The following is a 137,879-nucleotide window of genomic DNA, read 5'->3' as shown; positions in this document are numbered from 1 at the left end:
ACCGGTGATACGTTGGGCAGTTTTCACCACCCTCTGCAGTGCTTTTCGGTCGTAGGCAGAGCAGTTGCCATACCAAACTGACACAGTTGGTGAGGATGCTCTCGATGGTGCAGCTGTAGAAGTTCCCCAAGATCTGAGGAGACAGGTGGACCTTCTTTAGTCTCCTCAGAAAGAAGAGACGCTGGTGAGCCTTCTTGATCAGGGTAGAGGTGTTGAGGGTCCAAGAGAGGTCCTCTGAGATGTGGACACCCAGAAACTTGAAGCTGGTGACCCGCTCCCCCTCAGTCCCGTTGATGAGAATGGGAGTGTGTATGCTAGCTTTAGACTTCCACAATGAGCTGTTAGGTGCTGGACCTCCTCCCTGTAGCCCATCTCATCGTTATTGCTGATGAGACCAATCACCGTAGTGTCGTCTGCAAACTTGACAATGGTGTTAGTATTAGTTTATGGTCCTGTTTGCAGTTACAGGCCTATAAGTGCTGGTACACTTCCCATAACCCAGACACCATTTACCTGTAAGAACATTTCTTTTTTTCTGTGCTCAACTACTGTGCATGCACACTGCCACATTCCTCTAAAGGACATTTGCAGGTGCTTGATGATTTAATAGCCAGTACTCTGAAAGGTCCTTCAGTTTTTATGACCGATCGTATAGCAGTTAGTCTCCCAGGGACCAGTCATCGCACAGCGTTGTCACCCCGGGACACAAGCGCATGTCTGAAGCAAACTTGTTGAAACTTCAGCAGCTGATGGGGATGAAAGACACCACTCACTGACTACGCCTGCTGAGCTTTGCTTCTAAATCCTGTTCTCAACTTGACAAGAACGCCACGGAACATCTTGCAAGAAGGGATTTTGTGTTCCCTCTTAACACTGCTGACGTTGGATTGGTTTGGACATTTCAGACTCATTTAACTGCCTAATCGTTCCCAGCCATGTTCATGTCTAAATACCTCCCGCGGTTGTCTACAGATGTACACTGTAATGTACTTCTAGCTCCACATGACTGTAAGGCATTGTAAAGTGTATTGTCTCCCCAGGATGGCATGTGTCTGTTTTACCTAAGCCCCCGATAAATCCTTGTTTGTAGTCAAGTCAATGGGCTCTGCCATGGCTATATTGATCCGGGGATGTTTCATAAAGCGTTCTGGATCACACAATACTCTGACTGATGGCGATAAGGAGATGGAGTCCTCACAGTCGAAGACGCAGTTTAATGTTTATGTGGGAGTGTTGATCAATCAGCGTGGGGTGGGGGGGGTGGAATGGCATCAATTGATCAGGTGAAAAACAGACAGACTTGAGGAAATGCCAGCAATACATCCATTGCCCAGGGAGAGAGGAAGCGAGATCTTCACAGCAAACTCATTAGGCTCAAGGATAAAGTTGTGCACACCACCCACTCTTGTTCAAGATGTGTGTGTGTGTGTGTGTGTGCTTTGAGTCAGTGAGTTTATATTATATCAGACCTTTGGCGTATGGTACATAAATCTAGCAGCTGTACCGTATGACTGAAAAAGATGCATTTTATCTCGATCACCTCCAAAAGTGTGCAGTGTACCTTGTTGAACTACTGAAATCCTGTTTGTTTTGTGTGTGTGCTTGTGTTCGTATTACTGTCCTTGTGTCTTTGTGTGCGAGTACACGTGTGTGTGTGTGTTCACGTGTGTGTCCCCTCTTCCTCAGACACTAATGTGCATCCCTCCCGAGGGTGAGGTCGGCACAGAGATCCCAGTGAAGGTGATTAACTGTGACACCATAACCCAAGTGAAGGACAAGCTCCTGGACACCGCCTACAAGGGCATCCCTTACTCTCAGCGACCTCAGGCAGACGACATGGATCTGGGTAAAAAAATTATAACACACACAGCCTCCTTCCCTTCCTCAGCAGACACCCCATTAATGCCTCCACACACACATGCACACACAGAGACACACACCATTCTTATACGCCCACCTCACTGATGATTCACCTCCGCTTCCCGTAGTCTGCCACTCCTTTGATTCATAACAGGGCATAAATTGTTTTGGGTTTTAATGGTCACGGCAGTCGTCTCCCATTCGAAAGTCACTAAAACAGAGTGGCAGGTTTTCATTAGTTCCAGATTAGAGTACCGCTTTGCATAATGCACAAAGAACTATTACCATGAATCGTGTCCCTGGTGCGTGCCTGCTTAGCAAATACTCAAAGTATATCACAGGGGAAAAACAGGGTGTTATTCACTGACGCCACCAGGACATCAGGCTGTGAGATTGGGTTTATTTATCTCTCTAACTGGGCACAACTCATCCTCCAGAGTGGAGACAAGGGCGACTGACCCGGATCATTCTTCAGGACGAGGACGTGACCACCAAGATCGAGAGTGACTGGAAGAGACTGAATACTCTGGCACACTACCAGGTGAGAACCAATGGGCTCCCTTAAAACAGATTCCTGTTTGAATATGCTTTACTAAAGGTACATTCTAAACAAACTTAACTAAAGGTACATAAACAAACTTCACTAAAGGTACATTCTAAACAAACTTAAAGTTCTCAAGGTTCTATCTGGACCCGTTTTATCATAAAGAACCTTGCATCCAAAGCTTTATAACTGTGAAGGTTTTAGAGCTCAAAGTACTTTTAATCAAAGTATCCTTTATTACAGGGTTATATATGGAATCTTCAAGGATTGTCTTAAGGGCAGGAGCCTTGAGGGCTTAAGATTGCACCTCAGATTTAGAGTTTGAGTCAGATTGCTGTAGCGTTAGCTGGATTACAGGGGCACTACTGAGACAGCGGTGAATTGGTCCATCCAATTATTTGTGCAATTTGCAGTGAAATGTAAGTGCACTTTAAAGCCACTTGGATATGTCTACGCCCAAAGTTCCATTTCTACTCCGAGATTTGGGTACAGAACCATCACAGTAGTCAAACAAATTGGACTTTAAGGGTCAAGCATACTAGGGCACGTTATGGATGGCATAGTGTGAGTACACCCGCCCGTACAGGAAGAAATGTTCTTCCCAAACCTGAACATTTGTAGCATGAGAACATTTTGGGTTGTTTTTTGGACCTCTGAAAGGGTCTCGATAGCTGTAATAATCTCACTAATAGAAAAAAGAACTTAATGGATGTTGATTGCTCAGATGGCTTTTTTTGTCCTGGTTTTAATTTACATAGTCTTTAGACTTTGTAGTATAGACTTTGTAGGGTGTAGTTTCAGATAAGGCCTCTGTCATGGACCCTGTGCTGTGGTGCTTGGTTGTGAATAACTGCTAATGTAAGTGTAATGTAAAGTAAACGCCTGGTCGTTCTCCTCCTGCAGGTGACTGACGGGTCGCTGGTAGCTCTGGTTCAGAAGCAGGTGTCTGCGTACAACATCGCCAACTCTTTCACCTTCACCCGCTCCCTCAGCAGATACGGTAAGCTACGAGGCTACGACACTGCCAGTGGGGACAATATTATGGGTTTATATAGAATTATAGGCTGCTTCACCGCAAAATAATTAAATCTCTCTTGAGGCCTGCACAGATCCATATGTCTGTGTGTCCATATGGATTCGTAGAGATCTATAGATACCGTATGTCCATCTGTTGGGCTGTGAGATCATTTCATGGTCACCATTCTGGACAGCTGTGTGCAAGTCATAAAGGCTCACTTAGCATGAGAAAACACATGGGCTTAAATCCCTGTGTAACGTGGTGACCAGTGAGCTGAATTCTTACTGTATTTCTGTAACCCAATCATCATTGTTGATTATCTGCAATGTCTCTCTCCGTCTCACCTCAACCCTTGAGGACGCGCCATACATGTCACTCAATTCAGATCAATGAGGAGTTCAGAGATTTGAAGCTGAAAATCAACCAAAGGCTCTTCGGCAAAGCTTCCCCAGTCAATCACAGTGCTTGTTCAGTGGAGCTTGGGGATTGTAGGATGTACGTTGAGCGGATTTGTTCTATCCTCGCGCCATTTAACGTGTCCTCTTTAACCCTTTCTCTCCTCGTCCGCGCCTCTCTCTCTCCCAGAGAGCCTCCTGCGGACGTCCAGCAGCCCGGACAGCCTTCGCTCGCGGGCGCCCATGATCACCCCCGACCAGGAGACGGGCACCAAGCTGTGGCACCTGGTCAAGAACCACGAGCACGCTGACCAGCGCGAGGGAGACCGCGGCAGCAAGATGGTCTCGGAGATTTACCTCACCAGACTTCTGGCTACCAAGGTTTGCCCATTTTTTTTCCCCTAGTCTGCGTCTCATCATGTTTGAAGGTTTTGGCATTTTCGGGGGGTTCTCTATAGTTGGTACTTCAAATAAATAAAGTATGCTTCGCAGGGGGAGCTGTGTATCACATCCATACCACATTCGGGTCTAAATGACCCGGGGGTTCGACTCCGCAGTTATCTCCCGATCCAACGCCCCATCTCTCTCCCACTTGTTTCCTATCACTCTCAACCGTCCTTTCTACGTAAAGGCAAAAGCCCCCCAAAACTACAAAAAAGCATACATGTCATGTCTGATTGCTGACGTTGCGCAATAGAACATCTAGATAAATGCACTCATTATTAATAGAAGCTGCTCTTTAGTCTATGCAGTCTTAAGCATGTGGGCAGAATGTCTGGGACAAAATAATGGATGATGGACCCTGTGGCTGAGTTTAAAATGTTTAAGGATGGCCGGTCATTAAATTAAAAGGCTTTTTAAGTTGTTGTGTACTTCAAGAAAAGGTTGCCATGGATTGTAATCTGTTTTTCAGTTAATACTGGGCATTTTTGGAGTCTGGTCAGTCTGGCCTTAGTCATTGATTGGCAAACAATAGATTTTGCTTGTGTGTGTGTGTGTTGTTTTGTTGTTGTTGTTGCAAGTACTGAAGTTTGTCACGTTCCATGTCAGGCAACCTAGAGGTTATTAGTTAGAAGAACAAGAATATAGAATTAAGATGTGTTGTGTGTGTGTGTGTGTGTGTGCGCACGCTATCAACGGTCTCTATATGGAACTGTATGTGTGTGGGAGTATATGTGCATCAGCTTGAGCGGCTCTTGTGTCTTCATGTGGCTGCAGGGCACGCTGCAGAAGTTTGTGGACGACCTCTTCGAGACGGTCTTCAGCACGGCACACCGGGGCAGCGCACTGCCGCTGGCCATCAAGTACATGTTCGACTTCCTGGACGAGCAGGCTGACCGCAGGCAGATCAGCGACCCTGATGTGCGCCACACCTGGAAAAGCAACTGGTGAGCATGTGAACCAAACCCCCCACCCCAACACCACCCCTCACTGGTCTAATCCTCCGGACATGGAATGAGAGAAAGACACCAAAAAGTGTGTGTGTGTGTGTGTGTGTGTGTGTGTGTGTGTGTGTGTGTGTGTGTGCGTGCGTGCGTGCGTGCGTGCGTGCGTGCGTGCGTGCGTGCGTGCGTGTGTGTCCACCTCCACTCTCCCCACCAGCCCCTCACAGCCACTCAGGGCTCTAATCCTGCGGACATGGGGGCCAAGAGAGACTGAGAGACAGACAGAGCGCTTGCTTCATTAGTGCAGTGTAATTAACTGTGGCTGTCAAAAGCACTTGAAGCCATTTAAGAGCACACATAATGGCGCTCTGTTAAAGAATATTAAAGGTCATAATTGGTTTTGGAGTTTTTTGCTAAATGCTTGCTGGCATTTGAGGGGCAGCATAAGCAGTGTACAGTTGGGGGATTAGGGAAATGGATCTTCTACTTCCTTTTTAAAAATGGATAATTACTGAAAATGTATGATCATAAATAAAAATGGCCTCTTCTCGTTTCTCACTCTTTGACTCTCTCCCCCTTTTATTTCTCTCTCTCTCTCTCTGTCTCTCTTTCTCTCTCTCTCCTTTGCCAGTCTGCCTCTGCGTTTCTGGGTGAACGTGATCAAGAACCCGCAGTTTGTCTTTGACATCCACAAGAACAGCATCACAGATGCGTGCCTGTCGGTGGTGGCGCAGACCTTCATGGACTCCTGCTCCACCTCGGAGCACCGGCTGGGCAAGGACTCGCCCTCCAACAAGCTGCTCTACGCTAAAGACATCCCCAACTACAAGAGCTGGGTGGAGAGGTGAGGCCTGCGGGCATGAGTGGCGGATGTCTGGGGTGGGAGTCAAGGGTCGGGGGTTGGGGGGGGGGGGGGGGGGGGGGGGGTTGGGGGTCATTCTGGTCACCCGTGCAAGGCTAACCTAACCAGCTGGTACATACAGAAGTCTTCCGTACTCAGCTACAGCAGTGAAGGGGGAGCTTTGTGCCTTTGCTGGGTTCTGTCAGTCATTTTAATGCATTCTTTAAGAATCTTACCCAAAAAGTATTCGCCTAACAATTAAAGCAAACCTTTCAGCAGTACTGTTGGCTGTGAAGGTATAAATTACAACCTTGATAAAGGGAAGGTAGACAGGAACATCTCTGAAAACCATGGCCTTGATGGATGGGCCTTCATGTCGGACCGTTTGGCCGCAGGACCCAGCCCCAGTGTTGTAACCTTATCAGAATTTACTTCTGTCTGCCCCGCTTTTGTAGTATTCGGCCCCTGGATGGAGTCCATCTGGGCTTTAGTAGTGATTAGAGCATTGTGTTTCATCCTGACATTCCAATTTTTGGCGCAGTAAAAACCGACTCGAGGCCCTCGGTCTCAAGAACCTATGGCATTCGCACACTCAATGTGCCATAAAGGCGTTCAGCGAAAGTAATGATGCCACTTAATCTGCCCCAACACGCTGCCCATCTGCCAGTGTGCATAAAGGAAGGGGATAAGCACAGACCTCCACCAGGAGTGTGTTTAAAAATCATTTCTTTTGTGTGCGTGTGTGCGTGTGTGTGCACGTATGGCAGGTATTACAGAGATATCAGCAAGATGCCCAGCATCAGCGATCAGGACATGGACGCTTATCTGGTGGAGCAGTCTCGTCTCCATGGTAGCGAGTTCAACACTCTCAGTGCCCTCAACGAACTCTACTTCTACATCAACAAGTACAAGGAGGAGGTGAGACCAAGAGGGGAGACAGTGAGAAGTGGAATACAGAGTGCCTGCTCTGTGCTGGATTCCACTTCATTAAGCTCTTTCAGAAAAAATAAAAAAATGTTTCTTCTTACTTTCAAAACTATTCTCTGCAGAAAAATGTCAGTCATCTTTTACAAAAACACATGAAATGTGTCTTTCTGAGTGTGCGTACAGAAAACACGTTGACTCAAGATATATTTATGAGCAAGGCCGTAATCTTGAGAATGTCAAATTGAAACCATGAGGATGTCAGATGGAATGTCCATTACCCACATGTATTTCATAGTGCAAGAAGCATTTGTGAATTAGCCTACACACACTTACACAATTCACTGTTACAAAGATGGGACTCCTTTACCAGAAGGGGAAGAATTTATGGTTTTACCATAGCAACAGATACAAAACATACAGTTCTGCATGGATACCAAAAATCCGTTGCTGAACGGAATTGCTTTGCAGATTTGCTCCAGTTAGAATGCAAAAATGTGGGACTCGGCATAACCCAAGTTTTAGTAGCTTATAACGCTCTGACCTGAATTCTGGTCTGTACTGTACAGATAGTTTGGGTTTTCTTACAATAAAACTTACAATCATGTCTCATGTATGGGTTTAGCAGAGTTAGTTTGCAGGATTACAAAAATAATGAAATGTATATTTCAAAAGCACATTTTGCAATGTGTGTAAAGTTTGATACATAGGAACAATTGGGTTATACTGCCAGGGTTTTAAAAGCGCATTTAGCTGTAGAGTTTGATGCATGAGACCTATTGAGGTCCAGTGCCCGGGTGTGCTGTGTGATTGCTTTGGCGGTGACAGTGTGTCATCATACACATTTAAAAGTCTGAGTCCATAAATAACCATTCAGCCTGACTTGTTTGCATTTCTATTCAAATGCGGCTCAATTTGCAAATTGAATGCATGCTATCAACTAATGGAGTTTGTCTCTGACTCTTGCTCTCCATTTGTGTTCATTCTCTCATCCCCATCTCTCTTTCTCTCTCTTTCTTTCTCTATCTCTCTCTCTCTCTCTCTCTCTCTTTGTGCACAGATCTTGACAGCGCTAGACAGGGATGGTTACTGCCGCAAACACAAGCTGCGGCACAAACTGGAACAAGCCATTAACCTGATGTCCGGCAGCAGCTGAGGGCCGCCACAGATGGATCCTGGGAAGGGAGGGGGAGGGCGGGGCGGGGGCCGCAACGCTGAGGTTGGAGTTTGAGTGTCTGTATGAATGTGTGTGTGTGTCGTGTGTGTGTGTGTGTCTGTGTGTGTGCAGCTGAGTAAGAGGAAGGGGGAAGGGGGGCTTTTTGGGTCATTGGGAGATTGAGGCAGGGGGTGGGTTGGGATGGGTGGGGTTGTATTGATTATCAGACCTGTGTTGGAGAGACATCCACAGTTTATTCTAACAAGAGGGTGGATACGAATGACACTGGACAATCAACACTAAGAACCACAGCACAGCACAAAGCCCAATGTATCTGACCCCAACCTCTTGCCCCCCAAATCTCCTCTTATCTCTCCGACACCTCTACCTGCCATCGCCAGTGAGACTTTCAAGAGATTTCCTTTCTCTTTTTTTGAGTTCTCTTCTTCTCCTTCTCCTTCTCCTTCTCAACCTTCTTCTTCTCCTCCTCCTCCTTCTTCTTCTCCTCCTCCTTCTTCTTCTTCTTCTTCTTCTTCTTCTTCACACTGGCCTTTTTTCTTCTCTTCAAAAAAAGACTCTTTAAAAAAGCAACTGCCTAAAACTCAATGGATGTGAACTACTGTGGATATAATGAGATACATTCCATGAAAAAGGCATATGTGACGTTGCCTTGGAAACTGTGCTGAATTGCCAAGCTAGTGCCATGGAAAGGTTAACTTTCATTCACTCTGGGGTGGGTATGTATGTGTGTGGGGGGGGGGGGGATAAGAGATTGTCGGGATATTAATACTTCTTAGTAAATCCAAACTGCGTTGTGGACTTTTTGGCATTTATCAGTGGGGAAAATAATAATGAACAACAAAAAAAAAAGGACAATACAAAAGCAATTGGAAGATCAACGTTCAAAAGTGGGGGACAAAGATGCCATGTGGACCCCAGGTAGAGTAGAGAGAGAGACACGAGTCTGCAGCAGCAGCCATCCTGAGTCACGGCCCGAGGAAACACATCCCCTGGGGTCAAAGGTCAGGGAGTCATTGACGGCCTGCGGGCCTAACGGACGGATGGACGTGCCCTGAAGCAAGTCCAGGGGCCCGCAGTGTGGCCTGGGGACGAGGGACTAATTCATCGCCTGGCACATCTCTCAAATGCCATAGACTTTACAAAGCGCCTTTGTTTCTTCACCCGTCTTTTCTGTTTTTGCTTTTCTTCTGCTCTTGAATTAGTGCGCGCGCGGGAAGGGCGGGGGCCAAAATGGACGCTGGCCTTATCAGTTTTTGGTGAGAGATCAGTGGTCCTTTCTTCAAAGCTTGCCTTTTTTGTCGTCGCCGTCGTCGTTGTTGCTGTTGTTGTTGATGTTGCATTCTGGATGGATACAAACCTCTGTTGCTCTACAGATGGATGTGCTCCACCCCTGAAATGGATTTTATCCACCCAATCAACATCCCCCCCGGCCCCTTAATGTTTTAACTCCTTTGTGAATATGTGAGGGCTGGAGTACATCCACATGTCCTCAGATCTCAAACACTACTGACATGGAAAAGGATGCTCCGCTAACATCAGGTGTCCTATGTGCATCTTATCCACAAAAAGCAATAAGTCTGAGAAACACGAGTAAGCCATTAGGGACACATCGACTCTTTGAACACTGTTCAGTAACCACTAAGATTTGGGATGTTCCTACATGAATGTTCCAAAGATGTTCCTATGTTTGTTTGTAGCAATTTGAGGGGCTTCACAATAGAGTGGTCTCTATTGTTCTAACTTCACACAACCCTGCAAGTCTATGTCTCTATTCATACAGCTTCAGTTTTTTTATTCTGATTTAAAATTCTAGAGAGATGCAAGACAAACATTTTACAGTACACGTCTGCTTTAAGTTCTAGACGTTTATGGATACATATGGACTTCTGGCTGTTTTGTTGAGCTCATTAGTGTACAGTGGATATTTATGCAGTAGATTTTTTTGCCAAATACGTTTAATGCAACTCCAAGCACAATAATGGAGGGCCTCTCTGCCTACACGCATCATTTTAAATTTGTATTTTTAACCTATTGCTTTCTATTTTGGGAACACACTTGACTCCAGAGTCTATACTGAGCCAACATCTTCAGCGCTTACTCCTCCAACACAGTTTTACAAGTCTGTGAAAGCCATTTAGACACATTGCTCCATTGGCCTGCTTTACTGTTCACATGAAGCAGTTTTAGTTGTGCTTCTCAACAGTTAAAGGTGCAGTCAGCAATTGTACGCCATTTTAAGCCCATAACATTTTTTGTCACATTCAACAATCATCTCCTCATGACCGCTAGCTTCCCATTCTGTGAGTACACTGTAAAAAAAAAATGTTTCTGTAGGCAGCCCAGACTCCGAAAACTCGAAACAAACTCGAAAGTGGGGGCAGCCTGTCTCCTAAACAAAAACAAAACCATGCTTGGAATTTTTTCTGGGAATACTGAAGGGAGGGATGAGCTACCTCTCTGGTGGGTTTTGTTTGACCTTGATTAAAAAATATAATGTACATTGTTTTGGACAAAAGTGTCCAAAACAATGTAGTTGTGTATAAACATAAACAAACGTGAATCTTGCGCAATCGCTGACTGCACCTTTAACTCTCAAATGATCAGGCCTTTCTTCATTGCTTTTGTACATAGGGCCTGTGCACACGCACATACAGAGAAGAAACACACACACATGCACGCTCGTGTCCCTGGTGTACATTGTGGTGAGGTACGTCCAGTGGCTGTTGACGCTTTTCCATGGCAGTAGTGTGTAGCTGAGTTACCGACGGAGTCGTTTATGTTCAGCCATTTTTCCCAAACATCTCTGGGGAGGACGTATCGACTGGAGCTGATACTGTAATAACTGACCCCTGAGGTTTTTTTTGTATTGCCATTTTTTTCATTTCTGTGTGGTTCTGAGTTCTGCCCGTTCCAATGAAGTATTTATTGTGTCTAATTTATTGTGCATAATTTATTTGTGTTTCGCAAACGCAAGAATGTACACGATTTCATGTACAGTATTGGAGACTTTACGCATATCCTGGTCCGGCTTCGTCATTGCTTTTTGTATGTAAGAATGATGCCGCAAGAGAATGAATTTGTTTATGAGAATTTTTTCATGATTTTTTCAAATTGCATATCAAGAAATGTGCGTTCTTTTTTTTTTTTTACTCTCGTATTTGAAAGATTTTAATGTTTCATTCTACCACGGACCCCTAATATTCAATCGACCCCACTATATTGCTCTATGGAGATAAATGTATTCTGACCAAAGAGGCTGTAGCGTTAGATTAGATTAAAGGGGGAGGGCTTTTGGAAGAACCAGGTCGGTCTCATTTAGACGCTGTTATACTACCCTAATGTGTTAAAAACAGGTTCTGTGAGGTTTTACTTGGTTTGAATTATTTTACTATTCTCTTAAAATCCTTTCTTTCATATTTCCTTTTTCACCATATACATAGTCAGGTCCATCCCTCTTCATAGGTGTCTTAGCTCCCCAGATACCAAACATGTCTGCTTACCTTAATATTTCATATGTGCAGTACTCTTGCACTACAAATTGACAGTGATGCTAATACAAACATATCTAAACTATGAAAATGAGGCTCACTGCAAACCACGGTACATGTTTTTTTTGGGGGGGGTTCTCATAGAATGTTAAAGCAACCCACTAAGACCTCATTAGGCCAAGGGAGAAATATACTTCCCCAGACTTTCTTGATGCACATTAAGCAGGCAGTGGCCTGAACAAAATGTCTGGGAGACTAGATGAGTAATTAAGGTAGCATACTCGCTCACTCAAGGAGAAGGCTTCATCAAACTACAGCACATTTTCATCAAAAAAAAAAAAAAAAAACTCCAACGCTGACTATAAAGGCATGCAGAGAGCAGTAGGAAGCTGGTCATGATAGACTCTCCAGACAAACAAATCAGTGTCCTCACACTCTCCCGCTCGGATTGCGTGCGCAGGCGAGATGTTGCAGCAGGAGCCGATGTGTGCAGCTCATTAACATTTTAAAAGCTGCAGGAGGATAATTAAAGAGGAAGTATCCCTCTGAACATTCATTTGTTATTTTGGGGGGAAAGGAAAGAAACGAGGTCAGTGGATAGAAATCTGGGTCTTCTTCAGCAGACTGTTTTTTTTTGTGACTGCGGTCTTTAATGGAAATCTGCCTCAGTCGGAAACTGCTGCCTACTCGCCAAAAGGTGCCGGGTCAGCATGGCAGGTGTATTATGGATATCAAAGCACCGGATGAACCACTTTCTCGAATTAAAAGCGATAATAAATCTCACAACATGCATAAAAGCGTTTTTTTTTTTTTACTTTCTGCAGACTCATGGTTAAAACCATATTGTAATGACTAACTGTGATTACAGTACGACCACCGCTCGATTGGAAAGGCAAACATCTGTTTTATTTTTCCTAAGCATTGTGGAACTTTGCGCACACAAAATCCAGAACCACAAAATCACAGTCCCCGAGAGACTGGTTTTCAGGGCCATGTATGTTTGGGTAGCAGAACTCAGAGCCACAACACAGCCAGACACGATGATCTATTATTGTATTGTGGTAAACAGCATAATAATGATGATGATGATGATGATTATGATAATATTCCAAAAGCACCTGCAGCGTATGAGGGCAAGGAGAGTGTGCAGAATCGTGGTGTTTCTCAGTAGTTACTGTAGAGGAATAACGTCAGTTTTTAGATCCATCGCTGCATTTCAAAGTCAGTGTTCTTGTAAAGCATCTTTGTCTCAGATAAATTAATTATAATTTATTTGTTTGTTTTTTTTTCTTTCTTTTTGTCGGATTATCCCAAATGTTTTAATCAATTTAAACGTAACAGACTTGTTTACAGTTTCAAAGATTATATGGAGTTTATTAACTTTTGTGTCCGGGGAGGAAGTAGCTTTGTGACTGAGTGACTGACTGGTTGGTGGGTGACTGCTCTGCCTAGTCCTTAATTCTATATAAATATATAAATATATTTTGTATAATTATTGGTTTTGAAATGTTTCTTTTTAAATTATTGTTTTGTTTTCTTTTTTTTGTTGTTTTTGTTTTTATTATGAGTTTTGTTTTTATATTTTCGTCAGATTGAAGGAGCTGCCAGAGTGAATCCTTCGAAGTTCCTGGCTGTGTGGAAGTGTTTTGTATATATTTGCACTTTTTTTTTACTCGGTCAGAGAGGTTTTGAATGATTGGATTCTAACTTAATGTTCAAATGACAAGCATGGTCTTTTTTCTTTTTTGTTTTGCTAATTAAAGATATGTGGATGATGCTGTATATTCTTGAATGTTTTGTTTGTATATTATCTGCAAGGCCTATTTTCTCTGATCAGCTTGATGTTTTCATTCAAATAAAGGTGAATGTTTTAGTTAAAAGTCTAAATACTCACCCACAACAGCAATTTTAATGCCAAGGAAAGAGTATAAAAAGACCTTGTTCCATTTACTTACAAAATGGCTACAACATCCACCATATGCTGCCATTTTTGTGCGTTTTGTATTCTGCTCCAGATTTTGGTTAAAAAAAACGCAATGCTACCTCATCGCCTAGCAAGTTAATGCCTAACTGAAATGGGTCAACTTGTTTCCAAAGTGCCTTCTAGAATCAAAATCATGGCACTGTAATACAAAACTGCCTACAGCAATTTATCTGAGATCAGAGGAAAAGATGGAGGACAACCATTTGTTCTCTAGGGACAGCTTAGCATGAATTCCTCCATGCATTGGACAAGGATAGGATAGATTGGACACCAGGGGGTTAGGTGTGCATTCCTTTTTTTTTCTCTATATATCAAGCATGCATGGATTTTTTTTTGTTATTATTTTTAAGGAGTAGAGGAGAAAAGTTACATTCTTTTTTTCTTCCTCCTCATTAATTAGGACAGCTAGATCAAAGTGGTGGTACATCAGGCGGTAGGCTAAGCTGAAGTAAAAGGAGACCTGAAAATCAAATAACTACAAGGTGAAAAAAAACCTGCTTCCCCTTCCCCTCCAAACCCATCATTATTCAAATCAACAGAATGAATGAAAATGAATGTTAGCTCAAACGGGGTTATGTAGTTGTAGCTGTTGATTTTTGGCTCAGCTACTGTTGGAATAGTGGCGGCGTTTTGGGTGGAATCATTCTTGGCAGCACAGTGCTGAACAGTAGAAGAGGTCCTTTGAATGGTCATGAAGAAGTCATTCTACTGAGCTACTACTGAGTCAACTACTGTTCTCAGGGAAAAAGGAGACAGACAGAATCCATTGCTTTTGTTGAATCTTTGATCACACACTGACTTTTCTTAGAGTCATGGCTGTTTGCTTCATCAATAATTAACACTGTTTTGGTTCTGCCGCTGTAAAATGTTGTGGTCATGCTGAAGACACATACCTGGCAGAATTAACGGTGCAGTACAGCCCTACAGCACACATGATATGTCACCCATCCCAACAAATTAACCGCTAAACTCAAATGAATAGTGCAACACATTTTGACAGACACCCTTACGCATGTTATGGATTCATTCATTGGAGTCATTCAAATTGTGATATGTTGTGGTTTTCGCCACTATATAGAACATGCAATTCCGTTTCTTTTATGTTGTCAGAGTGCTGGAATGGAATGCCTACACACATCAATCCTATCTCTGTCTCCTTTTTTACTGTCTGGTTTTAAAGGAGGAGAAAGAAGAAGAAGGGGGAACTCGAGGAGCATGAATATTTATGAGAGAGAGAGAGAGAGAGAAAGAAAGAGAAAAAGAGAGAGAGAGAGGTGCTGCATCTGAGGAGAGGAGCGATGAGCAGACCAGGCAGAGGAGCTTCTCCTGCAGACAATAGGGAAGGATTACAGAAAAAGAGGAAAAACAGGCGGCAAAAGGCAGGCAGCCTCTGGGGTGTTTGTGGGGGGGGGGGTTAGAGTTTTGGGGGGGGGGGGGGCTATAAATAAGTAATTCATACTGGGGGCGCTCATTAGAGAAGCTCTCTGAATCCTGTAGGGAGAGGAGGAGAGTGTGGCTGTGCAAAGTACAGAATAACAGCACAGGCACACACGGATGCAAGGAGCATGTGTGTGTTTGTGTCTCACAAACAACACCCCCACACCCACACACACACACTCACTCACTCACTCACTCACACACACACACACACACACTCGCTCACCTCAAGTGTGACTATCGCCCACAAAAACACTTCGACCTGTGTGAGACGACAGCTCACTTTTAGCCAGCCTAATATTGACAGACTTCATGCTGACTTTAGAGTCAGCCTTAACACAGAGAGACAGGGGATGAGTTTGCTGGAGGAGGTGGGGGGTCTTGGGGGGGGGGGGGTGCTTAGGCCTGCTTAATGGAAGCAGAAGGAATGTAACAGTTCAGGAAATCTGACGGAGAGGTTTCCATTATGCACAGATGTTTTTTGGTAAGTCGATTTTTTTAAAAGAGCGAATTCGTCAATAGCTCCAGCAGCAGAACTACAAACTGAAAAACAACTAATAGATCTTCTGTTAGGTAAACACATTTGTCTCCCTGCTATTCCCTAAGGCCATCCAAAAATTGTTTGTCATTATTTTCCAGTCATAATATTGTAACCAATTAAATTGATTAATAACAGTTCTTACATTATTTAGGGAGATTGAACATACTCAAGGACAATTTTGAAAAGGTTAGATTAAAAAGTAATTCTCTTGATTGGCTTATTTTCAGGGAAAGTCACCTCAAAATTCTCCTCAAGTTTCTAGAAGCATAGTCACTACTACACTACCACCCCACAACTCCCCCATCCCCCAATCCTCCATCCCCCCCAAAAAAAGCAAAGATTCCGCTTCATTCCCTCCCCCTCAGGCTCTCTCTTATCTGGCCTGCTGGGACGTGTTTGAATAATGCCCTGTGTTCGCCATGTCTGCCTCACTTACCCGCTGACCAATGTCAGGCCATTTGTAGCTGTCAGGCAAGGTGCAGTATGGAAGTCCATATGCATCTTCCTGTCATTGCAAGTCTAATGTAATCCCAATCCACCGGCATCAGACACGGTTTGGGAACCACTCTGGAAAATTAAAAAACTACCCCACCCACCCACTACTGGCCTAATCAAATACCAGTACAGTTCCCATTCTATGGTGCCTTCCTGGGCCCACCCACCCACAAACCAACTCCCTTCCCACCACCACCCTCACTCCACCTATACCCAGAGCCTGCATCAGCCATTTAAAATATTTTGCATTCCATTGATTTCTCTGTTTTTTCTCCTCTGTCCTGCGCCGTCCTCCAGACCCTCCACTCCATTGATTTTCTGATTAATGAGGGCCAGCCCCATGAACAGCACACACAATCGTGAAAGGAGCCTCTTAAAACTATCAGGCAACTCCAAAAGGCCTCCTTGACAAAAAAAAGAGACATGTGTTAACAGCTCTGCATGTACATTTGACCGTTAGAAATGAGGTTGCATCCAATTAGGTAATTGCATTTTTCTTTTCTGAAGGACGAGAGTAATAGGTATGGGTTTTTTTTGGGGGGGGGGGGGGGGGGTTGTTTTTTCCCATTAGCTCAGTTGAAAAAGGGGGAATTCAATAAGGCATAAACCAGCCCAGGGAAACTCTTGAAGTGGGCTTCATGGACAGTAATTGGAAATTACAGATGGCAATATTAGAGCTCAATGCCAGTATCCGGGGCCCTGTACTTCAGCTGTCTCTTGAAGGCACTAACCTTCAAATCAACAAACCGTTATTGTGTTAGCACAAGGGGATTCGGATCCTCGTTATTTCATTTGGTGAAACACACCATAACGGATGTAGATTAAGGCCTTGTGGGACTCTCACCCATATAGAAAATCACTGAACGGTAATAACGATCAAACGTGGTGACATATTGCGTTTGAAAGGTTTACGCTTTCCCTTGAGGTTAGAAAGCCTGGTGGTACTTTATTGTGAGACTCAAAAGATAAACGTGGCATTGGCAAACAATGTGGAAAATAACAGAAAATGGGGACAAAAAACTCTAGTACACAGGAGTGTCTGATCCTCTATACTGTATTTGCTGAGAAGTTCCAGCATCACCACACAACCTTGACCTCCAAATATTGGCAGGTACTTCGATCTAGAGGGAGAGTTCTGTAATGTTGGACTCAGTTGAGAGAACAGGCATTGTATTTGGGGGGTAGGTGGGGGAGAGGGACTCTGTAGGCATTTGGGGTTCTTATCACTCTCAGAGTTCTGCTGCGCTGAAGTCAATGAACCATATCTGCAAAAAGAATAAATCTCCCTGACGTCTCCCCCACGGCACTTCAGCCTAGTATCAATAGGAACACAGGTGTTGCTCAAGGTCCAGCGCTGCCCCAGCGGATCCAATGGCCCATAGCCAAAGAAACAGACTATTTCTTTCACAGCAGGAAGTATGTGGAGGAATGGGCTTCGGATGCATAGACTTGAATCTAAGAGCATTGTTGTTTAGGGGTTTTTTTTACCTCAAAATGAACCTCAGAGAAGGCATATAGAGCCATTGGTGTCGGGATTGTTTCACAGAAAGTTGGCCGCATTTTAAAGTATCAGTGGCCTGGTGCAGAGGTATAGCAATGGCATTTGTGCAGTGATGATGTTGAAGTGGAGTGTGACTATTTCTATCAGTCAGTCAATCTGTCAAAGGTTAACAGTCACAAAGTTAAAAACATTATCAGCTCCCTTTTAAGAACAGAGTAGACCCTTCTTTCAACCTTCAACTGGTGGTTTCATTTTGCAACTACGGTCTAGGCAATAGTCAATGTCTTTGCCTATTCATGGATGTCTCAAAAAAAGTTCTAACAGTGCTTTTCAGTGATAAAATCTTACAATAAAACTGCCTCCACTTGATTTTAGATTGGAGTATTTGCTTTAGATTTATGACTGGAGCATACACTTTCACACATCAAAGTGACAGAATGGCGTTATCGTGGGTCATTTTCCACTGTATGTTTGGACTGGCGCGTGTACACAGTCTGCCTCGGCGTGCACCAAAATGTGATCCTGTCATCTCTCTCGACATGAGGGACTTCTCAGACAGTGAATGACAGAGCGTGCATACCAACGAGCTCTCCGAGCAGCACATTCACCGAGCTGTTTATGAGGCTTCATTAGCTCACAGAACAGTGGCTTAGCTACAACAGGCCGCGGCCACTCAAGGGCCCTCATTGACAAGGCCTGTTTACGCAGACTGACCAAATGCTGTAATTCCTTCCACCTCATTTCCCATGCGTATTTCTGTCTGCGTGCCCGCTACAACCTTTTAAGACAGCCACGCCACACTCACGGGTCACACGAGTTAACTCTCGATGAGCTCTGCCCTCCGCCGTGTGAGAAAACAAGCGCTTTTCAGAAAGTGTTGAGCAGCCACTGAGGTGGTAATGGAGCGTTCCCAAATGGCCGGGGCCTGGCCTGAGTGTCTGCCCACGCCGCTGTCCCTGACTGATTGAACTGACCGTTACATCATTTAATGGCAAATGTCAGGCCTCAAAAGTGCCCTGTCCTGATTTTCACCCTCCACTGAACTCCAGCCACAAATAACTCGGCACAGGAGGAGCGGTGTGTGTGTGTGTGTGTGTGTGTGTGACCCAATGAAGAGATCCACAGCCTCACCTCATGCCTTAGCCCATAAATGTATTCTGAGAGCAGGAGAGAGTAAGAGAGAGATCGAGAAAGACAACGAAGAGGGAACATTTGGAGGTTATTCTGCACAGCGTTCAGATTTTCATTTTGAATAATTTGGTAGTGTAAGGGGTTCTGTGATGGATCATTTTATCATTTTAGTACTGAATGATAAATACCACTATAGACTATATTTATGCTCCAATAAGCACCGTGCCAAAACGATTAAATTGCTGCGGAGATGGTACTCATTTATCAATTAATGTCTTTTGTAGGGCAGCAGAAAAATCATTAACTCCTCATACTAACTTAATGTAGCTTCCAGTAACAGCCGATTCACTCTAAAGACTCTGCAGAGGTGGGTTTGATCGCGTTAGAAATGTGCAACACCACGCTGGCTGTGGGGACCGTAGAGGGGTGGGGGATGAGTGCCGAGGGTGTACAAGGCGAGGGTGCTCTGGGCACTCTTGTGTGTCCAGATATACTGGACCGGTATTAGTGTGTGCTTCACCTCACTGTGTGCTCACTGTGTGCTGTGTGTGTTTCACTAATTCACGGATTGGGAAAAGAGTATATATATACTTATAACACTCCCAATCACTGGTTATTTATCAATACCAAATGCCACCAAGTAAACAAAACATGTCATAAGAATTATCTGACTTCAATACAGACATATTGTATTATTATTGTGTAGAGGCATAGGTATAATGCTTGAGTGTACAGATTTGCCATTCCTAAATGCATGTACATCTCACTAGAAATACCCCAATCGATTTAAGATGCGCCACACACACTAGCAGTATATCATGTCTCTGTGGGTTCTGTGGCATTCCAATAACCTAGTGAAAACAGAGCGATTCAATTAAAGGCATTAAGATATCGTGGAGTAGAGTCTTAGGAAAAGTGAGGGTCATAGGTTCAAAGCCCAGTGATCACAGGCTCTTATGGACAACAGTGAAAGTCACTCTGGGTAAAAGCTATTTATGAAATATGAATGTCATTATGGCATATACTGCATAGTCTATGGCCTGCATATTCTGAACTGTGTCCTTGCTCTGAATGATTAAAAATATATGATTGGACTGATGTGACTGAACCTAATGTCCTTGATTGAATAACAATCCATGATAAACTACAGCAAGATATGAATAGATGGTACAGGTATGTGCACTGTATGGATGTCAAGAGGATTGCCTTCAGTAATACCATGTTCATTTATCTGTTAAGATATTTACCAAGTTGCACCATTCCCTCACAACTGTTTGGCAATCCCATGACTCCGAGCAGCACTGCTGTAGGCTAGTCAACAGAAGGACTTAGGTTCAGGACCCAGTAAGGATAGCCACTTTTTGGCTGCAGTGAAAGTCACTCTGATTAACAGCTGTCTGCTCCATAAATGTGGTTATATCTGCTGTAATGGGCCATTGTACATGGTCCACGGACTCCAAACTCGGTGCAGTGTCCTTGCTCAGAATGATAAAAGAAGGATAAGATCCAAAGTCATGAGCGAACCACCTTCCCATAAAGAGCTTTATTAGAAGCAAAAAGCAGCTGCAGCAGTCACAGTGTGATCTAGAGGAGGAACGTCCACCTCCCCAGCTCACTGCCGCAGAGCACATGAATGATGAGCTCATCAGTAAACATTGGGATTCTAACGCACGCTCGCTCACAAGCTTACGCAACACCCTCGCTCACCCACGGGGGCCCACAGAAATACAGCACCCCAGAAGACGTCAGCAAGGAGGGGTGGAGGAGGGTGGATTGGGTGGGTCAAGGTGAGTCAGTGCTTAGCCTGCGTTGCACTGCTCGTAGACGTCGAGTGAAGCTGGAGGTAACTCGGTTAATTAACCTGCCATTGCTGGCCCCGACACGTCGGGATCTGGAATTGGAGTGCCAACAAGATGTTTGGTGTCACCTTAAAGATTAGCCCGCTCCCGCGTGGAAGTTAGCGGCGAGCTAATCACCCTGCTCTTTGATGTACCCCCCTCCTTTTCGTTTGCAAACTCTCAGTAATAATTGAAACCATCAAAGGCTTCCCCCTTCCTAATCCCAGGCTATGGCAAATCCCCTGTTCTCTCTTTCTCTCTCTCTCTCTCTCTCTCTTTTTTTTTAAAACCACACTGGAGAAAAAAAATTGAGGGGGTCTTAAATTAATGTGCTTAGCGTTTCCATCAAGACATGACAGATCTTTGCAAATTATCCCTTTGAATAGGTCACGCTTTCACAGTTCATCCCGGCTGCAGTTCTTCTCAGGCTTTTTCTCCCTTTTCATATTTTTCTGGAGCTTCATTTGTCATTTGCACACTGATTTGAGAGTGCAATTCATTCTTGTTCTTTTAAAAGTATTAACATTCACCATTTTCTCTGAGCAAAAGGGCTGCACGGCACGTGGCTAGCGAGGGCCGCATTTTTCATGCTTTATGGGTGGATAGAAGCATGAGAGAGAAATATGAAAATACCATCTCTGCTTGGGCTTTCCACATGTATATGCAGGCATCAATCAATCCTGCCTTTCACCAAGAGGTCCCCAGGAAATAGCACTGTGGGGATTTGAAAGAATTTACAGTTGATGTTGCTCAAGTCATCTCCAGACACTCCAACCTGCTAGAAGCTGTTTTATCATTTGTTCCTGTGCCACGGTTACCCAACTTCCATTCCAAGATGATGGAATATTTTGACATTCATTGCACATGTACACATCTCTTTCTCACCAAAAAGGGGGCAACCTACTTGTACTGTACAGTATGTCCATTAAAGGTTCTGCTTACAGTATTGTGATGAGTCTTTTGAGGAACCATTTTTAGGGTACTTTGGGCCATTTTAAGATACATTGTACCATAAAATGGTTCACGGATGGAAATTCTATTCAAAACATAAACTTTGTCTAGAATGCTTTTCTTGTAAAAGTCTGCACCCCTGGTTGTCAACTGGATGGTGAATGTCGTTAAGCCCCAGGAAGCCAGAGCACTGACAGAATGGCAGCCTTCACTGTTGGTTGAAGTTCTTCTGGATAGAAGAGACTGCATGGGGAACATAAATGCCAGCTGCATGGCACACTGTGCGAGTTGATTTATTGTCTAGTATTACTTGAATAAACAAAAAAGATTTGGGTAAGACACAGAAGACAAAGGAGCACGGCTTGATTTTACATGAGAATGATTTTTACAACATCCACCTGCCTCTCAGAGAGAACACTGATAGGAACATGTCTCTGGTGTCTAACCGGAGTCTCTGCTCCCAACACAAACATCTGTCAGTGGACAAATGACTGTGCCACTCGCAAAATGCCAGACGCTGCAGTTCTCAACATTTCGGGGGAGGCATGTGAGGTTTAATGCTATAAAGAGCTCATTGTTGTTTTGAAGACAGATTCGCCGACATTTCCATATAATTCACGCAGGCTACTGCACTGTGCTTTGCTGAGCCAATGCCAAAATGAAAAGGGTGTGTGTAGGGTTTGTGGCTAACGCTAATAGCTTGCTCGTTAATCTATGCCACACATGTCATCTGTGCTGCTCATCTGTCTCCAAGCCAGGCCCTGTGTCATGCACAGTGGTGTGCGCGGTAAAATTGCTTTCTCTAATCCCCAGCTCTGAAGCCCATTCCCCCAAAACCTTCACCAATTAGGATAATATCTTGACGATTTATCATCCATGGCATGAATATTGAATTCTCCAGCATTAAATAATGATAGAGATTATTTTATGAAATATGAGCATGTTAATTCCAACCTCCATCAGCACATGCGTTAGCAGCGGTCGCTATCAGTGCTTGTTAGGTAGGCTGGCAACCATTTAATGGTATCAAGTGTGGTGTCACCACATCAGACAAGTTTCCCACATTTGATGCTTACATGATGACTGTCAGTGATATTGACATACAGACAGATGTTGGCTTTGGCTGATGGGGGGGAAGTAGACTGTGAAGGTTTTAAGCAAAGTTGTTAAATTGGAGGATAAAACAACACTATCACAGCATCATTAACACCATGAAGAAATTTCATCACAGGAGCAAAGGGCAATGAATTCTGTTCCAATTTCAGAAGGCAATAATGCACACTCTAGTCTAATGTAAACAAACGTTAAGACATTTAGCCCTTTGAATGTTGAATATGACTGATGTGGGGGTTTTTGAGTGTCGGTTTACACTGCCCAGCCACCATTTAAAAATGTCAGTCCCACAGCTGACTGACTCACTTCATTGTGGGAGCAGGGAGACTGACGCCTAGCAACCCCACTGATGGACATGAGCTCTCAACAGTGCTGAAATCAATAGGGGCAGGAGGGGATCTGGTTCCACCTCCCCTTTCTACAGCCCCATCCCACAAGACAAGGACAAGCCTTTCTGTTTGATTGTCTCTGTGTGGAGAGGGTCCACACACACAGGCACACACACACAAACATAAACACACACACACACACACACACACTCAGGCACAAAAGGTTTCCATCACCACAAAATAACCCTATCTGGACCAGACACAATACCCCAGCAACAACCCCCCCCCTCTCCTGTCTCCACTGACAAACCCCCCAGCCTCCCTCCAGATCTCTCTCAGGACTCAATGTCAACTCTCCTCCCCAGCTCCCTAAAAGCTGATTTTAACACCACCCCAGGATTTCCATAATCACTTTATCCATGCGATGTGATCAGTCTCCAGCACAAAGAGCAAGACAGTACCCCCAATTTGAACCGCTACAGATTTGCCAGACACAGGGGGCTGTGCGCCGCTGATAAGAGAGGAAAGGTTTGGCAGAGCGGTGACAGTGGGGTACAGGGGACCGGGAAAATGCCAAGAAACGGCAACCCAGTCTGTGTATTGGCCAGTGATTACAACTCAATGAGATAATGCTGTCTGGGAGAGCAAAAAAAGACATTAGGTGGATATGTCTTTTCGAGGGGGACAGCAACATGGATGGATGACTTGATGACTTGAAACAGTTGTAATATATATTGTAATTTCCATTGTATTTGACTTGGTGGGTGCATTTGTACACCTAGACATTCAGAGCATCCTTCCCCAGAGTTTTGTGTGAGCTGTAAAAGAAGCTCCAGTGAGCCTATCATCCGAAAGTGAACGGGCAGAACTTGCTTTGGCAGATGTTTCCTTTCAAATGAAAGACACTGAGTCAGGCAGCCTGCTGTCAGAGTAGTGTTAGCAAGAGTTGGGAAGCACTTGTGTTGTTTTTTTCCTAAGGAGATGGAAAGCAGGGTGTGGGTGTCACAAATTTTGACAACAGCTGTGATTTGACAGCCTTAAAGCAGCTGGCAAATCAGATCATTGGATTATTAGCATATTTGCGTGAGCAACAGTTAGCCTAGCACAGAGAAAGGGGACAGGGCCCTCACCTTGGGCTAACACTTGACTATTCACTCTTCAGTGTGGGATTTTCTTGACAGGTATGAATAATATGAGGTCCTCGTGTGACATTAGTTTGACATTAGTTTGAATCACAGAAGCGTGATAACATTTATTAGACTATTTTGTCTTAAACTAAGTCTTGTCTTGATAGATATTATTGCATAAAACAACAAAGACAGTCTATTCTGAACAAGAATATGGCATGGGAAATCATTTAAACAGGTAGGATGTCTCCAGAATCAGAATAAATAGCATACTGATCATGGAGGATTTTTAACCGGTCAGATTTGATGTTTCACTTTGCTTGTAATAGAGAGAGAATACACTGACGTCTCAAAGAAAAAGATGGGGCAGCACGATTGAGAGTGATTAGATGAAGACTCCCTGACATGAGAATGAGTGGGTCCGACTCACAAGCAGACCAGACATGAAAAGGTAGATAGTGAAATAATGTGTGTGTGAGTGTCTATGTGTGTGTGTGTGTGTGTGTGTGATGGAAGAGCATGAGGTGGGGGTGGGAGTGTTTTCACACCATTCCCATGCCTTTAATGCATTGTTCTGCTCTCTTGCTGTCATGTCCTGAACATCTGGCCGTGGCGGTGGTGGGCAGCCAAGCGTTCGGAGGAGCCCCTCGTCTGCCTGCCTGTCTCGGCAGGAGACCGCTGGGCCGGGCAGAGCTGAGCCGGGCCGAGTGGCAGGCGGCAGCACACTGCCAACCGGAGAGACAGACAGAGCGGAGAAGAGAGAGAGAGAGAGAGAGAGACGAGAGATGGGTGCCAGCAGGTGTTGGAGAGAACATACCTCAGTGCAACGGACAGCCATGGAGCATTGTCACTGCCTGTGAAGAAAATGCCTCGAAAACCAAAATACCTCAAACTTGTTATCTCCTTCTCTGTCTCACGTTTGGGGGGGGGGGGGGGTGGGGGGGGGGGACCACCGTCTTAATTAAAATGAGTTATGCCAGATGGGAAGCAGATTGCGTTATGGAAATGAGCCAACTTCGTTGTAAACACCATTCTGTTGGTGGGGTGGAACGTACACGTGCAATCACGTGTGGACAGCGTGCCAAACACACTAGGAGGCCTACATTTACAGACAGACATTGGTTCTTCAGCTTGCTAAAGCTTTTTCACTGAACCTTTTCAAAAATTAAAAGGGAATTTGGCAGGAAGATCACAATGGTAATATAAAGTAACTGCTAGATAATCCTTATAAAGGTTCCGGCAAAGATGTATTCATTGCTGGGGTCTACTGTAAGCAGAGATTACTAAAGATTAGTCATCTTTTGCTTTAATTTTATCACTTTTTCTAAAGTGAAAAGGTTTTGCTTTTGACCAGGGTAACAAACAAGATCGGGGTAAATTTTGAATTATACATTTTCCTCCTAACCCCAGACCTTAGGTGCATCACCGGGGCACATAGAGGTAGCGCCCGCCTTGTCCGGAGTTGTCGCATGTTATCCAGGTCAGACGTCATGTTTTACCAAGTCCTGCCATTCCCAATCTCATCATTCCCATGTCTCCTGATTAAAAACCCCACCTCCCCATTAGTTATTTAGTCCCTGCATTAGCTTAGCTGCGGCTCACCGAGATGGGTGCGCACATTCACAGCCATTTTTCATGATGGGCGCGATTCCATTGGTCAGTTGAATGCCCATGCGACCAATCAGGGCCAAGCGCCCCTGCCTTTGCCTGGAGTGTCTTGACAACACTGTTAAGTGCTCAGCACAGAGCCTTTAAGATTGTTTAATACGTAATTGCTTTGGGTGTTCACTAAATAGCTTCCACATGGTTGATTCACACCCAGGGATTCTTGACGCAATGGCAGGCAACCCCAGTTCCATTCATGCCTGCCACTCTCAAGAGCATCATTTCAGCAAGGTGCATTATGACATTTCTGCTCAAATATGAAACTGATATGTTACATACAAATATGAAACAAATATCAAATGTTATATTTACTTTCATATTATACGCTCATATTCATATATCTGGATAGCAAGGTGGGTATTTCTGTATACCTATATTACATATGATATCTGATTTCCCCTAATCTACTGATGTTTTACATCTTCTAGTGTTATTTGTGTTTGGGCCAAGATAGATGACCATTTTTTCAGTTGACAAAGTGTCTGGGAACAGCCGATCCTGTTGACCCAAATGACTTATTTCTGAAGGCATCGGTCAGTGGGACACTTCTTGCTCACAGTCACATACAGTGGAAAGCTTTCAAGGATCTGTCTCATTAGTTTAGGGCGGGGATGAATGGCTCTTCTTGTCAAGGATCATATGCCTCTTGCTCTCCTTCTGAGGTGCATGCACGCCGTTTGCCAAGAGAGCTCTTTGTTTAATTTGTCAAAGATGCCTATTTGAGGGCCTGCTCCTTTGCATAAGTGTCTTCCAATTGTCTTGTATGTTAGCATATGCAAATGTACCATCGTTTAACCTGTAAGAATAAATTATCACAACGCACTCAGAGGACCACCCTCATCACTTCTACGGCTAAGCGTGTATGTGAATGTCGAGGCACCTTCAGACTGAAACCGTTTCTAAATTAAATATTACGACGATAATGTAATCATTAGACACAATGCCCGGTGGAGCATGACAGCTTTTCATGTGTGCTGTTACACTCTGGTTCTGTGTCACAGTAACTGTGACATTAACTGGTGGAGTCGAGAATGACTTCGACTCTTCTCACGGAGGAGTCAGAGAGAGATGAAAGAGCTTAACTGTCAGTGGAGTACTGCTGGTTTATTGCCTCTGTGCCATACGTTTGAATATTACATGCAGCTTTTTTAAGTATGTGTATTTTTTGTATGCAAGTCACACATCATGCTGAAAGATACTAATAGACACAATGTCTTTTAAAAAAGAAGAACTGAGAAACAGCCTTCTTTGGAAATGTACTAAACAAGATGCTTCCTCTACTGCATCTGGAGGTTACATGAGGTAACTTTCTACAACATTTACCTAATTATTTCTGACTGCAGTCAAACATTTAGGCCCGTCTCAGTAAAGAAACATGTAGCCTGTTAATTTCATTACACCTTCCATATATTGTTTATTATATATGGCATACTAACATATCAATTAACATCTTGCAATGTTTATCTACAATGCTTTCACCTCAGGGAACCTATGCAATAATAAACGTGTTTATGTCACAGTTGAAGCAATGGATAACAGAGTGGTGATTGCTGGTTTTCAAATATCACACCGCTGTGTTCAAACAGTGATTTCTCAACCTTTCAATCTTGCTGCCTTTTAAACCATATGATCTCACAGTGCTATCATTTTCAGCCACAGACTGGCAGACACTGAGAGCACTCGGAATGGCTATCTAGCGCACAAGTACAGCCCAGGTGACAGGAGTGAGATGCACCTCGCTTAAATAAGTTGAATGACCATTTGAATCCAAGCAGGCAACAAAACATAAAATTGGCCATGTGATCACAGAATGAGCACAACTTTCTCTTTGGCTTTCAAACAACCCATGGAGAGAGCCCTATGTGGCAGGCATGCTGCTGGTTATTAACAGTTTAACAACATTCACCTACATTCAGTGTTGTTCCACTGATGCCAAAACCATGACTCCTGCATCCAACACAATTTGTATCATATCAAATTTATTTCAGCATCTTATCCTCCAACTCTGTAAGGCTGTGTTGAAATGAGTTTTAGATGCTAAATCCTAAACCAGAATCTCAACATCTTCTAGCTGCTGACAAAGTCAAAAAGGGGATTTATTATTCATTGTTGTCCAAAATGATCAGGGCAGATTATGGACAGGATGAGTTTCAAATGTCACTCCAGTTCTCAGCCCTCAAATCAAATGCCCTGCTTCATCATCGATGGCTTAATGACAAAATAGTTTAAATTAACTGTATTTTATCAGATAATGAACAACCATATTTGTTCTAGGGACATTTGTGGGAACTAATCCATTCATAATTTCCCTGTCTTAATATCAAATAGGTTACACACTATCTGACTGTACAGCAGAATTCCTTTGTTGTGAAACTAGGATCAAATCCTCCCTTCCTCTCCCATGTAATTATTTTGTTTGGTTTAGGACCACAGTAACCTAATTTTTGCTCAGACGAGCCTATTTATCTGCAAGACAGGACTATTCCCCCTATGAAATCCACGTGAGTCATTTTGGTGCACAGCTTCTGCTTGCTATGATGTGAGGCCAAGAGTTCTAGGAAAAGTGTGCTATATCGCCCCCTGTTGACTTAAAGTCATGTCAGTTCAGTTGTTCCAAGTGTATGAAGGTGACAATTACAGTAACATCACAAACAGCAATAATAAAGAGGCAAAGATTAAGACTTGGGTAACACCAAGAGTTTATGGAGGGAATACACTGGTCTCTTACACCTTTAGAGCTACAAGCATGTATCTCTTCATTCCAATTGTATCACATGCAAGTTCTTATTGTCTTTAAAGAAGAGAACAGGTAAATTCAAACCAAGACATTTCAAATTCAAAAAGCTTAAGATACAGATAGCATGAGAACATCTCTAGTTTTCCTTTTCAGCCTCAACAATGTGATGTGCAATGTATCAGTGTTGGCATGGCAGTTCTCAGAATCCGATCAACTGAAAATACTGAAGCAAACCTTTAGTCCAAAACAGATTTAAATGAATGCACAGCTAGCCTTCTGACAATTGCAATGCCTGAGACACATTAACAAGCATAACTCATTAATGAAACAATACTAATTCAATAGGTCAACAATGAAAAAGTCAATAAATGAAACATTGCCCTGATCTTACGACCATACGTACAACCCTATAGTACTAACAATACTACATCTGCCATCCAATATAAATATAGTGCTTGCTTACACTTGGAAAAGATTAATTGCTAACATTCACAATGGCAATTCAGTGATATTAGCCATGCACTTTAGGAAACAAATACCCGCTTGCTAAAATAGGTCACTTAGCTAAATGGATGCTCACTGTACACTTGCTGAGTGTACATTCAAAGATATTACACTGCAATTGGGCAAGTCATCTTTACACCAACACACACAGAAGCCCTACCATACAAACATTTAAGATAAACAAGGACACTATCCATACTGCCGACGCATACGCAGCAGATTGTACAAGGTAAAGGCAATGAAAGAACTCAAGCTCAAAGACGTAGGAACGAAAGCAGCTGGTAGTCAGGAGAGCTGGCCGGAAAAACCCAGACCACTGTAGGAAACGTGCACTGACATACTGTCTGTCCTGGGGACCAGTTGGCTGGGTACCGTGTGCTGCCGGCGGCTCACTCGGGTGGTGCCTGGAGAGCTGTCGGAGAGGGGAGAGAGGTTAGAGCTCCAGACAACTGCCAGGTTTTTGCATACAGAAAAAAATAGCTATCTGCTGGAACCCTGAAAGGTTTTGGTGATCCCACTCTGGGGACATTTTTTTCGAGACATTTTACTGTAGAGACCTTTGGTGCATCATCTTCATTGAATTGTATATGTACAGGTACATTTTTTTAAAAATCATCATCTCAAAAAATATCATGGAAAAGTTTTTCCCGTTTTCCAAAAACTGTAACTTTCATATAATCCAGATCCAATACACATAAAGTAAAATATTTCAAGCCTTTTTTTTGTTCAACTCTTGATTAATCTAATTTTGATTATTACGGTTTACAGCTAATGTAAATCAAAAATTGTGAATCTCAAAATATTAGATTAAAAAATGTATTACAGAACTGTCTGAGATGTGCTCTAATCAGCTAATTAAGTTAAAACACCGGCAATGGTTTCCTGAGCCTTTAATCTCTCTGTCTGGGCAGGGCAATGGACTTTTCCATGATATTCAGATTTTTTGAGATGCACCTGTAGAATCTCAAGCAGTTCACCAAGCTAAGTGTTTAAGTTTCATGGTCCTAGATGCAGGCTCCTTTGATTAATTTCAACGAGTCAAAGAACCTTTTGTAGCATACAGGAAAAACAGCCTAAGAAACACACCTCCCTTTTTTTGCAATTCCAAAGAATAGGCATTTCTACATGGAAAATGTTCACTATTTCCTGGACTTGCCATACTATACATGCATTCCTTTAGGGATCTTTTTTGTACTGACACTAGCCTACTGGCCATTCTGTTGACTTTCAAGTTATGAAGCATGTCCTTTTCAAACCACAGGGCACAGCTTCTTGAACTGATTTCATTCAAGATTCTTTGAGCCTTTAAGCCTTTTCACAACAGTTTTGAACTGAACCGTTGTAATCAAGGATGCTTCATCAACGGAAGGCATTACGCAAATTACAACAGTGCAAGCATCATGGCAAATAGCATTGGAGTGCATGCACAGTCCGGTTTGCATAGGGAAAAGAACATCAATTTTTGGGTTAAAACTGGGAGCCAACTTATCACGTTCTGAACAGATCTGTTCATCTGTTCTGAAATACTCAGAATGGTCCAATATTTGGTGCGCAACCCAGAAAAGAACACATTCTCTGATGGTAGAGAAGATCTATCAGTGTGTTTCTACCTAAACAAACATCCACTTCTCACCTTTTCCAGGGGTGCAGTTTCCCCCATCCTCCACTGAGCCATGGGCCTTCTTACTTAGGTGGCGCACCACCATAGTCGCATTAAACGCTCTCTGTGAATGCAAGATAACAATCTTTTAAACAACAGAAATGTACAGTAGAGATGTGGTTAAAGAGTGCTTTGATGTGTACACCTTCCATCACCTAGTAATAGCCATGACTCGATTTAAAATCTCTTTTGCCTTTTGGTTTGTTCAGACATGCTGTTTGTACTATTGTTCACAGGTCAGCCAGAGGATCACAATCAATCCTTTTTGCATTAAAAAAGCAGTTGACTACAAAATGACTTCATTCTAACCTTAAGAGTTCAGAACAGTTCAGAACAGGCTGAACATTCCAATGGGAATAATCACATACATAACCTTCTGCTTGGTGCTTGTACTGAGATCACGTTCAATTTGAGAGAGCCTGCACACTATTTTCCTCTATCGGTAACTAATAAGCAAGGTGCAAAGTCAAAACTCCAAATAGCAATGCACTGTACAAACGTGTTTCAGAAAGGTGTTACCAAAAGGAATTTAACCATTGACGTCTTTATTTCTGGCACCTTTCGCAGCCACTTTATCTATAGATACACAGCATAAAAGTCAAACACACACCACAAAGTAACCATATAGAGAGATGATTTTAGCTTCATGTTGTGCAATGCAATGGCTGGGCTTAAGCACATGCAGTGACAATCGGGCAGGCAGGGAGTGGGGGGTGTGAGCGCAGCAGCCAGTGCCAGGGGCAGATGTCTGGATCTGTGGCCCATCACACGCTCAGCACATCCTGCATGACGACCAGTGATCTCACCTTCCAATGGCTCTTGGCGAAGTTCTTCTGAATCTGTTCGCTGACAGACCCGTGGATGTTTTTCTCCAGAGCAGCTCCTCCTGATATCCTGCCATGATGCATCACACACACACACATCAACACACACACACACACGCACACACACACACACACACACACACACACACACACATCAACACACACACACACACACACATGTCAGCATGACAAACTATGACACGCCAGTTTCCACAGTTGCTGCTAAGTAACTGCATCATATAGGAAGGCTCCCCATAGCTTCGAGGCTGGTTTATGTGCCTTTCCCTACACAAGCATAATCATCTCTCAAGAAATTAAGCATTAAATGTACAATTACCAAAGCGGAGACGAGCTGTTCTTTTCCTTATTAAGACAATATAAAAATAAATAAAAAAGGAAACATCTGTTGGCATAATGTATTTTTATTAATTTACAGCATGTTGTTAGGGGCAAAGCAGCTTTTCTCATTCTACTCAGAGTTTGTGAAAAACTGAAGAGATATTATGTGGCCATGGCAACTTACTGTTACACAACATTTGAAGTGTTTTGATGGGAAAAGTATTCATACGCTATTCATGTTTTGTCCACTGTCATGCCCTCAGCCTATTTTTAAACTCACCAAGGATGCTGCAAGGCCTCCTCACAATTATACCTCTTCTTCGGGTCCTTCTGCAATAAGTGCACTATGAAGTCTTTCGCTGAATAAACACAAAGACAGCAGGAGTGGGAGCAGAATAGAAATGCACAATGAGAAATGGAACAACATGATAAAAACACATGGATTGACCAGCATTCGAAAAAAGAACACTTACAACTGCATTAACCCAAATGTGTTCTTTCTGAAATGCTTTAGAAATGTGTCCTTGTGCTGTTCTCATTTGTTATATCTGCTCAGGTGTACGGTCCTATATTTGAAAAGCTGGATGTACCTGAATCAGAGATTTCATCCCAGTATGGCGAGTCAAACTCATACTCGGCCTTGATGATCTGCTTGTAGAGCTGTGTGTCATTCTCGTCGTAAAATGGCGGGTATCCGCAGAGTCTGTGAATCACAAACTAAATGAATTCCAAATGAAGACTAAGACAAAGAAGACGAAGAAGAAGAAGAAGAAGAAGAAGGAGGAGGAAGAGGAGAAGAAGAAGGAGGAGGAGGAGGAGAAGAAGAAGAAGAAGAAAAAGGAGGAGGAGGAAGAGGAGAAGAAGAAGGAGAAGAAGAAGAAGAAGGAGGAGGAGGAGGAGGAGAAGAACTAGACAGAAACTTTGATAGTCAGACAAATGGACAGATTGGCAGATCTACAGCAGCCACAGTATTTCTGTAGCAATGTTCCCCTGAAAGAATGAGTGAGTGCATTACTGTCACTTACAGAATAAAAGCGATGACGCCGACGGCCCAGAGGTCTACCTCTTTACCATACGTTTTCTGCTGAAGGAGCTCTGGAGCTGTGACACAGACATTAAATCATTGTGATGAACCATTCATATTTACATATACACATCCTACCACAGGGACATTTTGTCAAAAGGTAGAGGCATTATTACAATGTTTAGTGCAACACAACCGTGCTAAAGGGTCATGACAGACATTTTCTGTATAATAAACATTTTCAAGCATTTTTTGTTTCCCTGGAAACATGTACAAAGTAGCAGGACTAGGAACAGGGGGGCAATGCATCTACTTCCTGTCCCCGGTAATGTTAGAATGAAACATTAGACATCCACACACAAACAACTATACATTTTTAATCCATACAAATCTGAATGAGTTCACCAAGACGCCACCAAGATAATCATAGAGTCTTATAACAAATCCAGAAATGTCTTACCCACGTATGCAGGTGTTCCACAGGCAGTGGACAACATGCCCTGGTCCTCCATCTTGGACAGGCCAAAGTCACTGATGACAATCTTGGAATCTTCCTTTGGAGTCTCGTACAGCAGATTCTCAGGCTAAAGACAGATCCATAGGATATTATTGTCAAGGTCTCTCCTATACTTATTCCTAACAGTAGCAAAATTGAATTTTAATTTTGCAAGCTATGTATGCGCTTCTATCCATAAAGAAAATAATATAAAATATTTTGGTTTTAACCACATAACTTGTTTTCATAAGTGCCACAGCTGTTTCTGGCCAGTGACAGCCATGCTTACAGTGGGACGTATTAACCCAGGCTCCGTAGACCTCCAGTATGGTCTGTGTTGCACTGTTATCTGCGTGCTCTGATACATTTGTCTAACTCATCAGATGAGTATCACCCCACTCAATAACTGAGGCCAGTGTATCAACAGCAGATGAGGAGCAGGGTCATGTCTTTATGCTTTTATGTGCCAAGTCAGAAAGACACCAAAGCACCAAACTCAAAAGTTCTCTGCATGTAAAGCATTTGACCCTGACAATATCTGTTGATCTGAGCTGAAGTGAATTTCAATGGAGACTGTGATAAAGTATTTGTCTCTCCCATACCTTGAGGTCCCTGTGGACGATGCCCAGCTGATGCAGGTATCTGACTGCCTCCAGCACCTGGTGGATGACGCGGCTGGCGTCCCGCTCGGTGTACACGCCCCTCTCAAGGATCCTGTCCAGCAGCTCTCCTCCTGTTACCCTACAGGAAAATAACAACACATCACCTCAGATCAGCAGCTCTCCTCCTGTTACCCTACAGGAAAATAACAACACATCACCTCAGATCAGCAGATCAATCGCTCAACTCTGCTCTGCTCACAGGATAGATGCCCTTGTTAAAAGCCATATTGTGACTGTTCTTGTACCACTGAGTACATCAAAATGAGGATGAACTAAACAGAGCATTAACTGTAACGAGTGTGACTATGAATAGCTTTACTCACAGTGTCATCACCAAGTACAGCTTTGTAGGTGTTTCAAAAGTCTCCTCCAAAGAGACAATGTTGTCATGATGGATTCTATAAAGCAGAAAGAAAAGAAAATATGAACATTTCACAGTTGCACCAGAATCAAGTCATTTTTTTATTTCTGTCTTCAAATCTTGTGCAGTAATGTTCAGTAAATCTGATGTTCACTTGCTGGTACTGTACGCAGGTATGACAGTGAATTCGAACAGACTCAGTCACATGACAGAGCAAACTCACTTGCGCAGCACCGTTATCTCGTTCTCCAGCATGGATTCCTTGCCCTTTAGCGCCCTCTTGCGGATGCACTTGACCGCTACAAGCCTCTGAGTGCAGCGGTGCTGTGCCACTCGCACCTCTGAAAAAGAGCCCCTGACACACAGGTTATGAGCCTTCATTCTTGTGGTTGCGGAAACGATACCAAAGATCCTTGATTATTAACTGCACTTCAACCCTCTCTGACAATACTTTCATGTTAGTTCATACTGTCTTTCTGAATATCACAGCAGCTGCTGAATTTAGAGTGGCTTTGAATTTTAGTAAAGAACTATGGCTCTGGAATCAAACACAATGTAGGCTACTTTACATGGAATAGGCCTCCATTTCAGACATGAATGTAAAAATAGATATCAGAGATCAGAGGTTCTGAAACTTCTACAGCCAGAAACCAAGTAGATCTCAGAAACCTTTTGGCCGCAAGATAAGGCCCTCATGTAGCCTTTCAGAGTCTAGAGTCAAGTAAATATATTCAATTTGTTTCACTGAAGATAGTGTAGCATTGTAGTGAAGCACAGCCTAGCATAACCCTGACATTATAGCATATCCTACTGTAAACGAGAGGATTAAATAACTTACTTATTACTTGAAATACAAAGTTTTCATACCATGAACATAAAAAACAAAACAAATTTGTATTGATGCTGATGATGCAGTAATGTATAAACAGGGAGCTGGAGATTCAGTGACAATAGAGGCATCAGAAGATGAGCCAGCCGGCATTCTGCAGATTGAGAGTGGTGCTGCTGTAGTGTGGCATGGCATGGGCATGGGAGTGGTGCTGCTGTAGTGTGGCCTGGCATGGGCATGGGAGTGGTGCTGCTGTAGTGTGGCATGGCATGGGCATAGGAGTGGTGCTGCTGTAGTGTGGCCTGGCATGAGGTGGCAGTGGCACTGTGTTATATAACACACAGGTTTTGTGTTTGGTCTGAATTCATCATTATTGCAGGGGAACAAATACAGTTGTGACACCTATGACATTGTAGTTATAGGTATGAAGGAAGCCCATTAGCAGAATAGGGTAATTGCATTCAATTATGCTGTTTTAGAATAAACTTAGAAGGAAAACCTAATTACTGCTGGCTCATTTGATTCTAATGAAAAATGCTAATGATAAAAAATCACATGCCTTCGCTGACTAATGACCAGCTGGCAAGGCCATTAATTTAGAGGCAAAAATATTGTGAGGCATGTCATGACAAAAATAATGAAATAAAAAATAGTAAAATAAATAAACAATGCAAGTAATGGTCATTGCAATATATTTCCACTACCAAAATAACCTGTTTGAAAAATAAAACAGATAATATTTTCATCATATTGTCATCATTGAAAACTCTTTAAAGATTATCATTCATATCAGTTCACATCATACCATCATGTATCTATTTCTCAGCTATAAGTACAATGCATTAGAAAGCATTCCACAGACTCCCCATCCCCCAGACACACACATACAAATACACACACACACACACACACACATTCATTTGTGAGTGCAAAATGCATTAACATTCATTGGTCAAAATCTTTGGGTGACATTGAAAGCGTAACTACAATACCCACTCTCCCAGCTTCTCCCTCAGTTCATACACCGCCGTGATGTCCTCGCCTTTCTTCTTTGAGTCTCTTTTCAATGGCATCCTGAAGCCCTGTAACATGCAGGAGAAAAAACAGCCAAGAAGAGCACAGTGTACTCGATGAGAACCCGACCAAGGCCAATTGCCTTGATGAGACATGTTTTTCTCTGTCCTTGTGTTGTAATGATTTATTTCTGATTTATCTATTACGGTATTTTCGGCACATGTTTGGTATCAAGGTAAAACGAATACACATTCAATGTCAGTTGAATATTTGATTTGAGGTATGATTCATCCACCATGCATCCCTCTTAGCTATGAGCAATAAATCTTAGGGTAAAAACAATTTTCTCATCTTCACATCTCAGCTTTCTCTAAGTATAACAGTAACCATAATAATTCATAAATATCACATACAATCATGACAAAAAGTTACATATCTAATAATTTACCCTGATTTGTTTGATCATAACCATAAACGTAAAAAGCATAGCAAACACATGCAACAAAGGCATTTCTTAAACACAGAGAAACCCAACAGAGTCTCTTGCATGAGCCAAGCCATTATGCAGTACAATGACACCCATGACATTTCATAATCACTAAATAGAATAAGATCAAAACTAACCACATGTATAACTAATCCTACAGAAACAATGGCATCACCACAATACAACATCAAAGTTGAGGAATCAGAATGTGAGTATGTGTGTGTATGTGCAGGAGTGTTTTACCTGTTGCTTTGCCACTGCAGAGTGGAATGGTGGATCTGACTGATGTCAGCTGCCTTCTCCTCTGCTTTCAGCTCTTCTCTCTCTCTCTCTTTCTCTCACCCACACCTCTCAATGCTGTTAGAGTGAAAATCACATTCTTTTTTACTGGAACGACCTTCCACACCCACACACCTTTGCAACAAAAAGGAAAAGTGAATGACCAGAGAGAAATAATGTATGGGAGAGTGATGATTGAGAGCTGAAGTAAAAAGGTAAGAACAATCTGTCAGATTTCAGTTTAAAAAAGAACCGTTTTGCCTGCTTTTTGATGAATAACCAAAGGACAAGTGCTCTCCCAAAGCAAGTTGACACTTGTATAAGATGTGTTTCATCTCCCCTTGAGTTAACTTATTTCACTTTATGCATGACTTTATAATAACTGTATGCATTAGAATCTATTTTGATTGGAGAGGCCTTTGTCATTTACTCATTTGAGCACTCTGTTGCAGCACCTCTGTATTTACACTAAGTGGATGTCTGTCTTTTGTTTGGTGACAGACATGTCGGAGGCGGCTGAGAGAACAGTATACACAGACCTTGTAAGGACAGAGGGTCGAATGTCTTGTGACCGTAACAAACCAGTCAGTCGTCTGCTCCTTCACATGCCAAAGAATTCAGATGCAGCCAGTATACATTTGCAATAACTCCCCTGAACCTTATCACACTGTGTCCCTCCTCCAATCATTTTCCAAAGCTGCATTCCACAAAAATGCAAATATTTTAGAAAATATTTCTATATGCAAGTGCAGTCCTCACCAGTAACCAGGGGTGTGTAAAAAAAGAAAACCCCTATAGGCTATACATGAAACAACTTTGGGCTAACAGATTTATTTTTCTATATATAAAGCTAAGTTGTAAAAAAAACGATATTGCCTTCAATTCGCCTAAACTTTTCAATACAATGAGTTGGGACAGTAAACACATTTCTAGTAGGCCTTCAAATACACATTTCAAACAGGCCTGTTGAGTTTCACTGATAATCTGCCTTGACGCTATCTCCACTAGATGGCATTATAACATTACTAACAGAAACAGCTCTGGTATCTGTCCAGCAAACATGCCAATTACTTGCATTGCTGAATCTAAATTCCACAGGGCATCTGTGTGCCCCTAAAACTGGTGTTTGATTATGTGATGATAGATCCGCTCTGGCTCTGTGCCGGCTGACAGCCCTGCTCTGCTGAAACAAATAAAGATGAATTATGCTATGTTATGAATGTTATATAAGCACAATACTTGTGTCTACCACTAAAGCTCTGTGACCTTCCAGACCTTGGGTGTCTCATAACGCAAGCACACACAGATACCACTGGCATTCCAGACCAAGCCCGTGGTATTGCTACATGTCCTCTACTACAGACAGTCAGTCTCTTTAAATCTCTAGAGGCTAGATTGTCAGTGTGTGAAATGTCACATTGTATTTGAAGGCGAGATACAACCATTCTGTGCCAAGAGCTAATTTAATAAACAGGCTTCTTGACATCTCATCCATTCTCAGTTGACGTGGCAAAGTCTGTCTGTGTCACCTGTCGTATTCCACCTGTCACAATACTAAAACTGTCAATAATAGCTTATTCTCAGAGTGTCAAACTTAAGAGCGCAAAAACAACCAAGCTCAGTGTGTTCACAGAGCATGACGAGGGCATGGCTATCCCCTCATAATGTGCTTCTTGACACCGGGGCATCACCCCGAAAAGACCGAGCGGCTCACTTGTATCAGATTCCTCGCAGGAGGATGTCACCTCGATGGCCCGCGACTCACTTGTCATCTGATGCCTGTCTGCATCTGCCGAGGGGGTGAGCCCTGCGAGCAGGGACAGCTGTCAGCGCCGTCAGTGTCTCATTAAGGACTTAAGGGCCGGAGCAAGAAAGATCTGCCACATGGCTTTTTTTTTGGTCATGCATGTGATGTGATGTGTTGTATGTTTGTATGCAGATGCAGGTATGTATGTGTGTGTGTGTGTGTGTGCGTGTGTTGGTGGGTGGGTGGTTTGGCTGAGAGAAAGAGAATGAGAGGTCTGCCAGACCACAGGTGGACCTAGATACTGTGTGAATGAGAGAGAGAGAAAGACTGCTGTATCTTTGTGTGTGTGCATGTGTGCATGTCAAAGAGTGTGTGTGTGTTTTGAGTTTGTGAGTTTGGACACCCACCAGTGGCACACATTTCCCCACAAGACCAACAAATAAAAAGATGTGTAACTGCTCAGTTTGAATCGGTTGCTGAAATGGTTACTGTACTACTGTAGTTTTCCATTGCTGGATTTCAACATCAGGTCAGCTTCTGCAACACGCCCAGAGGAAGTGTACTGCACCTTACACTATCCAGTGGCTCTTTGCCTGTGGGTGTGTATGTGGGGGGGGGGGGGGGGGGGTGTATGTGTGCATGCAGGCCTGCACATAACCAGTCTGGGTGTGTACGAGCTCATTCTTGTATTGCTCACTCTTCGCCATTCATGTGACATCTTTGATCTCATGACAAGCTCTGAATGTATAAGTCCATGTCAGCTCCCCTGTTTCCTGGGCCACTGGGCCAGAGGTCGTAAGGAGGTCGTCCATACTTTAAGGAGTGGCGAATGAAGGTTAAATTAGTGAACTGGTATTTGTGTCACATCTTATCTCTGGCATTACTAAACTTGTGACCTAAGTGGGTGTAGGGCATGATCTCCACCTGTTTACCATCAAACCTCAAAACTGTAAGCTGGAGCCAGAGATCCATGTACTGGATAGTGTAATCAGTCAATGACCAAATCAGATGCTGGGGCATATCATTTGTTTTTAAAATAGCTTGGCAAATGCTCAGACATAGTCTGACCACTGCAGTAGTCTGAGCCAAGTGATCCCTCCAACTCCATGTCTGTTTATTAACTGAAACTGTGCTAGATTATATTTGGCCTGTGTGTTTTGTATAGGAAGTGTGTTATATTGGTCTTCATAGTGGAGTTCAAGTAGTGACTGTCCCACTTTGTTCATATAGTGGGTATGTTAATGGCAACTGGATGCACGTTCAGTTATGTAGGTCAACAAGCACTGTAAATTGGGTGCAGTGATTAATTGCATTAATTGCCTCCTGTTCTAATGAAAACTGTTATCAGCAAACTAACATGACTAACTCTTTCTAAAAAATGGCTCTTAGCCATTGCCTCTTTCTAAAAAATGTCTCTTAGAATGCCTGAGACAAACCAACGCAGCACTGAACTGACATTTGTGAGCATTTAAAATGAATCTTAAAAGAAGATATTCTTTAGCTTAAACCTCCATTGTTCATCTTATGCTGCCAATTTTACATTTAAAAGTCTTGTCTATTCTAAATTGTTCAATTTCTCTCTTCTCTTTAATGTCTTGTTAGAGTGCTACAGTTGCTTCTCAAAGGAATTCAAAACACTGAAGCAGAAATGCAAACAAATGCCATTAAGTCATCAGGTATGTCTGCAATAAAACAACCCACAAGCAGAGTTTGGGCTTTAGAAGCCATGCCACATATGTCAAAGAGTTATCAGGGGAATATAACCAAAAGATAATACAAAAGTATACAAAAATGTCAAAAACATGCATTTTTAAGTATTGAACACACATTCCATCTGCCCCATATCATCATAGGTATTAAAAGTAGCAAGACTATGCTGTGATCCTGAGTCGTAACTATTTCTAAAGTGCCATAAAAAAAGGCTGTAACCTTTTGATGGCAGCTGCTCTTCAGTCACATGGCCTATTCTAAACTAAACTTAGAGCTAAAAAAACGTGTAAGTGCAACCGTAGCAGAACTCCCCCTAGGACTGGGAAGAGAAGTGCCAGGATATCTCACACTTCCAGTGCTCACAAAGACATCTATGATCCCTTGTGCATGCCAAGGTTTCAACACACAGGCTGATTTTAACACACCATGGTACAGTAACAGACTGCAGTATAGAGTAAACAGCTGCATGGTACTTAGCTGAGTTGAGCTAAGTTGTTAGTGGAATCTTAGTTGTGGAATCTAACTTGTGATGTAATTAAAAATACCAACACAAATAAACAAACACATAAAATGCCAACATAAATAAACAAAATAATAATTTAAAAAAATGCCCCTAAATAAAATGCCCCTAAATTCTTTCAGGGTTTTTTTTTTTTTTAAATGAAGTGAAACAAACATCTCACAAATTGCATTTACAAATACACTACCAATGCAAATTTGGCATGGAAGGGCAAAGGGCATGGAACTGGCATGGAACAGAATTCCTAACAGGAATACGCTGTTCTCCATCTCAACTCCAGGAACTAAGTCTTAACTCTTCATTCTCCTACCGTCTGATAGTACAGAACAGACAGCAGGTTTTCTACTAGGAACAGATGCTAATCAGTCCTCCTGCTGTAAGACATGCTGAAATAGTATCCATGCCTTGACCTTCTCAAACATGCCTCTTAAATCTGCCCACCACATGAGCTTATGACTGTCCATGAATTCTGAACTGTCAAGTAGACTACAACATTGAGTCAAGGTTTGAGTAATTGATCAAGTCGATAGCATCAAAAGCTACATCATATTCATACTTTTTTAATATTTGTAATCTGATTGAAATTACTCCAGTCTGATGTCTGCTCAATTCACATTCCCATTTAAGATTGAATGTCTTCACTCAAAGGTCAAAGAGTAGGTGGGTCTACCATGTCTATAAACAACAGAGCGATCTTGCAGATTGCAGTAAGGCCTACAGGTTCCATTGGTCCGTCCTAGATTGGTGTACAAGTTCCATTGCTCCTATATCCACCTAATTCATTAAACTGGAAATTCGTCCAGTTTTCAGCTTTAGTCCATTTTGTTTACATTATAACTTAATGCAGTCTCAGCAGGCTAACTAGAATATGCTTCAACTTATTTGCTACAACAATATGCTACAACATGTCTTTTGAAATGTTGACAATTCTGCATGACTGACAGAAAAATATAAAAGTTTTCTTTTACATGGCTTAGGATACATCAAGCACTGTCTACCGCCACATTAAAATTACTTCAATGCAGCTTTGGCTGGAAATAGAAAAACGTATTTCTGAATACTGAGGTGTCATTGTGACGCCCATTGTTGGCTGGAGAATATTGTGTCTGGCATATTAGTTCCATTGGCTCTAGATAGATGTATAGATTCCATTGCTCCTAGATTGGTGTGTAAGTTCATATACCGGTAACTTTAACTATGAGGGACGGAACCATACTACTGTAGAATGTTGTATGCTCTAAGTTCTGATATGCAACACAATAACAAATGAGGACAATCTTGTATGTTAATGTCTGAAATCAAATAACATGGATTACATCTGATGGCATATTATGTCATTGTAGTATTTAACAAAGCATGGAGTTTGTTCACCTGAAACAAATAAGCCCTAGCTTGATGATGATGTCTGTCTGCTAATGTTATTACTTCCAGTGATAGTGTAAAAGAGAACAGTGGAGAGATATCAGGCCTGTGTGTTGTTTTGCCAATGAGGTCAGAAATGTATTACTATTATTCGAAGAGACCAATGAGGTAACACATGCTAAGAGTTGGTTGACTAAGGACTAAGGTGTGGCCATGTAATGCACATTCAGAGTAATCATTTATTTTCCTTCACAATTAGTCCTAGTTGTCCATCAATATAGCCAGCATATTGAAGGATAGAAAACATGTCTTCCAAGCTCTGAAAAGGACAATGTAGAACGACTAGCCTGTTTTCAGTGTGTGTGTGTGTGTGTGTGTGAATGTGAGTGTGTGTGTGTGTGTGTATGTTGGTTATGACAGAAACAATGTCATCCCAATATCAAGCCACAGAGTTCCTGAAAAGAGCAAAACTAAATATATGTGTCCCTGCCAATATTTAACCAATACCCAATGGCCTGTCACTCACTGCTGTCCAAAATAATCACTTGCTGCTGTAGCCACCAGCCCATTGCGTACAATTAGGATCTGTTAATGTTGATGGGACATCTAATGTTGTAACACCATACCAACACTAATACTTCTATACAGTCTGCAAACTAAATGTACATACTGAATATATTCCATCATCAATTCATTGCGTATTTCATAATCATATTATAACATTACATTTGAGAAATCAAAGACGTTATGTTGTGTGAGATCAGTCTATTGCACATTTCTCATGATCAATCCATAATAATAATAATACATTTTTATTTAAAAGCGCCTTTCAAGTTACCCAAGGACACTGTACAATTAAAAGGTTAAGACGTTACACATTAAATACAGACAGAGGCACAGACACAGGTGACACTGCACACCAGAGAACAAGAACACACAGACACATGGAAAAGTGTTCAAAACACATTAAGAAAAAGAAAATAACAAACATGATAAAACAATTATGAAGCTGTGGAATGGGTCAGGGACGGAGGGGAAAGCTATTCTGAATAGATGTGTTTTAAGCATGGTTTTTGAAGGTGTAGTTGTTTTCCATATACGCAGCGCTAGTGGCAGGGCATTCCAGAGATTAGGGCCTGCCACGCTGAAAGCCCTGTCACCCATGGAGGAAAGCCTAGAGGGGGAGATGGATAGGAGATGTGCATCTGTGGAACGTAGAGTGCGGTCCTGGACAGATTCTAGAGAGATTTGTGTACAAAGAGAATTATTTTGTATTATGCAGTATTGAACTGGGAGCCCGTTTAGTTGCTGGAGGATGGGGGTGATGCGATCCTAAGCGATCCGGAGTTTAGAAATGTGTTTCAAGTGGAAGAAAGCTGTTTTGGTGATGTGTTTCATGTGTGAATCAAATGAGAGGGTAGAATCGACTATGACGGCAAGGTTTCTTAACTCAGCAGAGATGGTGGTGGAGGAACCAGGAATGGCTAGCTGTGGATGTGAGTTTTTTCAGTAGGCCTGGAGGGGTGGAAATGAGAATGGCTACTCTTGTCTTTAGTTTTAGGTTAGGTTTAGCTTGAGTTTTAGAAAGTTCTGTGTCATCCAGCTATTGATGGTGTTCAGGCAGTCAACCAGGTTGGAGGATGGTAGTGTGTCAGATGGCTTGGTGTGGATATAAATTTGTGTGTCATCAGCATAGCAGTGGAAATGTATGCCGCGTTGACGTAGTATATATTGAAGCGGGAGGATGTAGATTATAAAGAGCAGAGGACCAAGGACAGAGCCCTGGGGGACACCGTGGGGGGGAGGTGAATTGAGAGACCTAAAGTTGCCAATGGAGACAAACTGTTCTCTTGCTGTGAGGTATTTAAACCAGGAAAGTGCTGTACCAGTGATGCCAAGTAATGTCTCTAGTCATGATAGGAGGTGGCTATGACAGACAGTGTCGAATGCAGCTGTGAAGTCGAGGAGGATGGAGATGCTGATGTGGCCTGTGTCAGCAGCTATAGGTCATTTATGACTTTAACCAGGGCAGTCTCAGTATTATCTTTTGCCTTAAACCACACTGAAACTCCTCCCATCGGTCATGATGGTTTAGGTGTTTCTGGAGCTGACTGGCTGCATGAGACTCGACAGACATGTTCAGAAAGGACATGGTTGAAAGTGTAAGAACAAAACTGATAAAAACAGGTTGTTCTTTAAAGGGACTTCCAGGCAATTCTTTGTCAATACCCCATAACATGGTTATGTTTGTTTTCTTTGATAGTGCGAGCCTAAAACTAACGTTAAAGTAAACTTTTGCTATTAGCTGGGGCTACATGGCAATGGCTAACGTGATGGTAATTTTCACGTGTGATTCATGCGTGGTTTCAGTGGTCTATAAATGTAAATCGTTTGCAAGGTTCAGCCTCTTTTCAACATGACTTAACTTTGGTTTGACAGTGCGAGTTTGTTGGCTGTTATTGAGATATTTGAAAAAGAAAGAAATTGCCGACAAAGACACTAAAGACATGACGAGATTAGATTTTTTTTCACAAATAACAGATAATGATAAGCAGACTAGGAATCAGAGGCTGAATCGTATTGAGTCGATAGCTTTATTTTGCATGACCTTGATCAGAACAGTAACGTTTTCAGAATGTATTAACAACCTATCAAACATGATGATTTCACGCAAGGTTAGTGCCACCTCCGTAGACAGGCTCTGGTGTCACAAACTCCATTTCGGTGAAGACAAACTATGAAACATTGCCGTTGCTATGCAACCTTGACTGGGGGAGTCGCGGCGTCTGAAGCGTGCATTAGCTTAGTGCTTCTTACTGATATATTTCTACTTTAACGGCACGGACAATCAAAAAACCCAGTGGAAACTAGATGGCAGAAGTGTGTAGGCCAATCGGCCCACCATTTTTTTTTTTACTTTGCCACCTACAGATGTTTTACCGGTATGATATTTCGAAACGCCATGTTATTTCCCATAGACATTCGACGACCCGGAAGTTGGATGGATACGGAAGTTACGGAGGCGGGACTTATTCTGGAGAGGTCTATATGAAATGGATTCTTGGCAAAAAATATTTTACTGCTAAGATTGTTAAATTAACAGATATTGTAAACACCCCAAAACCAAAAAAAGGACTAAAATATAGTCTGTCCGTATGGAATTTAAGGCATATAAACAGTGTTGGGCAAGTTACTTCAAAATCGTAATGTATTATGTATTACTTATTACTGTCATTTCAAAGTAATTTGTTACATTATACTATTACTGTCTCTGAATTGTAAGGCATTACACTACTATTGTATTACTTTTAAGTTACTTTTACCAAAATATCTAGAAATATGGATTTGGAATTCTAAATGCAGTTTATTATGCTCAATGCAGCTCATTGCACTTCTAATGGAGGGCAATGTGGTATAACATAATGACTGAGCTAGGCTTAAGGCTAACAACAGTAGAATGCAATAGGTGCAGTGATGGCTTGTGATGCAATACAAGGAACAATCATAGCCAGAATTTTGTTAAAATCAGACAAAAGGTCAAAGTCTGGTCAATTGTGATAGAAATGCTGTAACTTTAGGCTTAGGCCTACTCATTAAAATCAACAGAGAGCCCACTACCTGTATATTGTAACCCAAAACATGTCAAGATAGGCTACACAGTGCCGCTGCTGGCCATTTTGGTGCCCTAACTGGTGAAATACAGTATTAACCTAAGTATGTCATCATATGGCCAACTATAAAGATGTAATCTGCCTGTTCCCAGGGATGGGTAGTATTTCTGAAACATGTAATATATATTTGTATTTGAAATACATTTTATCATTTGTATTTTATTGGGTTGAAGGAAATGGCTCTGTATTTTGTATCAAAATACTTTATTGGTGTGTATTTTTGTATTTTAGAAATACTGCGAAATACTATATGTGAAAAACACAAAAAAAAAGTAGATACTACACACAGGTGTAATGAATAATTGGTAATTAGGCAACAATGGTTTATTATATATATGGGGATTGTCAAAGTTTTTTTTTTTTTTTTCCGTCATCTACTTCCTGAATTTTTGGTCAATGATACCCGGGACACCGAACCACCGGGGCACATGAAATTTGGTGGGTATGTAGCCCCACTAGACTTTTACGGAAAAATTTTGTTTCGTCCCCGGGGGCCACTCCCCCCCCCCCCCCCCCCGTGCTGGGCCCCCCGAACCGAAAAAAAAGCAGTTTTTCCTAAATAACTACCTGAACCATGGCACTGAGGATGAAGAATCTTTTATGGTATGTTGGTCTCAAGGGCCCACATCAATCTGGCCCATAATCACTCATTTGTGATTTGCACCCCCCCGGTAAAAAATTAAAATGCAATATTATTCTGCTTTAATCGCCCCTATCTTCAGTTAAGATGTTCAGAACTGCACCAAATTGTATGTGTATGATTGACCTGGAATTCTCTGGGGGTATGCCAAGTTTCGTAGAATTTCATCCATGGGGGGGTCTAAAAAAAATTAGGTTATGTGTACATTTAGTGACTGTACACTCATTGGCCTGTAGATGGCGGTGCACACATATACACATGCACACACACACAGGCGCCCACATACTATCGGTATTAGAACGGCCGATACATAATTACAAATTCAGTAGGATTAAAAGAAAGCCAAAATAAATATTCATCATCATCATCATGGCTGCATTTCCAGTATTGGCGATAAGTAGACGTTTGTCCACTAGATGGCGCGTCGTTGCAGTGAGACGTAATTTTGTTGGAAGTTAAAAGTGTGTTGGAAAAACAATGGACGCTTCATACAAGGAGTGTAGTTTACCGCAGAGAACGTATAATAAGGATAGGATGATGTTCACATGAAATGTAATTCCGAAATAAATCTGAGGATGTTTATCGGACATGCTTGGTTTTTACTGCAGGTACGTTAATCTTATAATATCAATAAGGACCTAGGTAATGTTACCCTTAGCGTTGGTTGAGTGATGGAGGCCAATTTGATTGATTGCATTTGTAGAAAACTATAAATGCTGTTATACCAAGCAAATTGATAGCAGCACTGTAATTGTATCTTTCGACTGTCATTTGTTGCACGTGCTACAAAAATCATTCTGTGCAATGGAAGATTTACCAACGTTACACCGGTCTGATACAGTTTTGCCTATACATGCGTGAGACTGAGACGCCTTTTTATTTTGTTTTAAGTGCGTGCAGGGTGTGAGAGGGGAATCGATGTGCTTTGATTTCAGCTTGGTAGTTGTAGTCTGTGAAATTAAAAATCACGTGTGTGTGAAGTATCCAATGACACCTTCATTTCATTATGGCTGCTTTAGCAACACACATTAAGCTACTGTGTAGTGGGTCCCATTTAGAAGTGGCTAATTCGTTCGCGCTTTCCTTGACTCATGGAGCTGCATGCGTGAATTTTATTACAACTTTTCGCCACGATATGGCAGTTTAAGTCCGCTTAATACTGTATGGCGTAAGCCATTGGTTTCCTAAGGAGATTTTATTTGTGTCGCCAGCATAGCCTATTGACAATTTATGTTGTTAGTTCAGTCAGTAATTTATGTTAGTTACAGTTTTGTCATAACACCTTAGATGCTAAGGTGTTGAGTGTGTTTGAATTCCCTTCATTGTAGAATCCATTTCTGCATTCTACAGTAGGGACAAGTTCACCTTGTTTAATTAAATAACAATTATATTTCCTTATTAGCTGCATACTTCAGGTTGGAGATATTAAGGCATATCAAGTTTCTCACATACTGGAACTTAAAGATACCTTATGATTTTCTTATTCAGTTCTGCATTGGACTTGAATTACGAAATTCGGCACAGATACACAATTATGATTTTGGCCTATTGATTATAATGTGGTTAATTGAAAGCTCTGTCAGTCGTTTTGGATAAGCATCAGCTAGATATCTAAATGTAAATGTAAATTCTTGAATTATTCTTCTGATCACACTACATGAACTTGCATACGGTATACTATTTGGTATGACGGGCCAAATTGTATTGTTTTTTACTATATAGTTTTAATAGGCTAAATGTTTGGGATATTAAAAAGTTTTTTTGCAATGATACTTCCTAGAAAAAAGTATTTTGAGTATTTTATAAATACAAAAATACAGTATTTTATTGTAGTTTATTTTGATACATTAAAAAGTTAAATAACTATCACATCAGGGTCAAAAGGGAAAATTGGGTCAGAATAACATGTAAATTGATGACAGTCGTGTCCTACTGGTTAGGGCTTTTTGGAACTGAAGGGTTGCCGGTTCGATCCCCGACCAGTGGGAGCGGCTGAGGTGCCCTTGAGCAAGGCACCTAACCCCTCACTGCTCCCCGAGCGCCCCTGTAGCAAGGCAGCTCACTGCTCCGGATTAGTGTGTGCTTCACCTCACTGTGTTCACTGTGTACTCTGTGTGTTCACTAATTCATAATGGGATGGGATAAGTGCAGAGACCAAATTCCTTGTACTCAAGTATACTTAGACCACGGAATGCACAAATTGGTTTGCATTGTGTCCACGAAATACTGAAGAGAGCACATCATTTCATGGACGAAATTAACTGGTGGCCTTTTCCTTTCGTGGACATAATGAATGCACTATTCACTGTCGTAGACGAAATAAACTCTTTTTTTGGTCAAAAGTAATTCTGTCTACGTAAATACGGAATGCACCTACACGCATCATTCTGTGTATCCCAGTGTTTCTCAAACTTTTTTTCTGGGTACACACTTTTTAAAAATGACTATCGCGACCCAACTCGTGACTGTGGTAGTTAACAAACTAGATCCCATTCCAATTTCGTCCACAAAAGTATTGTATTGTGTTACAGAAGGCATTCCGTCCACGCAATAGTAACTTAATAACTTACGAAATGCATTCAGTGACATATGCTTTCATTCTGTGGACGAAATGCATAATAGAATCACGCACAATACATTTCGTGAGTCAGCAGTTTACGAAAGGAATTATATGTCACGATAATTTCATTACGTGGACGAAATGCATAACAGAATCACGAAATCAGTTTTGTGACCTGCTACAATACATTTCGTGAGTCAGCAGTTTACGTAATGAATTATGTGTCACGATAATTTCATTACGTGGACGAAATGCATAAGAGAATCACAAAATCAGCTTTGTGACCTGCTACAATTGATTTCGTGAGTCAGCAGTTTACAGAATGAATTATGTGTCACGATAATTTCATTACGTGGACGAAATGCATAAGAGAATCACAAAATCAGTTTTGTGACCTGCTAAAATACATTTTGTGAGTCAGCAGTTTGCGGAATAAATTAGCCAGTGGGTCCCATTTAGAAGTGGCACTCGCGCCTCCCGTTATTCACAGAGCTGCGTGAAATGTATTGCAACTTTTCGCCACGAGGTGGCAGCTTAAGTCCGCTGTAGCATTGCCGGTAAACAGTAGCCTGGCTAGCGCCACCACTTCTCAATGAGACGTGGTCTGGGAACCAAACGTTAATTTTCTCGTATTTGAAAAAAATGCCCAGATCCGTTTATTGGGTGCCACGGATGTCTATCAAATGCGTCTGTGCATAGCTCATCATCGTCTTGCTTTCCCCCTTGTTCTGTGATTGGTCTCCTATCTCAGGCGAAAATTGGCTCCATGGTCTCCAGGCTGCCTTATCAGCGTGAATCAAATCGCGCGCAAGGCAGCATGGGAACACCCAGGCTAGGTAAACAGGGCAGCTGGCAGCATTCAGAGGCTTTGCAACGGCAATGTGATTGGCAATCCGCGGACCGGTGCCAGGCCGTGCTGGACCTAGCCGGTCCGCGAAAAGCAACTGCATAGGCTTTCTCTGAATGATCTATGGTCTATGATCTTCAAACTATGAGCCTCTTCGACGAGTAGATTGCTGGTCCACTGGACCACGAATTTAGGCTAGATTAGGTGCTATGCCCGGTGCTTCTGTCTGTTAATTTTGCAGCACAACTGCTGGAACCGCGGACCGAAAGAAAAAGAAACTAAATGTTTCCCTGATCAATACATAGGCCTACTTCTTAATTCATTAATATAGAAGCATAACATTAGCCTAGGTGGTAGTGGTAGGTAGGCTGCGAGTGCTCATTCAAAGTCTATGCGCGTCTGTGCTAGTGAAACTGACAAACTTGTGGGTAGGCTAAGCAACGATATTTAAAACAGTGAATGAAGTAGATTCCTGTAATGTTCATGAAAACAGTAGCGATTGGATAGCCTAATACATCGCGACTTGTTGTAGGCCTAACAGTAGGCCTAGCTTAGGCTATATCTCTGGCTCCTGAAGTGATTTGCGGGATCGTGCAGGAGTCAACTGCGCAGGCAGGAGTCGTGCAGGATTCCGCAATACTCCCCAAAAAATGCGTTAAAGATGAGGGACCCTATAGCCAGGACCACGCGAACAAATTCGACGCGAGAGCGCGAGGTGCGCTAATTCCCTCAGATCAGAGAGACTTGATCTGATATAAGGGTGATAGGCGTCGGAGGACCACGGGCGAGAGTTTTGAGCGCTTGATTGGACAGGCCGTTATTTGCCGCGTTGGTGGCTGCACCATAAAATATGTAATGGCCTGCTGGGATTCCGATTTGCGTTAGAACAGCGTTGAGCTGCGTTTGAAAGCGAGTAACGGAGCGTCCGTAGTCTGGAGGGGGGATCTTTCCATGCGATGGAAAAACTAATTAGCCAAATTGTATAGGGCTGCAGGAGAGAGTAGATGTTGAAAATGACAGCCCAAACACGCGCGGTTGTGAAGTTCAACATCTAATGCACCCCAATGTTTAGTAGGCTAGTAAGGCCTAAGCAAAATAGGCTGCTGTAGCCGGTAGCTATAACGGCAAGAGAAGTGGTGAGCAGCAACACATTATTAGAGAGGATTCCGAGGAACAGGGCAGAGCTACACGCAGGTGCAGGTGCTCCCTTGGTCAGATAGGGAAGGGCTTTAATATGCTGACACTCAATGAACACAGAGGAAGGTCGAAAAAACTCTGACATTTAAAGGAGAAAAATTCCTTCCTTGCCCTCTTGGCAATAAGCGACAGAGCAACAGCTCCTGTGTATTAGCTGCCTTACGGCCAACGCCGGCATTGAGTTAAAGCGATGCTCCCTTAAATACATTTTGTGATCACCACATAGATTAAATTGTATTACTATTTAATGTAGACATGGTTTCAGATGAGATGCCGATACGGTAGCCTATAGGGTGGTGGCACCAATCCAGGGAAAGAGGGGTGAGGGAGAACCAGGGACGCGGTCCCTGGCTGGGGAAAAACGCGGGCTCGAACGTGGTTCGCGCCGGCGGGAGATGATGGGGAAAAGGGAAAAAGTAGCGACGCGGTCGCTACGGGGGAAGGGGGAGGAGGTTGCGCAGCACCCTAGGTAGGCAAAGAGAAAAGTGGGGAGGGTTGATTAGCTGGAAAGAGAAAGAGGCCGCAGTAGCGGAAGGCAAGGTAGAGGGCTGCACGCGGGCTGCCATAACTTGCTGAGTTGAGTGAGCAGGGTAAAAAGCTGTTTAGGAATAGAGAAAGAGGCCGCAGTAGCGGAAGACAAGGTAGAGGGCTGCACGTGGGCTGCCATAACTTGCGAGTTGAGTGAGCAGGGGGAAAGCTGTTTAGGAATAGAGAAAGAGGCCGCAGTAGCAGAAGACAAGTTAGTGGGCTGCACGCGGGCTGCCATAACTTGCGGAGTTGAAAAAACATGTTGCATGAACAGAGGGGGAGACATCGTAGGAACGGAGCTCCGCGCTGCGGCGCTGGTGCTCGGTTGATCGGCTATAGTAGGAGAGGAAAGATCAACTGATTGTTGGAGAAGACAACGCAGGTCTGCTTTCCTTGCGAAACGAGGGCAATCATCCTACATCGAACTCTGCTCTAATCAAAGATATGGTCCGCGGAGTAGCTCTCCTTGCAAGCGGAGTGACGCCGATGCTGCAACTTCGGCAGATAGAGGCAGACTGAGAATAAATAACCTGTCTGATTGAAGGAGGCGTGGCAAATTCCGTCATGCTCCTCCCGAACTTCCGTTTGTTACAAACGCCATTTATTGGTTTTACCAAAAGTATTTGGCAGTATTTTTAAACTGCAAACCTATAAAGCTGTTGGCTGCAGCAAATCAAGCTAGGTAGTACTGATTGTTTTGTGTTTGTTTTGTGTTTATGTTAGTTTTGTTCCAATTTGACAGCTTTGCTATGTTGCACACCCAAAATTTCTACCAGCCCACCCAAATAAAGTAGCCTAGCCTAGGTTAGAACCAGCCCTGCCCTGCATGGAGACATATTTTACGATAATAATGGAGAAAATGTTATCAAAAATTTAGGTTTTTGTTAACGGAATCTCCCGACCCTCATTCATCTATTTGCATAACAGCCCACATTCTGCCTTCTTTAATCCAGCGAGACAAGTGAAATAAATGTTTTTTTTTTTTTAAAAAAAGCTGTCATCACCATAGGCACGATATTTAAGCTACCTCTGTTAAGCCTACACAAAGTTACGAATTAAGGAGTATTTCCTGATCGGGGAAACCTTTCGTTCCGCAGATCAATTGTGCCGCAGGCCAAAAAAGGCAAGCGTGTTTGCCACTTACATTTCTGACGTCTGACACTTCACACTGCTGCAAGTGCATCAAGAAAGAATTATGTCTTGTCTTCACCGTGGGATAGTGAGAAACGTAATTTCGATCTCTTTGTATGTCTGGGCATGTGAAGAAATTGACAATAAAGAAGACTTTGACTTTGAAGGGTCCCGCCTTACACCATGATAAATGGTAAATGGCCAATCGTAGACTAGGATTTGGGGTGGCACCTGGGGTGGCCAATCGAATCTCAAGGGTGGCCTGTGCCACACGGAGCCACCCCTCTGGCTACTTGCCCGTCCAAATAGAGGGCTTTCCTTTGTTTCACGGAGCTCTGAATAATGGGAGGCGCGAATGAAGTGTGATGGAAATAATTCTGTATGACCATTTCTTGCCCCAGACTAGATGGAGGCTTAGCCACATTTACATTTAGAGAGTATCCTCTCCCTTTCTCTTTGATCAATGCAGATGTAGGTGTGAAATGCTCCCCACTGGCTGGGCACCATTTGCTCCTACCGTCTGTCCACAATCTCCTTTGTTCTGTCTTTGGGTTAGACAAAGACCTAGGGTTAACTTTAGCTGAATTATATGTTTGTGTTATTAACTGTAAATGTATTCATGTTTGGTATCATTTTTATAGTCTCAGTACAAGGAGTACAATGAATTAAGTGTAAGAATGTTTAGAACATCCTGTATAACATTTCTACCTGAGGAGCCTGCCTAATATGTTAATGTCAAGTAGGTGTGTGTAGGTGTGTCTGGGTGTGGCTGACGGAAACGGCGGGAAGAGAAAGCCAATCAGAGGACGTTGTACCTATGACCAACACGTGAACCACACCCTTGCAAATTGAGCATAAAAGGCCAGCCTCTTCCGGTAGTCTTTAGAAGAAAATACTGAGATACTGGTGAAATCCATGATGGGGTGACACAAACATGCCTTTTCTCCCTTGAGGACTGGCCCCTCATTGAAAAGAATAAATGCCAGGATCCTGATCTTTCATCGTCCTGATTGAGTCTTAAGAGAAATATGGTAGTAAAAATATACTATTAAGTGGCCACTTCTAAATGGTAGACTACCCACTGGCTAATTCATTCTGCAAATTGCTGACTCACGAAATGTATTTTAGCAGGTCACATAACTGATTTTGTGATTCTATTATGCATTTCGTCCACGTAATGAAATTATCATGACACATAATTCATTCTGTAAACTGACTCACGAAATGTATTGTAGCAGGTCACAAAGCTGATTTCCTGATTCTCTTATGCATTTCGTCCACGTAATGGAATTATCGTGACACATAATTCATTCTGTAAACTGCTGACTCACGAAATGTATTGCAGCAGGTCACAAAACTGATTTCGTGATTCTGTTATGCATTTTGTCTATGTAATGAAATGATCGTGACGCATAATTCATTCCGTAAACTGCTGACTCACAAAATGTATTGCAGCAGGTCACAAAACTGATTTCGTGATTCTGTTATGCATTTCGTCCACACAATGAAATGATCGTGACACATCATTCATTTCGTAAACTGCTGACTCACGAAATGTATTGTAGCCTACGTGATTCTATTATGCATTTCGTCCACAGAATGAAAGCATATGTCACTGAATGCATTTCGTAAGTTATTAAGTTACTATTGCGTGGACGGAATGCCTTCTGTAACACAACACAATACTTTTGTGGACGAAATTGAAATGGGATACACAGAATGATGCGTGTAGGTGCATTCCGTATTTACGTAGACAGAATTACTTTTGACCAAAAAAAGAGTTTATTTCGTCTATGACAGTGAATAGTGCATTCAGCATTATGTCCACGAAAGGAAAAGGCCACCAGTCAATTTTGTCCACGAAATGATGTGCTCTCTTCAGTGTTTCGTGGACACAATGTGTTATGTTTGTCCTATACTGTTTACCGGAGGACAGTGGGGTGTACTACGAATCTCGATTAGTGGGTTAGCGAGGTATGTTGCGCTCAAAGCCAGGCTATGCTGTGACACGAAAGTGGATCTGTTTTAGTGTCGCTATAAAGCTCAAATCGTGTAATCTACTGCACATTGACCAATCAATTGTCTTAAAAAACGAAGTTATCTCACGTGTAGGATTCTGTCATATATCTTACAGGTGGAGCTCCACCTCTACTAACATTTTGGATCTCGAATGCGCTTTAATAGTGCCGTGCGTGCAAATATCCCACTATGGACGTGCATATCATACAACAACTGATGACAATTGATTTATTTGATGTTAAAAGTTAGACACAAAAAATGATCGCAGTGTAGATTAAGCTATCGCTCATGAATGCGGAAGTAATTGTTTTTAAATAGAGGCGGTCTTGTGCGTCTCCACGTTACACGATTGGCCAAAGTCATCCGAACACAGAGAACGCTCACAGATCTGAGCTGAAAGCCTAGTTTGACAAATATATCACATAACTGCAATCGTAGTATCACTTAACGTATACCCACTGAGTCAAGGCTTTGTCAAGCCTCGATATGTCTACATAGCCTAGATATGTCTAACATGCTTCGTAGTATACCCCACTGGTGTAAGGCTTGATGGGAAGCCGGATGTTTTGTTTTTGTAATGCACGAGTGAAGCAAGTAAACTCTCGTTGAATACATATCCGTATTGAAAGTGGTTATTCCGTAGAACTTAGAAGTAGATGGTATCTAAGGATATAACAAGTGGCGACGAGGCTGTTTGATCTCACGCTAGCAAGCAGAGTGAGTTGCGAATTCTGGGTTTCGCGAACGTAGTTTCGAGCACTAAAAAAAAGGGGGAGTAGTCAGTAATGGGGCCAAAGACTTTCAATCTTTTGCGTGATTTGCTGCCACCCGAAAAGCCAGGGACAAAGACTTATTAAGGCATAGTACAGGTATTGTCACAGCATTATTCGCCAAAGCCATTGTTAATTGCTGAAAGATTCCGATTCCACAAGCGTGATCAAGAGGAAGGGGAATCAGCTATTGTGTTTGTTGCTGCGCTAAGGAAGCTAGCAGAACATTGTGAATTCGGCGCAGGATTAAATGATACCTTGAGAGACAGATTGGTGTGTGGTCTTAAAGATGAAGCTGCACAGAGGAAATTGTTGACTGTTAGCGATCTGACATTGGAGAAGGCCATTAGCATCAGTGTTTCAATGGTAATGGCATCAAGAGAAGCTCAACAACTACATGCAATTAGGAAAGTACATGCAATGAGCATGGAGAAACAAAGTGGACAGGGCCCGTGTTACCGCTGTGGCAGAATGGGTCATCTGGCCACAACGTGTAGGTGTAAAGATATGGACTGTCGCAACTGTGGAAAAAGAGGCCACATTGAGCGTGTCTGCCAAGGCAGAAAGAACACAGGGAAAATGTTTAAGTCTGAAAATAAACAAGAACACAGAAAAGAAAACAAGAAAAGACCGGTTCACACAATGAGACAACAAGAGGAACTGTCTAGTGAGTCCACCGAGGACGAACCAGAAGTGAGTGTGTATACACTGAGAATTAATAAGATTGTTGCAAATGATGAGGGCTATTGGGCAAAACCCTTTGTTAGAGGGGCAACCAGTACACATGCAAATTGACACTGGATTAAAAGCATCCATTCTCTCAGAAAAAGAGTACAGAAGTTACTTACGACACCTTCCCCTGAGACCTTCAGATACCATGTTCATCACCTACCTCGGAGAACCAGTGCCCATGGCTGGCATGACAGATGTAACTGTGGAGAGCAACAACCAAGTGGCGAAACTTCCTATTTATGTGGTTAAAGGTAATTACCCTGCCATCCTAGGCCGAGTCTGGTTAGAGAATTTGAGACTGGACTGGCAAAGGGTGAAGATTTTGTCACCCATCACCACTGATTTAGCTGCCATTTTGAGGAAGCATGAGGAAGTTTTTAAAGAGGAACTTGGTAGTATGAAAGACATCACCGTAAAGTTAACTATTAAGCCGAATACAACACCAAAGTTCCTGAAAGCCAGACCAGTTCCATACGCAATATGGAATCACATCGGCCCCTGCCCATTTCCAGCGCGCCATGCACCAGATCCTAAGTGGTCTCCCGGGTGTGCAGTGTTACCTGGACGATATTCTCTGCACAGGAGATATGGATGAGACACTCCTACGTCATTTGGATGCGGTTCTCCAGAGGCTACAAGAATACGGCCTTCGCGCTCGGAAAGACAAGTGCGAGTTTTTTCCAGCCGTCGGTTGAATATTTGGGACGTGATCGATGCAAACGGATTGCACACTGCCCCCAAGAGCCGTGCCATTGTGGATGCTCCACGACCACAGAATGTAAGTCAGTTACGTTCTTTTCTAGGCTTACTCAACTATTATGGGCGGTTCATACCTAATTTAGCATCCATGTTGAAACCGTTACACAGCCTACTTTGCAAAGGGAAAGCCTGGGGTTGGAGTGAAGCCTGTCAGGAGGCTTTTCAGAAGGCTAAGAACACACTGGTGGCATCTGGGGTGCTGACCCATTTTGACCCGTCTCTTATGGTGTTACATTTGTTCCACTTTTATGAGCGAGCAATAGCACAATTTGAGCGCAGAAAAATATTTTGAGCGAGCACACAAATTATATTTTGAGGAAAAAAGGAAACTTGAGCACAAAACAAACTTGTAGTTGAGCAACTATGTTGTGCTCCACAAATGTCTTTGCCTGTTTGCTAATATCAATATGTATGTGCAACATCAGCCCCCTTTCTTTCAGTTTCACTGTAGGTGCTCACATAAACTGTTCCTCCACTAGCTCAGGAGATCTTTGTCGCGCTCGCTCAACTTCGACTGTGTGCTCGCTCAAAACTGTTGACAACGTTACATTTGTTCCACATTCATCAACCAATCAGAAAATTTAGGGGCTGAAGTCCAATTCTCATTGGCTGCTGAAGTCCATATGTATAGAACTGGACAGTCGTATATGTATAGACCTCTCCAGAATAAGTCCCGCCTCCTAACTTCCGTATCCATCCCAGGGCTTAAATTTCACTGCAGGATTGCGGGTATTGCGCATAATTTGTTCAAGTCCCGCAACTCTAGCCATCATAATGCGAGAAATTCCCGCATACACTTTTACAGCCTGTCTGATGACGTTAATATAGCCAATCATTAAGTGGCGTGAATGCGGTGCTATTGACCGGACTGATCAACTACCGAGTTGAATTGAACATAGCCTCATGCAGACGCACACACACACGGAGAGAGAGCGAGAGAGAGAACCACTTTGCGCTTACGCAAATAGGCTACGCTACCATGGCAAACTTTTACATCTGGAAAGAGCCCCTTGGTAACTATCCTGCTAGCTCAGGTCACGTCAACACTTGATCCCAGAAAGATTGTCTTCGACATGTTAGTTTTTTGAACATTTATTGTATCTAATGACATAGAAAACATAATGATTTGCATACACATACCGCACTATGCACAACTTTTATTCACTAGCGACTATAGCCTAAAACCGTCAGGTTGAAGGGGGGCTAATTACTCCATAGAATTACTCTCACGTATTTTCTTAAAGTGACAGGCACTCAATTACACCTACTTATCAGCAATGTGCACTCAATTGGACCTACACACCACATTAAAGATATGCCTAAGTGTTATAGGTTAAACGTCAATATGAGGCATTCAAATTACTAAATATGTTTAGCTACTAGTAATTACTAGTAAAATGCTATACTTTAAAAAAAAATGCATTATTAAATAAATACACTCTATATGAATTCAAAAATATATGATAGAAACATATCACATAAGCTATCATTTTCAGTGTGTGTTTGTGTGTGTGGAGAGAGTCAAGCAGAATCTAGGATGTCCACTGTTGTGAATGATCCCACTACAGTATATATTACTGATGACGTCAGGGTGGTGGGGGCCCCAAAATCAAACACTTTTTTTAAAAAAGTATCGAAGTATTGAAATCGCAATTCTTGACTTGGTATCAGAATCGACCCCCCCTCCCCCCCAAATTGTGTAAATCCCCCCTACATGAATAACCTAAGGGGGGAATTCCCCCCCATTTTGAAAAATGAATTTTAAGCATTTTAATGAATTTTAAGCATCCAACCTTCGGTAGTCAAATGTCTATGGGAAATAACATGGCGTTTTGAAAGATTGTACCTATCAAACTCTGTAGGTGACAAAGTAGAAAAAGCTGCTGGGCAGATTGGCAGATTGGCCTACACACTTCTGCCATCTAGTTTCCACTGGATTTTTAGATTTTCGGTGCCGTTTAAGTAGTATAGTCTATAGTATACTACTTAAACGGCACCGACAATAAAAAAAAATCCAGTGGAAACTAGATGGCAGAAGTGTGTAGGCCAATCTGCCCACCATCTTGTTCAACTTCGCTACCTACAGATGTTTTACCGGTATGATATTTCGAAACGCCATGTTATTTCCCATAGACAATCCACGCCTGGAAGTTGGATGGATACGGAAGTTACGGAGGCGGGACTTATTCTGGAGAGGTCAATAGAACTGGACAGTGTGCCGTCTGTTAAGAGTGATGCGAGCGTTAGTCCAGAGCCCCCTGGTGGCTGGCTGCAGTACAATGTGTAACTCCGCCCATCCCCATGTATTTCAATGGCCAAGTAGCCAAATTTCCGTGTCACTTTTCTCACCTAAAACTATTTTTGTATCAACAACTTTTTATTCGAAAAAATTGTTTTCAAGATGCTTCAATACACACAATTTTTCTTTTCTCGCTGAAATTATTTTTTTTTATGTTATATTAACAAATCTAAAAAGGGCGTGTTTACACCTATGATTGACAGCTGGCTGGCTGCAGACACGGCGCTTTGTCCATTATGTTTTACCGTCTATTCTGCAGACACTACCACGTCATCGCTCACGTCAAGGCTATATCTTATCACAGTCTGACTAAATACATATTGATAGTCATACATTATGTAGTTGTTTGTAAGAGACATCGTTGTTAGTTGTGACAGATTCTTTGTGAAAAAAGATATGTGCTGTACTTTCGTAGATGCTAAGTATATTAGCTCATAGCATGCTAAATCATGCTAGCATTAGCCAGTTGATAGGTAAAGTAAAAGGGCTCTGCTATATTGATCCGAAGTGACGTTAGCCACAGTCACCATCATTTACAGTCCTACTTGTTTCAAATGGTTTAACGTAAGCAGTGATTGCCGCCATCATCGTTGCAACTTCATTTGAATACACTTAAGTCACTGGAGAAGGCGATGTTAAGTTTCATTAACGTTAACTCTTGCTTAGTTTTGCGAATGGCAATAAACGCCACCTAGCCTGCTAGGTCGACAACCTCGGTATGCCCATTTATGAATCAGCCCGACAAATAACGTTACTTGTGTTTTAGTGAACACATTATTGGACCATAGCTTAACGTGAGGAGGAATTCAAAGTTACAAATGGCCAATTTGCTTAGTATGCTCAGTACAGCGGTATCTGAAAATGCGTTAAGGTATCGTTGTTACCTGCGATTGCACTGCTGGAGAAGCATTTTGCATTGGTATGATTTGATCAGTTCTTGCCAGTGATGTGTAAATCCTCCCGTAGACGTACATCATTTCAAAATAATACGTCTAAATTGAAAACTGTGACAACTCATTGACAGGCTCTCTCAATATGTCTGTAATCGTATGTCTCTACCACAGGCTTGCTAGTCTTTCACCAGAGAGGGTGCTCCATTATAAATAAAAAATGTAATATTGCAGCCTTCATGTCAGCTGTAAAAATATGAGAACATGGACCTACTACATCAGGATACTCTGTAAACATTTTACATTATGGTTATGGTTACCCTTAACAAATACAAAACAATATAATACTTAAAACAGGGATCAATCAATAGCCTAATGAAATAAACAATGAAAATGAGGGGGGAAAGCAATAATTAATAATAATGCCCATTCAATCAATAATATAATAACAATAACATGGTAAGACTACATTAAGGAGAATATCAATAATAAACAATGTCAAATTAATCAACAGCCTATAATGAAAATAAAACAATACTACTGCATACAAACCATAATGTATAAGAAGTGCTTAAAAGACCAAAAACTATCACAAGAACGAAGAGCACTGGGCAACTCATTCCACCAACATGGAACACTGAGGAAAAAGAGTCTTGAATTTGACCTAGCGTTTAAGACTGGTCGACACAACAGACGCTCATCAGAAGACTGCAGTGGGTGGTTGGGGATGTATATCTTGATCATTGAATTAAAATAACAATAAGGAGCAGATCCAGTCAGTGTCCTATAGGCCAAAAGGAGAGATTTAAATTTAATTCTGGCTACTGTAGGGAGCCAATGGAGAGTAACTAGGAGAGGAGTTATGATGTGTCCTCTTTGGCTGATTGAAGACCAGTCATGTTGCAGCATTCTGAATGATATATCACACAAAAAAAAAAAAAAAAAAACATTCAATATTGATTTAGTATCAACCAATAATTATTCTGATATTAATATTCTTGTAACGTCTACATATTTGTGTTGGCTACAGTTAAATACTAAGCAATGGCCTCTGACTTAAATACCAAGGCAGTTAAATGACCGTGGTATGGTATAGTCTACGTGATACACAGGACTACACAGTAAACCCATTTAAAAAGCATCATCTCAGTATACCCATTTAAAACAGGCAAGGATACGTATTTAATAACATTTGGGGTTGCTCACAGTATACCCACCACTACAACTAACTAACTAACTAGACTACACCACTGGTTAAATGGCGCATTACAATTTACAATTTGTGTGAGTTCAGGGGCATACAGAAAGTTGAAGTTTGGGTGACATCAATAAAGAAAATAGAAACAAAGGGATGTGTACAGCCTCAAGTATGAATGATGTCACATTAACAGAACAGGTTCAGAGCAGCGGCAGACCTTTCTTGGTGCCACGCAAGTTATTGAAAGTCATGTGTTTTCAGAACGTAGTGGTGCTGTGCCATGTCCCATGTATAAGGGGCTTCAGGTTGATCCAGTGACGGTGGGTGATGATGTCAGGGAGATGGATGTCAGGGGACTTGGAGAAAGGGGGAGGACATGCCACCTCAGACCACCCAAGCCAAACCACTTCACGTAGGCATTCCCTTGCTTGCAGACTAATGTAGACCATGGAGACCACCTTGCCGCCACCTCCAGTACATTCAGCCATCACCCATATCTTACCTGCAAAAAGGAAAGTTACAATAAAGTTAGTCAGACAATTTTACAACATTACAAAGCATCTAATCAGGCACTCAACACCACTAGTAATACTAATTAATTAAATATATGTGTGCAATAAACTTCACAGCCTACCTAATGTTAACTACACATTTAAATATGCGGTGTGAATGTTATTAACTTGCGTCAGCTTGAAAAATAACGTTATCAGTATGACTGATCATGGACGTTAGATGACAAACTAAGCTCTTCGTAGCGCGTGCAACTTACGTCTATAAAAACAATATATTTATGGAATAAAATTAGACACCTCTGATTGCTGTTTACGGTTAAACTGCGATGATGTGAACACCAGCCAGCGGAGGGCACTTATATAGCCTAGGCTACCACGCATGGACTCGTAGGCTATATTTCCCCACAAATCAAGCGGCTGCTTGGACAAATCCACTTGAGGGGTGGGGCAGGGGGGCGCGATCGTAACACACACTGAACCTGTCATGAAGAGGCCAAAATGATTGACCTGTCACCCCCCAATCCAAATGGATGCAACTGCATTCATAGGCTAAGCCTAGGTCTACATGACGGGCCGCAAATAGGCTAAATAACTTAAAAAAAAAAAAAAAAAAATCCTGGAGGTCACCGGCCCACATGTAGACCGGCCCACCGGGCATTTGCCCGGTTGTACAGATTACCAGTCCGAGCCTGGTTGCAGTGGTAATCGTGATGATAGTGTCCGTAATGGACGTGGTACAGACAGCAGGGCTAGTAGAAATAGGGCTCTAAACTACAAAGTCACCCGCAATATGATGCGAACTTCTGATTACCTGCGATAGGAACTGATTTGACCAGAATACTTTATTGTAGGCCTTGTGGTTTAGAAACCATATACATCTTAGGTGTTGGTATACATCTTATGTGTTTTCCTGTTAATTTGTTATGTGGGTAATATGAAAAAAGGAAAGTAAACCTGCTCAAATATGTTCATCCAGTATTTAGAAAGGTGCATCATTTGAGGTGCTTGCCATCCAGTGGCAAATTAGATGGGTAAATTTACCCCCTTCATAAACTTTTGTTTTACTCAAAGATTTTTACATTTACAGTAGGACTTTATCTCTGACCACTTTCAAGCCATGGCCTTTTGAAATTTTGATATAAAAATCCAGTGGTGTTGCTTTCTTAACCCTGACGCCTATAGTTTGCCAGGTTTAAAAAAGTTATGGGAGGAAAATATTTTTATTTGGTGTGAAACACACACATACCTGTTTTTATGCTTTTCATTTGTTTTATAATTTGTATTAATATTTATTTTATCATTATTTTATTTATAAGCTAAGGTTGCTAGCACATGTGTCTAAAACTAGATAAAAACACTTGCACTTTCTGTTTGCAGTTGTGTGTGGTATTTGAAAAAAAGAACATTGCATTTTCAGAAATAGCCGGCCATTCCAAACAGATGACGTTGGCAGAATTGGCCCCCAGCTCATTTGAGTTTGAGACCCCTGCCCTACAGGGACGTTGTAAGTATTTTCTGAGAGGGGTGCGGACTATATTGGCAGGTATCCGGGAGTTTCTCCCCCGAAACTTTTTTGAAATTCTGATTGCTAAATAAATACACCATTTTAATGCAGTTTGGGAGGGACAGAACAAGCAGCGCCCCTCATTTGTGTGGCTCATGTGACATGTAGGCCTACATTATCTACCTGCTATCACTTCACTATTTGACACTACATGGAGACATATCTCATGTTATAAATGAAGAAATCATTTCAGAAATTATGTTTTGTGCATATGGTTAGCAGGCTACAATAAATTGCCTAACAGACAACAGCCTAATTTCGAGGTATCACTGGACTATTAATATAATACCTATGTATAAATGTAAAGGACACAGAATAATGACAGAACTGTAAGCTCAAATTCAAAAACGTTTTAAGTCTACCCAAACATATGCAAAGGGAATATAAATAAATTGTGTTGCATATAGCCAGCTTAATTAATGTCAGTTTAAAGATTATGATTAGCAGTTTCTATGCTGTTTTCAATAATAGTTACAGGAAGCCACGTTGTTGTTTAAACTAGTGTTGTAGCCCACGTTACCTTTCACTTGCTGCAGGGACGCACACATTGCATGAGCGCTCATAAGCGTTCTTTGAGTTCTACATGCTGGAAATCCTAGTTCTCAGATGTAGAACTCAAATGTGTCTTGACGGCGCTGTTTGTAAAATCAAAATACTGTAACGTCGGTGTCTCTTGGACTGAGTGCTAGCCTCCCAGAATGCAATCTGTGTGAATGCTGGTTTGTGTAATGTCGGTTTTAGTTAGTGTAATTGCTTTTTCCGTGTCATGTATGTGTTAGCTTGTGTAGTCTTTCTTTACGTTGTACCTCATGTGTTTTGCCCGGTGTATTGTATGTGACTACCCTGTTCGTGTATCGTGCTTGTTTTATTTACTTCCCTTGTGTTTCCTATGTAATGGTGTCTTGGTATGTTTGTGTTCCTGCTCTCGTTCTCAGCTAATAAACTTTTTGATTGGACAACTGTGTGTGTCGCTATCAAATCGTTAAAATACGATGTTCTAAATGGAACGTGATCGTATTTAAGACATTGAGATCTCCAGTAGATGTAGAACGACACACATTGACAGTGAAATGCCGCCGACGTTTGTAAGATCAAATAAGATGTTCTAAATGGAACGCGATGTAAGCTGTTCAGATCTTTTCCAAGCGTCTTGGAGACGTATATGTGCTGGCCTGGCTGGGCTATGTCTATATAGTTGATGACACCAAATTAATAAGAAGGCTATTTCTGATTGGGGAAACTTTTAGCCTGTCTTTCTTTCAGTCCGCTGTTCCATACCATTCAATCTTGCTGCAAGTTATCAGACGTGAAGCACCAGGCATAACTTAATTTCGCGGCTACGTGGACCAGTAAGCTAACTCTTGAGGAGGCCCATAGTTTGAGAAAAGCGGCAGATCATAGACAGAGAATAATGAGAACAGTAGCCAAGGGCCTTGGTGCGCGCACCCCCACTTTCACTTTGACTGGCAGTTAGCAGTTAGCTCCCCTACACCCCTGGGAGTTTCTGGAAGAACCATGGCAGCGTGTTCACATAGATTTTGCGGGACCCGTGGAAGGGCGGATGTTACTGGTAGCTGTAGACGCTCACAGCAAATGGCCCGAAGTGGCAATCATGAAGTCCACCACCACAAAACAATTGAAAAAATAGGGCAAATGTTCAGTCGTTTTGGTTCACCCTTACAATTGGTGTCTGACAATGGCCCCAACTGGTGTCACAAGAGATGAGCGCATTCCTGCAAGCAGATGGTGTACAACACATCAGATCAGCACCATTCCACCCGGCTACTAATGGATTAGCTGAAAGGTTTGTCCAAACCCTGAAACAAGGCCTCTCAAGGGCAAGGAACGTTTCATCAGCGGTTGCACCGATTCTTGTTGACATATAGGAACATGCCCCATGCCACCACAAAGATCTCTCCAGCAGTCCTGTTGTTCAAAAGAGATCTGTGAACCAACTTCGATCTCCTGAGGCCAGCAGCAGTGAAGAACACTGTCCAACACCAGCAGGGGAAGCAGGTCCAGCAAAGGCAACAACGACTTTCTCTCCTGGTGACCAGGGGCCTCATTTATAAAGCGTTCTTACGCACAGATTTGATTTTAGACCGTGCGTACGCTCAAATCCATGCCAACGCTCAGATTTATAAAAAACGTCTTTGACGTGGAAAAGTGCTTATCTCCACGTCAGGTTCAAACATGACGTACGACCATTTCCTTGTGGTAATGCCGGGGTACTGCAAGTAATCTGAGGTCCAAGTGCGATGCATTTTCAAAATTCCAAGACCAACGATCTCATGTCTTTCTTTGCCATATGCATGATCAATATCAGAAGATTTTTAAAGATGTTTTTGGACGCAGCGTAATGTTTCATGGTTTGGCATAAAACTGCTAATGAGAACTTTAGCCCACTTAAGAAAGTGAAAAGACGTATAGCTTACTTATTTCACAATATCTAAAAAAAACCCCACCAAGACCTACGATAGAATAATTGAAACATTCTTACAGGTGATATAGTATATTTAGTATTCTCACCAATCTAATATTGACCATCAAATGTCCAATTGCCCTTGTTTAGGAGAGGAAGGCATTCAAAAAGGCATTCGAACAGTTTGATAATGTTGGAGGTTATTGTGCAGTATTGGGAATATAGGATAGTAGGCCTATTTGATCATACCGTTTTGAATGTTAAAAGTGAATAAACTTTTTTGAGAGGTGGATAAACTCTAATAAGAGGTGGGTAGGCCTAAACTCTATTCATAAACTGCGTTTACTCGCGTTTAGCCTCCACTACATCCTAATTTGCGCTCATAGGCCTATTCCCAGCTTCGTAACAGAAAGGTAATATTTGACTGTAAGCTATACAATGTAGGTAGGCTATAGATATTTTATATCATACATAGCGTAGACAACCAAGGGACGGAAGTTATCCTCTGAAAGCAGGGCATCTTCATATTTAGTGTTGCGTCGGAGTTGCGTAAAGAGGTGCAGAGCGCGCACCTGTTTGCTTTTTTTGACTGGCAGTGCTCAAGATCAGATGACAATACGTGAGTTGAATAATGTAGGATAAAAATATAAAGGTAAGCCTAAAGCAAACAATAAAGGACAATGTTTAAGGCATTGGACATTATTGAAAGAAAATGATAGCAAAGAAATGCAGAATGAATGAAAAATGACGAACTAGGCTACTTTTTCAGCAAAAACATAGCCTACCCTAAAAGAAACGTTAAGCCTACATGACATATCACGCTTATAATTTAGTCCTCTGTTTTGTAGGCTAAATCAGCATATTACCCTGGGTCATATTGGAAACGTACAGTAGCCTACTGTACCATAACGTACAGGATTATATAGGCCTAGAGGTCTTTCCTTCATAAGCTAGGCCTACCCATTTTTTCTACAAAGTAGGCCTAAACATACGAAATGTTGATTATTCACATTACTGCAAGCAAAAGGAATGAAAGCGAGCAGAGGACAATGGACATGGATGCATGCGATCTCTTTCCAGAAAGCTTTGCTGGAAAAAACATAATTAGTGGGCACATCTGGAAGGGTGGCGTACGCACGTTTTTTTGTGTGTACGTTCGTTTTCTCTGAATCACACGTACGATCATTTCAGAAATGATCTAAGATCAAATGAAGGATGGTTTCTACGCAACCCTTTTATAAATGAGGCCCCAGGTGTTGGCGAGAAATTACAGCACTGGACCACATTGGGTTTCCGCGACCATTGTGGCACAGACCGGCCCAGTTTCCTATACCGTCCAGACTGCTCAAGGCCTCACATGGAGGAGACATGTCGACCAACTTCTACAAACGGAGGCAGCAACAACACCTGAGCGGCCTTCGGTGGAGTGTGCTGAGGAGTTCCTGGAGAACTACGACAGTGACTCAACACCATCCCCTGGGAGTGCCTCTATTCCTGAGGGTGCGGTTCCTGACCCTCCACCAGAGATGGTGGAGCCAGCGATTCCGCCTCTGAGAGGTATGAGTCCTACGACTGCTGAATTTATTATGATTATACACACGCGAGAGCCAAACGAACTAATGCGGTCCAACGTTCTACACCGGTAAATTAGAGCGGCGCACTTGCGGTGCTGCTCGGTGAATGAGAGCTCAGAAACTACTCTTGGAGAGAGAAGCTACGATTTCTCGAGTCGAAGGTAATTTGTTGTTTTTGCATATAACTGTGTTACTGTTGTTCCTCACACTGATAATGAAATCAAGTTAATAAATGTCTTGTCTTGAAACATGTTTAGAAACTTAATCATATCTTAGCAAACTCATCGAAGCATATCCAAATGTCAGTACCCTTGCTCTACACTATGTTGTGATGTTAACCACGTAACTTCATCCGTCTTGGCAGTTGCATTGCGATAACAATATTTGAGTAAAGTAGTGATCAACAGTAGCTATCTGCCTGAGGGATGGTTAGGCAACAAAATGCATGCCCCTACATTTTATTCCTTCTAATCATGAAACGAGGAAGGGACAGCGTCCGTTTTTGCCCCAGTAAACAAAAAAGTGAGCGAAACAGCAGTGAGAAACAAGGACTAGCAAGAGGGAGAGCCAGAGGAGTCGGTGGAGGTCAGGGCTCTGACACAGAGAGGGAAATTCCAGAGGGTGAGGAGCATGAAGAAGATGGAGAGGAAACATACAGGGACAGAGAGAGGAACAGCCAGCAAATGGATCCGTGTGGATCAAGTACTGCACTATCAGGTTTGTCAAGAAGGTTCTTCTTACTATTTGCAAATTACAATTTATACAAATTACAAACAACTACAACTACAAATTAGTCCAATTACAATTTCATTGTAGGCCTACTGTGTGTCTTGTAGGCCTTTCTGCTGTAAATTATTTTTGTGTTAATATGGCTGTACATGTTTTTTTTTTAAGTAAATATTTGGCCTACATGTTGAAATACATGCAGATATACATACCGGTATACAAGTAAATACATCATGTTGTAGTATGTTTAGCCTATACTGTACATCTGGCACTGGTCTGCTGCACACGGACGCCTGGACAGGGCATCCGCGTTGCCGTGAAGGCGACCCGCCCGGTGTCGAATCTCCATGTCGTAGTCCTGGAGCGCCTCCAACCAGCGAGCCAGCTGGCCCTCTGGTTCTTTGAAGTTCAGCAGCCAGGTGAGCGACGCGTGGTCCATTCTCAGCAGGAACCGTTTGCCGTAGAGGTAGGTTCGGAAATGACGCACTGCCACCACCACAGCCAACAGTTCTCTGCGGGTCACGCAGTAATTTTTCTCCGCTCGGTCCAGTGAGCGGCTGAAGTATGCGACCACTTGCTCGCCCTGCTCGCCTGCTTGTGAGAGGACGGCGCCGACGCCCACGTCGCTGGCGTCGGTGTCCAGGATAAACGGCAGTCGAGGGTCAGGGAAAGCGAGCACTGGGGCCTCACTTAGCGCCCTCCGCAGCCGCCGGAATGCCGCATCCCACTCCCGTGTCCACTCGAAGAGCTGGCCTTTGTGCGTCAATCGATGCAGCATCTGGCAACTGTAGCAAAGTCCCGAATGAAGTGCTGGTAATATGACGCCAGGCCCAGGAAGCTCCGCAGCTCAGCACCTTCGCGTGGAACAGGCCAACGTCTCACCGTCTCCACCTTAGCTGGGTCGGTGGCCACTCCGGCAGCCCCCACGACATGGCCCAGGAACCCGGTTTGCCTCCGGAACAGGTTGCACTTTTTCGGGTGCAGTTTGAGCCCAGCACCTCGTATGGCGTCAAACACCTTCTCCAGATGTCCTATGGCACCGGTGAAGTCCGTTGCATGACACAGGATGTCGTCCAGGTAAACCATGCAGCATGTTCGTGGAATGCCCGCCAGGACACGCTCCATCAGCCGCTCGAAGTTCGCTGGCCCGTTGCATAGGCCGAACGGAAGTACCCGGAACTGCCACAGCCCTTGCCCGATGGTGAACGCTGTCTTCCGCCGAGCTTCCGGGGCTAGCTCAATCTGCCAGTAGCCACTGCGCAAGTCCATCGAGCTAAACCAGCAGGAGCCAGCAATGCTGTCCAGCGCATCGTCAATGCGGGGGAGTGGGTAGGAGTGGTTGAGGCGCCTGTAGTCAACACAGAACCGCCACGAGCCGTCCTTCTTTCGGACGAGTACAGCTGGCGCAGCCCAGGGACTACTGCTTGGCTCTATTACTCCTGCCGCGGCCATTTCTTTTATCTTTTCTTCAGCTGCTTGTCGTGTGGCGAACAGTAAGCGATGAGGTTGAAGTCGGATGGGCCGGGCATTTCCGGTGTCGATATTGTGTTGGACCAGGCTCGTTCGGGTGCAGTCCTCATCTCTTGCGGCGAAGATGTCGGTGTACGAAGCTAGTAGTACCTGGCTACCCTGTGCTTCACTCAGCCCCTCACAGCTACGAGTGCAGAGTTCATTTACGGCTTGCCTTGTCTCTACAGAGGGCCGCACTCTCTGAGCGGAGAGTGGTGATTGCTCAACCCGCTCTCCTGGCTCCTCTCTAGTGGGCCTGAGCTTAGCAGTGGTGGACTCGGCAAGCGGACCTGGATGAGACCTGTTGTTTTTGCGGGCTTGAGTTTCGCGGGCTTGTGTGGGGAGGGGCGGAGTCTTGGATGGCGAGTACTCTTTGTGAGTTTGCTTTCTGCGGGCTTGTGTGGAGCGAGTTGGAGGGTTCTTCGTCGCGCCAGCTCTCCGCACTTCGTGCTCAGTCTTCCCCGCCGTGTGCAACACTACGCTGCTTGTCCCTAAGTGTAGTGTGAACCGGGAAATGTCCACCACAGCCCCCCATTTCTCTAGCATGTCCAGGCCGAGAATGCAATCATCCTGAATGCTAGCCAACCAAAGCCGGCGGCTCGCCGTCTCACTGTTGATGCACACACACACCACTTTTTGTCCATACAGTTCCGCTCGCTCTCCGGTAACTGTGGTGATGCGTGTTTTTGTCTCTTCCCAGCCTCTGGGTCTGGCTACCAGCGTGCCGGGTAAGAGACCGGGGCGCACCAGCGAGATGGTGGAGCCAGTATCGATCAAGGCGCGACACCGAGTCCCGTCTAGCGTACAGTCCACATAGAGTCCTCTTGTTTGGCCGAGCCGGCCCAGCCGTATGCAGTCCATAGCCAGGGAGGTAGTGAAACTTGAAGGTGGCATCCCTCCCGCCGTGCCACCTCCCTCTAGTTTGACTGGGGCGCGCGCGTGAGGGGTGCTGGGGCGGGACAGTACCTCGCGATGTGCCCCGGCTCGCCACACCGGTAGCATCCGTCTCCGCTGGCCGGCCTCTTCCACTTGCGTGGGCGGCGTTGTGGTGGCTGTGCTGTGGTCTGTCGCGTCGCCTCCAACTCCTCCCCGTCTTCCTCCATCGATGTCTATACTTTTTTCATTTTTTATGACCCTACCTCTCTTGCACCTGCACTCACTCTTGTACCAAATACATGTATATATGATTTTAAAGTAAAATAAAATGTATAATCTTTAAATATAATTTGTTGCCATTTTTTAATGTGCCCCTCTGGTTAAACACTGGCCCCTCTTTGGCCCCAGGAAGGGGGGTGCTGAGGGTGCTGCAGCACCCCCTGCTGGCAGGAGATAGATTTTTTTTAAATATTATATTTTTTAAATAATTACTAATTCGCTGTCTGACATTATTTATATTTTTGTATGTGGAATGATGAGTCAAATAGCAAAAAAGGGTTATGGATAGGTTCGAATATAGGCTACTAAGAATGAACAGTTATAGAGATTAACGTGAATGTGAGTCAGTTACTGTAAGAACAGTGATAGCGATCAAGTGTGTAGGCCTACGGTTGATATAGGCCTACATATTCTATGCGATTTACACGTTCAAAAAAGCATGGGTAAGCTGAAAGAAACTTTAATTGTGTTTTACAGTTTTGCAAAATTAATAAATGTATAGCTAGTGAAATCATTTCACCAGGTTCGGACTGGTAATCTGTACAACCGGGCAAATGCCCGGTGGGCCAGTCCATATGTGGGCCGGTGACCTCCGGGATTTTTTTTTTTTTTTTTAAGTTATTTAGCACAGGTTAAAGAAAACCTATTCATTTTTGGAGCTGATCCTACTCAAAAGGAACTTCAAAGTATTTCCTATATAGTAGGCCTATCCTTTTAGCTCACAACGACAGTGAAAGTGAAACTTGGAAAGTGGTCTCTCCACCGAGTGTTACATTAGATGCACAATCAATCGCGAGTCGATGCAGGTAAATGGTAGGCTATCAACTGGTAGGTTAGTAACGAAGGTATTGCAAAATGTGATGACGGCACACAAACTAGGGCAAAAACGTTTAGTATGCACTTGTGGTGATAGCCTAGTTAATGTGAATCGTGGCGGACTATAACCAAAGTAAAGGAGAAGATTTGCACCAAATAAAGGCTGTTTGTGTTTCTACAACATGTCGGCACAAAACGTAATTTCTGTCAACTATGACGATGTCCATGTTCAGTAGCCTATATTTTTAATTTAGTCAAGCAGTGTGGTTTAATGCATAGGGTAACATGACGTGAGACAGACAGAAGATGAGCCTGTCTTTAGTAGCCTATATCCCTGAATCCTGTCCCTCTCAATTTCAAATCACTTTAAAACAGTGTGATGGCAACCAGATTCTTTTTTTTTAAAATCCCAGAGAGACACCCGGACCCCGTGTTATTGTGATTAGGCTATAGGTCCAAATCTAAATTAAATGTTTGCGTTCAGTTTATGAAGTGTTGCTACAGCATGATACTGTGTGTATTTTTTTCCAGGTCCAGGAGAAAATTGCCATGGCCGAATTTTGCTCCCAGTCCGACCCTGCATTTTACTAGTCGCTAAGATAGAAATTATTAGGACACATACTTGCTGTGGAGACACTTTAGGCTATTCAGAAATGATTTGCGAGATCATTGCAGCCTGATTATTAGCTTATTTAAAGCCAAACATCTCTGGTGTGGTTTGGACGATCAGAAAAGTAATTTTCCTTAGCTATACTGAAATAGGCTAATGATGTTGCGCTTCTGTGGGGTTAGGGTGGGTGCAGTGGAATCGGAGTGCTGTTGCGGAACATTGGAATTTGTGGCTGCCCAGGACTGTTTTAAAACTTCTCTCTATCACCCGCACACCGCACTAAAATTACGTATTTAGCAGTCAAAATCCGAAACATGTCCAGGAGGGGAGAAATCGTCGGACATCCATTATTTTTGTTTTTCAGCACCCCTGGTCAAAAATAGGTTCCCGCGCTCCTGTTTAGCCCCTGCAATTTGTCTAGAACCGCCACTGATAGTCACCTGACTGCTCTTGTTTATTTGGTTGTCAATAGTTTCTATGTGATTCCAAGCTGCTGAAAGATAAATGTGATAACAAATTTAAGTAAAACAGAATGTATCCTTGCATGCTTAACTAATCTCCTTTCCGAGTATGGAAGTAATCAGTCCTACACAAAGTGACGTAATTGCATGTGCTATTTTTATGGGTTACACTGAGACGGAATTCTTTTGCCATTAATACTTCCCCTAACATATGTCCTGAGGGTTGTGTTACACTTATCACGTGCCTTCAAAACACTGGAAGTGGCGAGACATAAGGTTGCATTAACCTATAATACATCTGAGAAATCACCATCCAATCAATTCAACATTCCGATGTATTTCCATATGTTTTCAAATTCAGTTGTCATTTTTATTTTTTGTCAAAAACACCTACTGTCATAGCTGGCTTATACTCTGTTTCATTTGCATATAGTAGTTTTTTGATGTGAACGCCAGAAGAGAACGAAGTATGAAAGCACCCGCTCTGGCGCTGCAATGATCGGCATAGCCACACTAAACTGAATGAGCCGCTGTATCCTTAAGCTGGACGGGGGAGGGATGAAATCCAAGTGACGTCCTTGGCGACATCTACCCTGTTAAAGCTGCGAGCGCCCTGCACTCAGTCAGACAGCGCACAGAGGAGAAGGCAGCAAGAGGCACCCACATACAATCATTAGAGACTCACGCATTTCTCAGTGAAGGAACGCAACAAGGAAAATGGTCTAGGCACGACATTTAAAGACAAAATCTGTGAATGTAATTACATTACATTCATAAATTGTGCGCGCAAGGCTCGCTTAGTTTTCCGTCTAGACACTCGTCTCCTCTTTGAGAGATACGTTCCCATGCGATTCTTCAGACTCACATTTAAGTGTTTCGTGGATTGTTTTTGAGGGTGCTGTCTAATTCGGTGTTTTTTTCTTTTATGAGCGTTTATAGTTTTCTTTGACATTATTTTATAAAGGAATTTTACAATCCTACCAACATCCCAGTTGCCAATTTCGCCAACAAATTTGACTGCCTGCTCATCGTTGAACGTATGACACTGCGAAGCGATTATTGAAAAATAAATTCTACCTACTGACTTGCATCCCTTTCAGGGACCTGAAAGGACCAGAACCTATAAATAAATAGGGTGATACTTTCACTTATTCCTTACTTCTCAGTGTTGTCTGGACGTTGAGGGTGTTTTGTTTACAAGTGCATAATTGGAATGGAGAAATCTTCTTTCAACACTGACTGCTCTGCTGTGAACGTGGTCCTAGGGGAAGAGAGGAAGGGTCACCTCATCCCTAATGGAAATGGACATCAAGGCGTAAATGGAACCGTTATTGGGAGCGCCGGCGCGGCCGGTGCTGGAGCTCCACCTGCGGTACCCACCGTGGGCAAGGGATACCCCGAAAGAGAGACTTGGACCAGGCAGATGGATTTCATCATGTCCTGCGTGGGGTTTGCAGTGGGGCTGGGAAACGTGTGGCGTTTTCCTTACCTCTGCTACAAAAACGGAGGAGGTGAGTTGTTTGATCTATAGCAGCAGCAATTCTGTGACGTTTATACCCCGTCCCATCACACTATAGCCTACACCATGTATCGCATCCCATCACATAGTTCGGTCATGCCCTTAAGTCATGTACCGTGACTCCCGAGATAACGCACTAGAGACGGTGGTACGTCAGCTGACGTTTAATTCTACGCACTAGCTAGAACGTCAGGCGTTTTTACTTTGTATGCCCACCGAGTCCTTCAGTGGGGTACCTCTGCAAGATGGAGAACGACGTCAGCACATCATTACCGCGACATCACATGTCTGCCTATTAATGGCAAATCTTGGGGTTTTTCCAGTGCTTTGGGACGGGGGGCGTGCCTACAGATCGTAGTCACGATTGCGTTTATGTTTCTCTGCCTTCTGTGCTGTTAGAATGTTTATATATTGCGCGATATGACCTTACCATTTTGCACCACTGAGTGACATGGTGCCAAATGTTAAAATATGTAACTGTATTTTTCTGTCTAATTTCAGTCAGAAGGTTTAGTGCTTTTGGACAACAGACATGGATAAATCACAGAACCAAAAGTGAAAAATGCTAAGCTAGAGATTTACCATAGATGCAGATACACAGATGGTTGAAGTTGCCATTGGTGTCTCCACTTTCTGTAAAGATTCTGTAGACAGTGAGCTTCCTGTGGATCATTATCATTTCAATGTATCACCGAAAGGGCTCTCTCTGAGTCACACATGCAGGACTTATGAGAAAGAGCTTTATTGTGGGTTTTTTTTTCAGAATAAGAATGTCTCTTCCTATGTTCCAAATTGGACTGTGTCCAGAGTTTACTTAGGCTAATCAATTGATTTACATAAGAGCCCCATAAAAAGGCCAGTGATCGCAGTCATGATGTACACCTTTAATTAAATCCATCTCAGTTGATCCAACTAGGATTAATTCGGCAGTATCCCCAACCAAACGGCAGTTTCAGGTAAACAAATCCCACTGTTCATAACCAAACAACAGTGCACATAGCCAGGGGTGTGTAATCAGAGGTAAAAGTAAGCAAAATACATGATAACATTTTTGTCTTGTGAAAGTACTGAAGTGTCTCTCGCACGCTCTCGCAAAAACAAGGAGTCACTTATATAAGACAAGATAATATTTCAGCACAACAGCTACTTCAACTCCTACACATCCATTCCACAGTGTCCTTCTAAGTCTGAGGTCCTCAGCAATAGTGGATTGCTGAATACTGTTAGTGGCCCAGAAAAAAAAACATATATATTCTTGGGATGCTGGAGGCTCCTAAAGAAAAAGGAAAATACAAAACCTATTGTTTTTTTAATTGCCAAATGCAGACATGCAAAACATTCCTCAGGTGTATGTCCCATAAACTTTGACAAACATACAGTCAGTTCATGCCCATTACAAAGATGGGAAAATAAATTTAGTTTTTAAAGATTTAAAGCTGATATCAGACATCAGACAAGTATGTAGTCACTTAAAAAAGTAAAAAGTAAGTAAAGAATAAAGTAGTCACACATTCACATTTTTATATGTATTTGAAGCCAATGTAAGGCTGTGTGGAGTCTCAGTAGCGTAATTAGTTTATTGTTGAGTCTGTAAGTTTCCCAAGGTGTCTGGACATGTACTTGAAATGGATATGGTTACACATCTGCATCTAATGTTTTCCCTTATGATTTGATTATGTACAGTAATAAATGTCAATAGGATGAGGCTTTTCCATTAGGGGCCATCCATCATTCATTCAAACAAATATAACTACATAAACAGTGGAGGTTGCTCTGGCCTCTCTCTGTGGTGTTGGTCAAAATGGATGTAATAGAATACGTGTAGTTACGATCCCTCAGAGCATGTTTTAAATCTAATTTAACTTATCAACTTCAATAGCAGCCGCATACTTGCCAGTCAATAATCAGTGTAACTGATTTTATGTGTCCATAATGTGTGTGTGTGTGTGCGCGCATGTGCATTTGTGTGTGTCTGTGTGTGTGTGTGTGTGTGAGAGAGAGAGAGAGAGAGGGAGAGAGAGAGAGAGAGAGAGAGAGAGAATAATAATAATAATAATAATACATTTTATTTAGAGCGCCTTTCATGTCACCCAAGGTCACTTCACAAATAAACAAAACAAAAAGGTTGTAAAATTATAGTCATCTCAAAAAAATTAATTAAAAGTAAAAATAAAAAAGTAAAAATCTAGTCAGTCAGTCCATAAGCCATCTTGAAGAGATATGTTTTAAGTGTGCTTTTAAAGTCAGTAATTGAGTCACAATGTCTCATGTAGTCTGGCAGTGAATTCCACAGCTTGGGGGCTATGTAGTTGAAAGCCCTCTCTCCCTGGGTGCTGAGGTTCACATTAGGGACATGAAGAGAGGGTATCTATTTTAACAAGAGGCTGTTTGGATGAAATCCATTTATTCTTGGTGATTGTAAAGACTGACCCTTTGAAAAGGCCAGTGGGGACCTGCTGGTGGGAAATATCTAGAGGGAACATCAATTCTGCTAAAACAATGTTTAATTCAGGCCAGAGGTGCCAGCGAGAGAAAGGCTCGAGGCTTGATGAGTGGCAGGTGATGTCTCCAGCCTTGTCTCAGCTCTCTTCTCCAAATACTTGCTTTGCCCCTTGCTGGGAGCTCTAAGGTAACATGATGATGTGTTTGCCGTCCATGTTGCCAGACTCAGTATGTGTCCTTTTCAAATTGTGTGCATACCACAGAGGCTACCAAGATCCTCTTGCCAAATCAAATCAAGCTGCCCCAAGTTGAAAAGGTGCTCTTCACACAGAAACGAGTTATTGTACCAACTATCAAGAAAGAGGGTAACACTTCTGTGTATATTGGCTCCACGGGGTAATGAGAAAGTTTGTAGAACATTGTCTTTCATTTATTCAAATTGCTTAATTAATTTAACACTTTATTGTTTGATATAAGCTTTCTGATCTTATAGTATTTCCAGTGAACCTACAATGAATTAAGATAGGCAATTAAGTCATTAGTTTGGTGACGGACAAGCATTTGAAAAAATCAGCAGTCAGCATTTTGCCTTTTTTCACAATGCATTTTATATAACCTCATACATTTTAGATGTCCCCCTCCACCTCATTAATAATTCCTGGGATGGTGCTTCCATGCACTACAGTAGGATTCCTTTTAATTGCCACGTGGTGCCCCACTCTCTTACACTATCACGATTCACACACAATAGGAAATGTTCAGAAATGAGTATCATAAAAGTGAGGGTAGAGAGAAAACTGCAATCAAGTTGTGTCCTTTGATGTGAGACCAGTGGTCGGATCACGATCTGAGGACTACAACTATAGTCTTGCTTTTAAGGGCGTCACTGCCATACAGATTGGACTTGTTTAGGTTGGTTTGCGACAGAATTTTTCTTGTAATTTTTAATGTAAATTTGACCCTGGCATCATGGTATGATGATGAATGGTCATAGAATTGAGGCTCCTATAGTAGTTGTAGAAATGAGTTTCCCTCCGGTGCACCATTAAGCCCTTTTGAAAGGTTGGCTGATAACACAAGATCCACTGCACCTCTCAGCTCAACATTGCTACTCCAAGTGCTGACATAAACACTGTGCGCTGTAGTCTCAGATGTTTTATTCTAGAAGCTGCATGAAGAAACACAGTGAAACGTAGGAATACAATTACAAATTCTGGTCGTGTCCCACTGATGCAAAATCTCGATTCTCCTTGGTTGTCAAATTTTTGAATCTAATGTCACTCACGCAGTTACCCAGTCGGCATTTTCATTTAATTAAGCTGACAGTGACACTAATACTTATGCTGACATTCCACTCTGAGGGTCGAGTGAGAGGTCTTCGCAGTATCAGTTTATCTTTCTTATCAATGTTCTTCAGTATGACCTTTGCAAGGACATCACCAAATAGGCCTATCTGTTTCAACAAAATCAGAAAAAGACATTTAAGAGACTGTTTGTCACATACATGAGGAGAGAACCAAATGACTCTCGGTCTGTCCATACTTGCATTGTGTTAATAGGAAGCCATCTCCGTGATGGATGCCACATTTTCCCCTCGTAGGAAGTTGAGAAGTTCTGTGGCTGAGCGTGACATTGCGGGGTTTTTGTCCCTCTCAGTGGAACGAGGAAGTGTGTGTGTGTGTGAGACAGACAGACAGGCAAAGGTGAATGAATTGCAGTGGTGTATTTGCTGGTGGCACTGGCTGCAGCAGTGGGGGGGGGGGCATTTGCCTCCTGAAAAGCAGCAGCAGGTAGCGTTAGCGCATAGCGTCCGCCAGCCAGGAGATTTATAGGGTCTGCAGTGAGCCCGCTGCTCGTCCTTGGCTGCAGCCCACAGAGGTCCGCTTACTGTACCCACATGCACTCAATGCACCATGCGTTCATGTCACCATGCGCGTCGGCACGTCCGTGCAGTTATGCCATCTGTGATTATTTTGCATGTCTAGAGTCAAAATCGGATCTCTCTCTCACCCCCCCACCCTCGACCCTCCCACCGTTGTCTGTCAAATGCCTTTCATCTTGCTTGCTTACACACTTCCAGTCCTGTGGAATCTGTTCGGTTATTGAAGAACTGGGATTAGAGGGCCGTTCACATGCAATGTCATTTGAGTGCTGATTTATTTCATTTGGGTCTCTGATTGGATTATGGTGGCCAGTGGTCAAAATCCACGTGCTGTTATGTGGCCTCACCTCAACGTCAAAATGGCAAGGCTACTGGCGTTGTTGTGGCCATCACTGAACTACTTTGAGGACTAATTGCTGTGAAGTTCTGTTGCCTCTTGTCCTGCGATATGCATGAGTGAAGGGGACACAGCTGAGCACTGGGCTGCTCCTGTGGGGTGGGCGGCGTGAGAAGTGAGGCCAGCACAAGGTTGTAGTGTGAATACGGAGTTTTTTTGGCTCCCTGCCCTGACTGACATCAGCTCTTCACCCCACGTGGACGAGCGATTAAGAAGAGTGTCTGTTAATCTTTTAATCCCCCGTTTCTGACTGGAACCCAGGAGCGCTTTAGGGTTCAGGCAGGGAATGGTGCAACCCAATCTCGGGGCCTGGAACTGCTCATCATGGTCCGTGGTCACACCACCGCCACGAGAGGAAGAGTGGAGAGTATTTTATTGTCATCCCTCACTGTAATAGAGGCCATTTGTTATGGAAAAGTAGGCCATATACAGGTGCAACGCTTCAAGTGGCGCGGCCGCAGTAATAATGTTCTTGCACGCGTGGTGTGTGTTGCTGAGGTTCGCTGCTGTTGTTTGGTTTGTGTGTCCTCAACGCTAACCTTTGCCCACCGGTTTTATGGATGTTTGCCCTGGACATGAGGTTAACATTCGGGCTAAGGAGAGTCGATAAGTGCAGGGAGCCACTTGTTCGTAGTGTCTGTAGAGATGGATATTGTAGCCTCTGTTGCTGCCCCATCAGTCTGGTGAGTTTATGGAGCTCTCTACTACCCTAACAGATTTGGGGGTATTAGAGAACTTCAAGGTGGCTGTCACTTTGCAGTATTGAAGTATGTTGACGGCATGGCCGGTAATCTCATGCTGCACCCAGTTATCTGAATATACCAGGGAATGGATAATTGGGTTGGCTTAATCCATCATAAGACGTTTAAAATTAGTTTTAAATGTGCAGGCTATGGAGGGATTACATTTGCATGTGTGAGGTGATTTAAGGAAATGGCCAATATTCTTAATCTCAAAAATGTATGCTTGTTTACATCTATGACTGGGTGGGTGTGGGGTGGCAGAGGCATCATTAGCTGTTTCAGCGATGCAATGTGTCTCTGAGTCACAGATTTATTCCCACCAAACTGCCAGTAGTAGATGCTTACCAATCCCCTTCCTCTGAAGATGATAGCATGTGATGACTGCGGCGGGGGTCATATCCATGTGTTGGCGGTGTAGGAGAGAAGAGGGGGGAGGGGAGGAGATGGGTATTTATAGCATCATTTCAACACCACACTGTCTAATCACAGCCAGCAATTATTTGTCATTTCCCTCTCTGTCACTTTCTCCCCCTCTCTCTCTCTCTCTCTCACTCTCTCTCTCTCCACTCTTCTTTGAGCTTTCTTAATAGTGACGCTGTTAAAAAAAAATGAGACCTCGTGATTGCCTGAGGGGGTGATGCAGCTGGTCTAAAGGAACTCAGGTGGGGCGCTATGCTCTGCACTCACTCGCTACGGACTGCAGCTTCTGCCCGGTGGCGGTGGCGAGCAAAAGGGATTCAGCGTTCACTCCTCGTCTAACGTTATAACCCCCCCAAGGCCAGGAGAGCTCTAGTCAGTTACTTAGCCCGTCGAGAATAGAAGGCTTAGCGTACGCTCTCTTTACTACAGCGTGCCTGAATGGGCCGGCTATTCCTGAGCGGCTCAGAGCAGTGCCACCAATAATTGCTGAGCTAATTAACTAAAAGTAAACGGCCAATGTGGGGGTGGTGGGATAAAGGGACAGCCATTCAGCAAAAACCCGTGTCAGTCTCAGTCTGACCCAGTGTTAATTCGTCTGGTGTCCTGCTGTTAGTTGGAGACGGGCCTCTGAAATATGGAGTCGTTTTCGTGTATGAGTGTGAGTGCCACGTGTCTTCTGCAGTGGAAGGCACCATCAGCGGGGAGATGCCGGGTTTCGTGGGGTTGGTTATGCCAAACGAGGCGGGAGTGTGCTTAGGTTTAAAAATGGCGGGATGAGCTCCGTCGGCATCCCTGAATCGCAGCATCACGGGTTTCAGCTCAGGTAGAGTGAGGTGCTTGTCTTCGCGGATATGCTTTTACTCCCCCCCCCCCTACCAGGGTAAAGTCACGACGTCCTGCGCAGTGTGTTTGCCGTCTGTGCGACAGCGCGCGTGTGTGCCTGTGAGTCACCGGCATGCCGACGGTGCGTCTTATTTCCACCTCTTAGTGTGTGAGCTGGCAGTCACACGCTCATTCATCATCCAACAGGCATTTCCATAGCGTGCTCTTTGTGTGCAAATCAGCTTCCATCTCCTCTCACCATTCTCAAAGCCCACGTCTACATATTTTACAGCCGTTTTCTTGTGCAACAAATGCTGAGGTCGAGGTGCCATAATGCTTCTAGTCATGGCAGCATTTGTTTCTGTAAGGCAGAATAGAATCTGTGCTGCACATTGTATACAACCCCCCCCCCAGCTCCCTTTGTGTGCAGTTTATCAAAAGGCTTCTATCCTAGTCATGGTCCCCTCATTCCGAACAGTAGGTTATGCTCTGTGAAAAGGAGCTCAGGCAAAGCTATTCATTCACCCAGTTCGGATTCCTCAAGTTGAACTATTTCTTTTTTCCAAGGGGGCTGCCATCTCCTTTATCACAGTACAGCTGTGTCGCGCCGGGTTAATATACAGCCATGCACCAGTGCTTCTGATATGCCCACTGCCTTTCTACCTGGGAAGACGGACACAGTGATTATGTCCCCGAGCTCATTCCGTCGCTGCCCATTCGACCCCATTCCACAAACAAAAAAGGGGGTCACTTCTCGCCTTCAAGCATCCATCTTTAATTCTGCCAGCGAGTCTTTGGCTGTTGCTGCTAGCTTGCGGAGCCCAGCGTTATGCAACGGGTGGTGCTTTGAATAACTGGCTCTCAGCAGTCTCGCACTCGCTCTCACTGTCAGCCTGTGAGCTGGCCTATGGGCTCAGGAGGAGGGGGGCTTAGTGCCGGGGAGGGGGGTGTTGATGGTGGAGGGCTGACGTCATCTGGACCTTCATTGAGTGTGTGTGGCGCATTGTTCAATGGATAATCTGCATTAGGAGCCTTGCCGCTAACACAGCCAATGACCCTGCCCCCGCCCTCTTCTCATTGGTCACCCTCACTCCAGGCCCTGCCCCCTCACCGGAGTCCATGGGCTGCGGGAGCTGTCCGTCAAACGTAGGGGGCTAAGGCCTCATTGCAGATGATGGGTTTGCTGTGCACTCACAGCACAGCTTCAAGGATGCTGGCTAATGCAGCAAACAGCATTACATGGAGCTTGTCCGACTGATTGGGTAACTCTAGAGGGGGCTTTCAATGACTAGCCTGTAACAGGAGGACTAGTCTGTGCCTCTCTCCTTCTCCCTCCCTCTTTCTCTCCTGCTCATACTCAGTCCCAATTAGTGCTAAAGCACATTGTTTCATCGTTCTAAATCATTTCTGTACACCTCTTCTTGCCCAAAGCACATATAAAAGTGCTAATGCTAGTAAATGAGACATAAATACTTAAGAGTCTTGTAAATAAAGTGTCTTAATGAAATGATCTCTCTCTCTCTCTCTCTCTCTCTCTGTATGTGTCTGTTCCTCAGGAGTGTTCCTCATCCCGTATGGACTCTTCATATTCCTGGGGGGTATTCCCATTTTCTTCCTGGAGATTGCTCTGGGTCAGTTCATGAAGGCTGGAAGTATCAATGTTTGGAACATTGCACCGCTGTTCAAAGGTATCTGATTAATTTCTCTCTCTTTCACCCTGTTGGAATATGCAAACAGATGCATATTTCAAAACACCTCACATGCCCACGGATCTCACAGTTTTGCAAAGCTGTACTGGAAATTATGCTTAGTACTTACATCAGAATATACTTGTGTCCAGTCAGTCAATATGCTGTCCATATAATGCATGTGCACCATCAGCATCACAGTCTTCCCTGTTTCCATAACTCATTAGTGTAAAAGCCAGACGTCTTGTGCTGGCATAAAAGAATCAGCTGCTTTGGCTGGTAATTTATCATAAGGACATAAGGAGGAACATCTGTAGAAGTGGGCAAAAGCCTATTGTAGGCTATAAATGGGTTATAAATACTTCCCCTTTACAGCCGTTTTTGCCCTTCACATCAGACTTGTCCCTCCATTGTGAGGCTCAGAGCAGCTATATGCTTCAACTGAATGACAGAACAGTTAGCTTCTGTTCAGAGCACATCTCAGGCAGATCAAAGTCACTGACATTGCCAAGAATGATTCACTATCCATCCTGCAAACTCTGAAGTGTGTACGTTAACTGGTCCACTCTCCTCCTGTGTCTCCCTAAGGACTGGGCTATGCGTCCATGGTGATAGTGTTCTTCTGTAACACTTACTACATCATGGTCCTGGCGTGGGGCTTCTACTACTTCATAAAGTCCTTCAACAGCACCCTACCGTGGTCCACCTGCGACAACGAGTGGAACACGCCCAGTTGCATCGAGATCTTCCGCCATGAAGACTGCAAGAACGGAACCATCGGCAACGCCACCTTTGGCAACATGACATGCGAGGAGTTAGCAGAGGGACGCTCTCCCATCATCGAGTTCTGGGAGTGAGTGTGTCCGGTATTCATGAAATTGTTTCGGACAGTAGTCAAGATCTGGCTTTTTTGAGAATCAGGCGTCAAATTTTGATGTATAAGTTGATCGTAAGTTTTGAACAAGGTTTTACATTTTTACTTTGAAATATAGGGGTGTACCACAATATATATGGAATTAAGACACATTATTTGACCTGCCCCTCCACCCAAGCTGAATCTAAGTTTGATGAATCACCATAATTCCTTTCTGGTAAAAGTGTTTTTCTGCATTTGCTCTGATTTTGTTTGTGACTGTGCTGGAGCGGCGTGAAGGTCATCTCCTTCTGTCTGGTCATGTGGCCCTGAGGAATGTGTATAGCACAGCACTTGCTCTCCGGCTCCTGGGGGACTGGCTTTGAGATATGAATATGTGTCAGTGAAGGTTGAAGCCATGTCCACACCAGCCACACACACACACACACACACACACACACACACATATACACACACACACACACACACACACACACACAGACACAGACACAGACACACAGACACACACAGAGGCCAAGGATACCAGCACCGTCCTTTACGACACGTAATGTAACGTGTCATCAAGTTACAGTAGTGTAGAGGTCAGAAGTAGCATTCCGTGGTGTAGAAAGAGCCTCCTGCTTCCTTTGTGACAGGAGGCCTGAATGAGGGGATTGTTCTGGGATGAATGAGGGCCTGTCCACGGTCACAGGTCCTGAATCTAATCTCTCTCTCTTTCTCTCTTTCTCTCTTTCTCTCTGGTCTTCTCCGGTGCGCCTCCCTAAGGAACAAGGTGCTGAACATCTCGAATGGCCTGGAGGAGCCGGGCGCCATTAACTGGGAGCTGGTGCTGTGTCTGATGGCCGTGTGGATCATGGTGTACTTCTGCGTGTGGAAAGGCGTGAAGTCGACTGGAAAGGTAAAACGCCATCGCCAGGCCCCCCTTCACACACACAAACACGGCTGGTCTGAACGCTCTGTTTAGGATATTGGCATTGCAAGGTAGCATTCTCTGAGTTGTTTTGGTGAACATTGTTCAGAACCCACTACAATATCGCCAACTTTTTTTACTGTAATCATATCTGATGCATTCTGTTTGAAGGGACTGTTTGGCACTGCTGTGGGTCAGCTTTGACAAAAACTTTCACTAATCAACTTTGACCACACCTCTCTCTCTCTTTGAAGCATCTATTTTTATGCAACTATTTAGTGTGCCCACGCAGCCGTTTCTGCCAGCAATTTTCACTCTCAAACACACACACCTGCCTCCGCTTCCTCCTTCCTCACTTTCTTATCTTCCACCAACACACACACACACACACACACACACACACACACACACACACACACACACACACACACACACACACACACACACACACCAATGGACTAAAGCAGAGAAAAGCTGATGATCTTTGTGTTAGGTATGATCACAGGTAAAAGCAGGGCGCAAAGATCTGAGCCAAAAGCTTCAGAAGCTGCCTTCTTGGCTTCATTCACACTTATGTAACAGCACTCCTAGCTTGCACACACACTGTCCTTCTCTCCCCTCCCCCTCTCTCTCCCTCTCTCTGTCTCTCTCTTTCTCTCTCTTTCTCTCTCCCTCCCTCTCATCCTAGGAATGATCAATGTCAGCAGAATTCAGGTTTGTAGGTAGCATCTACATCAATGAACAAAATAGGCTCTTAGACTCCCAAGATTCAATTGGGAAAATGAAAAAAAATATGGCACTATTTAAATTATACGTAAAATTTTATTTAAAAAAATGTATTTAAAAAATACGCAAGCTTTATTTGCTATTATGTCCCAACCACATTTCATGCTTAGTCCTGACTCCAGTATCATAGAGCAACATTGAAGCATCTGTGTTGCTTGTGTTGGTATTTTTCATTTGCTCTGTGTGTAGTCCACTCCATATGTGTGTGTCCTTAGTGTAGACGAGAGACATTAGCAGCCATGTGGAAAGGCACAGAGAGGCCTCGGCACATAAAGCCACAGTGTTTTAATGAGATCCCATCAGTCAGGCGTCAGGTGTTATCAGCTGGACAGCAAATGGCCGTGCAGCTGGTGACTCCTGTCTCAGCTGTCAGCTAACGCTCATAATCCTCCAGCACCAGATTCTCTCTCTCTCTTTCTCTGTCATGAGTGAATGAGAACTCAACACAATCTAGTTGTTGATGTTTGTGTGTATTTTGTTGTGTTTTTTTTTTCCTAACCTTGGTTCAAGCTCCACCCTCATTCACTGCCGCTTGCCTCGCTATAACAGTTGAGGCAGTGGGTAGCTATGGCAACTTCATTGGCCGAGGGGGATGGGGGGTGAGTGGGTGTGGCTATGAAATATTACAAAGTGCCCTGTCACAATGCTGGTTCGTGATTGGTGGGCTGAGGTGGATTGTCTGCAGTGAGACGTGACCAGGCTCTCATGCAGAAGGCTACAGCCATCTTCTTAGCTCAGGAGGCGGGGTCACACGAAGCCCCTCACAGAAAATGACTCCACTTCTGTCGCCACTGCCGGTTTACTCATTCAGACTTTTGTTACAGTCAGTCATAAATGCCACAGATGCTGAGTTGGTGTGTACTAGGGAGTATTGTGTTTCCTTGATGAGATTTGTTTAACTCAGAGTGCCTCGTGTCTCCCATTTACCATCACACAATATCCCTATGGACTATAGTACAATCAGAGAATAAAGACATGAATAAAGAAATCATGAAAAGAAATGAAAAAAATCCACAAATCTGTAGTAATTTAGCAGATTTTTTTAAATTGCCGTATATATGGTGTCTTGCCACAAGTTAGCACAAGTTGTTAAGCCCCCTTCTGCCAGTATGAGGAGGTACTAATGTCCTGGTAGCACAGCCTTCCTTGAGTGTTTTTTCAGGAAAAATCTAAAGCATAGATTTTGGCACGTGTCCAAGTGCCTTTAAGGGCATTGCAGTTTGCAGATGGACAGCACCACTTTCATATCCCATTGAGATTTTTTTATTTTTAGGGCTGCATTACCGCATGTGTAATACGCCATAGCTATTAGTAGCCAGCGTCGGGGGTCTGTTTCAAAGTCAGCCGGACATTTTCTCCCCCCACCCCTCCCCCCCTGGCTGTCTGTCTCTCTTTCTCCCTCTCTCCCTCTCTCTCCCTCTCTCTCTCTCTCTCTCTCTCTCTCCCTCTCTCCCTCCCCCTCTCTCTCTCCCTCTCTCTCTCTCTCTCTCTCTCTCTCTCCCTCTCTCCCTCCCTCTCTCTCTCCCTCTCTCTCTCTCTCTCTCTCTCTCTCTCTCCCTCTCTCCCTCCCTCTCTCTCTCCCTCTCTCTCTCTCTCTCTCTCTCTCTCTCAGCTTGGCCCTATTCTCTCTCCTCGTGTAGAATGTGGAGCCGAGAGAGAGATAATCTCATTTCCATTGATTCATTGTTCTGACTCTCCTGTGTCTGTGTTGTTGAGTCAATGTCAGTGTGCATTTAGATCCCATAGAGCCTGTTCTCTCCCGAGTACTGCCACAGCTCTCCCTATTGTTCCTCTATTCTAGAATGGTATGGCAGAACACCAAGCGATCTGAAGGAGATTGGAGTTTGAGGTAGATGGAACAATAGTCGACTTTTTTTTTTTTTTTTTGGGCTCTTTTGAAAAGTCCACTCTGTCTCAGATGCCAAACTTCGCCTCTCAAGGGCGCAACGCCCTCCGCCGCCGCCCGAAAGAACAAGACGACTCCTGACCGCAAGCACAAAATGGAGTCTGAATAGCAATGATATTGAGTTCTGTGTTTTTCCGCAAAAACAGAGACGTGGCACTGGACAGTTGTCCTAGTTTCAGACCAGCATATCTCCAAAGTAGTAAAGGCAGGGCTAGTAAAAGAGGTGCCAAGTCAGGTGTGTCTTAACGGGCACAGGTCAAGGTTGCGGTGTTTGAAGTGTACCGGTGAGCAGATAAACGCTTCCACTTAGGCCTATCTTTAACTGTGTTGTTATCTGTGTTACTCCTCTACAGTCATAAGACTTGCTTTAATGACTAGTGCCTCTTGGCAAGTAGTCAAAACATAAATGTTCAGTGAATCAGAGTTATACAACATAATTGTAACATTTGCTGACTTAATTGAGTTATGCCATGCTTTTGGTGTGCACAAAGGAGAGCTTTAATGCGACAGTAGATCTTAATGATTTCAATGACAGCTCTTTTTATTGGTTCTGAAGTTTGATTGTGATGGACTGTGAAGTTCAGTTCAAGTCATTAAACATGACAATTTTAATATTTATACTTTGAGCAATTAACAACAACTTATATAGCGCTTTATCAATGCACCCAAAGCGCTTTACCGCTTTAACCACCATCATCAGTATTGAACTAATGGAGTGTTTCATTGTATGTATGTTTTGAGATTGTTATTCATGTTCCTGTCCTGTCCTGTCACTGTGCTCTCCTTTAGATTGTGTATTTCACTGCCACGTTCCCGTACGTCGTGCTGATTATCCTGCTGGTCCGAGGGGTCACTCTGCCCGGGGCCTATGACGGGATCATGTACTACCTTAAGCCTAACTGGTCTAAACTCGCAGAGCCGCAGGTAAGATCATTACGGCCCCGCCAAAATGATCCGTTTGTGTAAATACAGCATCATACCCCTGAAGTTCGGTAAGATGCATGTATCGCGCTTGACTGAAGCGGAAGACTGCTGTTATAATTGAAGGATATTAAAACACCATTACCATAATTCCTCCCTTAAGGAAATGAAAGTATTGTAATATTCACCATGTGTGTTGGTACGAATACAATTACAACGATGCCTGAGGTTCAATGTTTCTCATTTAGTGCTCCAGAGAGAGGTTTAAATTGCAACGCATCCTGAAGGAAATGCTATTTTTGTCTGTGTTGCTGCAAATCCACTGGATTGCAGTATTCTTTCGTAGTCCAATTCCTGTGTGACTTGAGGTTGTGATCTGAGAGCTGATTGCTTCTCTGTCTTTGCCAGGTCTGGATAGATGCCGGCACACAGATATTTTTCTCCTATGCCATTGGCCTGGGAGCTCTCACTGCTCTTGGCAGCTACAACAGATTCAACAACGACTGCTATAAGTAAGTCAGTGTTGGAATCCATAATATACTAGCTTTGGTTGTCCTTGTCTGACTGTCATTGTTTTGTCAAGATGGGACAGAGGAATATGTGTCAATGGATGACAGTGAACATAATCTGCCATCTGATGACTGGTGCTCATATTAAGTTGTGTACAGCTTTTAGCATATTTTCCTCTGGAAGTCTTATTACAATTTCAGTGAATAGTTGAACCAAATACAAAGCCAAATTCAAATTTAATTCACACTCAAATAATTACTATCGTATGTGTTTTGCACTGCTGATAACTGATCATTGCTTTTTAGGCTGTACAGTACAGTACAGTACTGTACAGTAAGTACAATGTAACCGATATAATGTAACTGGAGTAGCATACCGCTAATCAAAACGGCGACTCTAATCCTAACAAACCTCTCCATTCAGAGCAAGTAGCACATAACTGCATTGCTGCACACAAGGTGGCAGTATTGGAAAAAATCATGTCATGCCCAAATTAGGTGGAAAGGAAGAGAAAAATAGAAAGTGACAAGAATAAGGCAATTATGAGTTATGACATGTTTAGGAATCTGCAATGTTGTATTGTTATTCTGCACATTCCAACCATAGCTGAAGGCAGGCAGTTTTATATAAAAATAAGTAAGCATTAGCCAATGTTTAGACTTGACCGGACAGCTACCATGTTGACATTATCTATTGTTATGACAAGATGATGTTACAGTGTGGAATATACACACACAAAAAAATGAACAAAGATTTTAATAAGACATCAAACTAAATACACAGCCAAGAGGTAATGTAGTGTGAACTCCAACTGAGAGCACGTCTAACCTGCGTATTCTGTCCTGGTATGCAGGGATGCGTTTGTTCTGGCCCTGATTAATAGTGGCACCAGCTTCTTTGCCGGCTTTGTGGTCTTCTCCATCCTGGGCTTCATGGCCTCTGAACAGGGAGTGGACATCTCCAAAGTAGCTGAATCAGGTACAGGTTCCTGCTCATTCTCACAGCTCTCAACTAACCAAGGCATTTATGTCAGCACTGTGATAATAGTTTGTCATAGATATACTGTTAGATACATGTCATCTTTGCTATAACTGATGTTGCTTGTTTCCTGTATGTTGATGGTCTGTTACTTAAAAGGAAATGTTTTCTTGCCATGTGAGTCAAATAGTTATTGACTGTTTTGAGTAATTTAAAAACAGCAGCGGCCATTTTCTTGTGCCACAAGAATGTTTCTCAATGTATCTGATGAATAATTTAGCTCTATATCCAGTGCTTTCCAGTTCACATAACTGATTTCTAGTTCAAGTTCATGCCTGTGTTGAGATGTTTATATTATTCATGATATTGCTTTTCTGAAACAAAGAAGTCAGAAATATGATGTTGCAAAGAACCTGCTTGTGCCATGTACAGGAAAAATGAATGTTTTATAATGCTAGGGGTGTATTTCTGTAGCCTACTATTTTCGGATGCCAAAATAATTTCCTGGTTTTCTTTGATGAGCAATCAGGCTACAGTATTTTTTTTTGTTTGTTTGTGTGAATGTGTGTGGGTGTGTGTGTGCACAAAATAAGGTGAAACACATTCTATACTAGATCATAATGACGAGAGATTGGATAGAGAATGTTACATACTGGATTGGGTTTGTGTGTGTGTGTGTGTGTGTGTGTGTGAGTGTATGTGTATGAATGTGCATTTATGTACATGTTTGTGTGTGAATGTGTGAGGAATGTGTGCATTGTATGTGTGTATCTAAATGTATTTGTGAATGTGTGTCTTTGTATGAATGGGTGAATTGTGAATAAGTTGTCCAGTGTTAAATGAGTTTCACAGACACACTGTGGTTAAAAAATGAAGTGGAACTTGCCATATTAGATATTATATATGCTCATATTTGACTGAGACTAGTGAGAACAGCAGTAAACAGGAGAAAAAGCTGTCAATGAATTAGCTCTTTGTATTAGACAAGTTGTTACAACATATATAGTGTGGAACTGATTAAAATAACCTTTTTACTAGCTCTAACCTCAGACTACATTAGCCCCCATTAGCTTAAGAGATATTCTGACTAATGATGTTACTACTACTGAAAGTATGGCATGCTACTGACCAAGGGCATGATCAAGTGGTGATCTGGCATGTTGGCACTAGTTATTCAGTGTAATTCATTGTGCATCTGACATGTTGGGGTAGAAAGATTCAGCATCATTTGGGATATTTTATGCTTTCATTTTACAATTTAATGCATTTGATGTATTCAACATCTTTATTTTCTTTACTTGATGACTCTGACACAATGCTGAATTGCATATTAGAATTGACATGCATAGCTATCTATATATTCATTTTAAATCAGTTGTCCAAATAATGCTGTAGATCTCCTGTTAAAGGGATAGCTTACAATATCTAGCCTGGCCCCACCCCCTAGTATCTGCACCCATTTTCATTTCACTGAGATACTAGTCTGGCTACTCTCAATGCGTTTACGTTTCCCCTCAGCTAATAGGATGGAGGACCAGTCAGGGATGATGTTCAATTCAAAATCAAAAGTGGCTGTGGTAAACGGTAGTAGCAACGCCTGCTAACATAAAACAAACTCAGTCAAAAGAATGTATAAATGTATACAGCAAAGGTAAATACATTATTTCCTGACTGCCAATGTGGTATATTATCAGTTTTTGAAGGTTAGGTGGAGTAAGGATGTTAGGAATCCTCAATCAATGTGATTGGTTAGGCTGGAGCAATGATTTCAAATGTAACGCAAAGTCTACGCCCATTACGATGCTAGGGTTGGAAACATTTCCAAATTGTGAGTACTCTCACTCTTCACAATGTGAAACAAAGTAGTGAGTCTGGTGAAGTTTACCCCTCAGAATATTCGGATCATCTACTTACCCTCATGCCAGTAGGAAGGAGTAGTTTGCGTTTTTGCCATGAAAGGGAAAAGGAGTAAACTACAAGAATCTCCTACTACATTTGAATCAGTTACCATACTCTCATTGTCGTCATTTGTAGTCATCAAGGCTTTCTGTTTCTTCCTTGTTACTGAGATTTCCTTTTCCCTTCTACAGTAAAAACAATGCACAAAATGGGTACATCAGTATAGGTAAACTATATCTTTAAAATTCCCACAGTTGTCACCATTTTCAGCACAAATATGCATTCATATGCATAAGCCTTTTAGTGACTACTTCACAAATATTGCGCTGACAGTGTAAGCGGTCACCTTCACAGTGACCTGGCCTGTAACATAGACGCCCTGAATCCAGACCTAAGCATCCATTTCTCCCACAAACTGTCTCCTATTTGAAAAATGATGGTAGCATTTATATATTTATTTTAAAACGTTCTCAAAATAGTTACTGCTTAACACATTGTATTGCTCATAGATTCAACATCATGAACAATTATGTCATTGGGCTTGTAAAAAAATGTATGATATGGTAAGCATGCAGAATCAAAACTCTCAAACAATCAAGATTTACCCTTACATCACTGAGCCACAGTGGAGTCTATTTGCTCCACGGTGGTCTCACTGTAACTATATCCTCTTACACCATTAACTTAGAGACCACAGCAACTGTAAATGTAACACACAAAGAAAAAAAATCACCCTCTGCACTTGTGCTATTTTTAGGCCGTTTAAATGTTTGTGACAGCCGCACAGTTTATTTTTGGCTGTGCTGTAGTGGCGTCTCTTGTGAATGATGCCATTGTGTAATAATAATAACGAGCAGAACTGGGTGCTAATCATGAGGATCTGTGGGTCAACCCTGTAGGGAGCAGACGGCCGTTTGTGTGCTGCCTCGTCCAGGTCGTCTGCACAAAGCTCCCCTTAAGCTCAGTAGAAAGCTACAGACATAGGCCTACTCCTTTGCTGTTTGTTATCCACTGAGGAGCATAACAGACTCATCACATTCCAAACTGCATGGGATTGCATTAAACTGGACTTTTCATCAAACTGGTTGATTAAACCTAAAATCATGATTTTGTGTGTTTTGGGGTTTTTTTTGGAATTTTTTGTGTAAATGTTCAACTTCAGGTGATTTATGGCATTAAATCCAGATCACATCAGTCCCTCGAGCCTGTTTCCTCAGGCCTCAAAGTGAAAGTTGTGAAAGAGAAACTCTATGCAATGCCATGGAGGAAGGCAGCAGTGGCAAAGAGCACCAGAGGTGATCTCTGAACATTGGACCCCAGTGTCATTTTGACAAGGAACAACCTTGTTTGATGTTCCAGACATCAGATGTTTCAATTTGACATTAACTGCACAACCTCTAAATATTTATTTAGAGAGCAAAACAAAAACAACTATAGGATACGTGACATTGTGCTTTCTCTGTTGTATGTTGCAGACATACACGTGCAGCATTCCTAACAGGCATAATCTATGCTTTGAACACAGAAAATCAAAGGCCTGTGTATGCAGAGATCGCTGGTGTCTTTTGGCGTTTTGATATTCTCTTCCACGTTTCCCCCCCTGCATGACTGACGTCTTCTGCTGTGATATCAGTCTGTGTGATGATGAGACGCCATTTCACCTTGCAGCAGTAGACTAAATCCAAAGCACCGGCTTGTTGAGGCTAAGCAAGGAACAGCATGCACCCTGGCTCTGAGACAGGCCCCACATGCGTAATGACCTGACAAGGTCACCGGGTTTCTTCTGATATCCTTAACGGGGGGTAAGGTCACATAGTGGCACTGGTATCAGAATATCAGATGAACATTGATTTATGAATTCTATCTCCCAGGTAGAGAAACTTGGAAAGGAAAGGGAAGAGAAAATTGGGCTATGGGACACACTGAGGTCACTAGCGTAAGCAGACCTGTGCTTTGAAAATGAATCTAAGCTGTGTTTTGTGTCTGTTGGTTGTTGGAAACCATAGTGAGGGAGTGATTTGTGTGTGTGTATGTGTGTGTGTGTGTGTGTGTGTGTGTGTGTGTGTGTGTTTGTGTGTGTGTGTGTGTGTGTGTGTGTGTGTGTGTGTGTGTGTGCGTGTGTGCGTGCGCGTGCGTGCGTGTGTCTGTTTCAGAATGTATGTAAGTCAATGTTTGTACATCATGTTCTGTGCGTCTGTTTGTATCTGGATCTTTGAGGACCTTGTATGTGCACTTGTGATTCTAGGGAAAGGTTTTACAGAGTTGCTCTTGTCTAAAACTGCCTTATAGATTTATACCAAACTATGGCATTTTTTATGATCAGCCACTGTTTGGTCTGTTATGTTTAAAAATGATTGGAAATCCATTCAGATTCTTGCAGGCTGTTGTACACTTTTGCCAAAGAAATCCCCCTTTTTGATCCTTTTAACAGGATTGTACTGTCTTCAGTCCCAGTATCTGAAATGTGATTCACGTCTACTCTATATCTCTATATATCTATATTTTAATTTATTTAAATGTTAATTTAAGGATTATTTAACCAGGAATTTTGCCTCTTGAGATGTGCACATCTCGATTTCAAGAGGGGTCCTGGAGCTGACTGCATCAGCAGGTAAACTTCTGATATCTAAATGAAAGCATACACTTTTAATACAGTCCAGTAAAGTCCAGTCGATACAGATGACTGCATTTCCCAGTTAGCTTTGCAGGAAAGGAAAGTAGGAAGTCAGTCCACAGAACATGTGATCCAGCCATAGGTCCAAGTGCCCCAGTCTAACCATACTAAACCTCAACACAGTACAAACTAATTGTCCGTCTGTACATTTTATTATTTTAAAAAAAGACAGAGCATCTGAGATTTTCAGCTATTTGACAAATCAAATGTGCACATAATAAGAAAAATGTAAAGACAAATGGGTAGCATGGGTTTGTTGTATAAACTCAAATCTTTGATGTTTATTTGTTTCACTTTTGATTTGTGTGCAACGCAAGGATCAGAATGACTCACTTGGTAATGTCCTCAGTTATTACAGGAAAGGCACCTATTCCACTCATCAGTCATCAAGTAAAGATAATAATATTTTATTATCCAATTAGGTATCACAAATTATGAATGACTGCCATAAATGAAGCAGTTATAGGGTTAATACTACCGAGACATGTATCATTTATCAGGAAGCTATTTATTAGTAGATATCACTCTGGATACCACAGTTGGACCTATTTGCAGCCACTTAAAACTTACAAGCCTTGTACGCACATCCATTCCGTTAGAATCACTGTAGATTGGTGACTAAGCATCTGTAACGAGTTTAGGATAAATATATACACATTTAATATATTTAAACAAAACACAACTGTTCAAAATGTTTTAGGGAGATATGGCAGGGAAAAAAAAAATCATGAATAACTTTACCAAAACAATACATACACCGGATGGATAGGTTTGGTTTACAAATATACAACTAAGCTAGTTATATGAAATGAAATCGCATGTTCCCTCTGCAACCCAACTATGCTTTAAGTAACCTCACAAAAATGTACTAGCACTAATAAGAGATGGTAAAGGAGCAACGATAAGTAATGGAAGCACATCAAATACATAATTTCTTTCTTAATCAGTGCCACAGAAAATGAGTTTTAAAAATTACAGACAATGAGACAACAAAGACAGCAGACTCTGCTGTTATAGTTTGAAAGGTTTGAAATGGACCATCAACAATGTCAACTTAGAACCGAGCATCTAATCACTTGTATATATGAAAATGACACTGGCATCTAATGACTTTCATACATGAAAATAATACTGACATTTGAAACACCTCTGTAAATGTATGATATATTCACATTGTGAGCACAAGCATTCATGACATACTGTACATTTAAAAATTATGTTAAAACATTCATTCTTTTCAAAATGATGTCAAAACATCTTCAACATCTGACTTTTATTAAGAGCAACAATAGAAATATGAAATCAGGAGGAGGAGGTTGCCATAGATTTACATGCAAGCCAAAATAAATACAGTACTGTTTAAAAGTCTTAGGCACCTTAGATGTTTTGCTTAAGTAATGCAAGAAGGACTATTGTTTATTTCTCACACTCCTAATTAGAATATGACCAGACAACACAGGGAATATGTATGTACAGTAGTGTTTAAGTACACATAAAATTATGTTTTTGTTCTAATACTAGTCCAATTACAGTCTCAAGCTACCATTGGATTTGTTGTTTTAGCAGTGTTATAATGATCAATCACCGAAGGGGAAAGCTGTTGACCGAGCTGTCGTTCCCCACCCAGGCCATTAACAGGCATGTCTGGCCTGCCAGAAGCTGCTGACTTGACCGTGGTAGATCCAGCTATGATGTGGGTCTCGAGGTCAGCTGCTGACTTGACCATGGTTCACCCTAAAACCTGCCTCATCAAGGCTCTATGAATAGAAACCTTTGACCATGCATTTTCACTTTGGGCAAGCAATGAACTGTTCCAGCTGTAACTTTTCAATGAGATTCTTGAATGGTGTCATCATCTCCTTACCACTTCTGATACCAATGTGTCAGAGCCAGAACCAGTACCAACCAGTTTCAGCTTCCCCCTTGCGAGATTGGTCTTTATAACACTGCAAAAACAACCAGTTTCAGCTTCCCCCTTGTGAGATTGGTCATTATAACAGTGCAAAAACAACAAATTAAATGGATGCAAAAGGCCAGAACCTGAACCAGAAAGGCACATTTTTGTGTGTTTTAATAGTTCCTCTATCTTCTGGTTGAATTCTAATAAAGATAAAGAGGAATAAACATATATGGTCATCATAACATTGCTAAAACAACAAACCTAATTGGTGCCTAACACTTATGCACAACACTGTATGTACTGCAAATATTCTTTGGGACCCGTTGATATTCTTCTTTCATGCACTCTGTGTGTTTGGAAATACCACCCATTTTGTTCGCTCCTCAGAGAACAACTGTAGAGTAGAGACCTATTGTATATGATAGATATGAGGTTATAGATGCTGCAGTCATGTGAACATTCCCTCAGCAACTTTTTTTATCTTACAACTTTTTGTGTCCTCTGACTACCTTAAAGCAGAGGTCATAAAGCAGAGATCATAAAAAATATACTGGTGATATATACACTTCAGTAAAGCTCAGTCTCTTCTGAGAAGAGCAATGATTCCCTTGGGTCTCTGTGGTGTGGTATTCATAGGATTAATCTATAACTAAGTGCAGTTGCCTGAAGCTAACTTATATATTACTGACTTTCCTGTAAAACAGATAACCTAAATGACAAATGAGTAACCACACCACTAATCAGTAGCAATAGTGTTAAGCATGCCCCCCCCCCCCCCCCCTCCAAGATAACACACCCTCCCCCAAGAGAATATGTAGTATGTTTTAATAACACAATATCCAAAGGTTATAGAGAGGAAAGGAGACATCTAACCACTAACCATGCCTGACTCTTGTGGATGTGAGGCCAAGTCACAGGCCTCTCTAGACAAGCCCAAACTGCAGACAAGAAATGTATTACTGCCATACTAGTCCCTGTCACACACATTACACTCTCTTACATAACCCCACCGCACCACACTCAGGTGCACCTCTTGCACTGTTATGCTCTCTCTCTTTTCCACCTACGTCCTTCTTCTCTGCTATTTTCTCTCTTTCTTTATCTCCCTTTTTGATTCTCTCATCCTGTCTTTCTTTCTCACTGTGCTGTTTGTGTGTGGTGTGTAAGTTGGCTCGTCAGTGCTCTGTGTGTGTGTGTGTGTGTGCGTGTGTGCGTGTGTCTGTGGAGCGCCCGCGTGCGCCTCAGGTGCTGAGTCTCTCTCATGTTCTCCTTGCCCCCGCAGGCCCCGGCTTGGCATTCATCGCCTACCCAAAGGCCGTGTCTCTGATGCCTGTAGCGCCCGTGTGGGCTGCTCTTTTCTTCTTCATGCTGTTACTTCTGGGACTGGACAGTCAGGTCAGTCAGCGCGGGGACATTACAAATACTGGGGTGGGGGAGGTGTGACAAGAACTGTGGAGCAAAATGAAGGAAAGTGGGGGAGAGGTTAAGAAGTCGTTTAACTGAAGACAGATGACATGTAGGCAAATGTTTGATCATTGGAAATGAGACAAAAACTGTGAGAAAAAGTTTGAAGATCAAAACTCCACAGGAGTTCATTTATTCAACTTCCTTCAGTAATTCTCCAATAATGTAAAATCAGTACGAGTTGTCTGCATGATAAAATACAAATTCTGGATCTTAGGCACCCCCTTTTTTAACATAAACCTCTCTACCCCATGGAAACAGAACCCCATTCAGAACTGTTGGTGGAACCTACAGTGACCCTATAAAAACAATGACCCTTAGCAGTATCTCCACAGGCGAACAGATGAGTAAAACATGTCTTGTGTCTCCTCTTTCTACAGTTTGTTGGAGTGGAAGGTTTTGTAACTGGGATTCTTGATATTTATCCTGGAAAGTATTACATGCGCTATCAGCGTGAGATCGCTGTGGCAATCTGCTGTTCATTGTGCTTCATAATAGATCTCTCCATGGTTACACAGGTGAGTATTTCCTCAGAGCACAGAGCTTCATCATCTATGCAGTGTATGTCAAAGGTGTTGATCAGACCCCACCCATGCCCATATAAATATTTGTCCTTTACGTTCGTTATTTAAAGTTTCTTTCCAGTGAAGTAGCCTGATTTTTTTCCTTTGTGTGTGTGTGTGTGCACAGGGAGGGATGTTCGTCTTCCAGCTGTTTGATTATTACTCTGCCAGCGGTATGACCCTGTTGTGGCAGGCATTCTGGGAGTGCGTGGTTGTCGCCTGGGTCTACGGTAAGGGTCTCACTCCTCTCATGGAACAGTGCAGTGTTTGCTTTGAGAGCAATAACACAAAGACTGTGTGCTAATACTGCCCAGGTGTAAGTAAAGATTCTTACAGGTCAAGTGGAAGTAGTTTGGGAGTTACCATTCTTTCACTTACAAGCCTTACTTCATTTCCAGAAAGTCAGTGAATGGCAGTATGGCTATGAGCACATTAGTAGTGTGTTACTGCCATCATAATACATGTTGCTGTGTTAGTCCTTGACACCAGAAGGGTACTGAAACTTATAAAGCAGGACACAAGAACAACACAGCATCTTGCTCTATAGGTAGGCACCTCTCACATAAGATGTCAACATCACACTGTCCTCGTCTGTGATAAGCACTGTGGTCAAAAATACTCAAAGACAACTGGTGTGACAACAGACATGGAAAATCACAAGAAACTTCGCCCCAAAAAATAATCCATCCATCCAGTTAGTATTAACAGAGATAAGGATGTTACAAGATCCCTTAACCTTCTAATGGCCTAGGCTATGTTGGTGTCCTTGGGGTGAAGTCAATCAGACGCCCTACAGCAAACAGTCTTCTCACTTCACAGATGGAGACTTTGGATGAAGGGAACCATTTTCACATAGCACATATGCATGGTTAAACTAAACATTTCAGTAACTGAGAAACATATAAAAATATATTACAGCACTACATAAAAGATATAATGCCCTGAAGTAAACAGTAGATATATCTCTCAGATCAGGACCTATATACCATCATGACAGTAAAGGGCATACGCATTCAGCCAAGGGAAGTCCTCCAATCATGAGCACGTAGCGTTCACTAGGAAGTCCTGAGATGTCATGACATCACCACTTTTACATTGACATGAGTAACAAAACATTGGGCTGACAGTCTGTCTGCCCTCTCACCTGAACAAAGTCTTGTGTTATCACCTCATGTGTGCCTATCAGTGTTTAATGCCAGACGTGTCTATCAGTGTTTGATCTGGGACGTGCCGTCTGTCTCCTCCGTGCAGGTGCTGACAGGTTTATGGACGACATAGCTCGTATGATCGGTTACCGGCCTTTCCCTTGGATTAAGTGGTGCTGGTCGTTTATTACTCCATGCGTTTGCATGGTAAGTGCCTTTAAGCTCAACGTGTTTGACCTCCCACCTAAGCATCACCCCAGCATCTGCAGACAGACCCAGCTGCCCTAGTCTAGAATGGATCCCTTATGACATTTGGAGTATATACTCCTGAGATCCATGACCTGCTGTAAGTCCACAATCATCTTATCTTTCAGGCTATCTTCCTGTTTCACCTGATGAATTACAAGCCTCTTACCTACAACAATGCGTACGTGTACCCGTGGTGGGGTGAGGTGATCGGTTGGTGTATGGCTCTCTCCTCCATGCTCTGCATCCCCGTCAGCCTACTGTACAAGCTCTCCGGACCCATGGGAACCTTCAAAGAGGTCTGCAAATCTTCCTTAGGCTTCTCTGTAGACATTGAATTCTGCAAAACCAAACATAGCAGTGTTTTATTTTGGTTGACATGCCAGAGAAGCCTTCATGTTGAACGTTGTACTTAGTTGCAACTTTATGAACAAGTTGAGGTATGCAAAGGCGCTTCTTATTTAAAAATGTATTGTAAAAAATGTATCTATCAAAAAAATTTTTAAAGCCAAATGTTCAACATTTAGGTGGGTCTTGGACATCTGAAAAAGTGTTAAAACCTTAATTTAGAACTTTTAAGATCAACTGAATAAGTAGTAGTAATTCTAGGGAAGGTAGTAGAGTGTGTGCATTCTCTGCTCTCCCAAGTGTCAAATAAATGATAAATATATCAGCTCAACAACGCAGTGCAGTGCAGAAAAATGTAAACATTTGTCTGAGCAGACACATGGACAAAAAGCCGAGCTTTGAAGCCATGGTCTTACCAGAGTTTCACATCACACATACTGTAGCTTTCCCAACTGAGCTTCAGAAACAAGACCATGTATCAGTGTGAGCAATAAGCTACCAGCCAAACTCTGACATAGGAAATGTGAGGCTTTTGAGGGATGGCTAACATACCACAAGTCATGGGAAGAGGATGAATGGAAAAATGGATTGTCGGAAACCATGCTGGTGCCCCTTATGGAGGAAGCCCCAGGGGACCTGCAAAAGAAGGGCTCAGTGTTGCAACCATCAGAGCCTCAATTATCAGCTCTTTAGCACTTGTCTTTTGTATTCTAGTCTTTTTTCACAGTTACTCCTACTCTTGCTGACATGTTGCTGTAAAGATGTGGTTGCTATTCCTGGACAGAGTCACTGGAGTCACTGTCTTACATATTCTGTTGGAAAATGGGCTCCATATGGATGATGTTAGGGCAGTGAAGCATGAAGTGCTGTAAATATCCACTTGTATGCAAATGAGTGTGTGTGCTCATGAGAATGTGGATCAGCATAACCGCCTTAGAGAAAAAGAGGAAGGACACCTGGCCTATTTATGGTGTAGTTCGAAAACGAAAAAATACCACATGATCTTAAGCTTGGATTTTATACAATTAAGGATCTTAAATGTACAGTCTTATTCCGTAAATTAGTAAGCTGAACAACAAAAATCATTGTTTATTAACATATTAACATATACATGGGCAGAAGTGGTCTTCTAGCAACTAACTAAGATTAGAAAACAGAGTGAAGGAGTGAAATTGTCTACACAAGTGGTTATCACCTGTGGATGAGTGTGCCTTGCTTATTAAAGCTTCTGATTTGATGAATGCACAATGCTGCAGCTGGAACTGAGTGTTTTTTTTGTTTTGTTTTTTATTTCTCTTGCAGCGTTGGGCAGACCTGACCAAACCAGTATGGGGTGCCCATCACCTTGAGTACATGGCTCCTGATGCTGATATCAAAAGCCTGGCCTCACCTCTTTCCCCTGGCTCGGAGGAGAACAAGGTCATCATCTTTGAAAGTGTCATGTAGACAAAGGTCTGCAAAAGGAGGACGCCTCCAGAGACAAGCTGCAGAGAAAGCTACTCTTCCTTTATTTTTTTTTTCTTCTATTTAAATCAAATTATTTGAAAGCCAAAGTGTCTTCAAAGTCTCCAAATCACAATCACTTCCATATTTTGAATACCAAATTAGAACTTTTTGCATTTCACAGATGTGACCTCTCTTTTATTATGCAAACTCATTCTTAATATCTGGTTCATCTATTGCACACCATAAAACCAGTGATTTTACAATTCAAATAATTTCTAATAAGTTCTCTGATGTTTCCCTGGTGATTGACATCTATTCTCATCATAACCATCAGTGACATTTCCTTATATAAAAAATCCACCCTTTTTTTTTGCCCAATCTTTGATTTTGCTCCAGTTTTTCCAGTGTTTGTTTAAATTCATACCAGTATTTGTCCACCGTGAGTAGCCGACGTGGCAGCTTGTCTCAGGAGGCCATAGGTGTGGCACAGGCCTGTGTACCTGGCATCAGGCCGGAGCCCAGCAGGGGTGTGGTGCGGCCTCCACCTCCCTGACCACTGCAGAATTCCCACAGGCCAGCTCTGTCTAGCAGCGCAGTCCGCTGGGGGCCTCCTTAATACCCCGCACTTCATAGCCAGCGTATAGGGGACGGGCAAAAGGAAGGGCAGAGGGAGGGAAACGGGGGAGTGCTGACCAGGCTGAGTGGACTGGACTGGACGCTCTGTCTGAGGTGCGTGTGCACATCTTAGGGGAGAGACAGGGACTTTCTTGACCTTTCACCTCCTCACGCAGGAAACCGCACCACCCTTGGTCACTGTCCCGGAGAGTTAGTCAGAATGCATCACCCATCCAAAAAACACTAAAATCCTTGTCCAAGTCCTTGTGCTCGAAAATAAGACGCCATTTGGTAAATGAGCACAGAATACCAGAATTCTCGTTTGAAATTTAGTTGATTATACTGTAATGCTAGTTCTGATTTGATAATCACAGTCTGTTTAATAGACGCACAGATTGCACATGCATCTGATTTGATCAAGGCCAGCTCTTCTAAAAAGTGATGGGATGTTTAGTCTGACTTATGCTGGTCCCTGACACGACAACACAGTTGCCAAACTGTCAGAGCCAATGCTTTGTCTGACGAGCACACGTTTTGTTTAATGTGTCTTTCATGATTACAGTGAACCTCAGTATTCTGTTGTAGATGTAATGATAAACACACTTTAAGTTAATTAAGTGCCAAAGGGAGCATGTTGTCTATCTCTGGCTGATTGACAGAGACTGGTTTTGGTTGCCATAAAAAACACACAAACACACACACTAAAATACAGATACAATGAACAGCAGCTGCAAAACTGTTTGCCAATGAGGAGTGCAGATTGTGCAATAACCACAAGCAGATGGATCCACACACACACACACACACACACACACACTACACCATGTTTGTGTTCCTTGAGTTCCATATAACGTTTGTGCTGCAGTTGCAGTTTAGAGGGTGGACAATTAGTTGCCAAATTTTGCCTTTTTTATTAAAGAAAGATTTGTCTTAAGTCTAGCGCCCATTGTCAAATAGCCAAGTCAAACGCCAGGTCTCCCAGCTCACTGCCCTAAGAGTTCACCTGTGGGAATTCTGCTCTGTACATTAACATCATATCATTGTTACTATACAATTGAATTAGAATGTAAAATAAATTAAATAATGTATGGCTCCAGAACTACATTTGCACATTGTTGTATAATAATCTTGCTAGCACTTTACAATCGTGTTAGAATAAGATTCTCTTTGTTTTTGTTTTACATCTTGTCAAATAAATCAGAGATTTATTTTGTGAAGGCTTTTATTTTGCTTAAAACATACAAATACATATTAAATATCTTTGTGTGCTATATTTTGAAAGTTTGATGCAGTATGCGATTTTGAAAAGCATAAGTGTATCCCCCTGAATTGCTGCAATGCAGTATCAGAATGGATAGAGAGAAGGATAGCACATTGAATGGATTTTAATTTCATTTTCAAGTGCTACCGTGTTTGAAAGTGTTAGATTCTGTCTTTGTGTGCTTAAACATCAGTATTGTCCTGACCACCCAGAGCTCCACAATGGTTTTATATGTATAATAACAAGTTTCATTTATTGGTGATATTGGGAACGGTGATGTGTAGGTGTGTGAGGCAACACTCGCATCATTCAACTTCCAGCATAGCCTCACGCCTACTTTACCCATTTTAAAAGGGACAGCGTTGATTGATTAATGCTCAGAATATTCACTCTGTGATGTTCTTTTTGACCTTTTTTTTTCTTTTCATCTACTTAAACTCATTTACCTGAAGTCTCAATAACAGTGTCAAACACATTCTCCCTTGCCATTAGCAATCTACAATAACTGCTGTAAAGATTCTGCCGTATGTCATTCACCAATGTGTGACAGGACCAAAAACTTTCCCCCAAATTGAAAAGAAAAAAATCCTCCAACAAGCATTTCAGCTGCCAATGCCTTCCTTACTCTCTGTAGTGAGAAAGTGCCCGGAAGTGCAAGTCAGTGGACGCACAAGCAACACCAGTTTACCTGATAGTGGTGGTACAACCGTCCAACCTTATTGGAAGATATAGTCAGTGTAACTAGAATGTCTTTTTAACCTATGCCATCTATATAGTTAATTTCATAGCCTGGGTGGATCAGTTGATTTAGAATTCTAATATAGTAGTATATGTAGGACAAAAAATGAAAAATTACATTACCAAAAAAATAATAAATGTAACTATTGTCATTTATGTGCTCTGCCAAATTGTTCTTGACAGTATTTTTTCTCCAAAGGTTTATTCAGAAATTACTGCATTTATAAATAATAAAATGCAGTTGAATATAAATGAATGGCTCACTGACTGGATTCAGATTTTTCCAACTAAAGATATATCACTTGGATGGACAAGCACAATGCACAAAAAGGGACTACTCTATTATAGAAATGATAAACATCCAGTAATGAATCAGCCTTGCTTGAGCTAATTAGATTAGAGTTTATTGGAATGGATACATGGATTCTGATTTGTGAATGGAGTATTAGCATCATTTGTCAGCAGATGTATAGTCTTCATATCATACTGAGCTTTGGAGAATGATACTGTCTTGAAAATTCACATTAGCACTGTTGGCTCGCAACTTAACAGATTTTTAACCCTCATTGTTGTGCTTTGTAACAAAACTGTGAGATGTAACATTGGTCTTCCATGGTCTTTCATGATCTGATGTACAGTAGTATTGCAGAGATAAATGTACTGTGCGTGTGTATAGATATATATACACTGTATACTTCTGTATGTATATGTTTGCTAACATCACAAAGGAGTTCCATCTGTCTTGCAGTTTCCCTCACCGATGAAGGGCTTCATGCTTGTGACACCACTGTGATTTTGTGCTAAAACAAGTCCACTGGCCTGAATCAAAATAACAAATGGCAATAAAACTAACTGAAAAATACTCTCACTTCTTTGTTTGTTCATGACTTTGACACAGCAAGGAGGATAGATATATATTTCCCCCCTACTATGTGTAGAAAACAAGCATGTAAAAAAAAGAACTTTTGATAAACATACCAGCTTTCCATTTCCAAGAAGTGCACAACCTTCAAGTGTTTTGAAGTAAACACATTAATTTAAATCTCCTAAAACACACACGCACACACCATGGTTACATGTGACCTTACAAAAAGTAAAAAACAAACACAGCAATATCATCTCTCTCTCTCTCTCTATCTACCAACCACCTATTAAATCATCTGCTCATCTCACTCTCAGTTTGTGCCGGGAGGAGTGGGACGAGGAGGCCAGAGAACACCACCAGTGCAGTTCAAACTGGTTTTTAATGACAAATGCCCAGTCTGTCCGACGTGTCACAGATGCCATATTAAGCCAAGGCCGCTGTGCTGTTTGCCGCTGCAGAAGTTTTTTGGCTATGTTTAGCTAGTGCCCTCGGAGCTGCCACAGCTCTATTTCTGGCAGAGGAGCTGGAGGCTGCTTGGCCCTCAGTAGTGTTTGCTGGATCTCCCCACAGCAGCTGCCCCGACTCAGTCTGGCCTGAAGCAGCACAACACAAGGCCTGGCTGTGTCCAGCAGGACAGTCGCTCGGGCTCTTAATGCGGTACAAGATCTGACTCTAATGTTTAAGACCAAATTGGCTAAACAAACAAACAAACAAATAAACGCCTGTCCCCGGTATACCTGTTGTATCCTTCTCCATCAAGATTTTTTTTAATCTCACTCTAAAATTCTAGCGTTTTTAGGATTTTTTTAAAGAAAATGCATGATCAATGTGCAAACATTTCTTATTACAAAAACTTTATTTACTATTGCACTGCAATGTGGCTGTCTTAAACTTAAGTCTCATGACTTGGACATAAAAATCTCATCTGTCTGTGTGTGTGGCCTTCACAGTGAGGGGGGTGGTGTGTGTATGTGTACGTGTAAACTATATTTGCAGTTGTCAGACAGAGGGGTCTAAGAGCACTGAGCAGGGCTGTGGTGCTTATGACAGATTGCCATTTGTTACGATTCCATTATGAAACTAATGTCCTCGTTACACCAAACAACTTTGACAAGATTTGGGAAAGATTCTTGAAACATTGTAGTCTTTCGAGTAAAGCTTGAATGTGGGGCATTAGTTAAAAGACTCCAATCTTTCAAGAGACTTTCAAGTTGTTTGGTGTAAGGAGGCCAAGCTGCCAAAATGGATGCCTCAGATGACTTCCACCATTTCCTTGGTCTCATGATGTCCTTACTTAACCCCAACATTATGAGTCATCATTAAATTTCTTATAAATAAGTGCACAAGATTTTACATGGTGTCATTATTGTTACGCTCAGCTCACAATTATGTCAAGTCAAGTGCTTCAAAGTTGTGTGTCTGTGTGTGTGTGTCTGAGGGTGCTTATGTAATGTATGCTACTTAATGTTTACTTTAGACATTTTCATGCTACTGTAGGCCTCCTTTATCAGTTCATTTGCAAGTGCCAAATACAAGAGATAAGATGAATTAACTGAATTTAAACTGGCCAAAGTTCATGTGTAAGCAGGCCTACGATACACTGCTCACGTCTGCTATGCTTAGATCACATGGCAGAGTCATGTTAAGATTCCGCCGTTAATATTTGATGTAATGTTCTCGGTGACATTGTTATCTGTGATGACTCGCCTACCTCCAACACGTACATATGAATTATTCACAACGTATAGTGCAGCACTTTGGACATCTTTATCATAAACGTTTGACTGCCATCTCTTCCTTGTAAATCCGATTCAGCAAAAAGTGACGCTCACAAAAAAAAGTTCTCAAAAAGGCCATGATACATAGCCCATGCCAACTTCCTGAACGGGATACCAACATGAACTAATTTCCCTATGCAAGCTGATCTTTGTAGGAGACAAAGTGTAAAGCTTCTCTTCTGGCCCCTCACATTCATGTTCTCACCTGGCAAGCCTCAAGCAGATGATTTTGAGATGAGTGCTGCTCAAGGAAGGGTTTCTTTTCTCGCCACCGGTGCTTCAGTTCTTTTATTTACATTTTTCCATTCACAGACACTTTTATCCAAAGCGATTTACACCGTCAATTATATTACAGGGCCATTGTCCCCAGAGCAACTAGGGGTTAAGTGCTTTGCTCAAGGGCACAAAGGTGGAAGCTGGGAATTGAACCTACAACTTTTCTGGCTACTGCATGCTAGCCCAACTCCTTAACCACTACGCTACCACTGTCCATTCTCTAGGGTTAGTCTCTGGGTTCTGTAAAGAGTATTGAGACAATTAGTTGTTATACTACAGTATAGTATAGAATAGTATACAGAGTTGCATTATAACATTTGATTGAAAATATGAATGACACATGACATTTGTTTTTTATTTTTTTTACTTTATTGACTTGCAAATTACAAATGTTACAGCCAGAAAACCCTTTCACACCAACACACATCGTGACAATCCCTAACGTCCCATTCCAGAAAGATAATCCTAACAACAGCACTATGGCCATCGCCTGAAGCTACAGAGCAGGGAGTCTTCTTCCCAGGCCCATTCTTAAAAGCCCTAACCATATGCCATCTTTACATCACACAAAATAATCTAGCGTCGTCCCAGGGGGACTAACGCTTCCTTAGACCCTGTGGTGGTCAACAGCTGCCCTCATGCCCATACCACTGGGGGGGGCTTTTCTGCAGGTGCCTATTTTTACCAGGTGCCACAATTCATGATGTCATTCGTGGTACGAAGCAGAGGGCACTGCTGGCCGCAGCGAATGCCGGACGTGAGCTGACAGGCCGTGCTCAGAGATCACCTGCTGAAAAGGCAGAGTGACAGGTGTCAAGTCCTGCCACTCTTCAGAGTCACGCCTGGGGAAGATTTATCTGTACAGCATCCACTAGACCAGCTACCAGCTAAAAAGGAACAGCGCTGCAAAGCACTGAACAAACTTAACGGCCAGCTTCTTACCAGTGATACTGTACACATAACTCGGTCACAAAAACTGGGTGCAGAGCAGTACAGAGCATACGTTGGCCCAGTCAGCCTTAAACAGAGAGCGATATGAGGCAATATAAGGAAGGGAAATAACTTTTCACATTTTTAACAATGATTAGCAACACGGACTGAATTTTAGCAGAATTTACCACTTAGGTTCGACATGGGCATGTAGGACTGGCCCCCAGCATGTTTTGAAACCCAATCTGTGGCTGTGCCCCTAAAGGCACTTTGCCCACCACTGCGAGGGCACTACACTTCGCCTGTAAATTACAGTACATGGGGCAGAGGATCAGATTATGCAGGCTCCGCACGGGGCTTGGGATCCAGCCTTAACCGGCTGCAGCCAAGTCAAATCATGTGCCTCACACTGCCATCAAACTGACCGTGAGAACACTGAAGGGGAATGATTCAGTAGACCACGGACTCGAGGCATGATTCACTTGATGATACACTTCCAATGCATACATACATACATACATACATACATACATACATACATACATACATACATACATACATACATACATACATACATACATACATACATACATACATGTCTTTTGAAAACACAAGAGCGTTATGACTCAGATATCAAACTTAGGTTATATCTATAGATGTTGACAGATATGAAACTGTTTAAACATTCACCTGTAGCCACTCCTGAAGAGCAGCTAGTTTTGGTCCTATTGGACGACACTGATCACCACGTGAAAGCTGTGGAATGAGCACTCGTCCCACAGTACAGTGAGGGGAATAAAATAAATCAAAGAAATAAGCGGGTTAGCATGAAAAAGGGAATGTAAACAAACAATAATAGTAAATATAAAAAGAATGTGTACGAACTGTGTGTATATGTATATGTACACACACACGTGCATATAACAAAACCAAATCAAATGCAAAGCAGAAGGGAACCATTGGGCCAGCCGGCCATTGAAGATTTGCCTTGCGTCTCCCAGATGTGTGCAGGTGGGGAGGTTTCACAGGTAGAGTAATGGACAGTGCTTTCACCTAGCGGCATAAAGCACTCACGTCCTTTATGAGCAAACAGGTGGAGGAAGAGGAGGTCTGTGAGGTGATGAGGAGCAAAACACCTTCAGCTGATCAATTGGACTTCTTATCCTGGGAGTCGGCACTTGCCTGCAGAACACAAGATGTTTTATATTAAATATAACTAATAGTGGGTAAAGAAAACAAAACATAATGTAGAGAAAACAGTGGTGGGCGATTCTATATTAGGTTTTTGCCTCGTGTGGACTTTTAAACCCATGGCATTACTCCTAACTTCTAGTGATGGAACACAATTGAAAATGGTATTGTTCTTTGGTCGGTGTCCATCTCTGGTCAGCTCTTTAGTGATCAGGAAGCTATGGGTTGCTGTGGTGACAGCATAGCACTGCAGTAAACTGACCAACGAAACGTCAACGTCATACAGTTGGGACAGTGAAAGGGCTCTAAATTTAGAACCAGGCACACTTATTTATTTACACTTCAATCCAGAAGAGGAGACATCCAACTGTGCGCGTACGCACAGGCACACACAGGTTGGATCATTAAGTAGTCTTATTCTGGAGGTTGCAGCGAGTTCAAGGAAACCGGGGGGCCAACGAAAGCCCAGGTGAGATGGTGGCGCGCACCGGCACACGTGCCCTCCTGCCACCTATTGACTGCATACCTACAGCCTTGGGGCCGTGCAGCGATCCCAACACGTAGATGATGTGCACACAGGCAAGGATGCAGTTACAGATGCAGACAGCAAAGCCCTCGGTTACTGAGACCACACACACTCCAGCATATAGACTTACTCAGTCATCAATCTCTACTGACAAAGGTCACATAACATGAAGACACATTTGTGACGAGTACCGCAATAAGACCGATCATTACTGTCCATCATCGCTGCTTACAATCTCCAAAAATGAGACCTGTTTATGATTAGAGGGCAGATAAACAGACATAAAGAGGCCTAGCTGCTTTTCAGACATAATCTAGTGATGAGCTGCCAATGAGCTGCCGGTGGAGCTGTGGAATAATACCACAGTACTTCCTCATCTGGCCTGTTTTTGTTTTTCTCATCTTATTTCATATTAATATCTTTATTTTAATTATTAAATGTGCTGGTCCAGGAGAGGCCGACATGTCTGCTCTTGCTTTCTGGTGCACCTGATGGTATGCAAGTTGTGCAGCACCATATTAAGACATGCAGTGAATGCAGTTATTTTTACAGCAGTGGATGAGTAATACTGACTGTACTTGTGTGTATGTGTGTGTGTGTGTGTGTGTGTGTGGGGGGGGGGGGGGGGGGGGGGTGGTTACTTATCAGATATCTGTTGGGAAACAGTGAGTCACTCCAGTAATGACTTAAAACATCTGACCACACCTGACCAAATCCCTCAGAGGTCATACACCACCATCTGAGTGGTAAAGTGAGTAGGATTTAGAGGACCCTTTCATCCAAAGTAAGTTCAGTTAGCGATCCCAGGGCCATCTTACCATCACTAACACTACTTCTCCCTGCCCCTTAAACTGATAAGTACAGTATGCCATTATGCAGCGGTCTGCCACCAGATAATGAATACTGTAAGTAAAAGGCTTTGTGCACCTACAGGTAGATTTATGAACCTCAAAGTTGCACTCGGTCAAAAAAATACAGTTGCCTTAGACCAGTGGTTTTAAACTGATCTGGCTTTGGGACCCCCAATTTCCCATGTTCATGAAGTCGCGACCCATATATTTTTTTTAGCGATCAAGCCAACGGATACGGTGAGCTACATGTTAAGATACGTACACATGCAAAGTGCCTGTAGGCCTTCTTGTTTGGAACATGCTGATGTTTGGCATTACATTTGTGAAGTCTTCAATTCCTGATGTCACCTTTCAAAGTCAGGTGAGCTTTACTTCCATGTGGCATTTTTTCTCATATGCCAGCAATTCAGTGAACACTGCACACTGGGGTTTCGGTCCCATTTTGTCTCAATTTAAGTAAATCCATATCCTACCTCAAATATTTAGGGTCACAGCTTAATTGCGTTTACCACTAAAAATGACATCTAACATGACCAGTCACATAAACATTGTCTATGTCCATGACAATGACTGACATACAAATAAAGTCTATCAAAATAAAGGTCCAATATTAGATCTGATAAGGTAGCATTTTAAATGGTCGATATTTTTATTTTTCCACGACCCACCCAGAACGGTTCCACGACCCACTTTTGGGTCCCGACCCACCAGTTAAGAAACACTGCCCTAGACCAGTAATGATACAATATATGCAGTCATAAAGGACATGAACAAATGGTTCATTAACACCTCATTACCTTTTTCCATCCACACATGTTATCTATACATGTGTAAGCCATACATGTATGGATAACAGTAAATCCCATTTGAGCATCTGCCTTACCTACACATCTGATTAATAAAGATGAGCCTCTCACAACATACCCTGAAACCTTTTATATGGGTCAAGTTAATCACAGGCCACTAGCAAAAGACTAGAAAAAGGATGTCATTATGGACGGAAAAAGGTAATGATCTCAAAGTCTAGATATCTCTCAGTCACTCACACACACACACACACACACACACACACACACACACACACTATGCAAGATGCTAAAGGACTATGTATTTATGTATCATTACTGGTCTCTAGGGTAACTATTGTTTGACGGTAGAGTGCAACTTTGAGGGTCATAAACCTTTGAGATTCATAAACCTACAGTACCTACGTGCACAACATCACATTGGGATGTAAGGCAATTTCCTCATTCATTTCATCACACAATCCAGAAACAAAGTTCACCAGAAGGCCAGTATGAACTATGAAAAAGGTCAAGACCTGACTCACTAAAGACACGTATGAAATAAATATTGGATACTAAAGCACAGTTGTGCACCTTTTCCATTCTTTACATGCAGAAACCTGTATGTTTCAAAATCCAAACAATTTGCTGTATAAGTGCAGTAGTATATCTATGTTATGAGTTAAGGCTTGCAAGTTTCACCGTTTTTATAACATATATTTACACTAAGGCTGTCAATCGATTAAAAAAAATAATCGAATTAATTACATACTCTGTGATTAATTAATCTAAATTAATCGCATAAGTTCAAAAACTCTTTTATTATTATTTTCACTGTTCAAATAATTGACATAATAATCTATGATATGACCTAATATAGGAAGGAATATAAGGAAATAAATTCAAAAGTGCTTCGGGAAGAAGTTTTTTTTTTTCACATACAAGGCATTTCATTGCAGAGGACTTTATTTTCAACACTTTATTTTTTTTATCAACACCATCAGGCCGTTTTTTAAAAGTAAATGTTCCAATCAATGATCCAGGCAGCACGTTTTATTCTCTCTCCTTCATATTACAGTCTAAATTTTACTGACTAGAACGGCTCGGGGTCAAAGGTCATACGGAATCGATTAATCTGCACTAATTTTTTTAATCAGTTATTTTTTCTCAAATTAATTAATCGAAATTAATCAGTTATTTTGACAGCCCTAATTTACACCATTCCAGACAGTATCGGATTACATCTTGATACTAATTTCACCTTCACCTAATTTGCATTGAGCTCAATGAGCAACAAACCAGCTAATAGGCTAACTGAAATAACACCATGCCAATCTCTAGGTATGGTGAAGGGTATGTGATGTGGGGCTATTTTAATTCCAAAGGCCAAGATAACTTTATCAGGATGCACAGTATTCTGGATCCATGAAATAAAGGGCCTTTAAAAATACAAATCTGCCTGTCTCTATGGGAATTTAACATCGGGGTGGCAATACTTATGACCCCTGTATTTTAAGGAAGAACATTTATTTATTTATGATACATTATTCATTCACTAAGAAAATGGGTGTCCTTAAAGGTTAGATATTTCCTCATTTTTCACTTAAGGCATTAAGATCAATTTCCAAAAGATGATTTTATATTCCTCTTTTCAGTCAACTTTAGCATGGGTGCCAACACTTTTGGCCATCACTGTAACATCGCTTTAAGGGCAAGCTCATTACAAAGTCAATCACTACTTTAAGCCCCTGACAAGGCTCAAATATCATTACACTTCTATGCTATTGTAGAGAGGGTCCCTGTAGACAAAACAAAGCATTTTACCTTTGTATGTAGAAAGAATAAATAAATAGGGTATAAAAAAGGACCATCTTTACAGTCAGCCTTACTGTACCTCCAACTCCTCGCAAGATGACAGCAACCGGAAGAATAGTCAGTGAATTACCAACTTCCTCCAGTTGCCGCCATCTTGTGCGGAATCGTAGTAAGATGGTGACGAATAGGTAATTAATCAACTAAGAAAATAAGCGTTAGTTGCACTTGCAGCCCTTATATTCTTTATAATCAACAGGCAGCAGATCAGTTTTAGTTTGTCATTTTGACAAGGGCTGCACAATTATCGCAATCACAATATGAACCAACGCAATTACCCAATCGCAAAAGCTACAAATAATCGTAGCTTTCGTCAAATTTCTGATTTTTATATTCATTTCATCCTTACTGACTATGCCACTTCTGATTGGTGAGCTTTACAGTCGATCGCGGATGCAGTGCTTCTTGTGCATCAATCAAATTAAAGACATTTGGAATATTTAACTGAATCAATTGATTAACATTCAAAAATCATTGTAAATCGCAATCGCAATATTAAAAGTGAATGAACTAAACTAATAATGCTGCTCCATTGCTGAGGTCAAATGAAGCACCCCAAGAAAACTGTACATGGCATTTTGCAATAATATTATGAAACCTATAGTTGTTTTTTCAGATGAATAAAATATGGTAAAACATATCACAACAGGCCCCTACATGCGTGTGTTTTAGTGTGATGGAGCTGCAGAAGCGTTGGCGCCTGAAGACTTATTGGCTCATAAGTCTCAGTACCTGAACCTCAAGCTATAAGTCTGCAATGCTTGTGGATAAAAAAAAAAAAAGAAAATTCTGCTAAACATCAACCACCTTTACCTTTAATAATCTACGTGAATGATGTTTGGGGGAACAAATCAAATCACTGAGTGTCAAGCCAATACTGGATGATCAAAATGCAAACATATCCAGTTCATAGAAGCAAACTATAGCTCTGACATTTCAGGACAAATATGATTAACACAGTTGATTTCATAATTATTAAATCACCAATGGCAAAACAACCATCAAAGAACTACATATGCAAAGCTTGACATCTTGACAGGATGTGACTGCCGGTGCATTCAAACATAGCTGCAAACATTCGCAAACAGTTTTTTTCTTTTTTGCCTTGAGTTTGACGCCAACGTTTCAAAATACTCGCAGTCTGAGAAGGTAGTTCTCTGTGTCCAGGGACACTGGATGGAGAGTTGCCCATGAAATAGAGAGTGCTCACCCAAAATCTTTCAAATCTCACAGTTAGAAGACATGTTTGTCGCAAATATTCGCCTCTGTTAAAAGAATCTGAAAGCACCTCATTTTCATGACACTTGGTGAAGGGAGTGAAACAATCAAGCAGATCTGGATCTGGAGTGGATCTGGGGTTCTATTTTCTACTTTCTTTAACATTGTGAGATGGGGCATATTTCGCAACTGAGTGTGTTTGTGTGTACATACCTGTAGCTTTGCATGCTCCTCCAACAGGCGGTCATACTCAATGGTGAGGTTCTCCGCTTGCTTCTTCATGGCCTTCACATCACCGTCAGATTTCTGAAGGGCTGCAGACAGACACAATCAGAGAGAGAACATTTAAATCTATATACAGAACGAAAAGCAAAGCACTTTCAAGAATACCATTAATTTTGTAGTGGTCTACAGAAAATCCTCATACAATGACCAGACACCAGGAACAGGACTCGGAACAGGACACCAATCCCATGTAGGCCTAAACATTAAAGGGCTCGGAACAGGAAACCAATCCCATGTAGGCCTAAACATTAAAGGACTCGGAACAGGACACCAATCCCATGAAGGCCTAAACACTAAAGGGCTCAGAACAGGACACCAATCCCATGAAGGCCTAAACACTAAAGGGCTCGGAACAGGAAACCAATCCCATGTAGGCCTAAACATTAAAGGACTCGGAACAGGACACCAATCCCATGAAGGCCTAAACATTAAAGGACTCGGAACAGGACACCAATCCCATGAAGACATGAACAATAAAGGCCTCGGAACAGGAAACCAATCCCATGAAGGCCTAAACATTAAAGGACTCAGAACAGGAAACCAATCCCATGAAGGCCTAAACATTAAAGGCCTCGGAACAGGACACCAATCCCATGAAGACATGAACAATAAAGGCCTCAGAACAGGAAACCAATCCCATGAAGGCCTAAACATTAAAGGACTCGGAACAGGACACCAATTGGTCGGTCAGTACCTTTTTTGGTGTTGTCGAGCTCATCCTTCAGCTTCTTCACCTCCCCCTTGAGGGTCTTGTTCTCCTCCTGCACGCTGGGTCCGGGCTTGGCGCCCACCTCTGGGATCTCGATCCCGGCCTCCCGAAGTTTCTGTCAAAGGAGACATGAGTGTTTGTGAGATTACATGATGCTGAAGTCTGCAGTCCTTACTGACCGTGCATGGGTGTGTGTGTGTGTGTGTGTGTGTGTGTGTGTGTGTGTGTGTGTGTGTGTGTGTGTGTGTGTGTGTGTGTGTGTGTGTGCGTGCGTGTGCGTAGTATCCGGATATATATAAATGCTTTGTATTAACTCAGTCTATCAGATTGCTTATCAGTCTCACTGTTCATAAGGATCCTGTTTAGCATAACTTTAGCTCATCTCCCTCATATCTGAATTAGCTGTGCAGTGCACGAGAGAGAGAGTGTGTGTGTGTGTGTGTGTGTGTGTGTGTGTGAGTGAGGATGAGAGAGAGAGAGAGAGAGAGAGAGAGAGAGAGAGAGAGAGAGAGAGAGAGAGAGAGAGAGATATTGCAGATGTCCCCAGCTTAAGGGCCGTTGGTAAGCAGACGGCCATCTGCTGCACCGGTGTAGGCTTTAGGTAAGCCATGAACCACCACACCTCTGAACTGCACCTCTACCGCCTAAAGCTGGATGCTTCTCAGAATCTGAGAATTTAAATTTAAAACCAAGCACTCACTTTCTGTCTATTATGAGGGCATTTACTACTTTCATCTTCTTTGAAAGCTTGGCAGTAGGGAGTAGGGACTGTTCCCCACTGCCTGTTCACGAAGTGCCTCATTAATTACAGGGTATTAAAAATACCACAAGTACACTTTGGGTAACCTGTGGCATACTACACTGACGGACGTAGTTTGGACGTACTATGTTGTATAAAGTCCTGTATTTAGTCCCATTCTAAAATGTCAGTGTAACCTGAGTAAAGCTATAAAGGCCATCAGCTATTATGAAAGCCGCCATGGCAGCAGCAATCTTATTCCCCATCGTGAATCAACACATCTTGGTAAGCAATGCCAGTTGCAGCACTACTGAAGTAAAACTGCACCCATGCCAGCACGACTGTGTGGTGTGCCAAATACAATTAGCTTGGCACCGTTGGCATTGCATGGTTTTCCAAACTGTACCCGCAAACTATCGAAATACACATGTCCTTACCAATAAAATGGGAATATATTAAGAGCTTGGTAGCTACTTGGAAAGAGTTCTGTGTTCTTGATATAGGAGTACACAGATTCCACCGGTCGACTGGCAACAACCAGCCTGAACCAGTCTGATGTGGGGGAAAACGGAGAAGGTCAGGGAATGACCACTTCAAGCCCTTCCCCCAATAACATACCGACTTCCTGGAAAGGAGAGGGCCGTATTATTGGTGGAAAATGGCAGGATTAAAGGTGAGAGAGTCATGTTTTGGTGCCTGGATGTTCATTAGGGCTTGGCACTCGGAGACGCAGAACTTTCTAATGAAGATTCGATTACACGCAAACACCGGGGGAGACATGGTTATGGGATCAACTTCTGAAAAACAAAATACATCTTAAAAAAGTGTTCTAAGAAACACAACCAATAAACAAAAACACCACTGAAAACATTAATTGCTCAATAAATACACTAAACAAGAATTTAAATGCAACATCTTACATTCCCATTTTTCATGAGTTATAGTAAAGGATGTGATCTCTTCTATATACACAAAAGGCGTATTTCTTTCAAGTTTGTTAACAAATGTGTTAAGGTCTATGTTGATGAGCACTTCATCTTCATAATCCATTCACCCAACACATGTGGCATTATCAAAATGTAAAAAAATATATCAACCAGAGTGGTTGTGTGATGACAATTTTTACATCACTTCTGAATCACAAAAGATAGCAAGGTCATTAGGTCAGTCACTGCACTGAATTAAGTTGTAAGAGATGTGGTTCTTTGGTTTATTTATTTATCTTTTATTCTGCCCTTTTATTTCTTCAGACCGTCAGGGCTACTGTCGCATCAACAACATTATCATAGCCATAGCAATGCCACTTATTTCTCCTGCAAGGCAGGCAGAAACCAACCACTTAAAACAACCTGATAACGAGGCACTTCTGCACCACCAGTGCAGCGTCAGGACACAGGAAACACATTCACTGCTGCTCTTACATGAAGAATCTGCGGACAATTTGGACGTCTGCCTTTGATTGTAGAGTAATCTGACAATATGTTAAGTTCTTACCGGGGGACATTATTCGCTGGTCTAAGCGAATCCAGAAATAAGTAGTTTTGTAGCTGGAGGTTTAGATGAGAGGAGTTCTCTGTTCAAATCATTTTAAACAGAATAAGGTTAAGGTCTCCCTGAGGGGAAAAGACTTGCTTTGTATCTGGGTCAGATGTTTTTCTATGTTCTTTGCTGGCAATTTCAACCTGCATCTAAATTTAGAAATAAAATAAAAATCACCAGCTTTGTTGGAGTTTAAACATTAAATATGACAGGAATGTTATACATAGATGTGATCCAAAAGTGTGAGAGTGATACGTTTGAGACAAACCAAAGATGGCAACTGAGATGTATATTATTGGACTGGACAACATAGCCATTGTCAATTATCAGTGCTCTCAGGGGCTCGGTTTTCAGGTCCAAGTACCAGTGAATTAAATTTAGATATTCACCTTTACATCGATTCTAAACCATGGTTGCATGTAAGATTCTATTTGACTACTGCTGAAATATTGCTAAATATGTCATTATTCTCTAGGACACCAGGGAAAATGACCTTCATGGTCTGAGAAGAGAATAATATCCCCTGATAAAGGAATGATATGGACAATGAGAAGCAATGCACTACAAAAGTCCATGCTTAAATTGCATGCACTGCAGTTAAGGTCAGGTTACATTTTTCACCATCAAGTCGACCCCAACCCAGGATTGAATGGCAGATGGAATGGCAATGAGTCTGTGGCAATAGGGGTGAAGCCACAGGGACAAAGGGTCCAGCGGCACACCTGCACAGGGGTCCCTATCAAAGAGCCATTCTGTGCATCTTTCACAGTGATTGCTTTAAGGGTGCGTGACTCCTGGAAATATTTCATTGACAGACTCCAGGGGGGGTGTTCCAGAAAGGAGGTTTAAGAAACTCTCTGTCAAACCCTGAACTCTGGGTTGAGTGACCCTGAGATGGGAAACTGAGATTTTGGTTCCAATACAGCTGATCTGGGTTAGTTCAATCAACACAGTTGAAACAGAGTTTGTTCACTTTGAGTTCAGCGTGTGCGTAATGACTATGAAACGCAAATCATCAATGGGACACAGAAATGACGTCACCATGGCAATTAGAAAAAAAACAAAAACTTTTCTCCACTTCCTCCATTTATGCCTATGAGTACAGTGCGCACATTTTCGAAAGAAAATGAATCACAGTTGCAAATCTGCAAAAAGGAGAAAATGACAATGCATGTCCAATAACTGCTTAGTGGGAGGGAGGAGATATAGAGACACATTGGGTTTGAGTTACATATCTTACTGGAATGGAAATCCCGTTGTTTTCCCTCATTTCAGGGACTAAACGACTAAATTGGCAACGGCATGTGATGTTTACCCGGAGTCATAACGATGCCGATTTCCTAAACCTTTCAGCTCAAGTTTGACCTAGAGCATACAGGGGATTCATCTTCCTCAAGATCAATACAGTGTCTGGGCTGACGCGGTGATAGGGGTCGCAGTGACAGACCGCATGGTGCGTGACTTTTTCCTTGCGGAATGACAAAGTTATTCAAAAGGTGAGGAACAGTGATGATTAGACCAGCACAGTCCCATGTGCAGTCAGCGTGCACCCCATGACAGACTATCAGCACCACCAGGGCCTCTTGGAAAGGGCATGTCACCTCAACCCGACCAAGGCTGACCACATACGGCTCTCGAAAAAGACCACACATATCAGTTTCTCTCCTCAGCTGTAAATTCTTTCACTTCAGCCACCCTCCCACCCACCCACCCCTCTACCCTACTGGTTCAGATAACTGCCTCTACCTCGATGGAACTGAAATAAGATTTCGTAGGCCCTTCTGTCGCGAGAGAGCAAGCGCTCACGTTGCTCACGTCGTTTTATGGCTGCGGTTGTGCACTGCGCCAGCCCCGGTGTACAAGTGTAACTGTGGCATGTGGGCGCCACACGTGGTAGCTGACGACGACCTTCTGGGCCAGGACGCAATCTAGGAGATCAATGTTCTCAGTTATGAATGTGTGGGGCAGATGGGGGTGGCGGGGGGGTGGCAAAAGTAGCGCACAGCATGCGAGCGGAACAGTATTGCCCTCGACAATCAAATCAATGACAGCTGCCCGGTGCTTTTAGTAATAAAAGTCACACGCAGTGAGATGCAGCTGAAGTCCTTATAGAATTTATGTGCCCGGTGCTTTTAGTAATAAAATAGTCACACGCAGCGAGATGGAGCTGAAGTCCTTATAGAATGTATGTCCCCTGTTACATCACAATAGCGTTAGATCTGTTGGAGGTTGAAGCGAGGCCAAACAGAAACCAGTTTTCACCTGTCTCAACTCACCACTCGGCAGCTAGCGGCTCACATGCCTACAGTTCGGCATTTTAAGTACCCTGTAGCGTAATGACTTTAATGATCTGGTACAACTTCAATTTATAAAAGGCTGATCCGCCCTTTTTGATAAACTGAGCACGGGAGCAATTCCATTCAATCCCCATATGTACTTTATATTCATATACGTACAATATACACTTTCAGATGAGTTAGGTTTTTTCTGTATTTTTTTTTGTTTGAAAGAGAAAGTACAAATTTTGAGTTTGTTTTATCACTGCAACAACACCAACTGATCACAACCTATAGCACAAACCAAACCGTGAGGAGGGTAAAACCATTACATCAGGAGTAAGGAGACTTAATCTGCCTGAATAGATTGGATTAGAACAGACCTCCTGCATACAAGCTCGATCATTGATATCCCATAAGAGCCCATGGTTCATTCTACCCAGAGAAAGTCTGAAAGTCTGAAACATGCTTTGCTGTGTGGTTCTCAAAATCCAGTCTGACTATGATCCATTACAACTAAATCACTACAATTAAGTGTTTTTTATGAGTTATGGTTTGTATATTATGGTATTTGTTTATTTTTTATTAGGCTATTGATCATTGATATTGCATTAACATTATTGTTTAATATTGCTATTTCCTTTATGTAGTCTTACCAACATTTTTAACTATTGCATTGTTATTTGTAAGTCACTTCATCATATAATGTTGAATATTGAGGTATATGCAGCAATTCTGCACATGAAGACCTCATGATCATCATATGAAGACTAATGAAGAATAAGGCTAGAAATTGGATTGGAAAGTAGCCTACTTTATCTTTCAAGGCATGCCTGTGTTGCAAGTACAATTTTGTACTGTAATGTTCACAACGCAGGTGTAGAAACATTGTGCAAACATGCATAGAATACACCTCTGCAAAAAGCAGCAGACAACATTTCCCCTCAACATTTGCACTCTAATCGGCACACATTCATATATTCCTAGTGTGCAACATCGCCCCCCAGCAATTCAGATGGGCATAGCATCCTGCAGAGTGCACCGAACCCACAAGTTGGAGAAGGTCTGGCCAACACCTCCCACACAGAGGTATAATACACCTGCCAAATATATGCTGAACTGTGCTGTTCTCATTAACGCATGGTTTCTCCATTGAAGTGAACTGCTAGACTACAGAGTGTGCTTTCTACAATTTCTTCACACTCTCTCCAAAAGCTTGCTGTACTTGTTGTTCCGTGTCCCCCTCATCATCCCTCTCCCTTCCCCGCCTTCATTTGTGCTGACCTCAAGAATGTTCCAGTTCTTTTCATACAGTCTATGTTCTAGTGCACACTGTGTGCAAAAACCATTGCGTTTCGTTTCAGTGTGTGTGTATGTGTGTGTGTGTGTGTGTGTGTATGTGTGTGTGTGTGTATATGTGTGGCCACATTGGAGGCCGTGCCGTGGGTTACGCTACGCCGTGTTAGACTCACGTCCTGCAGCTTCTCGTTCTCCTCCATGTACCTCTTGGCAGCATCGTTGGCTCCCTCGGCCTGCTTCTTGAAGGCCTCGTTGGAGGCCATGAGCGTGGCCTGCTGGGACAGTAGAGTGGCCAGGCGTCTCAGAATCCTAAACAGCACCAGGGAATGCAGATAAGTCTCAGGGACAGTCTGTATATCAATGACACTGGAAAAATACAGACAAACCACGCAGGCATAACCTCATGACAGGATATAGTACACTTTATAATCAAAGGTTAGCAAAGAAGCAAGGGCCAAACAACCAGGTGTACATTATGATGGAGATCCAGGTGTACATTAATGTGCATCACTGTGTTTGTGCATGTGAAAGTGTGAGTTATCTACAAAACAAAATAAAAATAATCATCTTAAAGCATAACCTTCCAGTGGCTAACCAGTATGGGTATGGTTATTTTATGCTTCAGATAAAAGCATGTGGTACATGAATAAATGTAAGTGTAATCTTTCCAGTCATTATGGCTCAGTATCAAAGGCAGTGTATGGACGATAAAACCCAAGAATATGACCTTGGGTGAGTATATGGAGCCCCATATGCTGACGGAGTGCCACTTCATTTCCACTGGGATCAAAATAAAGAACTCATGGCATGCATGCATGCACACACACACTCATCAGAGACAGAGCTGCCATGAAAACAATAAGTCTCTCTAGTGTTCCTGTAGCTGAACATGTACAGAACGGTACACACAGCACCAATGATCTGGTCAAGCTCTACTAAGCATAGGTGATTCACTTATGGCCTTTATGTACTGGACGATACTTAGAAGCCTCCCCTGCTGCTGCATGGACATCACAGTATTTAGGCACTTAATCTATTTTTACAATCCTGGATTCACATCAAGCTGTTACTGAATCTTCACTGGCACAGGAGCGCCCTCCATGGAGAATATTTTTAAACTGATCGATGAAATAACATCTCCACCACCATAACTCGAGTACTGCTGGAGATTTGATTACAGAAGATGATTCAGAGAGAGAGCCATGGTTCCAAGAAATCAAAAACTTAGTTCACTTAAGGATAAGGTCGTCAAAGGGCTTGCTCTAGTATACAAATAATTTCCGCACGGGTAAACAAATACTTTTGATCAAATGTTAACCTCAGCTAAATGTTAACCTCATTTTACATGTGGTAGGCTCATAATGTACAACATGCTTGTGATTTACAGTCACTGTGTTGGAACACAAGTGTACTACTTTAGTTTGCCATTTTACTTCTATCATTTACCGCGATGTTCCATTTTCTGCAGTGCTTGAATGGGAACTAAAACCCAGCGAGCACTTCCCCATATGCATCAGAAGATCTCATACTAATACTCCACTACAAGACTGCTTTCACCAGCAACATCTCTTCCGGCACGATCAGCCGCTGCTTACGTCACAACACTGCCTTATTATTAACACCCCAATCACGGTGAAAAACTTGCATACTATCAGCACATATCCACACTCAGCAGATCCTACTACAGCCATCTGTCTCCCAAATGGTCATATCCATGTTGTGCAACCACTAAAGGAACGCTGGCAACTGACAGGCTTCCTTACTGTAAGAATGCACATGAGATATATGTAGCAGGAAAAGCCATATATCTGCTCCGAAGTAATCATCACAATAACACATGCTGGTTGATCAGCGTTGCCACTCTCGTATTACAGGAGGGTTTGAGAGGGGAAACCCACACATACACAAACCACACGCGCCCAATCAACCCTATACATTCCTATACATTTAGCCTTGCGACTGGCTGCCATTTGTTAAATAACACAGTGTCCACGCATTGCCGGGTCTTGCCAGCGCGCCATCAGTCACCCAGCATGTGACGAAGGTTGGTCATGCCGGTAGCATGCGTGTGGGTCAACTAGACCCAGGCCGTTGTGCAACTGGAGCCTCTCGGCTGTGCTGTTCCAAAAGGCATGACATCCACTCGGGGGGGACTAAATATAACGTCCGTCACCAGTTGCCCGATCACATGCTCTGCTATGACAGGCCGCAGCTGTCCAGACCGCTATGGGCCGAACAGCCAACCCTGGCAAGAGGAGCAAAGTAGTAGAGCAAATAAATGTAGTAGACCCAGGCTCACAGGAGCTATTAATAGGGCACCATTGAGAGGAACATGACTGGTGGGCCCTGTATGGAAGAGCTATGCAGAGGGGCCGCATGAATGAGGGGATGGGAGAGCTAGTGGCGAGCAGAGCGATGGCAACCAACGCCCAATCAATCGGCCGGCCCGGGGCTTTGCACCTCTGATGAGATTTATGAATGGAAAATAGCTCTAGTCGCCGTTTAACAGTCAGCATTCCTTCCACTGCTACTGTCCAGAGAGAGAGAGAGAGAGAGAGAGAGAGAGAGAGAGAGAGAGAGAGAGAGAGAGAGAGAGAGAGAGAGAGAGAGAGAGAGAGAGAGAGAGAGAGAGAGAGAGAGAGAGAGAGAGAACAAAAGTGAAAGAACAAGAGAAAGAACAAGAGAAGCCGAGACAGAGAGAGAGAGGAAGAAAAAGACAGACAGAGAGAGAAAGAGATTCCAAACATACAGTGTGCTTTGATCTATTTATGGTGAAGTAACTAGGGCAGATTTTTCTTATGTAGGAACTCATCAATAGTCCGACTGCCACAATTTTTGTTGTATGACTCTGTTGCTATGTGTGAGCAAACACCTAGACACACTGGGGATGGTATTTGTCTTGTTGAACTCAATGACTAACACAGAGTAATCAATACAATGCCAGCGACACATTTTCTCACATCGCAGCATCAATTCTTGTTCTTCCTGTCAACATCCCACTCAACTTGTACCATGACAGAATGAGTTCTGTTGCTATACTGATCTGCAACATATACAAAATGCATTACTTTTACAGATGTGAAAAGCTCTTTGGATATAGCCAAGTCATTTAATACAGCATTAATAACTGTAGCATACACAGAGCTCCTCATTTTAATAAGCATTGTTTAGCATTGACATTCACATCCACTATTTAATGTATGTTCCTGTCCTGACTACATTTCAACACAATGAGAATAGATTCAGTACGACTCAACACACATGACTAACTGACTGACTGACTGCTCCGGACCCCATCAAGCTTTCCAGCTAAACAACTGACAGACGGTGAGGCAGAGACCACGAGTGGTTAGTCATGGTGAGCCAGCCAGGCCAATTCTTTAGAAAGAATACATAACATGAAAATGGGGTCAAACTCGAGGGTTTCAAGGGCTGAGTTCACAGACATGACCTAACGCAAGGAAGCACGCCTTGCTTTGCCGGGGGATCCGGGGTGAAGTTGCATTCCATATGGCCACACTGCAGAGCACACAGAGTGAGCCCACGGACATGGCCTCTTACATCACCACCAAGCCTCACTGCCCATTATAGAACAGCTCAGGGGAGAGAATGGCTTGTGTGTGTCTGTCTGTGTGTCTCTCTGTCTGTGTGTGTGTGTGTGTGTGTGTGTGTTGCATCTTATCCACATTGCATGAGTCTCATGTCTCACTCTGTGCTTTATTGCACTAACACACTCTGAAGAGTGAAGACCAAAATATGACCGCTGCAACAAAAGCCTAGACTGAAAGCCGATATACAAAAATGTTAAATTATTAAGGGAGGCAGGCCATTTTTCCATTTGATAAGAAGTCTCTATTGAAACATGAAACTTCAGGACATGATACCAGTACTAGTGGAGTTTCTTGTTTTGAGGGGACTGATGAAGATGTTGGTGGTGAGCATGATAAAGATTACTGAGTATATGGAAAGCAGAGGTAAGAAGAAAAGAGGTGTGGAGAAACAGACGCGGAGCAATAAACTCCATCATCAACAGCAGGAGGAGGATGAGGATGAGGGAGAAGAGCATTCCAGTGACTGATGGTGCTTACAGGAGAAGGGAATATAACATGTATAAATACATTATATATATGTTTATATTATATATATAAACATATATATAATATAACAAAGAGAGAGAGAGAGAGAGAGAGACATTTACGATGGCAAATGAAAGTGGAGAAAGAGGCCACTCACAAGCAGAGGAGCAGAGCAAAGCCTGCGATGTACTCGTTCCTCTGGGCCCTGAACAGCTTCATGTGGATGTGCTCGACGGCCACCGGGTTGTTGGTCAGGTCAACTGTATCTTTCACACTGTACTTCCGGACCTCTCGGAAGGCATCTACATACAGGAACAATCACACACACACACACAAACACGCACATGAGGAAATCTGGTGCAGGACAATTAGGCTTTATTTATTTCACTAAAGAGAACTAAACGTGGGAGGGCACATAAACATAATGAACAGTAACGTCTCGAAGATATACACTTACCAATGAGAAGAAAGACCAGGATGGCAATGGCCACCATGAAGGCTGTGTTACCATAATACGTCACCGTTTGAACAAAACGGGATTTAAAGAACTTGTTCCATCTGAGAAAATAAATATATGATAGTATGACCAAATGTTAGTTCATGCAGACAAAGATGAATGTTGAAAGGGTGGTTAGAGAGTTATTGCTACACTCACAACCCAAGAGAGAAAAACATGTTTACTGTCTGAATTAATTACTGAAAAGGAAAAAACACTAGGTTGCTTAATGAGTCTACAACATCAGCAGTGAGCTTGTTTACACTTCTGGGAACTGATGTTTCAATTGTAGATATCCTAGCAACCTTTAAATCAGTTGAGTGGTCATGAGAGTCTTTCCATCAGTAAATAAATTACAGCTTCTCTATTCCTGTTGCCATTACATGCAAAGTGTGGGTAAATGGATCCAATTAGATTAGCCCGGCACATACTCCTGAGTGCCTTGTTTATGAGTTTTCTGGAGGACTCTGGACTAGGATGTGATGTAACATTTGACCTATTACATACTAAACTGTTTTTAGGTTTCCATTGATGCCAGTGATGTGCAACAACATTGTACCGCCCCCCTGTTTCTATTGCCACACTGACTGACTGAACTCCTGAGGTTAAAAAGCACTGGAAACAAACAAAAGTACTTGATTAGCCTAATCAGTGCTTGGGTTATCAAGAACAAGAAGAGAGGTGCCCCATGTGCTTCTACAAATCTCTAGAAGCAGGACTGAGAAACACATCAGATTAGGAATAACTGTCCAAAACATGACAATTAACTCTATGGAGTCCCGAGGACCAGAAAAGATCAATGATTGCTACTGGGCATGAGTTTGAGGGTTGTGGAATCTTGCCATCTAATTCGATTTCAACACACATGCCACAACTCTTCCCAAGTTCCCATGGACAAATGTTCCCCTTTTGAGAGGGATGTGGAGTGTGGATGGAGGCCAACCTTTTGGGCGAGATGAAGGGTACACACAGCAGCAGCACGGCAAACACCTCCGCATACAGGAATGTCGCCACAGCCGTCCACTGCAGACTCATGGCTGCTGGTGGAGATTCTGAGGAGGCAACAGATAAATAACTGGAGTCTGAATGTCAGCTAAAGAAGTTACAGTAAAACCCACTGTACATTTCACCATATTACATTCTAGCCATTACAACAAGAGGAGAGTGGCACTTGTAATACATCATACAGCTTAAGAAATGGTCAGTACATTCGAAGCCATGAGAGGCTGTTCTACTGTTGTCAAACAAGGCTATTTTGAACAGTGTTGTGGACAGTTCACACGGATGTCGGATATCCCGTGCGATGGTGTGAAATATTGTTTAGCCGCTGAGGGCATAAACGCCCAAGCCGCGTCAGAGCTGTACTGTACCGAGCAGAAGAGCAACAGCACCATCTCTTGTCATCAAAGACACCATTGCACTTCAACTAACCTGATTGAGAGCTTGTTGAGTTGCATGCCTCAACTATCTATGCCCCAACTAACCTGGTGAGGAGCTTTTCGAGTTGCATACCTCCACTATGCCTCGGGTCAAACATCAGATTTTTTTCCCCCTCATTGCACTGATCAGTTTTAAACTGAGTTAGCATAAATTAACTCTTGTTGAGAATTGACCAATCAAACAGCCTGTACAGGCCAACATTACAACGCGTGACGCGTCACGACGAATGTTATTTGGCAACTCGCATATTACACTACGGTATCAACAGTACGTTGAGTCCTGCGCTGTCCATTATAAATCCTAAATAAATCTAAACTCTAATCTACCTCAATTACTATACCTGGTCTACAATATGGCCTAGCCTACGCCAGAGGCTAACGTCATATGGTAGGCCTGGAGTTAACATTAGCTGGATTTAAAAATGTACATATCCACTGAAAATAGGTTGTTAAATACTAGTAATACCTCCTACACTTCGTATCTAAAATCATTTAAGTATTAACAACTTACAAGAGCCCGGAGAGAGAAATAAGCGCAGGTACAGACTTCTGCTCCAACTGAGAATTTGCGTTGCCTAATGCAAGAAAGCTATCGTACTTCCGGTATATGAACGACCGTCAATAAGCCACGATAATTCTTCCGGTTACGTATTACTACAAGTTCTTCATTATAAGAGTCTGAGCGTATCAATGATTACAGGTATAAACCTATTTTTTACAGTCTATTGTATGAACATAGTGGTTTTGGAGAGTGTCAGTTGAAATATATGTGCAGTGTGCAACATGCATAAATAAAATATAGTTTACAAAGTAATTGCAGCATACTTAAATAAAAAGGAGAGTAAATATTGGCCTTGCCTATGGCTTTCATAACAACATTTTAAGGAAAGCTCATACAGATCGTTTCACAAGCACCTCAAACGCCATCGCAACGTCACCTCATCCAGCATGTAGGTAGCCTAGAAATCTAGACGCACCCTAGCGGCAGCAAAGACATCTTGATGTGGGTCTGGCTCGTCAGGCTAGCATGTAGGCCTACTTGGTGTACAATAATGTACCGTGATGACTCACTGGTGTGCAACAAACAAACTTGGCAAACTGGCCTGTCATCTTTCATTTTGAAACTTTGCGGATGGTTGTAGAGCTCCTATACATTACTACAGAGGAGAAAAATTGTTTAGAAATTAAGTTATTATTCAGCTTAACCACATGGCTCCCAGTCAGATTTTTAAAAATGTTTTATTATTGTGCCAGTGGAACTATCAAAGCAGTTTGCAGCATGGGCACACATATACATACTTGGAATCGTCTAATACAAAATACTGGCAAATGGAGTGTTCAAACATACAATAGTATATGCAATCAGGTTTGTTATTATTATTAACTTTCATATATTGCACAGCAAACATATACACTGCACTGCTGTGAAATACTTGAAGCTGAACTGAAATGTTGTAGGAAATAAAAACATTACTGTCTGATGCTTTCATGTTTTTAGCTAAAGATATGCATTAGTGCCAGAGGGGGGCGCCAATATGCAAAAGATCAAGTCACATAAGTATACACACCCACTGTTAAGAGTCTTTCTCAAAGCACCAATACTGTGTTCAACAGTTATGAGTGAGTGTGTCACTGAATCAAATGCATTGCTTAAACATGCACATTTTAAAGACAGTTAAGTGAATGCGCATAGAGTGCCTATTGATACATTAAATCTGCAGACAGATGTAGTGTAAGCAGACAACCCAACATAAACCCTTTTTTTTTTTTTTTAATTCATTTTCAATGAGGTAAAAACAAGGTAAATCATTAAAATATGTTACAACCGTATATAATAGTGTCATCATAGAATAGCATCAAGCAATTTAACCATTAAATGTCACCTAATTACATGATCAAATTCAGTATACTTAGTGGGTGTCCATACTTTAAGTTTCAATGTAAAAAAGATTTCCACAAATCCAAATAAAAATATTGTATTGTAGATTAGTGGAAGGTAGAGTCATAAAGTAATGCTTACACTAACTGCTACAACTTACAATTAACAGAAGGCACTTGAACCACCACATATCCATTTCTCCATTTTGCTTTGGCAGGGCTTTCACAACTTTAATTATATCACTGATGCAGGGATGTGATCATTTCAGCTTTCCTTTTCTTTCACAGAATTCCTAGAAAACCAAAAAAGAGAAGAAACATATTAGAGAAAACCAAACAAGTCAGATAATAACAAACAAGACATCAGTTGCAGAGGTGAGGTGCAAACTGATTCTGCAGAACTGATGTGCTCTGGTTGATAAAGAAGCTCAAGATATTCATCTTAACAGTTGAATTGCTGCAAGACTCACAACAGCTTATTTGTATCCATTTTGATGTATTTTACCATGATCATTAGATCAAGACATTATCTCGATCACCATCATGCATTTGTCTGAATTAGGATTATCTGGTGTTAAAGAAGTTCTGTTTGTCTCAGACACACTTCCTGGTTAGTGATTAACAATGCAGGGAATTATGAAACAAGACACACAAGGTAAGTCCCAGATTTTCAGACCATTTCACTTCTTGGTAGTCTACGGGTAGTCTAAACCTCATCTCGCCTGAGACTACATTCATTGGTTCTCATTATTTACGGTATTTATTTATTGACATAATTCATCTTATTTCAGTAATTTAATTCTATTAGGTCAAAACACTTTTTTCAAGTCCAAGACAACATTCCGCCTTTCTGAGAATTGAAAAAAAACTATAATATGTATATATAACTATGGAGCATTATTCTTAGACTAGAAAACAGAAAAGTACTAAAATACAGATTGTCTTTAAATACGAGAACAAGAAAGTAATCATCCAACTCTTGATTTATTTTATTCACCTTTTCCATTTTTTCATGTTTACATCATATATCATGTAAAACAGTTTAAAATGTTTTGTTTTTTGTATTTAAAGCATGAAAAAATATGGAATCAGTTTATTTACAAGTCAAATTTGACACTAATTAGAAATAAGAAAATGTTCACTAATTTATGTCATTTATTGTTTACCTCAAGAAAAGAGGCAATTATGAATACACAGCCAGCCATTGGCTGGTAAAGTGAGTCCACGATTCATTCATGTATGCATTTCAAAACCAGAGATTGTGTCAAGTTAACACGGGTCATATTATGTTTTTTTACGTAGTAGCAAAACTCTACAGTGGAGATATGACATGACTGCACTACTTTTTCTGAGACAGACTGACTAGCTGTTCATGGTGACAAATCACTTTGATAAGATTAGGCCAGACACAATAGGTAACATTGAAACATACAATCCACACCTGAAAACATTTCAGCATATTTGCGCCTGATGACACAACAGTGCTTAGTCACAACTCCAATAAGTAATGAGGAAGAATGATGCATGAAAATCACAGCTGCCTGCAGTCATTGACATTTACCAGATCAGACTCCATTGATTAAATTGATCCCACCATTCAAGTTTTTTTTTTCACCCAGTGATGCCGAAGTTCTTTACCAGTAAATACTATCCGATTAATTTCCCAACAGAGGTGTACTCAACACCGCTTATGATTATGAAACTTAACATACCCCTGCCATAAAACCGCTTACAAAAACCCCACCCAACAAACTTGTGGCTACCATGTCCATGAGACAAGAGAATATGGAACGTTTTGATTTCACTTCATGGATATCCATTAACATTCATTAAGTCTCAACTGATGTCTTTTTAAGTCATCTAACGAGAGACCACTTTTGGTATAACCATAACAAAAATACCCAAACATAAAAACAAACCCACAAAACCATAAATAGATAAACTCTAAATTAAACCTCAGAGAAATAGCATTTTGATACTTTATACATTTTTTTTTTTTTTAAAGGAAAGCTCTTATTGACATTACAGTTCAGCACAGTCCATTGTACATGTGGATCAAGAGAAGGCACGGTATGTCCATTGGTGATCTCTGGTGAAGCAGACACACGCTCCGCTTCCTCCTTCAATCAGCCATTTATAAGGTGCCGTGTTGGATGGATTGCAATGTTTACAAATCATCCCAACTTCAAAGAAATGCTTTACCTCATGGTGGTCAGAAGAAAAAAAGACAAAGCATTGTGTAGGTACCAATTTCTCTGCAGCATAATATGAGATAGTTCTGTAATGGCCCTTTACCACTGCAATTTCAGTGCACTTGCACTGGCTATAAGCCACCATTTGTTAAGGTTTTCGATAGTTCTCAAGATTTGGGTCTACTAAACCACCAACACATCGGTACGATGGACCCGAATCTTCCTAACACCTATTTCTGCAGTGTTAGGTAGTCTGTAGTGTTGCTGTGGCACAGAATCTAAGAAGTGTGCCAGAGTAAACATTGCTGGTTATTTCCACCTAGCTCCTATAGTAGCAGTGAATATTACTTCAAAGACCACAAAGATGACTTTGCATTGGCAATCACATGATGACCTTAATGTCAGCTGGTTGTAAACTTAAACATAAAATATCTCTGATATACTTATATGGCCCATCTATCCTATACAACTATACAGAATAGTTCATCTGATTTCTTTACATTTTAATTATATACATGTTATGAATCTCTACTTAATATCTAAGATATCTTGGAGTACAAATTCACAGTGGTATAAAAGTACTTATACCATTAGTTATTGTTTGACATAGAAATATATTGCCAGTGGACAGAAATAAAAGTATGATTTACAAGATCTTGTTTTCAGAAATAATAATAAAAATAGAGCGCTGTGTTTGTTCTGATAGCTGGATGGCTTGTGAACAAGAGCAGTATTACAGTAAAAGCTGTTTACTCTGATTTTATACAGACAATGTGTGTGGCAAATGCACAATTTAGTTATATGCTTTCTTTGGGCATCAGACAAGCTGAAAACCTACATCATGATCTGATCATGACCAGATTACTGACCCATTTTCATATGTGATAAGGCATTCCACTGATCTGGAAAATAATACACTTTAAGGCAAACAGGGAGGCTGTGAATATGATACAAAATAATTCAAACTAACGCAACAAAAGAAAAACACTTACTGTGACATGAACAATTATGCCATGAAACAATAATGGTCATACTATTGCCATGACAGAATGTATAATTAGTATGTTAGACAAAGCCTGATGCATGTTTTGTACCTTGTGCTTTTCAAAAAAATATAGAAAACACACAGTAAACAAAAACTGCAACATATGTGCCAGGCAGCCCCCATTGTGTTATGTGGCCTGAGAAAGAGCAGGAGGGGTCTTTTACAACAGACACATGGACATGGTTTCATGCCGACCATGATTTCCTCAGTCAAAAACGCTGAGAAGTGTTAGAGTTCAAAGATTTAAAAAAAAAAAAAAAACAAGACAACAAAAGTTGTCAGGAAAGAACAGGTCATGAGAAAGTTAGAAAATCCAGTGAGCTGTGAGAGGTTGTTACAAGAGGAGAAGGAGCACAGAAGGGGGAAAAAAACAAAAAGGGGTGGCTTAAAAAGGCTTAAAAAGAGAAATCATTTCACCACAACTGACTTGGAGAGAAAAGCTTCCAGCTCTGAGTCTCCTCCTGGGTTGCTTCTTCCGTGGCTCATGGTTGAGGCCGAAGAAGAGGCGGCGACACTCTGCTTGGGCAGACTATACATGTACACGGCCCCAATGACCAGCCCTGCACCCAGCGTGAAGACCAAGTCCACGTGAAAGCCGAAGAGGTAGACGGACATGATTGTGGACACCACAATGGAGAAGGAGGTGGCAAAGCCCTTCAGGATGTTGTCGGCATACTTCACCACCACGGCCACCAGGAGGCCGCCAAATGCCTGGTTGAGGATCACTCCCCACACCATGGGCGTGTAGCCAAACAGGAAGCCCTTCTCGGCGATGGCGGTACCGTCGTTCCACCACAGGCCCAGCAGGCCCAGGACTGTGCCAAAGATGCCCAGCTGCACGTTCCGCAGCCACACCGACGCCGAGCTGCCCTTGAGGATCTTCTCAAAGTAGACGCCGGCGAAGCCCGACGACAGGCAGGACACCACCACCGCCACAAGACCCTTGCCGTAGCTCTGGCTGGGGTCGGCCGCTGCGGCCTCCTTCTGCTTGCCACTCTCCTGCTGCACCTGGACAATGGCCACGCCGGCAAAAAGCAGCAGCAGGGAGACCCACTGCACCCGCGAGAGGCTCTTCCGCAGCATCAGCACGGAGAAGAGGGCTGTGGTCAGGATCTTCAGCTGATACGTCACCTGGAGTCAGAATACATACAGGGGAAAAAGAGAGAGGACAAAGTGGGTGAGGGGGAAAAGCAAGTAAGCAGAGTTATCTGCAGAGGAAGCACCAACTTATCACAATCAGGCATGCGATTTTAAGTTCATCATCATGTTTACAGAACACAAAGCACCAGACACCCTGTCACTGGCACCACTTATATGTTATGAATATAGGGGGTTGTTTGGGACCTCAAGCTGGAAATGACCGTAATCAACTCTGGAAGAATCAAGAATCAACTCTGGAAGAATCTGGGGCATTTAGATAGGGTCTACATTAGAGAGGGCACAATAACCAAAGATGAAAGAAGAAAATGACAGTGAGGGAGAGCCTGAGGACAAAGCAGTAAATTCTTCTTCTCCTTTTATGTCTTCAGATATAAGGCTCCAGGCTACGGCAGTCAGAGGCTAAGCTAATCCATCTCACCTGGAATGTGGCTGCTGGGAGGTTTGAAATGGCCACATATTGCAGGTTGTTCTGGAGTGTGTAGATAAGGGATGGGACGGCCAGTTTTAGCGTGTCGCTGTACTGAACGACTATAGAGTTGTACAGGAGAACCCCAAACTCCTTGAGGTTACCTACAAACAGAAAAAGAGGGCAATATGAACATGCAAGCTTGTTTGTGCATGCTTGTGCATTCATTCAAACATTAGTTTCATGGTGCATCTCGAATTCTAAATCGGCAGGACCAGTCAGGGAGCTTAGGATGTCAAATGTTGGTTTTATTTAACTACTGGCATAATGGCAGGAGAATAAATGCTCTGCCTGCTATAGACCCATTCAATTGTATAAACAACTGTGCGTTCCTAAGACATTTCCGGTGGCAAAGAAAACAACATTGAGCTAATGGTAACAATGGTATGAAAAAAATGTTTAAAGTCGACGCTTTGTAGAGCATTATGCTAAAAGCATTTCAAAGTATCTGCGTTGGTTTTGAACATTTCGACCGGAAATCTTCTAGGAACAGACTAAAAGGGTCTATACAATACACCAGAGAGAAGAAACATTAAGCATTAAGCATTTTTAAGCATTATCTAACCTCACAATCAAGTGGCAATCATAGAGACCTACCCCTTTTTTGAAACAAAATGATGAGCAGACAAGTGCAGCCTTTGAGAATCTCTGCCATGACGACAGCCGAGGTTGCAAAGAAGCGATCCCCCGGCAGTGTTCGAACATATCGGATGCTGAGGATGAGTGAGGCATTCTGGATCACCAGGATAGCCAAACTGATGTACTTCAGCTTCTTGTTCACATCTGTGTAGAAGGGCAAAATGACAAAACAAAATGAATCGTCAGTGGATGCTGCAACTGATGATCGTTTTCACACAGTATTTTGACCGTGCTCTCCTCTCTCCTACATGTACGGACTTCAATGTACAGGGAAAAATGTCCTTGCTGAATGGAAGAGTAAACCTCAAGATTCCCTGAACTGATACTTTCATTTCATAACAACATTACATTACATTACTTATTCATTTAGGTGATGCTTGGGACTTGCAAATTAGTGACTAGTGTTCAAGCTGCATTGCAAAGGAGACTTTCGGCTCCTACACACAGTTGCGTTCAGTCAACGCATGCCAGTGGGTGTTCCCGACGGTAGCTATGCAAATGACTTGAAGTAAAACCGTAATGTGATTGGTTGGTGCCGTCCGTAGATTGGCTTGATTGGCCGGTGCCGTCTGTCGGTGCAGCAACAGCTTAACCAAAGATGGTTGATTACTAAGATACTTAATGAGAAGCCATTTCCTGTCCCTGGAAATTTATGTAAATAGGGTAGCAGTACACGCCCCCGCACATTTATGCAGTGATCGGCTCTCTTTTTAACATTGAGGTCTATGGCAGAATCTAGAGAATTCCCCAGAATTTGTCAAAGCCTTATTTTTCTGAGCAATGGATGCACATTTCGGACACGGTATCATGATCTCCAAACCCTCCTCCCTATTTCAGTAGAATGTCGTGATAGTATGACCCTCCAGTCGGGAGAAAATCAACATTAATGAAGGTGTACACCAAGTTTATTTTGTACTCCGGCTTGTCTGGCGTGGAACCGAGGCGTTCAAACGTAAGTCATACGTCAGTGACACGCCCCTGTGCAGGCGGGAACTGAACCAGAGCCAGTCTCTGACTGAACTCCGCTTTGCCCTCATAGACATGAACTAGGACGACCCATCTTGCTACGCATTCATTATCTTGAACTTCTCAACGCGAGCGACGGGAGAAACGCGACGCGACGGACCCACAATTCAGTTCGGCAACGGATCACGTGAGCCCATGTAAAGTGAATGGGATGCGTCTCCAGCAACGCGATGCACGCAGCTGTGTGTAGGAGCCGTTTGAAAGGAGACTTTGTGTAACAATAAATACTTTTACAAAAACCATCAGATTATTAGAGGATGACAGTGCAGAGGTTTAAGCACTAGTCAAAGGAAACAGTAGTAGGAGAAATAGGTAGAAGGGAGAAGAACATATACTGAATATATCATATGTTCCACAACAACTAATGCGCTACATAAATAAAACGGCCTTGCCTTGGTTACAGAAATAAAATGAATTAATTACACAAACTCCCAAATGTGTCAACTGTGAATGTATAAGAGCAAGCTATTTGCAACCCCCTTGGTAAACAGCAAAAGGTTAAACAGACATCCATTTATAAACGCTCAATAAGGATAGTGTTCTCGAGGTAGACAAATAAAGGTGCAGTCCAAGGAATGCATTAAGTATAAAACATGACGCATTTATAACAGCCATAAATGCTCATGTACTCAGTAAAATCTATTTCCTAAATAATGAGAACGAATGTAAATACTAGGCTAGGCTATTCTGAACAGTCGTCTAACTTGCTGGTCGTGTACCCAACCCACCAAAGATAGTCAGCTTCCTAGTTTAAGTCTCAAACAAGCTGCTCAAAAAGCTTAATATTTACCTTCTCTCATGTTCACCTCTAGAAACAAACGTGTGCATAGAAGTCACTATGATTGAGGATAGATGTCCGGGTTTAACCAAATATTCTTTAGTTACCGTTTCTGGTTTAACTCTCAGACCAATGGTAGTGGTCCATTATGAATACTAATGAATTGAAAACATACTGTGCCATACATGAAGGACGAAATATAGATTATGCTTTACAGATTAGCTAGAAGATTGTGGTTTTGTGGACTGCGCTATCATGTTAATTTGACGTTAACGTTAGCTTGCTGTTTATCATATTATGGCAAATTGTCAACTCTGGAGTTGACAGCGTAGAATGGCCCGTCAATCCAGCCAGCACTATCAATAAGTAATGGTAACCATAGCCTACAAGACTCATGTAATATTACCCACATAACATTAATAATACGGGTTCTATCCCCCACAGCCTAGCCGAGTTTCCACATCTGGTAGCTTAAGCTACTAAACTTCACTGTTAAGTATAAGTCGCAGTGTAACGTTAACGTCAAGTTAGAAAGAATGTGTTATACAATAGATGCAATTTCATCCATTCAGATGTGTATAGTCTAAAAATAAACAATTGCTACTAGTGCTATTGTGATCCTCCCCAGTTAACATTAAAACACCCAACGTTAACGTTAATTTCAGACGGCTAGAGCTAGCTAAGAAGGGAACAGATAACGTTACGGTCACTAACTTTAAGTGTGAGAACGTTAATCAACATAATACAATTTCGCAGATTACCAATAAAGTGTCTGAGTCTTACCTTCGTTTTGTTTACTGCGAAAACTCTTATCTTCACCAACTCCAGAGCCTGTGTCATGGCTGCTCCCTGCCATGTTGGCATTGACGTTTCAGTGCAGAGAACTGGCTAGCTAGCTAACAAACACCAGCTTCTCCAGTAGGCTAATGTCCTGGCCAGCTAGCTCTGCTCTAATACAGCCCCTACTCAGACTTCAATCAAACTGGACCTTTGAGACTGTTGCAGTCAAACTAGAAACAGAGGCCCTGATATCGTAGACATGGCTGAGAATGTAACAATGTTAAATGCAGTGTCAACCTAGTTAGGTCTGTTACTATACACGTTTACATTCATCTCCCCTCTAGCTACATACATTCAGCCTCTTGTTGTCTCCGTTCCTTTATTTCCGCCTTGTCTGTCGTGTCATTGGTCCATAGAGCGGCTGATTTAAAAAAAAAGATTTTGCTCATCTGCGGCGAAACCTTAATTTTACCATCTAGAAGAAAAACACATATTATTCAGCTGTTGCAAATAAGGTCGTTAGCAGCACTTCCTGATTGTGTTTAAAGTGTGTGTGTGATAGTGTTGTTATTTTGTGAAGAAAAGAAGCGTGATGAAACTTCAGTCAGACAGTTGAAAAAGCTAGACTCAAGCATTTCTCCACGTTCATCAGCTAGAACTAGCTAGAAGCTAGTTGGTAGATAAACCTCCCAAGCAGCAGTAGGAATAGTTTTTTGTTAACTGATTGTTGACTGAAGATAAATATGGAATAATGAGGGTGGGAGCAAATAGACACAAT

At 42.4% G+C, this 137,879-nt stretch overlaps 5 protein-coding genes across 6 annotated transcripts in view; 2 read left to right on the top strand and 3 right to left on the bottom strand.

Annotated features, from left to right (window-relative positions):
* The window catches only part of plxna3 (plexin A3), a 118,441-nt gene extending 110,301 nt beyond the window's left edge, over window positions 1–8,140 (top strand). For both annotated transcript variants that reach the window (XM_042099143.1, XM_042099142.1), the window contains exons 25-32: window positions 1,687–1,846; window positions 2,298–2,401; window positions 3,308–3,404; window positions 4,008–4,198; window positions 5,036–5,205; window positions 5,834–6,046; window positions 6,811–6,961; window positions 8,028–8,140. In XM_042099143.1, coding sequence (XP_041955077.1) covers window positions 1,687–1,846; window positions 2,298–2,401; window positions 3,308–3,404; window positions 4,008–4,198; window positions 5,036–5,205; window positions 5,834–6,046; window positions 6,811–6,961; window positions 8,028–8,123 — 1,182 coding nt within the window. In that variant the 3' untranslated portion in view covers window positions 8,124–8,140. The remainder of the gene's footprint in view (window positions 1–1,686; window positions 1,847–2,297; window positions 2,402–3,307; window positions 3,405–4,007; window positions 4,199–5,035; window positions 5,206–5,833; window positions 6,047–6,810; window positions 6,962–8,027) is intronic.
* A 20,314-nt stretch (window positions 8,141–28,454) lies between these two features.
* Window positions 28,455–37,027, bottom strand: pnck (pregnancy up-regulated nonubiquitous CaM kinase). Its single transcript, XM_042097946.1, has 12 exons — window positions 36,925–37,027; window positions 36,177–36,262; window positions 34,575–34,706; window positions 34,314–34,388; window positions 33,931–34,069; window positions 33,293–33,416; window positions 32,834–32,909; window positions 32,399–32,511; window positions 32,089–32,167; window positions 31,452–31,539; window positions 30,619–30,709; window positions 28,455–29,397 (listed from the first exon to the last, which is right to left on the bottom strand). The coding sequence occupies exons 2-12, from the start codon at window positions 36,251–36,253 to the stop codon at window positions 29,375–29,377; spliced, it is 1,017 nt and encodes a 338-aa protein (XP_041953880.1). The 5' UTR covers window positions 36,254–36,262; window positions 36,925–37,027; the 3' UTR covers window positions 28,455–29,374.
* Window positions 37,028–73,523: 36,496 nt separating this feature from the next.
* Window positions 73,524–104,848, top strand: slc6a8 (solute carrier family 6 member 8). The gene is made up of 13 exons (XM_042097346.1): window positions 73,524–74,400; window positions 82,671–82,802; window positions 83,391–83,655; window positions 84,442–84,574; window positions 88,068–88,202; window positions 88,608–88,711; window positions 89,563–89,687; window positions 97,443–97,555; window positions 98,005–98,142; window positions 98,315–98,417; window positions 99,439–99,539; window positions 99,707–99,877; window positions 101,229–104,848. The coding sequence occupies exons 1-13, from the start codon at window positions 74,103–74,105 to the stop codon at window positions 101,370–101,372; spliced, it is 1,962 nt and encodes a 653-aa protein (XP_041953280.1). The 5' UTR covers window positions 73,524–74,102; the 3' UTR covers window positions 101,373–104,848.
* Window positions 104,849–107,251: 2,403 nt separating this feature from the next.
* bcap31 (B cell receptor associated protein 31) lies at window positions 107,252–127,984 on the bottom strand. Its single transcript, XM_042097188.1, has 8 exons — window positions 127,648–127,984; window positions 126,641–126,749; window positions 125,659–125,759; window positions 125,359–125,503; window positions 121,299–121,434; window positions 115,258–115,387; window positions 114,492–114,592; window positions 107,252–109,017 (listed from the first exon to the last, which is right to left on the bottom strand). Exons 2-8 carry the CDS (start codon window positions 126,730–126,732, stop codon window positions 108,982–108,984), a joined length of 741 nt encoding a protein of 246 aa, XP_041953122.1. The 5' UTR covers window positions 126,733–126,749; window positions 127,648–127,984; the 3' UTR covers window positions 107,252–108,981.
* A 372-nt stretch (window positions 127,985–128,356) lies between these two features.
* slc35a2 (solute carrier family 35 member 2) lies at window positions 128,357–137,568 on the bottom strand. The gene is made up of 5 exons (XM_042097187.1): window positions 137,105–137,568; window positions 134,476–134,661; window positions 133,831–133,982; window positions 132,679–133,382; window positions 128,357–129,307 (listed from the first exon to the last, which is right to left on the bottom strand). The coding sequence occupies exons 1-5, from the start codon at window positions 137,175–137,177 to the stop codon at window positions 129,280–129,282; spliced, it is 1,143 nt and encodes a 380-aa protein (XP_041953121.1). The 5' UTR covers window positions 137,178–137,568; the 3' UTR covers window positions 128,357–129,279.
* Between the last annotated feature and the right edge of the window lie 311 nt (window positions 137,569–137,879).

Source organism: Alosa sapidissima, chromosome 7 (genome assembly GCF_018492685.1).
Source record: "Alosa sapidissima isolate fAloSap1 chromosome 7, fAloSap1.pri, whole genome shotgun sequence".
Taxonomy (NCBI): domain Eukaryota; kingdom Metazoa; phylum Chordata; class Actinopteri; order Clupeiformes; family Clupeidae; genus Alosa; species Alosa sapidissima.
This window is presented reverse-complemented; position numbering and strand designations above follow the sequence as displayed.

What these genes read in the sequence shown, in the direction of transcription:
- slc6a8 (XM_042097346.1), top strand. Translation starts at nt 74,103, where the DNA reads ATGGAGAAATCTTCTTTCAACACTGACTGCTCTGCTGTGAACGTGGTC. An exon ending in CCCATCATCGAGTTCTGGGA is followed by an intron (nt 83,656 to 84,441) that starts GTGAGTGTGTCC and finishes CGCCTCCCTAAG; the next exon opens with GAACAAGGTGCTGAACATCT. An exon ending in CTAAACTCGCAGAGCCGCAG is followed by an intron (nt 88,203 to 88,607) that starts GTAAGATCATTA and finishes TGTCTTTGCCAG; the next exon opens with GTCTGGATAGATGCCGGCAC.
- pnck (XM_042097946.1), bottom strand. Translation starts at nt 36,253, where the DNA reads ATGCCATTGAAAAGAGACTCAAAGAAGAAAGGCGAGGACATCACGGCG. An exon ending in CTGTACTTGGTGATGACACT is followed by an intron (nt 34,070 to 34,313) that starts GTGAGTAAAGCT and finishes ATTTTCCTGTAG; the next exon opens with GGTAACAGGAGGAGAGCTGC. An exon ending in TGGAACACCTGCATACGTGG is followed by an intron (nt 32,910 to 33,292) that starts GTAAGACATTTC and finishes TCTGTGTCACAG; the next exon opens with CTCCAGAGCTCCTTCAGCAG.
- bcap31 (XM_042097188.1), bottom strand. Translation starts at nt 126,732, where the DNA reads ATGAGTCTGCAGTGGACGGCTGTGGCGACATTCCTGTATGCGGAGGTG. An exon ending in GCTCGACAACACCAAAAAAG is followed by an intron (nt 114,593 to 115,257) that starts GTACTGACCGAC and finishes GTCTGTCTGCAG; the next exon opens with CCCTTCAGAAATCTGACGGT. An exon ending in AGGAGCATGCAAAGCTACAG is followed by an intron (nt 109,018 to 114,491) that starts GTATGTACACAC and finishes TGTGTTCTGCAG; the next exon opens with GCAAGTGCCGACTCCCAGGA.
- slc35a2 (XM_042097187.1), bottom strand. Translation starts at nt 137,177, where the DNA reads ATGGCAGGGAGCAGCCATGACACAGGCTCTGGAGTTGGTGAAGATAAG. An exon ending in TCGCAGTAAACAAAACGAAG is followed by an intron (nt 134,662 to 137,104) that starts GTAAGACTCAGA and finishes CCTTCTACACAG; the next exon opens with ATGTGAACAAGAAGCTGAAG. An exon ending in CTGGAAGCTTTTCTCTCCAA is followed by an intron (nt 129,308 to 132,678) that starts GTCAGTTGTGGT and finishes TTGGTTTTCTAG; the next exon opens with GAATTCTGTGAAAGAAAAGG.